The sequence below is a fragment of the Semicossyphus pulcher genome, unplaced genomic scaffold (assembly GCF_022749685.1).
Source record: "Semicossyphus pulcher isolate SPU_LCO1_2020_fin unplaced genomic scaffold, fSemPul1.0.p SCAF_5, whole genome shotgun sequence".
Taxonomy (NCBI): domain Eukaryota; kingdom Metazoa; phylum Chordata; class Actinopteri; order Labriformes; family Labridae; genus Semicossyphus; species Semicossyphus pulcher.
Window position 1 is genome coordinate 19940591 of NW_027211726.1, and position 144179 is coordinate 20084769.

General features: G+C 42.1%; 2 protein-coding genes across 2 annotated transcripts; both read left to right on the plus strand.

The window, feature by feature from the left end:
- Nucleotides 1-34677: 34677 nt before the first annotated feature.
- col8a2 (collagen, type VIII, alpha 2) lies at nucleotides 34678-83039 on the plus strand. The gene is made up of 3 exons (XM_069681281.1): nucleotides 34678-35366; nucleotides 73362-73553; nucleotides 77822-83039. The coding sequence occupies exons 2-3, from the start codon at nucleotides 73391-73393 to the stop codon at nucleotides 79723-79725; spliced, it is 2067 nt and encodes a 688-aa protein (XP_069537382.1). The 5' UTR covers nucleotides 34678-35366; nucleotides 73362-73390; the 3' UTR covers nucleotides 79726-83039.
- A 1560-nt stretch (nucleotides 83040-84599) lies between these two features.
- Nucleotides 84600-109097, plus strand: ptp4a2b (protein tyrosine phosphatase 4A2b). The gene is made up of 7 exons (XM_069681097.1): nucleotides 84600-84711; nucleotides 102738-103036; nucleotides 103372-103480; nucleotides 103571-103663; nucleotides 103742-103872; nucleotides 106595-106669; nucleotides 107833-109097. The coding sequence occupies exons 2-7, from the start codon at nucleotides 103032-103034 to the stop codon at nucleotides 107942-107944; spliced, it is 525 nt and encodes a 174-aa protein (XP_069537198.1). The 5' UTR covers nucleotides 84600-84711; nucleotides 102738-103031; the 3' UTR covers nucleotides 107945-109097.
- Nucleotides 109098-144179: the final 35082 nt, after the last annotated feature.

Here is a 144179-nt window from a genome sequence, read left to right on the forward strand (position 1 = left end):
GATCTCCGAAACATTTATGCAAACTTTATATTGCCCCCGCTTTCTCCTTTCATCATAAGTGCACTTAAGTCAATAATTCCTTCAATTACATCCACTAATTTGTGGATCTGCATGCTTGCCTCTGCTCTGCTTTGCACCATTGCAGCAAAATTGATTTCCTTAGATTGTCCCATCCTGCAGCGGGCAGGAAGCAGGAAGTGCTTGTTGCCATGGCGCAGCGTGAATGTTATGTTCTGACAAACACTGCCGAGTGACACTTGGCACAGAGAATTGTTGCTGTCTGGACTGCCCTGCGAAATATGCAGACGCGCGTGCATGTGTCCACGTCTGGGCAAGTTTTCCTGCCCTCCTAATGTGTCGCTTCCTCCATGTATTTGTCTTCTCACAGACGGGCGGTTGACTTTGCACAGGGAGGCTCATGGGAGATAAGCCTCAGAGGTTGTAGAGTGCTAATAAAGCCCTCTCTTGTTGGAGCAGGTCACCAAGCTCAGCCAGACCTTTTCATCACCAAATAACAATCCAGTTAGTCACAAAGATTAAGTGAATATGGATCAAATGACGGGACTTAATAAAATGTAACACATTTCTGGCTTGGAGAAGCATCATTGTTGATGCCAAGTCAGTAGTAAGGACTTGAATCTCATTTAAGCACTGTCAGGAGAAATCTATGATTTACAATAATATACATTTTCCTGGAGCTCTGTTTACAGGCGCTCCAGGGAAGATGGATGAAGTGTCGGCTCCGACCTCCACCTCCCTCCCTCCCTGGAAACCTTCTACTCTTTATCCCTGGAAGTCACCCCTGACAGAGGCCCTATTTCTCCAATCACATTTGATATTTGTCAAAAAGGAAAGGAATGATGGGATGAAGGACAGGCCAGAGGCTATGTGTGAGGCTGTCAAATGTTATGTAACACCACTACATTGATGTCTGTGCTGATGATGTCAAAAAGTGCATTTGATCCCATTCAGGCTGGCTAGTGCCATGTGCCCCAGTGTCAGTTTATGCAAGGTTAACGTAATTACTACTCACTGCGGAACAGAGACTTTATAACCGACCTGTAATCACCTGTCACCTCACAATCCTCCAACTACCTCTGAGGTCACGCAACCATGTGTGTGGTTTTATGAACAACCAAGAGGCAGACAGACATACTGAAACTAGAAGGAAAGGAAAATTACAATTAGCTTGTAATTTCTTACTTGACAGAAGAGTGCAAAGTAAGAGAGTCTCTAAAAGGGCTTGGAATGTTTAACAAATGTTTCGGGCGCCGCTTTTCAGTGTTTTTACATTCCAGACATACAGTGATGAGGGTCATCTGTCTTATGTGGTCATTTGTGTAAGTGCCTGCATGCAAGTGTGTGTGCAAATGAGTGTGGACGGAGCTCACAGGATGGGAAACAAAGCCGTTTAACCAACCGATTAGGTATAAATAGGTGGACTGCAAAAGAGGGAAGTTAGATAAAGTGAGAGGGTGGAGTTGGGGGAGGATTTAAAGGAAAATAAATGGGAGGGTGGGGAGAAGGTAGTGGAGAGTTGAATAGGGTGAAAAATAATGGAAAAAATAAGGAGGGTGGGTGTGGTAGCGAGGGTCGTTTGAGTTGGAGTGAGAGGAGAAAGGGCTTTGGGAGGGGAACGGGAGAGAGGGACACTGTGAAATGTTGAAAAACCTCACAATTGATGGTGTTTGATTTCCACAGTAATTACCATTCCTCTGGCTCTGTGCGTTCCCAATCTGGGCCTATCTTATATCCACGCTACATTCCGCAAATGATTAGCTGGCCCACGGTTTCTCCCTGCTGCCCATGGACTAAGTTTGCAAGAAAGACGTTGAGAGTTAGCATGTTCCTCTTTCAAACAAAAAAGTATTTTGCAAATATGCCTTTAAACATCAGGGGTCAATCTCTAGAAAAACACACAGAAACTTCTCTAAAAGTATCTACTCAACACAAAGGTACCAAGACTAACCCTAACAGCATTGCTGCAGGTTTTGTAAGATCCTTGCCCTTACATTGAGAAAGCAAACAATGAACTGCAAAAGAAAGACAGAGAACTGAGAAAAAAGAGTTGGTGTGCTAATTAGCTCACAGCTCCAACAGTAGCCATGCTTAGCTGTGTGAAACAAACTGGGTCCAGTCCCTTCCATTCACTTTGCTTTTACCTACTGATAATTCTTCACCAAAGCAGAGTTGGTGCAAAGTGCATGCAGCCCTTCACAGTGAACTGTCGCTATTTATTTGCAAGTATTTCTGTTTGTGTACACAAGCTTCTCTAGCATATGTCTCCTCATGCTGTGCGAGTGTGAGAGAGATGTAATTCTGCCACATGCAAAGGAGTACGCCGTAGATCAGCAGGCCCAGAGCACCTGGAGGCCTCTGTGGGCCAGTCGGTATCCTATCAACCTTCGCCATCAATCACTGTTCAGTTACACAGCAGGAGGTTTCACTGTATGTCTGAAGCAGACAGAACAATATCGTCACCCTCATATTTTCCAAAATTGCACAGGGTAAAATGTGACCGGGCTGCACACTCTACTGTGTAAGTGGTAAAGCTTATGTGTGTTGCACTGAGTGAGGCTATTTCAAAGACATAAACACATACTGTATATGCCTACACATACTGAGACTTGCATCTCACACACATACTGTATATCAACCAGGCACAAACAGGATGGCCTTCTTGAATTACAGTGTTCTACACCAGGGGGTGATTTTGCATCACTACGACTTTCAAGAGTGTTGATTTATTTATTTATTGTAGACTCTGTCAGGGTTTGTTGTACAGACAGGTTAAAGAAAAGACGGGAACATAGAAAACGACACGCACACTAGTAGAATACAAGGCTGAAGGAAGGTCTCTGGGGCAAGTGGTTTACGGGGTGAGGAATAGAGTTGGTTATTTCAGACAGACAGCCTTGAGGCATGGCAAAGGCAGAGCAGGAGCCCTCAGCAAGGTGCCATGGGGGCAAGGCAGAGACGGAGCAGGCACCGCTCCAGAGGAGGGGCAGGAAGCTGACCAGATGGGCAGAGCCCTCCAGAGGATGTGCAGGAGATGGACCAGATGAGGGAGATGCTCTGGAGGCTGACCTTATGGCAACTGATGATCTTACCAAAGATCAAGGCAGGGAGGAGGATGGGGGGACCAGAGGAGGGCTGGGACACTGGCAGTTGAGCTAGTGGAGACATGGAAACAGGAAGCCACTGGAGCAGTGGCAGGGCTTTGCTGCAAGTTAACAGTAGGAACAGAAGTCTTTTACTGCAACTCCTCATTAACTACAGACTTTTGGTGTAGCTCAGCCAGCACCATGGTCCATCTCTGGCACGTCCCAGAAGCGTCTCTCCGCTCTGCTCCGCGGGTCTATTTTCGACGGAGGCCGCTTCAAGCGCATGTCAAGCTGAACAGAGCAGATCATTCCAAACAGGAAGTCATACAAGATATCCAGATGAGCAGATAATCAACCTCATTGGTGCAAACTGAACTGTTGTTTGTGTGTTGCTCTGTTTAACATTGACGTTATCACGTGATTTTGCAATTCTGGCGCGATCTTGTGATATCGCAAATCCAGCTGCTTGGGCCAGCGCAGAACAGGCAGGTGATGCAGGCTAAATGCTAGCAGACTTGATCATCAGCTGAGAACTGAACCAAGGTCAACACTGGTGACTAGCATGTTGGAGGCTACCAGGCTGGAGCCAAGCTGGCTGAAGTCTAGCACACATGGGTAAAGGGGCACTGTGGAAGCTTCTGTCGACTTAGGTAATAAGCCCCACAGTCTGCCTCTTCAAACTCCTTTGAAGTGGTCTTTTTCCAAATATCTTTGAAGTACATAAGGTCATTCATCTTTAAGTCCAGCTGAAAATTACTATTTTTATACATGATTGACTAGTTTGTTCTATCAGGACTAGTAGTGAATGCAGGAGGGAAAAGACCCAATAGCGGACAATATCAAGCAGATTGGCGTAATATGAGGCTTTTTAGTAGTTTTTTTAGTAAGTATGATAGCTTACCAGCAGGTTTTGGCAGGTAGACAGGCAGGCAAATGGTTACCAGGAAATAGGCAGGTAGGTATGCAAGCTGGCAGGACCAAGAAACCTAAACACAAAAAGCAAAAATATAGATGAGAAATGAGATATGAGGCATAGCAAAGAGGTACATGGTAGTGAGTACAAACTGGCAACTAAAAGGGAAGAGAATGTCAGGTAACTGCATGGCTGATTTTAACTGGGAACAGGTGAGTGGCTGGAAAAAGGAAGGAAAGTCTGAGGGCATCTAGTGGGGAGGTGGAAAATTGCAAGAGGAATAGGGGAAAGAACATGGCCTGGGAAAAGTAAGCAGGGGCGGGAGAAAGGAACTGAGCATATTGGAAGGCTAGGGATGCAAAAGTGGCAAAGAAGGGGAACAAGTGAGCCGATTGTAACATACTATAGGACTATTGGGCTATTCTGAGTGTGTGGAGAACATGTGGGCCAACACTGTTAAAAGTGGTGTACTCAGGCGCATTGCTATCTTGAGGCAGTCATAAGTGATCGGGCCAGTTTCTACAGTCTCCGTAGTATTACAGCTTATAATTTTAGTGTTGTTCAGTGTTTCCCATTGCTAAAACTAAAGACATTAATGTGGTAGGAAAATATTTTGCTTTGTTTGTCCTTGAAAGAAAAGCCATGTGAATTTCTGCATTAAATAACAATGGAACACACATTTCATGAATAAGTAATGACAGACCATTTATAGCAAAGTGTTTCCTGATGCAGCAAACGTCTGTATACCGTTCCTATTTTCTTTGCCAGTCTAAGCACAATTAGCTCACATTACATTTTGTTACATGTTTATGTTAGATTGCCTACACAGCTGGATGGAAACATGATTATAGATTACTTCGACCAAGCCTCTTTAAACATTTCTACAGTGGCTTTTGTGTTTCTAAAAAAGTAAAAAAGACCAAATAGGTTTACTTTACTCAAAAGAATTGCACAATAGAACATTTTCAATGTGTTTAAACAGGCCCAGTTTAACCCATAACTGTGGATTCCTGTATAAATGGGAAATGACGGATGAAAGAGATGGGGCTGCTGCTGTTGGAGAACTCTTGGGCAGATTATCAACATTTCTTCTCCCTGAGACATTGAATATTTGGAGAAGTGACAGTTGTGTATTTGGGTAAGGACGAGAAAATTCGTTTAAGCCAAAATAGAGGAGGGAAAGTGAAAGTGAGAAAACAAACATTGAATTTGGTTGCACACTTTAGTTGTGCAATCATTGCAAATGTGAAATACATTTTCCCTCTCTCGATTGTTCAAGGACAAGCTTGCATTTTCTTTTATTTCTCCTTTATAAACTATTCTACAACAACACTTGGCCGTTTTTTCCACCTTTTTTCAGATGAACTAGGAACAATATATTTAGTGTTCCTTGTTCAAAGCTAGTGTCCAACTGTACCACATGCATTTTCTAGCAATTAGTCACAGGGGTGTAGCATCCGTCTTTCTCTACAAGCTTTAATTAAAACAGTCGGAAGAACTTCTGAGCGATGCCATGGTCAGGTATTGGACAGAATTTTAGAATTATCCACTGATGGGTTTATCAAAGCTCCACTCAAAAGGATTTTGAAGAGGAAGCAAAGGCCAAATAGTGAAATTATTATCCACAACTGCTTATTGACAACATCTAACACAGGTCATAGACGGACTTAATTTGACATAGAATACTTTCTAGAAACATAAAGTTGTGCCCAGATTTGGTTTTACCCTCAAAAGAGCTGGTTAAATTAATCTGGCCTGTCTGATAATCTGATACCTTGGTCTCTTGCCCTGTGAGATTTCATTGTAGAGATATTCCCTTGTTTCCAGATCTCAGGAGTTACACTTTTGAAGTCAGTAGCCCTTTCTACACTGCGGTTCCGCCTCAGCGCCGTAACGAAGCTCTGTCCTCATGCCACCTTTGTCATTTTACATTAAACCACGCAAACCTACGAAGCGTTGTGGACGCAAAACATGCGCGAGGTGTAAACAAACAGACACACGGCACTGTTCCGCCCTGCCTGCTCTGCAATTTACACAGACGCGGTTTCGCGCCTGTTACACCTCTGTAGTAACGGACTTCGCCCCAGCATTCCGCCTCTGTCTACATAGAAGACGGAACGCCACAGAGGCATAATAATCCCGCCTTGAACTGGCAGTGTAAAAGTGGCTATTGCTATCATAACAGAAATGAAAAATATCCTTTGATGTTGCAATTCAACCAAATTACAAATAACCATTTTTCTGTTACCCCTAGTGGGTCGTCGCCTGAGGGAGTTGGGAACCTCCAACCTTCCGATTGAAAGACGACTACCACTGATCCACAGCCGCCCAAAAATATGTGTTGTTGAAATTTGGGTATACTTTTAGTTATAATTAATGTGTACTTTTAAGTTGCATTGCCAGTTTGCAAATTAGTCTGGAACCCTTCAGTTCATTGTGGATTTCTTTATGGGCACAGACAAAATCTCTCTAAATGCAAGGGGATAGATATAAAAAAATCAGAGCAATGAAATGTGCGTCATCGTGGTAGGCTGCTAGGCTAGGTAGCTAGTTCCAACTTCCAATTCATATGGCTTCTGGTTCAATATCATACACAGATGTTGGCATGACAAATGAGCTACTGGCCAACACTATTTGTACATTACGTGATTTACCATTCACAACAGTCCACATCATCAACAGCCACCTTGGTTGTTTATAAAAAATAAGGGTGGCACGATATGGATCAGAAAACTGACATTGCGATATACTGTTTGTACACAAACAGGTACACAGATGATCTGTCTCCTAGTATGTAGTGGTAGTTTTATTAAGGAAACTGACATGCTGTTGTTGAAGTTACAAGCTGTGTTTTGTTGTCCTAGGGCAGCTTCGTGATGGAGCAATACAACCCGTTAAGAGACTTAGACTTAACACTTAACAGCAGCCAGATAAAGCCTGGTGAAAATGTTTATTTTATCATTTAACTTATCATTAAAAAACTGAATTCTTCTGTCTCTCATTCCTCTGTTCATCTAATAGTCCAATCTTTAACAGAAAACTATCCATCATTGTCTTTCAGGATTCTTTCCTCCATTCTAAACTATGGCAAAAATGTGTCTGTGTGTTCCCTTTTTAGGAACTGAAAGGAATGCTCTCATCATTCTCTGTCTCCTCTCTTTTTTCCCACAAGCTTTCATTTACAGAAGAATCAGCAATGACGAGGTGCATGTCTAGACTTCTGTGCAAAGACGGTAGTCAAAATATATCTTTGGGAAATAGGCTGGGCGAGACGATGTGGAAAGGTACCACGTTGATTGACTATGAATTGCTCTGTTGTGAAAGGAAGGAGCAGTGGGGGGACTGGAATTGTTGGCTTTGTTTAGAACATGGCCAGACCTCAGGGGATTTGGAGTCAAGTAAATAATTCCCCCAGCCACCATTCATCCGTTTGCTCTTTCTCTAGTAAAAATTGTGGTCTTCCAAACTCGACCTTTCATGCCACCGTGACTGGAGTGGTTAAGCAATGGTGTGAGATGGATTTTTTTTAGTTTATTTTGGTACTGTTTTTGGTTGGCACATTAAGCCAGTGAAGTACAGTGACATGAACTGCTTAAAAGAGAACAAAGATTAAAAATGAAGAGATGAGAAACGAAGGACTCTTTTCTATTCATTTAGTTAGCTCAGGCAAGGATACAGGCGGGGAGAAAGGGAAAGCTGTCCAGGGAGCAATGTTTGTATTTGTTTTGACTGCCAGGTCAAATACAGGGTAAGGGTCAGATGTATTTTAGTAGCCTCCGGCTGTTCTCACTAAAGTGGGAGAAAGAAGAGAGATTTGAACAGGGTGTAACAGCACGTCCAGTGATCTTTTATCACTGGATCCTTTGCCAATGTTTAACTTGCAGCCATCAATCAGCGACTCTTAAAAGGTATTCCAGAGGACACAAAAATGGTGAGAGGAGGGAGAGATGTAGTGGGTCAGGGCAAGTTTGAAACTGCAAATTAAGATGCAGTTTCACCTTAGTACTGATATACTGTACGTACTGTAGCTGCCTTTCCTATCTGTGTTACATTAAGGGTGATCCTCCAATGTGCTTGGGGCAAGATGCTATCAATGGCAACAAATTCCAGTCTTACCCCCTGCACTCTCTGATTCAATCTGAGCAATTTCTTCACATTTTCAGCATTCTTTGCCCACACTGGCATACCTCATGAAACGTGTGCCTTTGACACAGACAGTGAGGGGAAAAAGCCAAAGACCGGTCACCCAAATTTGATATGACAAGCACAATGTTAAATAGAAGCAAGACGTCTGAATGTTACAACGTAATGCTGTGTTAAAATGCAGGTTATACGAGACCCATGATACACAGGCTCAGACATACGAGCCACAGACCTCAAATAAAAAGTATCAAATATGGACATTGTTTCAAAATGATCTAATGCCTAGCATGTCATTCTTCTGCCTCTGAGCAGGCAGGTATTTGCCATGGAAAGGTTCACAACTTACATAAGCTATTAGGGTCTGAAAACTTGCGTTATACCTCCTGAGTTGAAAGAACTGGCGGTGCATGCCAGTGCGGGAGAGTGCATTGTACAGATAAAGTTTTTATGCATTTTTTTTATTTTGGTCGTTTGAGCTGCTGTTTGTACGGCAAACTCAAGACATGGTGTCAGTTTATTCTCAGTTTTGACATTTTGATATTTAAACTAATCACCTCTGACTGAGACCAGGCTCCCAGCCACACTTAATTAAAAGAGTATTAAAGCAATAGCAAGTTAGCGCTCCATTGAAGTTCACAAGACACTGTAGTTTAAACTCAACCTTTCAAAAAAGCAAAAGGAAAATATTGTTCTCCAAATATTAATACAGCACATTTATACTATACAAAACAAAACATAATGCTCTAGAAAATAGTGAATAGGGCACCTTGATGACCTAAAGGTAAAAGACGATGACCATGTAATTGTTATCCCAATATGGGCCACCTGGACACCTTTGTTGTTTGTACACATGATTCCCAATGTATGTGTTCCTGTATGGCTCTTTATCCCTGATAAAGTCACAACATGGCCCAATGATATAGATACAAGTCAAGTGGTAAATAAAATGCATTTGCCAAGGCTATCATGATGATCTCCCAGAACTTAATATTGGTATTCAATAAGTAATCCAACACAGTTCATAGGAGCAGAGCCATCCTGTGGTGCACTTTCGTCCAGGTTTTTCAACTCACGGTCCCCTCACGTGTCAGTTTTTTCCTTATCTCATAGCCTTTATCACAGTTTATTCAGTTGTCACTGAGATGGTTCACTTGTAAACACATGACCGAAGTAAAGAAGTTCATAGTCACATAATAAAAATCGATATTTGTTGAGAAGAAATTAAATGCCACAGTTCTGCCCCACTGCTCATCTGCCCAATCCAAGTAATTTTCCACTTACCCCACCTCTGCTCCACTCCGCCTGCCAGCCACTCCCACCTCATCAGCCAATTCTGCTCACCTGTGTGCTTAGCTGCTTTCCATCAGTATTCAAGCAAGTATGTAAGCCTCTCCTGCTCCCACATTCATTGCCAACTTGTTTTTCGACTTCCATGCAAGAATTTCCAGCACCCAGACTGATTCCCCGTAGCCGACCCTGTTTTCCTCTGGCCCGGAAATCACCTCAGCCTTCTGCCCCCGTCCACATATTCAACTTCAGTATTCGTGCTTCCTGTTTACCTTTTCCCCTGGCTACTTGGGTTTCCATGTTTGGCTTACCTGTGGATTACTGTGGCTCAGAAACTCTCACCCTGTCGCCACACTCACCAACTGACTCCCTGAATCTCCACCTGGCCCTGACTTACCTTCAGCCTGCTCCCTGTTGGTTCGTCAGCTTCAACTGAGAGCTATCCTGGTTCTGGACCCACTGCTTCCTCGACCATGTCTCTTGCCTGCACCTTCACGGTACAGTTGCCAACATATGAAATGCTTTGTGAGGGTGTCTGAATCTTCACTTCTCCGCACTCACCTGTCTCTTTGTTCAACTCCCCCTGACCGAGCCCCCAGCCAAGTCTAAAGACTCTTTCAGCCTCTTTTCTGTCAATATTGAACTAAACTGTGTTTTGGCCTGCCTGTTTGTACCTGTATCTGCTGAAGCCTAAAGTAAAGTTATTACCAACAATACCTGTTTTCCTGTGTAATGCAATTGGGTCTCTCCCCTGCCCTGATGTTGTTGTATTCACACGTTACGGGGCACACATCTTTAAACCCGGAAACATGAATAACACATAACAAGTGAATTGTCTCTGGTGGCCACTTACAAGCTGTCTTAATTACCTACAATTCTTGACTTCCAATGCTACCGGGTCAATCCAGACTTTATCTCATACAGATTTTTCCTGTTTGTGAGATAGAAGTGTTGATTTGTGTGTTTGTAAAATCTGACATGCTTGGAAATGTTTTCCATTGCCTTTCCAAGAGCTGCAGCTTCCAGCTCCTTCTCATGTTTCGAAGAAATGAGGCACTGCAATGGTGTGTTCATCATTCAGAATTGGCTTTTCTGACAAGTATGAAAATAAAGACAGGATTGAGAGTTTTACTTCGTAGTCTGATTTTTAAATGTCACGTCAAGATATTGTGTTGTTCCACTTTTGTAATGGAAGATGTACGGAAAGAGTAGGGAAGATGCATGATGGTAATCCTATTTTCCTTTATTAAGACTTGTCTCAAAGCTGCTTTAAGAGTCTTTAGCACAATGTTGTGTTCAAGTTGGTTGGTGGCTGATTGGGACAAGCTCTTTGAAGTTATATATGACTCGTATTTTCTGCTGAGAAAGGGAATGCTGTGGCTCAGTGGTAGAGTCGGTTGTCTTTCAATCGGAAGGTCTGAGGTTTGATCCCCAGCTCCCTCAGGCTACATGTCGAAGTGTCCTTGAGCAAGACACTGAACCCCAAATTGCTCCCTGTGGGTATGAACGGGTATGAATGTGATAACTGATTGACAGTTGTATGAATTTGATATGTAGTGTAAAAGCAGCTTTGAGTGGTTGCAAAGTATAATATATATGATATATAAGTACAGTCCATTTACCATTTACAACCAACTTAAAGAGTAACACCACTAACGTTACTACTTTGGATCTCAAACTACCTTCTGTTACATTTTAAACCAAGGAGGCCTTTTCTCACCTTGAAGAGCCTGACAGTGGGGAGTGCTTCACAGTTTGCTGTTTTTTTAAATCCAAAAAGATTTCAAGAACTTGAGCGCCAACACCACAACAAAGAACAAAACTAAAATTGTGGGCTTCATACTTAAATTATGATGTCAAGTGTCCTCTTTATGGCTTTTGATCAGGGGTATTAAGTTTTGCTTTCAACTCCTCTTTCTGCAAATTCCAGTGGTGTGACTTTGCCTGGGGTGTCTCTTTCAATATTTCCACACATACATGCATGCACACACTTTTCTAGAACACATTTAGCCAATTAAAGAAACATAAGCAAATATTCAGACATGTTTGGCTTTGAATTGTCATCAATTAAGTTAACAGTTTCTTTCTTGAGTTAATAAGAACAGATACATTAGTCACTCTTAAAGGCACATCTTGCTCCACTCCTGCAGTCTTTGAAGCTTCGGTTGCCACATTGATATAAACTCAACAAACTTACAAGTCATGTTTTTTTTGCACAACTACATCATGAACACTTAACATCATCTTTGTGATTTCACCTCACGGGAACCCATCGAACACCTGGAACATTCCTCAGAAACTACTAATACGCAGAGGATCTGAAGAAGGTATGAAGGTAACCAAGACTGCAGCTGCATGCGTTTTCTTCTGCTGAAACACTGGGCAGTTACTGTGTTCCACCCATGTTGTCTTTCCTCATGTAACCATACACCAATCCCACTAATGAGCTGGCTGAAGACAACATGATGGGATGGAAGCTGCTTGAGAAAAATCAGTTCTGATGCAAAACAAACTTCAGCAGGGCATTTCCCTATTTTGATTCATATGAAAGACTGTAATGTAAGTACACTTCTGGCATCATTCCTTTGTGTGATTCATTCATATGTATTGGGTTTACATTTGTGCTTTTGTGTATTGCAGTCTGTGTCTTCTGTTACATTTCTCAGTATTTGTGTGTGGTCTACCCAAGCACACAACATGTGGCTGTGGTTAAAAGTGGATTATTTCAATTGTTCAAAAATCGGAAAATATCTTCATCCCCCTGCCCTCCCTCTTCTTGTCACCTCTGCAGAAAACAAATGGAGTCTAATGGCATTCCTTAAATTCTTGGTGCGCAGAGCTGCTGTTTCCGTATTTCACGGATCTAAATGGTGTGGCCCAGGCAGTCTGGAATTCCTGGCTGGGAGATCAGAGGCCTTGATTTATCAGGATGTACTCTCTGTAAGGTGTATGGGGGGTAAGGGAAACTCGGATAACAGGGCACGCACGCCTGCACACACACAAGTTAAACTCTTTTACAAAAGTGTGAACTAGAGAGCAACTGTCAGATTCAGTATGTGTCAGAAACTATGTTTTCTGGTATTATTGTGATGTCTATCCCCATGGCTAGGGGTTAACATGCCCTGCATGAAACACAATATTGGGTTAGAGTTATTTAGGAACACTGTTTACAGGAAAATAATTGCTTTCCAGAGATGCAAAATACTTCCTTTGAGGATTTCAAACACATTTGCATTGCTTTTGCATCTAAAGAGCCTTCAAACTTATGGAACTATGACTCAAACTTCTAGATTGTTTCCTGTTTTTCCAGTGGCTCCTAAAACAACACACTCCAACCAGTGTTGCCCCTTGCATTTTTATTAACACAGGGCTGATACAAACCTTACTATCAGCCTCTGCAGTACCTAAAACCTATTTTGCTTCCGGGCTGTTGCCAGTTTCTAGATGGTTTAACATGCAAACCCTTCAAAGAAACAGCTTGCCTTTCTACAGGCTAGGAGTGATTAGATCATTGTTTACACTTTTCCTTGCAACGGTAATGTCATCTTCTCGCACAATAACAATGGCAGACTATATTGTCACTTGCTCCTGGCTTTGTGAGCCTACACTGGCACCTGAATACAACTTGTTTTATTTAACCACCATAATGAAGCTCTGGGTGGTCTGAAAAAGTGTGGTCTAAAAGTTATCGTTGGTCACGATAACCCCACCCTTAGCCCTTAAGATAAAGGCTTTGTGGTTCTGAAACACCCAAGTTTTGATGCCGCTGTGTAACCAGTTTTAATGGCCAAGAGCCTGTTTGTTTGCAATTAAAATGCACCATACTAACTATTTTCAGAATTAGCTTCTGCCCTGGACCAGCCAACAAACTGCTTTGGTGGAAAAGGGCAAATATATGACGATGGAGAGACAAGAGTATTGGTCAACCAAAAAACAGTATATGAGCCATTCAGTGTGGCCTACAAGAGGGCAAACTTATCAATATTTTATGACATACTGCTTAAGAAAATTAAGCCTTAAGGCCTTAGCTGGTCATGTTACTCTACTATAGATGGATTTATAAACATACTGTATATGTCGGGTAATGATATGTGATTTTAGCTGATTATTTCTTTAGATTAACTCTGCCAGATGCAGTTAATCTGAGTTAAGTGCTTCCAGAAGCATATTCGCTCAAGATGTATTTTAAAAAAGGCTTGATCTGGAATGAGGGAATAGTGCCATGTTTTGTACTAATAACCAAATAATGATGGGAGAGTGGGTAGTTTTAAACTGACCATGTGAAAATTAGTTTACACACTATGACATTAAAAACATTGATTTTGTTAATGACCTCTCTCTTACAGATGGGAACAAATTTAGCACATGGCCCTATTACAAAACCGAGCCTCTCTTTGTCAAAACCATTTAATTGTCATTATGCTGTGGACGATATATTTTTCAGGAAGCTCTGTTTGTAATGGGAATGTCGAACTATTCATTTAGGCCAACTTGGACGTGTGTCCCTGCAGGGGGAAATACAATCAACACAGTTATGATGCTGGGGGCAAAATTAATCATCAGGTTTTCCATACAGGAAGCTCTTTCATTCAAACAAGTCATGAGGTAAATGTTGAAAAGGTTCTGGCTGGATATTTTGGGAAACAGCAAGCTCTTAACCTTTTAGGATTGACGTAGAAGAAAATGATGAGGGTAGCAACTGCAGGCTTTGCCCAGTTATTTGAAAAACAGTAACCTTAGGGAGAAGTGGCTTTAGTAGAGTTATAAGTTGTGTGCTGAAAAATTTGCTTATGTTCGCTCTTAATGTCAATGACACTTTTGACTGTTGAACTTTTGCCCATTTCAACGGTTTCAATGTGGTTAGTTTTGTTTTTCTGCCTCTAGACAGAAAGCCATGTAGAAGTAGGAGTGCTGACTCATGGCTTTGAGGTGGCTGAAATTCTGTTAAAATTACTTATTCACCTGTGGTACCCAGGTCCCAAAGCAAGCACTTTTACTCAATCACAACCAGCTGTCAATATGTCTGAAAGCACAAGCTAAGCCACAAACGTTTGTTAAAATAAAGAGTGAACCTGCTTTAAAAGCCCCAGATGTATGTAACTGCCTGCTGTTTTCGCTGAGGACTGGAGCCACTCCTGAAACAACTGTGGCTTTCAGGATAGAGTGCTCCTCTGAGGCCTTGGTTAGTGCTTTGTCACACTGTAGTGGCTAAAAGCATTGCTAATGTTATTAATCATGTGTCACAGGTGTAGGCCTTTACTAACCCTGTATGGCAGCACTAGTACTACCCCTACATAATACAAGCCTTGCAAACTGTCATTTATATGGTTGGATTTCAAAAAATATTGCAAAGTTGCTTACATTTTGCTTGCTCCGACTAATGTTACATGCTCTGTTAAAGAACAAACAAGCATGGTTACAAGGCAGAGGAATGAGGGTGAACTGGCAACTAAACAGGAAGGAGAAAGGAAAGTATATATAGTATGAAATGAGACTTACTAGTGTGAAAGTTGAGCTGGTGGGCGGATTCTGATTGAATAACTAGACAGGTAACAGGTGTGTGTATGGGGGAAAGGCGGGAAAGTCTGAGGAGGTGTAGTGGAGAGGTAAAGAACAGTAGGGGAACTTAGGAAATGAGATTGTGACTATTGAGGAGGAACAGGGAGACAGACTGGGATAGCAGTTGACCAGACGGGCTCAGAATCTCTAGAGGTTGGGCAGGGTAGTTAACCAAACTGGAGTTACCTTTACGGAGGACAGGCAGAAGGTAGACCAGATGAGCGGAGAAGCTCTGGAGGTCAACCTGAAGACAGTTCCAGGATCCAGTAACTGAGGAGGGACTGCTCTGGGATTCTGCATGGAAAATGTTTAACTGGACAAAGGTCAGGGTGTCAAATGGGCAGATCAGAAGGGGCTGGACCAGAGGCCAGAGGCATGGGAGGCATGTGGAGACACAGACACAGGAATCTGCAGAAACACTACCACAGGAGATTTCTGCAGCTCAGCAGCAGAAACATTAGTCTTTTGCTGTGGCTCAGCAGCAGAAACAGGAGTTGGCCAGTCTGTACTCTGAGGGGTCTGGCTGGGCGTCAACTGGAACAACCCACTGGGATTTAGAGAATTCTTGCTGTGGGTCGACAGGTATAGCCGAGAGCAAGGTGTTGGCCTGGCTGCCGACTGGGAAATATGGGCAGAATTTGGCTGGGTTGCCAAATGAGGACCAGACAGGACTGATGGCACTCCTTTGGGGTGCTGGGCAGACAAGGCTCTATGACTCTGCGCAGATAAGACTCCACTGTACTTAACCACTGAGAGAGCATCCTTGTTGGGTGCCTTGGAGATCACACCTTCCTTTAGACACTCAATGGTACCACCTGGAAATAGCAAGGGGAATCTTAAGTGCAGGATGGGTGCAGTCAGGCAGGAATGTAAAGGCAAGGAGGCTTGAGGATAACTGGATGTTAGGTAGCTGACAGGAAGATAAAAGGCTGTGGTGCAGACTGTGGTAGGCAAGACCGCCCAATTTATTGTGCATGGATAATCTACAGAAAGATTTGGTAGGCAGATAGACAAACTTATAATTGTAAACAGGCATGCAGGTCCAGATGCATGAATGAAAATTCCAAAAAAGCACAAGACAAGGCTAGAAAACAACAAAGCCTGTTGCCAAGGCAGAGTAACAAGGATGAAAAGGCAACTTTACAAAGACAAGAGTCTGGTTTGTATGAAGTGAGACTGATTAGTGAAGTGGAGACAGTGGTGGTTGGAGGGAAAGGTCAAGAAACTGATTATTAGAACATGGAATGTGTGTTTGTATTGGAAAAGGGGGAAAATCCGAGGTCATCTAGTGGATAGATGAAGAATTGCAGGGGACCTTGGGAAGTAAGAATGTGACTTTTGAAGAGGAACAGGAAGACAGTTTTTATTTTAATTTATACAGGACTCCTGAAAGGGTAATACCCATACTGCAATATAAGTAACTATTAGATGGTGGATAGTAGAGTTCTCTAAATGAATAAGAGCTCCTGTACACATTTGAACCCTGTTAGTTGAAATGTTTCTCATGAGCTTAGACCAGAATTTTGTCAGTTCCATTTCAGGACTATAATAGCCACAAATACTACATAAAAAAAGGAAATACAGCAAACCATCTTTTCGGCTGAGGTCATCGTCATATAAATGGATCTGGAACTGATATTTGAAGATAGCCACTAACACGCCACACACATGCTCAAGCACAAGAGAAACCCAGACAGAGTGTCTCACAGATCATGTTGTCAGACAGTCAGTCATTTATGGCAACGCAAAAACATGTACACACACACACACTCACACATACAATATTGCTTAAATCACTAGCTAACTCAATAATGACCTTTGGAAGGTATTCTCATTATCCCAAAAGCAAACAGAATCCCTGCAAAAAGAGGTTAAATGAGATTCTGTAAAGTTAAATACACATGTATTTTATGGCCTGCTATTGGACCCACATGCCTGGGGTAATTTAGGGGAGGGCACACTTATACATATGTATCCCTATGACTTTTTGATTGTTTTAATTGCATGTGCATGGCTCTTGTTAAGGCTCCTGACCATTTATGGTTTCCGGCTGAGTACACAGGTTCAAACCTTTTTTCTCCTCATTTAAACACGAACATAAAAGACCGCCTCTCAGGCCTTGCCACAGTTAGTCTGATGATTTGTACACTGCGGACCCCACACTGAAATATTTGTACCCTTTGCCTTTATTTCCCCCTTTCCCTCTCTTGCTCCGTCTCAGTATTTTGACATTTCTCCTGCCAACCAGCAAAGCTTTGCTCCCTGAAAGCCATAAAATGAGTGTTTTAACAAAAAACACTGGCATGCCTTTGCATTCTTTCAAAGGGGACTTTTCTGGCATTGGACCGGGTATAGAGGCTCGGTCTGTGTCTCGCTGGATACTCTCCGACACATTCTCAATCTGCAAACACAGAGGGGTGGGATATTCGCATGGCAATTCCAAGTATCCCCACAAACTTAAGACACATGGTGCATGGAGACAGAAGACAAGAGTGACGAAACCATTACAGGAAAAAATAAAACACTTAAATTTCCATAACTTTATACCTGAGATGGCCTTGAGTGTTAGCGTTCCCAGGGCTCGGATGAATGCTGTGCTCTGGCGCTGTGGTTCCCAGGAGGTTGTGTGCTCCAATCTTTCTAATGAGAGAACCTTCCAGGCTAGACATTGTGGGCTCTGGCTTCAGCTTCCAGCCCATGCTGTTCTCACCACAAAGAAACAAGCCAAGTTATTCACTGATTCCTCTCTGACATCCCTGGCCAAAATGTCTCCAATCCCATCCTCCTATTGCCACCACTCTTGACTTTCTCTCTACCACTTACCCTCATTTTTCTCTTTCTGCTCTTTTTCTTTAAAATTCTCTTATTTTCAATTCCTAACTGTGGTTGAAGTTGTTGTTATGACTCAGAGAACTCAGAGGGTATGAGCCAGACAATGAAAATGTAAGGGCGCAAATTCTACATGGGGAACACTGAGGCCAAGTCACTTACACATTCAGCGTCACACAGGTGCCCTGCTGTGCTTGGCATGTTCAGAGAGTGTCAGTGTTTAAACAGCATGTGACCGCACATGCTTATGGGAGGGAGAAAATATCATTGTCAAAAAGGGTGGCCAGTTCTAAAAGAGGAGGTCCATCTGTGCAAACAGCACCTGGTCAGGAAAGTTATTAATTACCAAAGGTCAGAAGCCGAGCTTATGGCCTAGCACTGGAGAGCGAGGGGGAGTTAAATAACAAAGAGAAGGAGTAAAAAGGCAGGGTAGTGAGTGTGGTTGATGATACCAGAAACTATATTCTCAACTACAGCTACAAAAGTAGCAGAGTACAGAGTTTAATATAAATTGGATGTGGTCTTATGAGACACATACCTTAAAGAAAGTTAATTGCAAACGTCATAAGAGCTTTTTGGGCACCTTGTCTTATTCCACGACATACATCCAAGCAAGTTTTTTCACATGCCCTCCTCTCTCCTTCACTTTCTACCCCTCTTAAATTTGGGAGAGAGGGGTCAATGGCTGTTTTTTTTACCCCTCTTTTCTACTTTCAAGAATGTCTGCAATGCTTCTCAGGAATCCTGCCTTGTTGACTTTGGTTTGGGATAAAAGGTACAGCCTCCTCTGTTCTCCATGCTGATCCGAAAGGTGATTAGGCCGGCCTCAACATGAGCCCATGCATAGCCCAGCACATTGGCCCTGAGAGATTACCCTACGTTCCTGTCTGCTTCTGTTATTCAAGGGACCCAGGTGAAGAGACAGATGAGAGGGGAGAAATTAAGGGAAGAATGTTCCTAGCTTGGTGGTTGAGATGACTCATTTGTTTTAAAGCGTAAATAAAATTCTAATGCTTTTTCGATTGAAATGGTTTGTCTGGAGATGATTCTGTTGCCTTATTGCTCTTCTGTCAGTGATGCTGGTGATTCTTAAGATTTTAGAAATTCTCTTTACAAGAACAAATTTCTGGTCTTACAATGTTTTAACTCAGATAGAGTTTGGAAATATATATTGCCTTGCTGATCCAAATCCGTCAAGTTCAGTTGTGGACAAATGAGGGCCTATGTTAGCACTTTTTGTACGGTAAAATCCTAAGCAACTGTGTACCTTAGTGCAATACAGTACTTTGTTTCTGTACTTAGTAGAAGTTTTTACATTTACCCAGCACATTTTAACACACATCTGTATTTTCTACCTGCAATATTTAAAATACTTCAAAAATTAGAGGGGAATTATCCCTGCTAACATGATTTCAACCTGAAAGGATGGAACAACAAGACATTGAAACGCCGATTCCTTCACCTATCCAATGCTTCTCCTGCCCAATAGTAACAACGTTAATACTGTCTATCTGTAAGTTTTAAACAGGCTGTAACAATGCTAAAGGAATGCCAAAAGCTACTAATTGGTTTTGAACACTAATGATTCAGAAAGCCCAATTCAACTGGAGATTTGTTTCACGCAATCAAAACCTCTGTGTTGTCCAACAACCAATTTAATGTTTGTTAAAACTGGAGTTAAAGCTACTAACTTAGCTTAGCATAGACACTGTCTCTTTCCAAAAGCCAAGTCAAATGACTACCAGCACCTCTAAAGCTCACTAATTACAGGAACAGATTTGTAGGCATGGTATTAAAGTAACCCGACAATGATACAGTGTCTCCCCTGGTTGCCATTAAAGGCCACATGTTTATAACGAGGCCTTTGAAAGTCACAATTGTCATTGGCTGTTGTTTGGCACTATAAGTGATAACATGGAATGCCACCCATTGTTTCTATTCATTATGATAAACTGTCTAATCAGCTCTATAGCTTCATAGTAAACACACAGACATAAGAATGATATCTATATTCTTACCCGACTCTTGGCAAGACAAAGAATAATTGCGGACATTGATGCCAGTTTAAGTTAAACACTAGGGGCTCTTAGTTTTGTATTTACCAGCATATTATAACAGTTGATTTTGGATGTGCCACGTTTGTTCCCATCCTCTCCTCCTTACACTGCTACTACCAACCCCTTCCTCCAAAACCGCTCTCCAAGAAACTACCATCGGGAACCAGTAACTAAAACGGGTGTTTTGAAATAAGAAATATTTCCACATGCACCATACCCTGATGCACGAGTGAGAGAAAACTGTGATTAGCTTCGGCCAACAATAATATTGTGTTTAATCTAGATATCATTACATGCAAAATGAGCAGGAGAAATTCAAGGGCACCATTGTTTCCCTCGGTCAGGTTTTCAGAGTTCCAATGATGGAGTGTTTCCTTTAGAAACCCAAACCGGGAGAGATGTGGAGCTGCCACTTATAGTGTTTCAGCAGAATGAAAGCAGCGACCTAGAATCAGAAGGAGGGGAAGGATAGTGTCCGACATTTAAACAATTATATATAAGCTATGACATACTGTAGCTCTTTCTTACATATGGTGACAGCATGGATGGACTTAGTATACATGACATATTCATTCATATTTTCTTTATAGTGTCCCAATCCCATTGTTTGTTGTCTTGGAGGGAATTAGTAAGCTAATCAATGAGGAATAATAACGTCACATCTGCTGAATATCCCATTTAAGCTTACATAATTACCATTAATTACCTGCATCTATAAAAAACAACAGTGGCTGCACAGCAGTGAAATGGTGCCAGGCTTTATTTAACTTTATTTAAGGTCTAAGCTACTAAAGGTCAGGAGTGGGAACATGAAGTGGAAAACCCACTGCTTCTACTTGGCACTTGTTTGTCCTCATGGATGAGGCACTGGGACAGAGGCAATCCTCTGCCGCCCCGTTTCTCATCTCCTCTATCCAAGAGGACAAATCAGGGCCAAGCGCTGCAGTGGAGAAACAGGAGGAGGAAACAGAGGCCGGGACATCTGTAGGTTCTCCTAATTGAGACAGAAAGACTGACGGAGGCTGTTGGAACGTATTAGGGAGGACACAGTTCCAGAAAAAGACAGAAGAAAAGCTTTTGGTGGGGTGCGGGGGCAACCGTGCATTCTAAGAGGGAAAAAGCTGATTTTAGCATGCTAGCACTAGCTACGGCTCAGCTGCGTTTGACCTAGGTTTTGCATATGATAGCCATCTATCTAGATTGATTGTATAAAAACATGGCCTGTTTTGAAGCCTTGGGTTTGGCATTAGTTTTTTGGAACCAAATGTAACCGACAAGGAGTAGCGAGGGGATGCAAAAACTAAGTTACCATAAGTCTACAGTCTTTGCTGAAGGTTAGTTAATTAGCTGGCTTATTAGATAGCAACCACCAGCACAGTGCTTGGTGCTGGACAGGTAGAGTACAGTGTATTTATTGGAGGAAATTTGGTTGATGAGAGCATTAAAACAAAATAGTAAAGTTCCAGATCATAAAACTTTATGGTAAAAGAAGCTAATCCTTCATCTATACCGCTTATCCTGTTCAGGGTTGCGGGGAGCCTGTCCCAGCTGTCATTGGGTGAAAGGCGGGGTACACCTTGGACTGGTCGCCAGTCAATCACAGGGCTGACACCTACAGCAATTTAGAATCACCAATGAACCTAACGAGCATGTTTTGGAATGTGGGAGGAAGCCGCAGACCCCGGAGAAAGCCCACTCATACACGAGGAGAACATGCAAACTCCACACAGAAAGGCCAACTTTGTCCAAACCAGGGTTTGAACCAGTGACCTTCTAGCTGTGAGGCAACAGCACTAACCACTGCATCACCATGCAGCCTTAAAAGAAGCTGAGGGGGGCTGCAGAATCAGGCTGTAATGAGCTTTGGGTTCCTCACCACCTTTTAAAAAAAAATAAAAAATTAATGATCACTGACTGTGCAGCGCAGAAGCTTCCAAGTGTCATATCAAGGTTGATTATTAAATACCTTTCCTGCCTGACGGTGGATTTTTCTCTTAAGTGCATTTGCAGTACTTTCTTTGCACATGTCATACATTGCAGACAGTTGGCCAACCTTGATTAATCAAACTTTAACCATAGCCTGTTTAACATGGCATGACATCCCTGTGTGTCATGGCAACAGCCAAACAAAACAACCTTATTTATGCCCCGTATCCAAAACACTTTTTCTTTTTATGTATTTATTTATTAACACTTCTAAAGTATTGGATGCAGAAAATCAGATAAGCAGGAATATTTGCCAACCACCAGAATCGGATCTGCTCAACTTCCACAAGTGATTTACACCCTTATAATACACAGGAAAGGAAAAGATCAGCTAATGCTCTCGGTCTCACCATCCCCTTCTTAATAACTCCTCAGAGAGGATGAGAGGAAGAGGAAGGAGGAAGAGGGAGCTCAGAGAGGGTGAGAGTGCCACGGGATGTGATTAGGCTGGACCTCCCGTTTATGATTTCTGTATTACAGGCGCTTGGTGCCAGACATTCCCTCCATGGAAGGAATGTCTTCCTAACCAGTTCCATGTGAATGGTTTCGGAGGGAACCACAGCCCACTGGTTGGGTTGAGGGCTCAGCCTTTAAAACACACACCAAGGGAGAAATATGTAGAGGATGGAGGGCAAGAGGCTGGACAGAAGGGAGAACATGAGAATAGAGGAAAAACAATGAGGAAGATATGGTCAGAGAAGTTTGGAGGAATCTAACTTGCTGTATACGTGCACATCTGCATGTCTCTATGGTTTCACCCCACTTTGTCCAAAGCTGTCTTCCCAGCTACTATCCACTACAGCTGCTTTAGACATAAAGTTATGTTGAATGTAGAGTTACACAATATAAAGTGGTGGTGGGGACCTGAGTAAAGTTAGTAATGTGTCTTTAGGTTTCAAACTAAACACCGGCTAATATCTTTTCCAGGGTAGCTTCAACTTTATGCAGCAAAAAGTGGAGGAGAAAGAGAGATTAGCCCTAAACAAAGAAAAAAGAAAGCATATTTATCTAAAGATTGTGAACTTCTAATCGATTCATTCATCAGAATCTGCAGCATCAATAACAATCTGATTCAAAGGTCACGCATTTCATACACAGACTTGCTTGATTTTTCATGATTACGGCCTTTTATCACCTTAAAATCTAGACACTAAATCATACTCAGACATTAAACGACATAATAAAGGCCCAGCGTGCTGTTTGGGCTTAAATGTCATACTTTATAAATTCCACCCACTACATTTGTGACAATTTTACGCAGTTGAACCGTAATTGCAGCACTAACAAGTCGATGTTTTCCAAATCGTTCTCACTCCGCAATTCACAATCCCGTTCTCTTCCCACGAGAAATTGGCCTTGAAGAGAACAAGAGTCCATGCTCTGTCCTTCTGCAAGTTATTTGCATTTAACAGCCCAAGAGTAGCACAGGGTTGGATGCAAAGTGTGAGCATTTGTTAGTCCTGGAATTTTAACTGGGCTGGATTAGTCTTCTGGTGATTTTGGCCACGTGTAACAAAATGATAACATTGTTTTTTGTTGGGACTGGCTGCAGTCTCGGAGCATGCTGTGAAACAACATGCAGCAGTTAGCAGCAGGAAAAAGGCTTACTGAGTGAAACTTTTAAAGAACATTTATTTGGCAACCTAAATTATCAATCATGTGTCATAATAACGAATGTACAACTGCTGGAACTTCAGAGGTAAGGTATGTAATGTCTAATTTTCTAATGATTCTCTTGTGTTTCCTCTTGCATATTTTCTCTATTATTCTATACATTTACACAGCCCATCCTTCATGTAACTTTCCTGCACACACACACACACTTGCACAACTGACAGAAGTCATGACCTTGTCCTACACAAGCTTCTGGCCTTAGCTACAACAATAATGTTTATTAGTGTGTCTCAGGAAAGAAAAGACACGCCTTCCGCTAGCAGCTAGTCAAAGCAGGAAATCTATGAGAGAAAATGTAGATGTCCTGCACATGTCCCAGCCTACAGCTCTTGCACATAAACACCCATAAGTGTGCAAACAGACGCACACAAATGTGCAGAGTGACAGACTGTTGCCCCCAGCTATGCAGCAGGCAGATGTAATTGATGATGGCACTAACTGTTTAAGTGTTGGTGAGTTGCTGGGCTATGTGTAGGATTTGAAGGCATGTTAGTGAAAAATTTAAATAGGGAGGACTCAACCTCAACGTGCAACTCTATCACCAGACGGAAAGGCATTGATACTGGACAATTCTACACAACCTGGTATTCCATTCAAGGATCTTCAATAATCTGTAACAATTCTTTCTCTCTGCCATATCCTGGTATGGCAGCTATGGTATGGCTGAGGTTAGGCAAAGATCATGTTGGTTTAGGTTAGGCAAAGATCATGTTGGTTTAGGTTAGGCAACTAAAGCACTTGGTTAGGGGTAGAAAAAAGATTGTGATTATGGTGTCTCTGACAGGATGCGGTCTCAAGAAGGTTGGATCCCTACTCACCAATCCAACAGCTAACAGCTGCACCCTTACTTTACAGCGTGCTACTTACAGGCTACTTACTTCTTCTAGCATGGCACTGAACATTCTTAATTAAGGGTTTCTACAACTTTACTGTAAGCCTGGCAGCTGGCCACGCTTTGGTTTACCCCCTACCTGGACTAAACTTCGGGGATGTTTTGGTTAAAATGTGAACACACTGTGGGAAAAAAGCAAGCCTGCATCAGTGGTCTTTACCCTTAATGTACATCTATTGTAGTTAGCCTGATGTCAAACATCTGTAAGTTATCTGTTGGATAGTTAGGAGCTACCAGATTACCTTGCAACCTAAGCAATCTGACAAAACAGTCGGTCACACAGATAAGGCAAAAAGATGTCTAAATACTGGAGGTGAAGGCAATAAGGAAGTGACTGTTACCATTCACTAGGGATGGGCATTTCCAGTAATCTCAATATTCGAATAATGTAATTGCCTTATGATTAAGTAATCGAGTACTTATATATTTTTTTACCGTTAAAAAAAAAAACATATGACGGACATGGACATCCCGGCCCGGAATTAGTAGACTATATGCCTGTAAGAGAACATTACTATCTAACAATTTTACATTCATGTCAATTTGCATTTCAAATGCATTTATTGAACAACCGTTGTCAAACATCACAGCGATAGCGGACTGTATGGACGTCTGTTCTGTGTTGCTTAACATGTAACTCACATGTTTTCCACTCTTGTAGCTGTTGTCCGGCGTGATGGTGGTTTATACTCCGGCTCAACAGACACCATCAACTCACGGAAGCCTTCTCCTTCCACAACACTTAATGGGAGCATATCTCCAGTCACCATTTTTGTTATTAGCAGGCTAATCTTCTCCGCTTTGGTGTTGTTACAACGACGTGCTAAAAGAACTAGCAAATGATGTGATGCGAGACTGCCTGTTGCCTGTCTCTGCTGGCTTCGCCTTGTGCTTTAAGCGCATGTGGTTAAGCATCCAACTAGTACCACTACACCACATTTCTTGCACAGCATGTTATTGTCGTCTTTTTGTCAAAGTTCTTCCAGACATCACTGTTCCTGGTCACGGCTGACATGGTGCATGTAACTTAGTTAAACTAGTTTAGCCGAAAACAACGAATGCGTGGGTGCACATGTAGTGTAACGTTACTCAAATAATGACGTCGACAACAAGTACTCGAGTACTCGAATATTCGTCCCCATCCCTGCCATTCACAGCAACGAGTCAAAACCCCCTCAGCCCAGCCTTGGGTTGACAGAGTGGCTTAAGTGGACTAGAACCTCTTTCTCCACACAGCCAAGAACCTGTCATCTGTAACAACATTGGAAAAAGAACAAACCAGAATCAATAACATAAGATAGGATGCTCTAAAAGGTAAGGGCCCAATAGATTTTTCCCTCTCCTTTTTGAGCACTGGTATTAAAAGGGACTGCTTTTACTACCTGCTTGGTCTTTCGGTCAATTTTAGCATTGACTTAGTTTAGGGCCCAAAGGACAGGGGCTGCTGCCCGGCACCATTAAAAGATGGCTACCGTGTCTGAAAACTTTTCAGGGAGAAACCCTGTATGATATTTACAGTTTGAGGTTTGGTATCATAAAAGATACATCCACCGTAATCCTGGGCTGCATTAAGAGACAGCTCCATCTCCATCCTTTGTTATCCATCCCATTCAGCCCATGACAGTGTTTTCAGCACATGTGTCTCTCTGACTCTCTCTCCATCCATGCATGTTGTGCTCTTTATCTAGTAGCACCCTTATCCAAGAAGCTGGTTTTGGTCTTGGTTCCTCACTTGCCACCTCGGTGGGTGGTCCTTGCAGCAAGTTTCTCTGCTGTGGTGTTTGTACAGTGCAGAGGTCTTTGTTTTTCTGGCATGTCTCTCCATGCTAACCAAAGCCGGAGGCCTGCTGCCTGTTTTCTTATGCATAGCTACACATCTGCAGGCTTTTGAGGAGAAAACGGGCAAAAAGCAGAAAAACAGAAGGAGGGCGGCGAAGCAGGAAGGCAGAGAAACACGAACGCTCGAGTTGCCACTTTCTCCCTGAAGGTGTATGTGAGAGTTAGTGTTAGCTCGGCTCCTCTGACATAAACTGTGGTTTGTTGGCAAAGGCCTGGCACACATGGTGACAGCCTCATTATTTATACTCCACTTTGACAGCTTGTTTTGTGTAATATACACACGCGTATTTCCATCCTTGCACCACCCTGTCTTCTTGGTTTCACAGGAATAAGTCAACTTAATGAATTTTTGCATGAAAAAACAGTGTTTCCCCATAGGGTGTGTTATGGATCAAACAGTCACTCAGTCACCAGTGGTTTATGGCTAATTCCCCCCACTCCGAACAAGGTCACATTGTTCCCTATTTATACTCCCAGAATGATCAAAGGCGGAAAATGATCCCTTCCGACAGTTAATATTTCTAAATGTCTCGCTGAGGGCCAATTCTGTGTTATTCAAACTCTTTTCCCAGATGCATTTATCAGGACATATTACCCATTCAGAATTTGAAATTCATGATGTGATATCCATAGATTGTGTGTGAACTGAGTTCTGAGACAGTGACTACAGTGCAATTTCTCTGTTTCCTTGTGTTTGGAGGACGGTGGGTGGTGGGACACGTGGAAACAGCTGTTTAGGGAGGAGGTTCCTGTGAGCATCAAGGTCAGAACACATTCACAAAGCTAGACAGGAAGCCAGGTGGGACAGGGCACCAATATACTGTATGAATGTCATGCCATATAGAAGGATGCTTGTGTGTACGTGCATGTGCCTTTATACAGACGGCGCTGCTGACAGCTTCACAGAGAAAAGCTTCACAGTGGGGATATTTGGCTATAACACAAAACAAACATTGCTATAAAGTTCTCCGGGGTCAACAAGGGGTCAAGTGAGTAAAGGAGTTTGTTATAATAGAAGTAAACCTACAACAGCAGGTTCGAGAGGACTCGAGTAACCTCCTGAGGCATTTGCAGTGGGAACACAGAAGCTACTTAGTGTGAAAGCAAAGGGGAAAGGTCAGGAGAAGGATTGCTGCCACTCAGAAGGTCACAACCCATGTTGTTGTTGGGCCTGGGAGAGCAAGACCTACAAACACATATTTCTTGTTGGGGTCAACCTGGGAGTTTTCAGTAAAATTCAAAATTAGCTTCTAAAATCTGAATGTATTTATGTTTAGCATTTAACATTTCTGAATAAAGTTACAATTGACAAACAGTTATACATAAAACTAGCAAAACAAAAAACTGGAAATCTCGCAAAACTCTCACGGTCAAACTCGACTTTAGAGTAAACAAACATGGCGCACGACGGGCAGGAAGAATTAGCGATGATAGTTTTTGGGCTTTTTACGGAAAATTCAGGTAGAAAAAAGAACAAACTGTGGATGAAGTGGTTGAGACGGCGTGAACATGGGCTGTGCGTGTTACTTTATGATCCCTGTTTGCTTTTGTCCCCATGGCTGTTGTTGTACTACCTCCTTCATTTAGCTAGCTTCCCCATTGGCTATTGTTTCGTTCCACGTGACAATCCACAGAGTGCGTGCTCGGCTGTCATCGGGGGTTCCTCCCACACAACAGGATAACGGGTTGTAAATATTGAACAGATTTAATATTTGCGATCTGAAATTGGTGTGGCCATGACGGCCTTCCGAGCAGATCGGTGGGAAGTAAAATCACTCTTAACATCCCTCACACCACAGGAACATCTGGCAAGATATTCTTTAGAACCATCAAAAAATCGGGACTTTACGATTGTCGGAAGGGGGGAATGGGGCCCCAAATCGACCCAATTATCTTGTATTGTGTACCCCGCTTAACACGTATTCCCTACTTTATTCTGCACACTCCATTCACCAACAGCCCCAATTGAAAACCATTATATAATGCTTTAATGATTGATATGATGTACATAAAAGTTGAGCCGAGACAATTAGTCAAATCCACAGATAAATCCATCCATCCATTATCTATACCCCTTATCCTGTTCAGGGTCGAAGGGGTTGGAGCCAAGATAAATATATAATTAAAAATAATTACAAGTGGCAGCCCTATAGAAGTTTAACTGGGATACGGACCATGATGTACAGGCATTGATGTTGGATGAAAACAATGTTACCGTTTCACTTAGAGGATTCAACACTCTGCCAGTGTTGTTGAACTGCAAGACTTTTACATCATTTTTTTATTACAGAGGTTTATTTGCCTGACAAACAATCTTTGACTGAATTTATACACCGGCTTACAAGGAGCATATTGACCAAATAACAGTCGAGTTTAATTCTGTAATATGATAAAGTTGCTAAGTCCACATAGCTGCCAACATTTAGTTCCTTTTTTCATAAGCAGAAGAATAACTAATAAAAGGACGGCTGCATCCTTTTGTATCTGCCATGAGACTTAAAAAGGACAGAAGAATAAAAGAGTTAATATTCTTAGTTAAGCAAATCCGTGATCCCCAAGTTCAAAAAAGAAACTACTGAAACTTACCCCATGTTTCAGGCTCAGGAAGTTTAGAGAGATTTAAGGTTTTTTGGTCTTCGCACTGTCGTCTATAAAGTTGAGCACCCCTCACCCTGCTTAAACTCAAAACCCAAACGGTATACTTAAACATCTTAGTTACCATACTTCCATTCATTATCTGTTGGCCATAGTTACTTAGCATGTTGGTTTGGCCTGTTATTTGATACCACAGCAAATTATCCCATTATCTCAATAGACAGGCAGCAGATAATTATCTTATTAACTAGGGATAACAAATATGTATGTGCAGGCAGTTATCCTGTTTATTAAGAAAACAGACATAACAAACAATCAAGCATTTTGACTTGTGATTATGGATAAATATCTGAAGATATTCTTCTATATGTTTATATTTTATATTCATAATCATCAAGATAATTGAAGTGTCTTGATCCATGCTATTTCAAAATAGTGTTACGTGAGAAGAAGTTACATATTTATTCTTCTGCAACACCGATTTTTGTCCAGTCTCTCCAGTCAGAAAATAGACAAATGACAAAACACAGAAATCACATGAACTTACACAAGTCATCGTAAGAAAACATATTGTCAACATGAGATGAGATCTCATTAACAGTATGATTAAAATTTTATTCCAAAAAGGCTTAAAACTCTCACTATTGGCAACAAAACACTGCTATCTCTTATATCAAGATAACGAGATAATAAAGTCATGATGATGAGAAAACTGTTTGCTATGTGAAGAATGAATGAGATCATTAAGATGTGATCTCCAGATAAAGTTCCTCAACACATTGTGAGCCAATCTTGTAGCTCTTGGCCTGAATACATGTGATCTTTAATAATAAACCTCCTGTTCTGTACTGGGACGGTTCAAAAGTTTCAGTCAGATCTTTATGATAATGATTTGGGGTTGAAGACACCGATGAATGAACTTTGCCCATCCTTGGACTGCAGCACCAGCCCCTTATATCTGACAGGGTGGGGCTTTTGGATGTGCTTCTGAGATCTCGAAACTCCGGCAGTTGACTTTATTTATTCTAACCTGATTGTTTGGGTTTGGGGATTCTGTTGCTTCTGCTGTGAAGGAAATTGCTCTCTTGCCTGCTGATTCTGAAACGGAAAATGGTTTTAAAAAGTATAACAAAACAAACCTAAAAGTTTCTCTCTCGCTCTCTGTGCTCGCATAGATTGTCGTTCTATGTGCCTTTTCAGGGACGGCTAGCCGAGACGAGTCTGTCATCGAGAAGGAATAGGAAAATAGAAATGGAATCGTTGGGAGAGTGATGAGCTTATCAGTTGAGTACAGAGTTCTGTGCTTGTTGTTTTTACTGTTAGCGTGCAGGCGCCTTAACAGAAGATTGGCAGGATATTAGTTAAGTTGGTGGCCGGGAAATTACAGTTCCAGTCTTTTCTGTATCTTAGAGATCACAAATGAATAAGAGGAAAATGAAGATTGGTTTCTGGTACTCTCAGAAATCACTTTGGCCTCATAATAAAGTAGCTTGGCTTGGACTCAAAGCATTGACGCTCCTTTCCTAGATCCGCTCCTTCACGTACCCCATGGCCTTGACTTGTTGCACAGTACATAGATGCATATTACAGTACACACATACTGCAAGATACTTTTTCTATAGCAGCACTGTTGCACTCTGGAAACAATTACCAGGCAATAATCTTCACATTCTTTCATCCCACCACCAGCTCAGCTGATTAGGATATCCACTGGTACGCAAGGCTAACCTCAAACATGCTCACACACACTTGCACACTGTTTCCATACAGCAGAATACAGTAGGTAGGTGCTCTTGCTCCGTCTTTGGTTACTGACCAACCTTCCTCTCTTTCTCTTACCCTGACACACCTGACATCTGATTCCCGACTGATGATTAATGACCCTAGAAGTCTTTCAGCAGGGACCACCCAGGGTCAAAATAACCTGCCACAAATACAGAAGCAGTAAAATACCATTCAGTCGCCACTCTTTTATTTGCACATGCTGCAGCATCTTGCATTTATGCACGTAGGAGTGTATGTGCAAGAGCAAGAAAGGTGGACTAGTAACCGTGGAAACACTTAAAAATGTGCACCGACTCCACCCCCTCTTCATGTCCTGTGTGGGGAATTACACTGCGAACACCTTGCAAAAGGCCCAACCAGCTTGCTATCATTCTTTCCTGAAAATTCCTCTCTCTCTTCCTTTCTCTTTACCCAAATTTTGTCTTGCCCCGTCCAACAGACGGAAGAATTACCCCGGCTGTCCTCTAATCTCTCCAGAGAGCTTTTTCCCAGGGTGGAAACACTGCCATCCTTTTTTTCCTCCACTGTCCCCCCTTCCCTCTTTTATCAGTGTCAAATGATTTCCTTGGGGGAAACTGAGCTCTGCAACAATATGCGTCAGGTTAGCCAGAGGGAGTCGAGCCAGAAACATCTTCTCTTCTACCTGCTCCATCCATCCATCCATCCATCCATCCAGCTCCCCTCCCCTCTTATGCCCTCCCATCACCTCTTCGAAACTCTCCGCCCCTGTGCCAGCCGAGCGTGGTGGCAGAGCCCCAAGCCCATTTCAGAGGAATTTCCCTGTTGAAATTTATATCAATTTCAGGGCTCTCAAGTTTTATCCACATCGTGTGAAAAGACTGAAACTCCCCTCTCCCTCTAGCACTGACTTGCCATTCTTGCTTCTCTCCTGCTTGCTGCCTTCTGCTAATGTTTATTTCTCTTTCTCTGGCTTCTTCTCTCCACAACCTTTCCCTTTCTTACATAGTTTTCTTCACGTCTATCCTGCTCCTTATCTTAGCATAGCTATTTATTTCTGTAAACTCACTTCTCTGTTGCCTTTTTCCAGCGTTACCACCTTTTTTTTTCCGCTCTCCCTAACGGCCCTGTGGTAGGCACAGCCTGGTGAATGCCGGGCATTCCTTTGTAAGGTTAGAACAGACAAAGGTGGACCACATCACCTGAGAGAAAACGGCCCTTTTGAATCAAAGCCCAAGGGAAAGAGAGGCGGATAGTGAAGAAAAAAAGGAGGAGAAAAGCGAGAGATGGAAAAGAGGAACACCTGTCCTCTGCTGTCCTTGGGTGAACTTTCAACTTTGACCTTTGTTACTTGATAGCGATGCCTTGTTCGAATGAAAACAGGTTTACTGAAGGAAAGTGCATGATGTTTGTGCAAACCTTCAATTCAACTGTGAAAAGAGGGTGCTTTTAAAGGCTGTTTGTGCATTGGAGTAATGAGATTATACACTGTCAAAACCATATTAGCTTATGCTATCAACTCAATTACCACCATACAATACTTAACTCAGAGTGACCACTAAGTCGAGTAAACAAGTTCAGATTACAACCCAAAAGTTAATTCCAATCAAGCTCACAAACACAAACAACTCCACCCTTCAACACACTCCGACCATTCACACAACCCACTCAGGGAACACACACGCTCAATGCAACCCCGAAACAACATCACCCCACCCTAAACACACCACCTTTGAGTAGAACAGACCCCCATACGTTAGCGCATAGTGGGTCTATGTTTGGTGATGCTGGGTGTGGTGTAGGGTGGAGTGTATCGGTGACGCCAACCTGCCCTTCACTACTTATTCTTGGGCTTTTGACGAACATCAAGGGCAAAGCAGGTCTCTGTGATGCAATGCGAGGGTTTTCCACTCGGTTAACGGCCGCTGTTTGTTTTTACTCTTACTAATGGAACGGAGCAAAAGGGGGAAAGAGCAGCGAAAAAAGAGAAACTTATGACGACCAGGTGTTTTTTCCCTCTTCTCGGGAATGTTTCACCTTGTAAAAGCAAGCGAGTGGGAGGGGACTTGTGTACCGAGCTGCATTGAATGGTTTGGGGATTTTCTAAGGGGTGTGCTCTGACCAAAGGGTACGATTGGGAATGAATGTGTGTTGTGTGTGAGTACTAAAGGGTGAGCTGAGATTGTTGAAGAGCCAGAGGCAGAATTCTTCTGTGGAACTGTAGCATAGCCATGACTGGAAGAGACTGGGGCTTTCTCATGTATGGGCTGCAGCCCTTACTGACCAATTTTTTGCCTCATTGAGCTACAGAAAGCGACTGCTTTTGTGGTAGGGTGTGATCAACAACAACACATATGATTGCGCAGAAGCACACACCTAGTGGATGGATGAATGGCAGGCCTGACTACCACACAGGGCTCCTATTGATGACATCATGGCTGGGCATCTGGTCACTCCACCCTTTCCATGTTTCAGAGAGCCATTCAAGCTGCACCATGGCTCTTTCACAGAAATGACGCCTTTTGCTTATTTCTTTAATGATTATTCAATTTGGGCGCCTCCAGTCCTGAACGTATGCTTTCGACTCTGATGGCGCGATCAACAATTTGCCATTATATGACCTTCCATCAGTACAGTACAGATAAACAGATTTTAAATCAATTCCTCCAAAGAATGTTTAATCACTTTCCTATCCTGCTATTGATGTAATTGGCAAAGGAAACACATAAATCCCCATCTGCGTTGTAAATTTTACCATAATGACAGTCTTGAAACAGCGGGTCCCATTTAATATAATAAACATTACCCAAACATGCCCTTGTTGAGCCATTGCTTGTAGTTCCCATGCAAGAAAAGGCCTGACTTTGATTCTAATGGTTGCAAGATTACACAGTCTGGGGACGTTTATTACTCTTTATGAACAAAACATGAATGAGGCGAGTGCAGCTGGACTGCCAGCTGATAACTAGCTGGAATTTAAACATCAATTGAAGTTAGGAATAAGTACATGCTGCTCAAAAGGCAGTCCTTTTAATCAATCAATCCCAACTGGCACAGAGGGATGATGAGTTAAATCCACAAGAACACTTGGATAAATGTTGAACACTGCTTTTTTTTTTTTCCCCTCGCTGTAGCCTTTCAAGATCTACTTGGAATCACAGTCTCTATCTGATCTCTAACTTTGCCAATGGCTAAGTCCCAGTAGGTCTTTCAGGAAAAGGCTAGTCCAGCTTTCCTCTGGCTCGTCCAATCACAAGCACGGAGCGGATTTCTCTTCAAGGTCCACTACCACAGCACAGGGCCAGCTAACACAGTGCCAATTAAAAACACAGAATGCTTAGTCTGTGCTGTTCTAAGTAAACCTCCGTTGGAATGATAAGGAGTGACTGCAACTCATCCAGATCGTTAGCTAACATCCAACACATGATTTCTTGTTGCCCACATTGAGAAATGTATGGATTCAACCAACAAACACTTAGCACATCTTAAATGTATAGTCTAAGTGTTATACATTTAGTAGCAACCAAAGACTTGACAACATGGCTGTAGCGGTGTAATTTAAACCAAGAGAGTGGTATCATGTAATGATTAAAAGCAAATGGCAGCAGGTTGTAGGTGACAACACAATGCCCCTTTGTGTTTTACGCTTATCCTGTGTTATGTCATGCAAAGAGATTATTAATTGGCCATTTGAGCTGCAAGGTAAGCAAAGCAGAAGTTTGTTTGGGTGTTTCACACTATCATCTACAGTTTAGGCTTCATTTGATGACTCTGTTTGTGAGCATGTTTGAACAGAAGTTTGGGAAAGATGAGTGAAGGGAACACGAGCGAGAGACTCCCTCGGATTCCCCTCTTCTCGTCTCTTTTTTCGTTTGCTTCCCTCCTCTTCATCCTACCCCACCCCTCTCTGCGAGGCTACTACCCCACCCCATCCTGCTCACTCCCCTCCTTCCTCAGTGCAGCCAGCCACAGACACTTGCTTTTTGTATGAAGGGGTTTAACCCAAATGAACAATCCTGTCTGTCTTTCCCAAAATAAGCCAGTGGGAGAGGGATCGCCGAGTGAGCCAGGGAGATTGGAGCAGCGAGGTGCACAGCCCCTGGTTATAAGTCCTGGGAGTGGGAGCTCAGCCTGCTTGGACCCACAGCCTTTAGCTCAATATACACTGCCTGCCTGACTGCCTGACTGACTTGACTGACTGACTGAGTCTCACTCTCACTGTTACTCACTCTCTCTCCCTCTCTGTCCTGCTCCCTCGCTCCTTCCCTCCTACTTTCCACCCTGGAGAGCGAGAGCACACAGATTGGGAAGGTGCTCCTCAGACCTGCGTGTGGACAGCTTGAAGACGGCACAGAGAGGATTTTTCACTCTCTCTTTTATCCTCTCTCTCACTTTTGCCATCTCTGCCAAAAAGCACATGGAAGGACTTTTTTGTTTTTTGCTGGAAGCAGAAAAATAAAAGTTGAAAAGACTCCACCTGCAGTTAAAAATATCCCATTTTTAACTTTGGTTGTGTTTTTTTCTGCACTGGACCGATTTGGGGTGCCAGCTCTTTGCCCGGGAGGACAACACTCCTCTTTTTTGTCTGCATGTTCATTGAATATCTGATGCCATTGCGTCCCATGGGAGACACGCGTGGCTGAAGCAAGGAGGGAGGTAGACGAGACATCCACCTGACGCTCACACCTACCGCTACCCTTACCCAGTGCACCCCCTCTGCCCCTCGACACTCTGAGGAGAGAAAGGTAAGTCCTTCCTGCCCTCATGTGTCTATGGCTTCAATAGCATCCTCGTGTCCTGTCATCTGTTGTCTTTTTTTACTTGTGTCACATGTGGCTGCAGTTGCCCAGGCCAAAAGAAACAAGAGAAGAAAACAGGAAAGGGGAAAAAATAAAAATAAAAAACAGACGGGGAAATATCTTAGTCATGGGACCTGCATAATTCTCCTCAGTCCTAAGCTAGTGCACAGAGTAAATGCTTGCAGATTAAAAAGAACCGGTACAGTTTGTTCATCAAGCTCCCACCCAGACATACATACTATTAAAGTTCCGATGTGCACCCTCTATTGATTTACTTTAGGGGTCCTGACAGCAGGAACTCTTTGTTTGTACGGGATGTTATTGATTACTGATTCAGCCTTGGGTTGGAGATTTTTCAGGTGATGGGGCATTGTTGATTCATCCATACCCGCATACATCTGGGACCTTTGCAGATGAGGTTGAAGTGGGCGTGGTGTGTATTTGCAGCGTGTTATAGGGGTGGGGCGGTGCGGTAGTTGGATATGTACAATGGGTTTGGCTCAATAAGATAAATTCTGGTTATGAGGAGTGTTGTCCAAGTAGCTGGATCTTGTGTTTGCATAGGTATATCCCGTGTTCTGTTGGCATGGGCTGCAGAGAGTATATTCTTGGAGTTTAAAGGTCATCTTGTGAGCGAAATGTACCAAAGTGAAGGAAAACTACAAATGGACACATGGCTCTCTCTTCTCTTGTCTTCCCTTCGTCCCTCTGTTGCTTCACTCTGTCCATCCACTGTGACGCCTCTGGCAAGTGACGCTGCATTCCATTGTAACGACATCCCTCCATCTCAAACAGAAAGAGGAGAAATAGCCTTGACTCTGCAGTCCTCAGGTATCACGCTAATCAAACTAGCAGAGAGATAGAATGAGACGAGCAAAATTATAAGAGGAAAAGCAGCGAGAGGAACAAAACAAAGTGCGAAGATTAAGAGAGGATTCCAAAACGCGTGCTTTGCTGAGGAGATACATTTTTCAATCACATGTGTTTCAGTGAACCAACAGCAGACTTTCTTAGCAGAGGAAGGAGGGAGGCAGAGAGAGAAAGAGGGAGAGGTGTAGAGTGAGGTAAGTAAGAGAAAGGAGAGAGAGAGAGCGAGTCTGGAAAAGATAGTGGGCTGGAGTTCTGAAATCCAAAAACATTTGGCAGCATCGCTCTATTTCACTGGCTTACCGCGCAAAAAGAAAAGTCAACTGGATATGTACCTGTGTGTGTGTTGGTTCACATGCATGCTCCTAGGTGGCTGAATGTGTGTGAGTATCAAACACAATCTTCAAGGGGAGTGGGTGAATGGATACACACCAAAGCGTGAACTCTCCCCCTGGCACTGAGGTACAACAGGAGTTCTCAGGTCTGCAAAGCTGCTGGTGCGCAGCAACGTCAGCTCCACTGTTCAAAGTATATTTGCCCATAAAGTTCAGAGCCTCTCATATAGATTTACTGTTTTCCAGTCAGCTTCCCACCTTCTCTTCGTTTCTATTAAAGCACCTATAGGTAAGAAGATTTATGCCCCTTTTTGCTTTTGCCGGTATCCCTTTCCCGTTTTCCTTGGCGTTACTCTCAATGCTTGGCAAATGCATGATGGCAACATTGTGCTATAACCATGACAACCTCCTGCCACTGACTGAGATTGTCTGCTCCCAAGTGGGAGGCGACCTGTCCCTTACTTTGTTACTTGTGGCTACAAGCAGTTCAAGTGTATTTGTGTGTGAGGTAACTTTATTTAACCACAAATAACAGCCCCCAACCAGTCGCCCATTCAGGGCTTTCGCTACAAAGTGCCGAAGCGTGACCAACCATACACAAACAACAGTCACGCGGTATGCACAGCGGCACACACAGCAGCACACACAGCACACTTTATGCCCCGTGCAATACAAACACCTACATGGATTTAACGCTCCTCACACAGACACACACATTTCAAACAGATGAACACACTCGCGCTGTCCTCTGCCAAACCGCCTGCTCACATAGCGCTGAGACTCTCACGCCCCACTGCAGTTACTTTATAGGCCAGAACGTGTTGAAGTTGGGACTTTTAAGATTCTGCTCAACATCAGCTCTGTGCTTTTTTGAAAATGTTTGAGGTTTATTCCTGTTCTTATGTCAAAGTCAAAGAACAAGGCCTTCTTTGTAAGGCTTTCTGCTGAGATTTTCATCCTCATTCTGAGACTTAGAACATCTCTCACCCTTGCTTCATCGATGAGACACTGTTAGAAAAAGAGACAGGTTGTAACTGAAGATATGGGAGCTGCCTCTGCCGTGATGTCTTCTATGTTTCTAACCACTGTTTGGCTTGTAAAATATCCTGCACTTTGCTGCCACAAGGGGGCAGAATACCAGGCACTGTCACACACACTGTCACAAACAGATGGCATCTTGTAGGGAAGGAAAACCTGTTGCTGTATTCATGATAAGTTGTGTCTCTTAACTTATCTTACATATCCACTGATGGCACACCACTAATAACATTTATATTAAAGACATCTTCTTTTACTCTTGGATCATCCTGATTAGACACATTGTAGCTGGCCTAGAGGGTCAAAGGTCAGTGTCCTTTCTTGTCTATAATCTTTAAGAATGTCATTTTTTTAATTTCTCCAAACTTTAATGTGTCACATAATGTGTGTGATATTCCCCTGATTTGAAATTGCCCTCTAGCTAATGTGTGTGTATGTGGATTAGAGCGCACATGTGCTTCTGTTACTCTCAATGTTATGCCATGCTAGCAGGAAATGAAGCAGAATGCCGCTCATTCTCCAGGAAAATTAAACGCCTACTTATTCCTTAACTTCTCAGGAACACACACACAGGTTCAGAACACACACACACACACACATGCACGCACACACACATTTCCTTCTTCTGGGCCTTTTGTTTCATAGGTGAAAACATGCCGCTCCCTTAATGGCTTCATAAACAATGAATGTGTTTTCTTAAAGTGCACTTTTCAGCCGGAAGCCCATGTCTGTAATTACAGCCAAACACACACACACACACACTGTAAGCACCCATACTCTTTAGTACGTATTACAAGGCATGCTCATTGGTGCCGCTGATATATTGAATGAAGAATTGCAGTGAAGGGCGGTGGAAACAAAATACAGGCCCTGGTCTTAATCAGAGCCTGACCCATAACATTCAGGATTAAATGGCTGGATTTGTTTTTCAGCTGAAAGTGGGAAAAAAAACAGTTAAAGTCAGAAACATATTTTTGCGTGCAGATTCGTTGAGATTTGTATCTTGTGTCCTTTTACTTCCTTTTTGCCTGGTTTGTTTTAACATCCCTGGTAGCCATCTTGGCCTGGACACGCTGCTCATCTATGTGGAGGTCAGTCAGCTATATGGCAGACGGTGAATCCGCACAAACATACGGCCCACCAGAGTGGAAGGCACGTTATTAATCTGGCCCTTGTTTTGAAGGACGTTGTTTTGGCTCTCAGCTCTGAATAAGCACTAAAAAAACAGACAGAGGACAAAAGTAGGAGGAGGAAGACAAAACAGTAGAGAGTTTTGTTTTATTCTAATTCGTTTTCATGTGTAACTTCACTTATTTATATTTCTCTCCCTTTCACTCTCTAATTCATTTGTCTGCCTCACTTTATTTGTGTTTATCTGTCTCCCACTTGCTCTTTCGTTCTCTCATAACTGTGTCTGGACCAGAGGGAGTTTTTCCACTGGGCTGGCAGCAACCGGGGGGACGGAGAGAGAGAGAGAGAGAGACGGGGAGCGCAAGCAGTAGGGAGGCTTGGCAGACGCCCCTTGTTATTTTTCCTCCACTTCCCATTGACTCTGTCAGCGGTGTCTCAGTCTTCGCAGGGCCTGCGAGCTCAGAGAGGCTTGACAAACATGCCGTCTTCAGCTATCAGAGGGAACTTATCGCAGGCACGCTTTGCAGACAGAAGCAGGAGGCGGTGGGGGGGCTTTGCTCATTGCGTCGCCACTTTTTCTCCTTTTAACGTGCTTCTTGCTTCTTGACTTTGTTCCAGATGTCCCAAGTTCTTCCCTCGTTCCCATAAGTTTTTACTATTTCAGACTACAAATCCTGTTGTATTAAACCTCTACTCTTTACTGGGCTCAAACTAAACCCCCCTGCAGTGAAACAACCTTGTTCTCCAATGTCAGACATTGCTTTCTGTCACTGAGGCCTGAACAAGGTGCAGTAACCAAGCCACAGATAGAACATGTATTGAGCAATGCTTCCTGGACTCAAATCTATATTTTCCCAATGGTTTGCCACAGTTTTTTTTGGGACAGCAGCTCGTGTTTTTAAAGAGAATCCAACAGGAACAAACAGGAACGAGAGCCTCAGTGCTCATCCAGGAACAGTGCTGTTTCTAGTTAATGGTATGTGACATCTCGTGCTCAACCGCTGAGGCTGAGTTTCCCCTGGTTCAACACTTGATGCAAGGAAGCAAGAGTTTCCCTGTTTCTAGGGAGGATGTGTTGACCCCGCCACCCATTGGTCTCTGTTTCTCAAGAAAAAATGTAATCCATAATACAGAGCGAAGCCAATTGAATATTGTTTGATGTTTGCTTGGTTCAGGTAGCTGTACAAATGAGCATGTGTGTACAGTACACGGGGTACGTTTATTTGCCTTTGCTTTTTGACTGTGCTACCTCTCATTCATTGCCCCTCAGCTCGCCGTCTGGCAAGAATTTTGTTTGGGGCTTCCAAAAGCAGGACGTCGGGCCAACTCTTAACAGGGGTCAACTCCTCGGAATAAAACTCACATTATCCCTCTTTTCATCTGGTTACAGACACGCTCCCCACGCCAACTGTTTATTTTTATTATTTCACTTCAAATGCTGGATGGATATATCTCTCTCTGATGGGTCAATATTGAGTAAGGGATTGGAAACAGCTCTTCTGAGACCATTTTGAAAATCTCCAGACTTTGTTATTGTTCAGTCTGAGCTTGATTTAGACTTGTGCGTAGGTGTTCGTACAGAGAGAAAAGAGACGAGGGTTATAGTGGTGTTATGGCTCCCTCAGAGGGGGATAATAAAAAGCATTTCATTTCGCAGAGCCAGATTTTGGAGAAGGAAATGCTTACTAAATGACACATGTATTGTACTCTTTTCTCACACACAGTGGAGTTATTTTCCCAGTCTTCAGTAGCAGACGGCAACCTAATATCTCCCATCAATCAACATGTTTTGTTCCACAAATTACCTCATAGTCAAACTTGCAGCTGCTAAAGGAATAGTTTGATACATTCAGAAATACCTTTATTTGCTTTCTTTCCAAGTGTTAAATGAGAAGATCTATACGAATGAACCATCACCACTATTATCTATACCGCTTATCCTGTTCAGGATCTGGAGCCTATCCCAGCTGTCATTGGGCAAGAGACGGGGTACACCCTGGACAGGTCGCCAGGGCAAATTTAGAGTCACCATTGAAACTAACGAGCATGCCTTTGGACTGTTGGAGGAAGCCGGAATACCCGGAGGGAATCCACGCATGCAAGGGGAGAACATGCAAACACCACACAGAAAGGCCCCCTACATCTGAACCGGGATTCGAACTTGGAACCTTGTAGCTGCAAGGCAATAGCGCTAACCACTGCACCACAGTACAAAAAGCACATGACCTACCGGAAAAACCAATGTGCATTTTTCTTTTTACTGGTTGTACACAATTTCTACTTACCAAGAACTAATCGATTTAGTGGCTTTCTATGACGTTGCATATTGCAACCAATTTAAAACCCTCGTCCTCATACTCGACTTCCAAGGATGAAGGAGTGGCCATGAAACTTGCTAAAATGCTCAAGTTCCTCCCTAGAGACAAAAACAACGATTCTTATATTCAGATGACTACAGAATAATGAAAACATACTTATGAATATTGATGGGTTGTTATAACATGAGTAGTTTTATATCACAAGAGAGACAGAAGAGAGTTTTAACATATAACATTTTGTAATTACATAATATTGTAAATGCTGGTCATAAAATGAAAACTGAACTTTTTACATGATTTACTCTGCGGTCTTTTGATAGTCGGTGACTACAGGTGCCCAACACATGGCCAAAAAAAATCTTGGCCCCTTCTTGTTCCAACCTTAAACAAATTGACACTTTTGCCATTTTCTGCCCAGATAAACACCTCCACTTAACTCGGCTCACAGTGCTCCTCAAAGGGATGGATTTAAGACGACTTATCCCCTACAGCGGACCACCCTGGGCTTTCCAGTTTCTTGCTTTTGAAATTTGTCACACTGCATTAAACATCTCAAGAGCACAAATTACACCACCAGGGGGTTCAGACAATCATTGGGAACATCATTATGTATTTACCAAGGCTCCTTATCCATGTGAAGACAACACTTACAAACACATTAGACAGAACACACATTAAGCCTGAGCCATTACAGTATCCCAGGATTGTTCGATGCAGGGTTTTCTCAGACTTTATGTTTAAATGGCCTTGGCTCGGAGACTTAATCCTTTCTGCGCAGACTTTGAGCCCATTGAGCAACATGTGTTTCATAATGCAATGCTCAGAGGCATTTTGCTGCATACAACACAACCAGTCCTTCAAGGCTTTTGTCCTAATCATTTCCTGTAATCAGCAGCAAAGTAGTGAAACGATAAAATGAAAAAACAACTTTGTGCTCATTGCAGCTTGTTTGCTTTACCGTGTGCCTTCTACATAGTGTGTGGGTATGTGTGTGTGTGTGTGGTGTTCTCTTGTTTCTGTTTATCCCTACAATATATGTAATGCTTCCTGGAGTTAGACAGGAGAGGGAATGTAGCTTGGCAGCGTTCCCAAGTGCTTAAAGAAGTTGTTGAAGAAGAATTATTCTGTTTCATGCTCACAAGACAGGAAGGGTTAAGGCTTTGCCTAACAATTTGGGAGGGATACAAGTGGTATAGAGTTTCATGTGGAACATCTGAGATGCTGCACAGTGAAGACTAAGATAAACAAACACAAGCCTAATTGGATGACAGCCTCCCCATCACTCATTTGCTCTGTTTTGTCTGTCAATGCATACTACATGCGTAAGTAAGCTTGCAAGCATGTTCGCAAATACCGTCTTTATAAAAGCTGGCAGCTAATTTGCCCAATCATGAGGCTGTAAAACAACCATTACATGTACAGCGATGACATTAAGTTTATTTCTGCACATCAAAGCCGGTATTTAGCTCAAACTAATCCACCCATATGTGTTCAATGTTGTTACACATTTCTCTGTATGACAACAAGATTAGAGAGATCAGAGGGCTGATGTTGGCTGTCGGAACTCAGAAGTGTCTTATTAGAAACTGAGGAAGGTCAAAGATTTACATGACCTGAATTAAAACCTGGATCCATTGATAATATATTGCAGAAGGAGCTGATGGAAATAAACATCTTTTACCTGATGTTAACATGCAAGTCTGCGATTGTGTGGGCAGTGCTACAGAAGTAAGACCACTTCTTGGAGGATGTTCTTTGGCCAACCAACAAAATACTTAATTAGATAGGGCTTTGACTCAATTACCACTCACTTTCATGTGGTTTGCAGATGGCTGCGCGCTCTCTCTCTCCCCACTTTTCCTGATCTTTCCTTTACGAGCCGCCAGCAAAAAGCCCTGTTGCGTTGCCTCATTGCTAATTTGAACCAGAGAAGTGGTCATTTCCTAACAGTGGGCCTCGGTCTGCTCTGCAAGCCGAACCGACAACCAGCCCGATGGAGCCTGAGCTGGACTGTTCCCAAAGCTGGGCAGAAACCACACCAACCAAAGTCTTCCTGACATGTGGTGAAAGTGTGATAGGGATATGGGAAACATCAGGAAGGGCTGGGAAAGAAGGGTGGTGAAGGATCCATTTGGAAAATAAAGAAGTATCGATGTGGGACATGATGAAAATGGGGATAGGAGAAAGTGGAAGGGGCGGTATTTGCGGGAAAGAGGCAAGGAGAGGTGAAAGCACAGGAAAGATTTGAAGGTAGAGGAGGCAGAAAAGAGAAAATAAGCTTGGTCTAAGGAGCACTCAGTTTGTAGCAACCATGTGGCGTCTTTGATCTGGCCGAGGATTTGAACCAGTGTCAACAGAAACATGCAGGGGCCGTCTGTTTGCTCCCAGACACAGATCATTCCTTCGCGAATTACTCTGCTTTGGTTCGCCGCAACCTCTTTACCACTCCAATGTTTGTTTACTCTGTCGGAAACACCCGGCCCATTCCTCAAGTTGAGCAACGAGCTCAGTAATACCCCAGAACTCCTGCAATCAGCTAAACTTTCTACGCCGTTAATCTCTGGTGGGAAGCAGAAATCTGGGTAGTCTTGAAGATTTAGAAGATACATTTGAGTCCAACAGTGCTGCCTTTATGTTCTGTAGTTTATTCAGTAACAGAGTTATTTCTAATTCTGTCCTATAATACAGGATCCATTCATTCTATTCCAGTCATTGTCTTCCATCAAGGGGACGAGACATGTTTTGTAACCATAGTAGCCTGGAAGGAAGAGGGAGGGATAACAAGGAGGCGGAGGAGGAAGACGAGGATGCAGACATGTCCGCCAGATCGTAACAGTGAAAGGATGTGTCCTGAATACTGTGTCCCAGCCATATGACATCCTGCTGATTCAAACCTCATGTTTGGGAGCAAAGACTCAGCAAAAAAGACAGTGGAGTTCGAGTCTACTTCATGAAGAGCATAAGTAGCACCAAGAAATCTGGTTTCTGAAAGCTGCTCCTTAATGACCTCGAATGACTTTGTGTAATGTAAAAGTTGTTGGTTGTTCAGTATGACAGAGCCACACAACCCTGCCTAGCAATGCCCCTTAGCAAACTTTTTAGCATCTTTCAGATTATTCTTTAGCTTTTATTTAGGGTTCACTCTTACTGATCTCGCTGGTGTTGTTTCCAAGAAGAAAATTCAAGCCTACTGTAGACCAACTGCTTAGCGTCAAACAGCAAACAAAGTAATTCGATAAACATAGTGGACCACTTGGCGGGTGAAGAGCCAGATATTTTTTCAGGAGGTGGTGGAGAAATAAAACAGCGTTAAACAGGGACTAACTGATTATTGGAGGGGTCTGAAGGACAATTCAGAGGAAATTCTAATGTTGGGAAACTGTATGCCATAGATTTGCAATATGTTTGCCAACAACGGTGCTGGTACAACATATCTACTAACAGTTAAGATTTTCCCTATTCCTTATTTTGTTAAGGGAACTTTGCTTGGAAAAAATAACCCCAAATATTTCATAAAGGTCTTTTTGGCATGAGCATGAAGAAGCAAACTCATTGCTGTTTACTCTAACAAAGAGATGTTCTTGAGTTGGATGATGGGAAATGTTGATTGCAGTGTTGTTTTTTTGAGCTTGAGCAATACCAGAAGAGTGTTTTCACCTCTGCTGCATTTGTTTTGAAAAACCTATAATTGGTTACTTTGCAGACTCTATACAAGTACAATTCTAACCTCCTTAATAATATTGTATATTTTACAATATGGGAAATAGGAATTTTATATTTAAACATATATATACCTTAAAAAGTTGTGCCCTCATACAGTTTGATTTCTATTGGAAAGGGCTACCAAATCGTATCCAGATTTTCACTCACTGGGATAACTCTTTCACAAATGACCTCTTATGAAGGGTATTAGATGCAGATACGTACAAATTACATTCCAAGGCTTGAGCCTTGTCATTGGATTTAGGATGTGCTTCATTTACAATATCGAAAAAGACATTGTGTTGTGTGGAAATAGTTAAAATATCAGAAACATAAGGAGACTCATGGATCTGTCTGCTTAATCCCTCTTTGGGAGTGGATCAGCCAGGACATCTTGTCTTCAAGGATCTTGGGGAAAGCCAGCTGAGACAATCCAGGCGTTACGAAAGCAGGGAAATGCACAAACAGCCATCCACTCTAACTTAGAGCCAATGACAAATCCAGACCCATCAACACTTGCTGGGAATATGCAGAGACCCCCTCCATGTCATCACAGTGCACACTAACGGTGCCCTGTTGAATTGAAGGCCATTCCCTGGTGGCCTGTGTATGTATGTGTGATCCGAAAACCAGGTTCGCTGACATTTCTTTCTGTCTCGTGTCTCTTTCTGTTCCCCATGCTTAATTCTGTTGATCACAAATGATTTGCCGTTTCCTCTGGAGGTTTGCTTGTCGAAAGGCGTCTCCCAGTGAGCGGAAAGTGATGATAGTTAGAGAGTCTTAGAGTACAGCTCTCACAGATGGATAATGCTTCTATTGTGAAAATCACTACTACTGTGGTCCAGTTGTTCCGTATAACAAGGGATAAAAATCACTTAATGAGACATTTGATTCTTTTCTATTCATATGGACAAAGTTATTTTTGCATCTAAATTCATCTACAGTATCATACGTCCCAGACTCACCGACTCGATCACTTTGGATGCAACTGTTGGATCTGTTTGGAAGACAACTTTCACAGGATCACAGCACCTATGTTGAGAAAGACCAATGACCCAATGCCCCAAAGAAAGACATATAAATTGGGCAAATCAAAACCTTTACTACTTATGCCAACCTTTAATGCCAAAGCCCTCTGTGTCGTGAGGCAAAAAGTAGGTAGGAAAGTAACTGAAATGCGTGGGGTGTTGGGTGGTTGAAGCATGTTCTACTTACATGCAAGGAAACAGACTTTGCGTCGTGTTTCAGACCTGCTTTTGTACCTAATCTTAAAAAAATGCACCACTTGGAGTCTGCATCGATTAATCTGTAAATCTCCTCCATGTGACACTCCTCCTGCCTTCGTCCCTACCCATTACACTGCTCTCGATATGATTATTCGGAGAGGAGGGGAAAAAGAAAAGCATTACTTGTAGTGCTGCCAGGGTCCAAAATTGTCCAAATAGTTCTCAGCCCTGCCAGACACATGGCATATTCACAGTCTCTGTGGATTCAATCCAGTCTGGGACATTTTGATTCTATCTTCTGTTGTGTCCTTTAGCAGTTTGGCACTTTGCAAGGATACCGCCTACATGTCTTTTCTGTCTATTGTCAAGAGATGGCATGGCAGCTCTGTTGTCCTCAACCATTGTCTGCACAACACATATAAGCCCTGTTCTCTGCAGAGAGGCTAAAACCTTGTGTCTCCTCTCTCCTGAGCATTTTCTAATTCTAAGGGAGCAGGGAGTGTTGTCATGTCTCATCTGTAACCTCATATGCACTTCATCCTATGTCCTCCCTGCATTGTATCTCCATGTCCATCATTCACTCCATAGAGGGCGTCTGGAATGCATCTGTAATCACTTTCAGTGCATTTTTCTGCAACAAGAGCAGAGCTCAGACAGTAACGCAAAGAGTGTATGATGGGTGGGAGCACACGCAGGGATACAGACGGGCAGACAAAGTAATAGAGAGTGATGTTTTTTCGCTAAAAATCATCTGATCTACAGATAAAGAAATTAATACTGGCTGGACTGGTTTCGTATAAAACATCTTTGTTGTGTTGACTCATGATGCTTTTGGAAACCCCATTTTCAAGCCCAGATGGAAGGGTTTTGTCTCCACTATCAGACTAGACTCCATTTATTTTCACATCTGTGCTTGCGCGATAAGCAAATTGTAGCCATTACCTTATGAGTGTGAGAGGGCAATTGTGCTTTTCCCCACAGTGTGGATAAAGCGGAGGCAGAAGAAGGGGGGAAAAAAATGCACACAAGCAAAAATGAGTGTAACCACTGTGGGAGATGCGGTGAACATCAAGAAGTGGGGGGGTGGAGATGGAGGAGTAGGGGAGAGGTTTGGTTGGATGGGTGAAAGAAGTTTGGCATCGCTTATGGAAACGGGGTCTGGAGCCGGCACACACTCACGCATACACACACAAAACATACAGACAAGCAGAGGACAGACACCAGCAGCCATCATTCAAACAGCATTTAAAGGGCCATTTAAGTCATTCCAACAAAAACTGCAGCCGTTATAATATGTTGTCCAGGGTAGACGGAGGGAGAGAAAGTTATGGCAAGGGCAGGATCAGGGTAAGGGGCAGTAGACGGAAAATACAGGAAGAGTAAGTCAGACAATGTTTGTTTTTAAGTCTGCAGTTTGAATCTTTTCCTTCTAATTTGTTCGCCTAACTTTTCCCTGACCGAGAAGGGTGAGTTCTCAAGTCTGGGAAACTGATTTAGTGATATGATGGATGTCTGAAGGGTTTATAGTCCTTCCAGTGTTATCAGTAATCAGTTAAGTTCTTCCCTCAGCAATGCTTTTTTTATTTCCCACTGGTGTTGTCCTGTTGGCTCGGGGGTATTGTTACAACTTTGTCCACAGTTACCAAATACTCACCCCATGTTGGTATCTTACCAGGAATCACTTTATTTGATGTTTGACCCTGTGCTGCATTTTGCCACCATTTGCTAGTCCTCATGTGTCACCCATCACCTTCATGCTACTGGTGTTGGACTCATTAACCCCACCACCCTACCCATTGAGACCCCAGACTACTGTCAGACGACAGCCTCCTCCAAAAACGTGACAGTCCAGATCAACATGTAACAGGAAAAGTGGGGGTTAGTGTATCTGTCTGCCTCACGACCTTAATCTCAAGCCAAGGCCAACAACCCCATCAGCAGCGTTGCATTCCGATGACTGTTATTTTGGCATTATGTCTATTTGCACTGTTCTCAACTGAGGCTGCGAAAAGCCGTCTAAACACAGCTCTTTCATACCATGCGATCCTGGTCAGTGTTAGCATAGACGGCTGAGTGCAAATATGGAGCAGGACGACGGCGATGCTGCTTGACTCCTTGTATCCTTTTATTCAAGTATGCAAATCCTCGTACCGTTTCACCTAAATTACCAAAAACATTTTCATACTAGAATAGACGGGACCCCTTAATATTCCTTCCAACAGTTTTCCCTCCACTTAGATCTATTCCTCTCCATTTTTACATCACAAGTATTTTACTAATGAATTTTTATGCACACATACAAAGTCACGTGCTCATTCCCCCAGATGCAAATTTGCAAAACCACTCTCACAAATATTGTGAGGCTCAGACCTCAGAACATTTCTACAAACCATTCAAAGCCATTACCTCTTAGCTTGTTCTCCTTGATGCCCACTTACCACAACATGCGCCACCTCCACCCCCAGCGCACATAGTTTTCTTTAACTCATGGTTTTAGCGTGAGTTGATGTCTCCTGTCCTCGTCTCGTTTTGTTTAGCATAAAAAAACTGTTGGGGTTTTCACTCCTACCTCTCTCAACCTAAGTAAACATGCTGGCTTCCAAACCATACAGAGTCGCGCTGAAGAGACGTGTCAGACGGGGCCTGGGGGTTATGCTTTCTCAGCAGTAGATGAGTGATTTGAAGGGAAAGAGAGGTTTTGTGGGCAATTTACATACACGGGACTTGAGTCATTCTGGGGTCGTTTGTGGGCTGTAGGCAGCCAATCCTTCGGCTCTGGACAAACAATCATATCTCTATGTGATGGCCTGCATTCGAGCATGGTTTTTGATTTATTTTCTATCGTAATCTCACTCTTTGAGTAGAAAAACAAAAGAAGTTTGCATTTGCAAGGGGAGAGACATCGGTAACAGAAAAAACAGCAAATCGAGAGACAAAAGAGACATCTTTTTTCTTCTCCTACCGCATGCCATTAGAGCACAGATTTCAAATTTCGTTGATGATACACTGAACCACCTCCTTCCACTCCGCGTTGCCCGCTAGCGTGGTGTTGCTTAACTGGAAAACAACGGCAGAAGTGCTCCATCTGGTTGCAGTTTATATCTCGTGCCAGTTTGAGTGGGAGTGATACAGAGACCTCCAAGGCGTTTAAAACAACAACAGCTCACAGTCGAGAAGACTGGTTGCATATTTCCAGCTACTGTAGCAATAAACACACTCACACACAGACACATGTTCACGCACAGAGAACCCAAGTGTGTAACTATTAAACTGATATAAATTGGATATCTGGTGACTGATTACGTTCAGTGGAGTGGAAGGGTAGAGGTATTGAAAAGAAGTTAAAATGTTGACTTGTATGGGGAGGCAGATGGAGAGAAAGTACGACATGTATTAGCTCCATGGCAAGTGCAGTGGTGGAATGTCCCATGGTGTTTTAATGGAGTTTGTCTCTCCACACCTGTGGAACTAATAGCGAGCCACTGAAGTCAGATGTCCTATGAAAATATTTGGTGGAATGAGAGAGGGGAAAGGGGGGGGCATGGATCAGTTCGAAGGTTCATACCTAAAGACAGGCGTGTAGCTTGGCGAACGCCTAGGATTTCCATTAAACTGCAGGTTTGAGGAACAAGATAATTGCTCTAGCAGAGACTCCAGCCTGAACTCTGTCTCCTTCTCTTTCCCTGTTTCTCATAGAAGCGCTCTGGTCCATGTGCTGCCGAATCTTCTAGAGAAAAACACAGTTTGTCTGACTGCTGCTGCTGTTTTCGAGTTGCTTCATTTTCAGATTGATGAAAACACTTAAGTTCTTTCGAGTGCACCTGTTGAAACCACTTCACTAGTCATTCAGTTGTGAATATATCGGATAAAACTATAATATTCCAAAAAGTATTTGCATATTTTCAACTGAAAAGTTCAAAGAGCTTAGTGGATTGGGCAACATGTACCCTCAGGGTGTGTGAAACCTGTTTTAAGCCAATCAAATAACTTTTAAGCTACAAAAACATTTTTTCTTCTTTTTGTTTTCGCCCGACAACTGTGATATGCTTACAAAGGTTTTATGAGGTCAGTCAGGATTACAAGCCAGAATGCGGTATGGAAGTGGTCCTGGTAGCATTAGAGGATTGGTTGAGGCTTTCCACTGATTCAAACACTCCCCCTGTTGCTCCCACTTTCTTTCTTTGAAGTCAGTGATGGCTATAGTTATCACAAATGATGATGTTCCCAAGTCTCTGTTGCAACTGTGGTGGTGAGTTGCAGTGGTTAAGCCTGGAATGGGGTCTTCTTCAGTGCAAAACAGGCATGTTTTTTATTAGTTTGTTAGCTAGTTAGTATTGCCCAGTGGGATGAGCTGTAGTTCTACTTATTCTGAAGCCGATTCTTTGGTCACATGTCGCTTTATTGAAGCCAGTGTATTAGGTAGTCTGGCTTTTAAGTAATGCCGGCAACATGGCTCCAGGGATGGCAATGTCAGTCAGTAGGTCCACCCACCATTTTCGTGCAGACTTAAATATCTCAACATCTGCAGACGGAATTGGCTGAAGATGTTGGTTCCCAGAGAAGATCCCTCAATGACCTGGGTCATCCCCCTCTAGCACCACTGTGAATTGCACTTGTTTTGACCTTTGTGAAATGTCCAATTGTGATTGAACTACCGTGATCCGTATATCAATCTAGCACCACCATCTTCAATTTGTCCATTACTTTTTCAACTTTAACTGAGATGATGAGCATGCTAAACATTATACCTGCTAATCATTGTCATGTTAGCATTGTTCATTGTAAGTATGCTAGCCTACTAACATTAGCATATAGCAGCCTCGCAGAGCTGGCTGCATGGCTGTAGACTAAAAGTGTAAAGAAGGCAACAACTATACTTGTTTTGACTAGTATTATAAAAGATATGATATCAACACTGTTTATTTACCAAATTATTAAACAGATTTAAGTCAAATTCTTAAACAAATAGCTATAAAAGTCTGTTTAAACCTTTTTCTCAATTTCTGTCGGTTCTCTTGAACCTCTTTTACATCCCCAAGCCCTGGCTTTGAGAAAAGCCTACAGTTGAAATGCAAAAAAGTAAAGAAAACTAAAATATTCACTGTGTGAAGCATGAAGTCATTAACAGTTTTTCTACCATAATGTAAAACCATTAGGGCATGTTAGTGTATCTTTTGGGTGTCTGCTTTAAGGAGTGGTGGTATTTTAATGAGGCCGTTTTTAAAATTCCTGTCCCTAATTATGGTAAGGCCACTGAAAACATAGATATAGCTGTCGATATATTTTTCTTGGTGACAGACATCCTCAAATCATATGAGGAAGAAAAGCCTCATTCCTCACTTCAGGCCACAAAAGGCAAACTTCATTAAAACTCACTGAGACGCAATGAAGGTTTATTCATTGTCCCTTTACTTGTATTGTCTAACACACTTAAAGGTATAATAAGTAGGATTTTTCCTTGCATTTTGTCAACAACACATTCAAATTGGGCTTCTCCTCCTGGGCTCTTCATCACCAGAAGCACTCTCACTCTCTTGTGTGAGAACACGCCCGGCCCACTGAGCTAACCGACAGCATCACGGTTACCTTTTGCGCTAGCATGCTAACCGCTGGTTTAGCTTGTCCTACCCGGTTTGAGGCACCAACCTGTCCCAACAGAAAGAAGGCCAACTCTGCATCCCTCTTTCGCCATGTTCGCTGGTCTGAATGGGGCCCAGCTACTAATTTAGACCACTCCCACACTCACCTATACGCTGTGATTGGTTCAGGGAACCACAACAGCGCCCCTCCTGAGAACCTCCTGTACAAAGCAAAACAATAGAATAGATGCAGAGGGAAGGGTCTCACAAGGGTCTGCACACACACTCACCAACACACATGTATTATATGTAAAAGTCTATATTATATATATATAACTTTAAACACAAAGAAATGACAACATCAGTCTTATTCAAAGTCATACAAAACTGCTCTATAATGTTTACTACATTTGGCAGACAGGTACTAATGTTAATGCAACTTTCTTGTGGTAAAGAACCGGCTTAGACCAACTGAGTGACAAGGGTAACAAACACGAGCCTTGAAAGTGACTGATATGGGATTCGACCCTCTAACCTTTCCAACTGCTTCGTAATTGGTGACATTTCCTGGGTCACAGTACATGCTCAGTTGGAAGCGGTAAGATGGTGATGGTCTGTTGGGTTCTGACTGGCAGGTCCTTAGTTTGTCAGCAGATGCTGGGTGATACAAGTAACATGGAGAGCAGGCTGGAGTTTCAAAGAGAAGCTAACCATTGCTTGCTGTAACAGTGCTGTAGGATCACATTCCTTCCAGACAGACTTTAAAATCCTCCCGGAAATGTTAAGGCAAGGGGTTTGAAAGGATAATAAAGGATTTTCATCAAGCGATTATGTCTCTACAGGACAACCGATGCAGAGCTGTCAAGTCGTGTTGAGTATGTCAGCTTGGGTGAGAGGAAACAAAAGGCCTCCTTCATTCCCCAGCCATCTTCAGTCACTAGAACAGAACTAACAGTGGGCAGACAGAGGGCGAATAACTCCATGGATCAAGCCCCATTTAAAGCTGTGGCAAAGTGCCGAGCTGCCCCATACCTCACAACTCTTTCCCTCACCCAGACTTTAATCTTCGTCTCACTTTGATATCAAAGACAGAATTGCTAATGTGGGAGGAATGGAAGGAGAGAGGTATAAAAAAAAAAAAAAAGCCAGGGGGAGTAATGGGGGAATAATTGGAGAATATGGTTTCCAACGCTGTGTTATTTTTTTATGAAGCAGAGAGACGTATTCAAGACTGGAGATCAAACGATGTGGTGCCTTTTTATGTTCTCAGACCACAGTGAATGAAGGATCTGAGGTTTCTTGCGGTGGCCTACTCTGTGTCTTCTGAGGAAACCGAGCAGCTTTCCCTTTCTCTGTCTACCTCTCTTTCTCTCCACTGTCTCTCGCCGTTCTTGCCATTAATCAGCTGTGTCATTTGTTGGAAGTCAGACTAAACTTTGCATGGTTCAGTGGAATCAAGTTCAAGTCCCCTAATAGGTATTCAGATGATATCTTTTGCTCTGACAGTTGAAATGGCACACTGTTAAACCTGTCTGCCATGTGGGTCTGTGCTTCTACCTTTTAAATTCAGAGTAGAATAAAAGGACTTGAGAAAGCATCAGATAAATCACTGACGAACCGACTGAGTCACATTCTGTAGCCGTAAAAATATCAGGTGTTTAACAGAACATAAAGTCTGCTGTGTCTACAATTTGACAGATCATTAAAAAGGGTGTATCCCAGAGGAAATGTCACGTTTCCTCATCGATGATCTCACTCAAACACTTGCATGTAGATTGGAGGCATCTGCCTGGGACGGGCAGGACCACATAGTGCACCTAATCTGAGTCACCGTTCCCGACATGCGTTATTCCGACCGCACTGGCCCACTGCCCCTCTCGTTCCACTTCGTATGTATTTGCCAACTGACTTGTAAACAAACTTGGTGAAAGAGGTCACTCAACACCCACTTCTCCCTCAAATCCCCTCTTCATCCCTGTCATTCCTTATTTTGGCGGGTCAGTCATTTAGGTTTGTTTGGAGTAATAACATAGCAGAGACTCCCACCCTTGGAGAGATTTAGCTCACTGGAAGGACATGTGACTTCATGAGGGTATACCTTTCACTCTTCTTTATTAACCTTCCACATTCGACCTTTTATGTGTCACACCACACACAAGTCTCATTGTACCACAGCTAATGTACAGTAATTAAGCTTTTTCAACTTCTTGAATGTACAATAAGAGATTTTATGGCCACTTTGGGGCAGTGAGCAAGCAGTGAGAACAACACTGACAAAAAAACTGTCCTGTCGACAAATCACTCCCTAGCTGTGTCCCAATCCAGGGGCTGCATCCTTCGAAGGCCGTATTTGAGGGCCGTTCGCATTACAGAAGCGCGTCGAAGGCTGTTTCCCAATTTCGAAGGCTCCTTCAGATGCGGCCGACAAATGCGTCCTCCGTTTCCCCGGTCGAGAAGGCCCATTGGGTGCATGCTTCGCGGCCCACTGTATCCCAAACCCCAAACGAAATGGCGGACTTTTAAACCGCCGAGGAATACACTTTAAAATGTAAACGTTTTTGGTTCAACTCAATCGAATAGCTAATGTTACACATGTTTAAGAAAACGAATATCTTTAAAACAATAGGTTAACTTTCGCAACATTAGTTATGCTAGCTAGTTAGCCCGCTAGCTACCTGTTGCTAGGCGACAGGAGCTCATTTCAGTTCGGCCTTAAGGGTCTACTCAGGCTATGAATGGAGCATCCTCCTTCGAAGGCTGCAGCCCGTGGATTGGGACACAGCTCATATGTACGTCCAGCAGATAAAGAGCAAACAAACATTTGGAGTCATGTTTCAGGCCACAGATTTAAGTCAAATATTTTGCTGTATCTTTATTTATGGTCTCTTGGACTCTTTATACAAATGGCTTTTCAGCTTCTAAATTCTACAACATATTTAACAGCTAGTTGCTATGGTAGTATGTCTGATGTTTGGTTCTGGGCAGGTAGCGCACATGTTTAAAAGCGGCAAGCTTTAAAACTACAACACTGAGCTCAAAGTCGCCATAAAACTCTACAAGCAATAAGTAAATAAGCTAATCTATCATTTATATAAAATGGTGAGTACAGAAGCTTTAATAGAAAAACATGTAAAGGTTAGCCAGAACAACATCTGTATGAACCAGATGTTCCAAAGGTCAGAACTATTTTTTGAAAAACACGTGCACCTTGTGCTGCCTACATCAGTCTCTCGTTTCATTTTGATTCATTCGCTCTGGATAAGCTCTGTTTAAGGAGCCTGGCCTCTATCGCCTCCCTGCGTCGCTTCATCCTCCCCCACTGCTCTTTTTGTGTCCAAGGATGTGTCTTATTCTCAAGTCTGTGGTGTAAGTTTTATTCCTCTCTAACTCTCATATTCCTCCCACCAATCCTCCCGTCCCATCCAGCTGCCAAGTGGAGACAAAGAAGCTGCTTCAGCCCTCCTTTGGTCTGGTGATTATCTAAGCGAGCGCCCATCAATCTAAACTAACTCCAGACTCTCAAGAATGTCCTCTTCTTCTGGCTGCCAGGTTGGAGATAAACACATATCTGATCTTGAGAACCAGCCCTTAATGAACCATTAGATGCATGCAGACTGATGTAGCCTCCCTCAGACTTATCATAACCGGGCTCCGTCATGCTAGATTGATTGATATGATCTGATTAAAAGCACTGAGCACCAATCCCACAATTCAAAAACTGAAAAATGCTTCCTCAGTGTTTCCTTATTTCCACTTCATTTCAACCGTTTGCTACACAATGCATAATGAGAGGGTTATTATTGCGTCTGGCCTCGCAAAGGTTGAATGTGCCGTTTTATTGACTCTTGGCAGCACCTCAGGAATTCCATGAGGCAGGTGAACAAGGAAATGGAGTTCATTCAACACTACACAATTATCTGAATGTTTGTTGTCATTAAAAGCTCTTTTGGGTTTTTTCTTCCCTCCTTCCAGAGGAACAGCACTCAAACTCAACATTCTGGGGCGCAGACCAAGCATTTTTATTACCCATTAAACATAACTTTGTCTTGATTTTTGTGTTTACAGCAACAGGTGTGCAAATAATTTATTTTCACTGACATTAAACCATACTTTGGATATACAGTCTCTCATATAGCATACAGAGGAATTGAAGTCCAGCTTGTATAAGTTTGCAGTATTGTTATGAAGCCAGCTTTGGGAACCCCTAAACCGTCCCAGACTGACAATGTCGACCGTCTTTGATCTTCATCATTCGTCGTTCTTGTCTCGTAGCAACTGGAACATTCCATTGTGTGTCTCTGATCACCTCCCGATGACTGGGATGTGGAGATAAGAGAGAGGGGGAATGAGGAGATCTGGTTTTAATATAAAAAAGGAGCCCTGATGAAATCAATCACACTAAGGGGAACTGAGCAGGGAGTCACCCGGATCGCGATTAGTGTCAAGAGAGTTGATGGGTGTTGACAAGACGGGTGGGAAGGTCAGAGGGAGAAGCAGTGTCAGCTAGGGAGAGTGAGAGAGAGATAAAGGGTAAAAGGATCTCCTCTTTCTGTTCTGCCTCTTCAGTTTTTAGGGAGGAAATATTGAGTTAACCCCTGTATCTACGAGCCATGCTTCACCTGATTTATTACTTCGTTATTCGCTATGATATCTACAATTTGTCTTCAGTCTGTCAATCACCTGGTTTTGCTGAAACAAAGCAGATAAGGCCAAGGACAAGACAGTTGCAATGGCAAAGTTGATAAACAAGACTAGGTCAAAACCTAGTATGTGGCTGACCGTATCAAGTCAGTGTGCGCTTTTGTGGGCAATGTGTTACAAGGACTGTCCTTATGAGGCCGATGACAACATGTTTGAAAGCAGGTTGCGCTCTGCGGACGTAGGTGAGGACGGCGGACGAGCAGCGGAGGAGCAGCTCCGCCTACTCCCCGAACAAAGTATCCGTATAGACATAGAGTCACTGTGAAGTCACGAAGTTTGCAGCTGTAGGCAGCAAAATAACCTTGGTCTTGAGTTGTATTATCAACGAAAAGTTGGATATCCGCTCAGGGCGTTAAAAACCTTTAAAAGGAGATGAGTGAAGTGGAGGCACTGTCCTTATGAGGCTGATGACAACGTGTCTGAAAGCAGGTGTGCGCTGCGGACATAGGTGAGGACAGCGAAGGAGCAGCCCCGCCTACTCTCTGAACAAAGTGTCCAGAGCCATATAGACAGAGAGTCGCGTCAGTGGAGGCCCAATATGCTCCATGATCCGCCATTGCAATGTTGCGACTCTCTCTCTCTATGGCTGTAAAAGTACCGTCACTCACTCACTTAGTCAGTCAGTTACTTAAGCACACACAGACCCATGTGTAGGGCTGACCCTGGCAGTCAGCCAAAAAACAAGTATGCAAACTGAAAATGTGTTGATATAGCCTGCGTTCACCAATCTATGTTGTATTGCTGCATTATTTTTGAAACAGTAAGTCCTTTTTATTCGCGGTAGTCTTTATCTTGGCGCAGCTGCAAACCTGCAACATATCATTTAGCAACTTTTTGTTTCCTCCTGTCCATTATACAAACTGTGATTATTGAAACAAGACAGTGCTTTTGGCAAACCAGCATTTTTTCTGTCTCCTTTCCTTCCTTGATATTGAACAAACACATTTGTAAAGCAGTACTGGATCACAAGCAAATTTGCAAACAGCACGCCCAATTTGTCTTCTGTCTAAATTCAGGAAAAACATCCGTTAATTATCATGTTTAATCCAAATATGATTCAGTTTGATGAATGTTTCTTGTGTTTTTTTATGTTCTTTTGGAAGTTTAGAATCATTGTATTGCCAAGTTTATATGTAGGACTGTTTCTCATTGATTGACCTGGAGAACACAGTGTACTTCCACAAGGAAATGTCTCTATTTTTCCTGTAAGGGAGCTGCTCATGGCATTTTTAGTGTTCAAAGGTTCTTAAATAAACCAGTAAACCTAAGAGCTTTTTTTTGACTATATGTGAATAGTATTTTGTTACATTAAATTATGATAAATACAGGTTACATGTAATACCACACATCCAGCGTCCAGCGATAATCCAATGAAAAACCCAAAACCACCTCCACAACAATGAACTGATCCCACCAAGTATTTTCTGTCTATGCAAAAACTGCTTATTTTTCTCTGCCACAGAACTACATGTCTTACTAACTAAAAATAGCCCCCAACAAATGTATACTTCTGTTTCAGAAACTATATATACAAAACACAAATGAATCTACCTCTCAGTTCAGTTCATGTTCAAAAGACGTTATCAAATGGGCAGATCAAAGGATTTCGACACTACAACCAAACATGATGAAGCAATAAGCTGCTACAAAATTAGGTAGCCAACACTTACCATTTGTATGTAACCTCTACCTTGAATTGTTAAATAATAATTCTTTTGGCAGATTCCAACTTGCAACGTGGCAGTCTGCTTCAGTCAGACTGATGAGAAGTGATGATAAACAGTAGTCTTGGGGGGGGTCATATTTTGTCAAGAGAGGAAACTTTTTAACTAAAATGTGATGACATTTATTGACTAAACCTGGATTAAATGTTTTTCGCGACTAGACTAAAACTGTAAAGGGTAAAAATGACTAAAAGGTGACTAAAACTAATAAGCATTTTCGTCTGGCTAAATCTAAAACAGCTGCCAAAATTAACACTGGTAGCAGCCAACTTGTGGATGTTTACAAAATAAGGTGGTTAAAAATAATTGTGATTGTCCCAACATGGATCAAGTCAGATGGATTTATATTTGAAGGGAAACCAGAAGTATCCACCAGAGCAGATAAAATGACCTTGCAAATTCATTTGGTTCTCAGGCTAATAGTGCCCGGCACTGTTTTCCTTCTTTGTTTGTCAAATATTTCATAAATGTTTTTTGGAAATTGGATATAAAATTCTTAAAAACATTATATTCAAGTTCCACAAAGAATACTGATTATTAAATACTATGTATTTCAGGTTAAAGGGAAAATGAATACAGTAGAATTAATCAAATTCAGTGCAATGAACGTTATACTTCTACTTGAATTATGTTCATTCTTATAATTACATGTGCAATTGCTGCTTTATACATACACTTACTCGAGACTGTCTCTTTTAGATATCAAACTAAATCAGACATCCAGTCATGCATCAGTGTGAAACAGGACTAAGTTTAATGTCAGCCCTCCATGTTTCATCCTCCCCTCCCCGAGTGTCTGACACTACCCAGAGCTCCTAATACTGTCTGGTCTGGTTTGGTCAGGTCTGACCTGCGCTGCTCTCTGGTGGCTCTTATAGCTTTCATAATGCCTGGCGCAGACCTACTGTACACTACTCCGACGGGACGCTTCACTTGGTTTTCTCACAGCTTTTACATGGCCCCCTGGGTGAAGCCAAATAGCTTCTTTTATGCGTTTCATGCTAGAAAACAGACTAAATTTGATTGCGCAGATGTTGCCACAGTTAAAGTCTCACTTATCACATGCTTGCTCCACTGACACTGTGCTGTTGTTTCAACAGCTGTTCAGAAAGTCCTGAGAAATTACCTGTGTTAGTGTTGGTTACACTTGCTATAAATACAGATTTCTTTTATATTCATTTGAATCTCACTGCTTCACACCATCTTTATCAAGTTTTACCACATAATTTGGTACGCACACACACTCAAACACACACTCCCAGAGCCATGTTTATACAGCCCAGCGGTGGATTTTGGGAGGTGTGAGGCCAGAACTGGCAGGGTCCTCTTACACAGCCAGCAGCTCTTAGCCAGCAGCTAATAAAGACCCGCATTGATCCTGATGGGTGGGGTGGGCTTCAGTGAGGACCACAGTCAGAGGGGGCTACGACTGTACGCTGGTGGTCTGGTTAATATGCATGAATGAGCATGTGTGTGTGTATATGAGGTGCTTTGTGGGCTCTTTTCAGCTGGCTCGGGCCGGAGACTGAAACACCCAGCTGGGGTCGGGGGAGTTTTAAGTGAGTGATCAATCAAACGGAGGCCAATAAAAAATTAAATGGTCCTAAACTGGGATTTAGAACCATCCAATGAATTTCCATTTAAACAAAGTGTGAGGTGGAAGTAGGGAACAAGTGATTCCTGAGCAGCGGATGCCTGTGTGACATGCTATCCTCAACTATGTTAGGTGTTATATAATGAATCCCAAGTGCAAACACGCCACACACCCTCCACACTCATGGAGACAGCAACATAATTGCCATATCCGAGGGCTCACATCCCATCCCACTTCTTCATCCTCTGGTGGTGCTGTGTCTCATTGTCTAGGACCTCAAGCGAGAGTCGTTCGCTTTCTGGCTCATTTCCTGATAGTGGACTTATTTTAAATCCCACAATGCATTTAGTTAGGCCCTTTTATTGTGGACTGTCAAGAGGAGCTGTATCATCTCGATAAAAGCTTCAGACTTCACAAATTTCCCCTAAGTCCGTTAACTTTTTCTGGTTATAAAGTGATACTATGGAACTTTTGATTGAGTGTGAAAAGATTGCACTCTTGCTCATTAATATTCAACAAAGGGTTGCTGCTCCAGCATTGCAGTGAGCTTAATGGTAGCTAATGTCAGCTAACTTACTGACTCAGTTTGCTCACTTAATGTTGCTACACCTTTTAAGATGACAAAAGTAGCAAATAGAAAATACCTCACCCACCATGAGAGATGTTCTTAATTTCCTGCCTGCTCTCCTGTTTCACTCTTTTGCTCTCAGTGTCGTCCTCCAATGACAGTGAGTTCAATACAATTATGATATTCTTCTGTTAATGCTGCATACATGTTGCTGTAGTGAAAGCTTTTCAACCAAAGTCACAAAATCTCAATGTTTGTGGAATCCTGGTATCACCTGTCAAGACCAACAGTGGGTCAGTGTTGTGACCTCCCCTCTCTCTTTTTAGAGGTGCTTACTCAGTTATACTACGATTGCTACTTTTGTGAACTATCCTTTCTTAACTTTTTATATTTAAAAATGATCGAACCTTCATATGTTTTTACAACCGATCAACGTGCATCTGTGTTGAGGGTTCTGAAATTTTGCATTGTTGGTTCTGGTTAAGATATATACGTTACAGAGATAGGCCTATTTTTAGATTGAAGTCTTAGGGTGCTTTCACATCTAAAGTCTGTTTGTTTGATCTGAATGAAAGACCAAATTGTTATAGTGTTACATTTTGTTTGGTTTGTGTTCACATGGCACTTTTTACCAGCGGACCAAAAGTTTTTATGCGAGAGCAAACTGCTCTCTGATTGGTCAGATTGGTCTACATGGGGAAACTCCCTGAGAGGGAGCACACTCCTCAATCACACTCAACACGATTGCAAACTTTAATGATTTGTCTGTGTTTTTTACTTTTGACCGACATTGTCCCACAGTTCAATCAGTTCCATCCTCCTTTAGTTTTTCGCTCAACAGTTTGAACACCTCTGTATTCTTGGCCATTTCCACAAGCCCACATTTTTATCAGAGCCCTCACCTCGTTGCTCCCCCACGTTTTTCTTACACTCATCTTGCTGCCTGGCTCTGTGGCTGTCTCTGCAAGTGTCAACATCTGTTAATAACCCTCAAGGCACAGCTTTTTGGTTTGCTTCCAATATTAGGTCCTACTTTAAGTCAGATTATGTTCTCACCTGAATCGAAACGGACCTTGGTTTATTTGGAAATGGACCAAGTCCCATGTTATCGGCGGAACACGGTCTGGTGGTTTGGTCCGCACCAGAGTTTGAATGCGCGTTCTCATCTGCCCAAACGAAGCTGTCAGGTGTGAAAGCACCTGTAATTTAGGCAATTTTAAACAACTTAATGCTAATTTATACTAAACATGTTGTGTCGATGCTTGCTTAATTTCAACTTTGACTCTGATTGATGATTTTAGCTTGCTTTGTTTTTGTTTGTTGTCTTACAAGCCCGTCTTGTTTGGCAAATGGATACACAAAGACAGTCATGAAACTCATGACAGCATTTTAGAATATTTCAAAATATAACGAACCAGAAACAAGATGAAGTATGGATTATGATACATACATTACAATAGATAGAAGCAAAACTTTATATCATGTATCAATATGTATGCAGGAGTACTCTGTAAACATTGGGGCCTTTAGCCTTTGCTAACCACAAAATTCATCAGTGTGGCTCCAGCGAAAATCATGCATCTCATAATACAGATTTACAAATTGCTGCTTCATTATTTTATGAAGGAATATGGCTCCAATCCATCACATAGTAGGATTCTGTCTTCCTGGTCTATTGTCTGCTTTCTGGTTGTCTGCCCTGCTGCCTGTGCCAGAGAAGCCCATTCAGATGGAGCCCAGTCAGTCTGCAGTCCAGTAGCCTCCAGCACGGAGGCATTTCAGCTCCTTCAGGGGGATTTGACCAAGATTTCCTGCCCCTTATTAAATTATAATCTCCCTTCTACCTCTCTTTCTTCCCCCTGTTTCTCTCCATTTCGGACAGAAAAATAGGCCTCCCTTTCTGTTTTTCTGCCAACTGATGTGTGTGTCTGTGCGTGCGCGACACGTGCATGTACGTGTGAAGCTGTTTGGGCTGCCAGCGGAAGGAGTGTGTGAGATGAATGGCGGGGCAAGCATCTGAAGTGGGTCAACAGGGAGCTCAAGAGCTAAAGCTTTTACTTTCTGCTCCCTTTCATTTCGCTCCTCCATGTCCCTGTTTTTTCTCCTTTTTGCCTGTCGTAATGACTTCATGTCTCCTTCATGGCTTCTTCTGCTCCACTTCTGTTGCTTTAATTTCTTTTATAAGGCGCTTGCCCCTTTTTCTTCCTCTTCCCGTCCCTTGACACAAGTTTCCGTTCCACCCCCCCAACACCGGCAGTAGCCTTTGACAATGTGATCTGTATTAGCTTAGTTTTTTCATGGAGTGTCAAACTGTGGAATCCTTTGATAGAAACAGACTACGAGAGGACTTTTCTGGGCTTTTCCCTCCTGGCAGTTAGCCCCGGCTACGTGCTGCTTGGGATTTTTTCCAGTCCTGGCAAAAAAGAATGGAACAATTGATGGTGTGCAATTGTTCCGGGTTTAGTCGTCTTATTTCAGCGCACCGGAGCATTTCTCACCTTCAGGGCACTGAATCGTAAATAGATCCATGCACATAATCTCTGCATGGGCTTTATTCCTCGCAGCCAGCTTTGCCTTTGGATGACCTGCCGCCATGAATATTTTGACACCCAGTCAGGAAATAACGAAGCTCTGTTGCGAAAAAGTCCAACTAGTTAGAAGGAAAATTATGATTCATTCCTGCGATGGCTTGTTTTGAGCCCTTTACTTTGTCTCACTTTTGTGAGTGTTGCTGTGTTTTTCCCTGGCTGCTGTGTCTGCTGCGAATTTCAGAGACCTTATTCTGGCAGAATCAAAGGCGCCCACCCAGTGACGAGAACAAGGTAACTGTTACTTGGAGACATGGCATGGGAACACAACACAACACAAGTCCAAACCATCGCATTAAAGCACTCCAAAGTCTAACAGCAGCATCGTGTCCCGCTCCTGAACAATTGAGTCTTCTTCATTGCTCTAATCTTACTCTGCACATACTTCTTTTACTAACCACAATAGAGTGATGACATGGGACTGTTTTACGCGTCCAGTCAGCTCAGTAACCAACGCCGTTCTTGTTTATTGACTTAAAGAATATTTCACAATAATACACTTCACTTCCTGTCTCCTGGTCACATGACTACGGATGCCGTAGAAGCCACAGAAGTGAGATACAGGATTAAACCACTTAGTCACTCATTAAGTGTTCCTCACTGTACTTCAACACACTGAACAATATAAACCAACTTATCACAGATAAATACCTCTTACACAGTGATTGTCCAGTTATTGTTTTTAATATATATAAAGCACAACAGGCCTGTGAAGCTTTGGATATCTTCAAATGCCAAAACACATAGGGCTCTAATAAGATAATAAATCATAACGAAGTCTAGTGAATGTGTTCTAAGGCTGTAACATTAGCTACAACAGCTGAGGCCTGTGATTTGCCACTTACTTACTTGTTGTGAGGTCAGATATCACGTTAGGAAAATCTCAGTGGCCTCATGGCTCGAGACAATTTGTGTTGTCCTGCTTTTTCATTTGTTTAGTTGAAATATACACTTCAGAATAACTAGCCAACAAGCATTAGATTAATTTTCTGTCACATTACCACTCCTCAGCCTCTTCCCAAAGTGCTTTTATTTTGAAAAGTGAAGGATACTTTTTGAAAATACAAATATAACAGCCCTGTAGCAATCGTCTGAATCATCCAAGAGTTACAGGAGAATAAATAACATTTTAATTGTATGTCTATTAATGATAATTTACTATGGAACTAATGTTAACTAGCTATATCTGTAAGACATAATCTGTGCAACCCATAACTGTCTCCTACATGGATCATCAAATGGTTATCGTGCTAACTTCTTTAAACAGGACTTGTCAGTAAGTGTCATAGACAGTATGATGACATCATGTGCATACTATATCTCTTTTACAGGGTTCTCAGAACTTCGCTCTGTGAAAGGTGCTATAACAAACTTACTTACTTACTATATGGTAGTAAAGTCAGATGCTGTGTTGATGGCGTTTCAACACATTAGCTTTCATTAGCATTCATTAGCTAGCTAGCAGATCAAATCTGCCAGCAACAACTGTCATTTTAGCCGTTAAATCCTCTGTCATCGTGTAGAAGTATGAGACTTCTATTTTCTTGTGTTTAAAATGGAAAATGTATTGATTCAAAACATGACATAAGCACAACAAATCATTGTAAACTTCATATGTAGTGTGCTAAAATGGAAGCATCAATATAACTTCCTGTTGCCTTTGCTGTTAGCGCTCGCTGCTTCCTGCTCACATTTTCTCTTTTCTGTGTTAACTGAGAAAAACAAAAACTGGAGTTTACGTCAGTACCAGTGGACTTACAGAGGGAGGGAAAACCTGCCATGCTTGGTTGGACCACTGCAGCACACAGTAAAAGTATTCACACCAGCAATGAGCAGTGCAGAGAGCAGGAGGCGTACAGAGGAATAGAAAAGGGAGAGAAAGCAGTTGCCAGTCGAGATGATGTTACTGGGTGTCCTCAAAGTTTTCCTCCTGAGGTGAGATCATCTCCACAGTGCCCTCTAACACTAAATTCCCTTTACTGTTCTGTATTCCAATCCATTAATCTCAAACTTTCTATTAAATTGAAATTTTTAAAGCAAATGTTACGAAGCCAGTGATGTCAGCTTTTGAGAGTGGTGATGCGTGTTTTTAGCGAAACGTGCCGCTGCATTGAACAGCAGATCTTTTTTTTTGCACTGGAACGACAGGAGCAGATTGCTCTTTATGAGATTATTGTTTTTACTCTTTCCTCTCTATTACCCAATCAGCCGCTCATATTGGGTTTAGGTGCACCGGCGGGTCAGCAGGAAAGGTATAGCTGTGTCGGTCTGCCTCACAGACTCTCGCTTTCTCATCTCCCCCATAATGCAGCTGGTTTCTTAAGGGTTAGTCTGGATGTTTTGCAGACTTTTCAATCCATCTCCGTTGGCTGTATCGTGACTTTAAATGCTTCACAGAAAGATGAGGTGATAGAGCATGAATCGGTAATATATTGTAATTAGTGCCTTTCGCTGGCCTCAAATTGTTCCTGCCGGAGGCGGAAGAGAAAATAAGGGTCTCTTTAAAAAACTCACATGCAACTGTACATGTGTGAGGTCCTGCAGGTTAATAATTCTGTGACTAATTAGGCTCACTCTGACTGCTTGTACGCACACACACACACACACACACAATTTTATGATTAGCACGTCTGCTTCTGCACTTGGATAACTTCCCCGGGGTATTAAACGTGTTCCTCAGAATGAAGTCATCAAGAAATGAAAACCCTCTGTCTGACCTTTTCACTCGCTTCCCCTCCCCATGTTTTTTCACTACCTGTCTCACTCCCCCACACACACACACACACACACACACGCTTTACACCACCTACACCCTCCGCTTCCTTTTTGCGCTCACTCGTTCCCTCATAAACCACTCCATCAGCATAAACTCACCCCTCTCCGACCGTCTCTCAGCCCTTTTCTCGCCCGCTTCGACCTTCAGGGATGTTAGGAAAACACGTCCCCGCTCCGCAGGTACCATTTCCTGAATTGATGAGGCTCTCCTCGTGTACTTCATCTCCTTGTCTCTCTGTTTTATGAGGTTTTTCTTCTTTCCCCTGAAGCAAAATGAGGCCTTGTTCAATCCTGTCTTCAGTCAAGCCTTTGTTCATTTTTTTCCCCTCCATGTACTGTTTTGTTTCATGCCATAAACATTTACATACATTTAAAAACCAAGAATCCAAAATCAGTCACAGGACACAATAAGCATGACAGATGATAGATATAAGCAGGCATGACAGATTAATAAAAAATGGCTGTTATTGTATGTGCTTGCACCTGTGTAAAGAAGAAGAGTGTCCGTGGTGTTCTATGCAGTGTATATATACAGTAAATCATCATGATCACTATCCAGAGAGAGAAAGATAGATGGAGTCTGTGTGCAGTTGCGTCCTGAGAGCACGCTGGGCTGCATGAGGAGACTCAAGTTAACTGTCTTGCCTCATACTGATGTTATTATAAAAATAAACTGCATGCCTGAAAATGTGTTGTTACGTTTCCCTGCAAACAAAACCTGAAGGACAAAGGTCGCAGTATGGGAAACCAACAAAACTGGGTCAAAGCAAAATGGGCCTTTTGGGTTTCTAGAAGGTGATTCTATCGAAAGGATAGACGAATGAAAAAATTGGACCCAGAACAAAGGAGAAGTGGGAGTCAATGGACGGGGGGAAACGAAATGAATGGGAACGGAAACTGGCCAAAAGAAGAATACCTCTTTCGACACACACTCAACTCAGATTTTCACTTAAACAGAAAACACTCTGGAGGCATAAACTCAACTGAACAGGGAAACCCCAACCTCCTAAAATAGCCTCCCAGCCAGGCTGATTGCCATCAGCTGAGGGAGAACATCGCAGGTGCACCCAAAAGCTCCAGATCAGCAAGGAAACCTGTGACCTTGATTTTGGATCTCTGTCCGTAACAGTGTGGACACCCAAACTCTGTACCAGTATATGATTGTTGAACACATATGCAGCTTTGATCTTCTGCCAAAGCTTTCCATGAGAATCGGGAACCTGACTCAATAGATTTGCTCCCATTTGGCAACAAGAGAATCAATGAGGTTGAGCATAGATTCAGTCAGGCTCGCAGTGGACCATCCAATTTATCCCAAGGGTGTTGGATTGATATCAGAGCTCTTCGTGATGGTGCTGACCCACTGAACGCAAACTCATGTGGCTGAACATTCTCCCTCATTGATTGTGTATTGCACGTGGCCGACTTGCTGCTCAAAGCATGCTGGGATACATAGCAATTAGCACAAGGCAAGCAGCACTTTCTAACAGCTTTTGGTAAACAGGAAATGGACTGCACTTATAAAGCGCTTTTCAAATCTTGCGACCACTCAAAGCACTTTTACACTAAATGTCACATTCACCCATTCACACACTGATGGCAGAGGCTGCTATGTAAGGTGCCCAACTGCCAATCAGTCATCATATTCATACACCGATGGCTCTGCCATCAGAAGCAATTTGGGGTTCAGTGTCTTGCGCAAGGACACTTCGACATGTTGACTGAGGGAGCTGGGGATCGAACCACCAACCTTTTGATTGAAAGAGGACTGACTCTACCACTGAGCCCCAGCTTTATTCCCTCATTATGTCATAATCATGCATTTCAAGAAAACAGTGATATACTATTGAGTGTTGGTTGGCGAATTGGTTGCGTGCAGTGGGTCCACACTGTGAGGCCCGTTAAGCTCTGCCGCATTAAACTCTGAATCATGTTCTTGTATTGATGAAACAAGCACTTGATATTGACTAAAATTTCAGTGTAACTTTGTTGTTTGAGCTAAAATCATATTGGAAGGATCAATTGGTCAGTTGGCACTAATTTAATTGGCATTACTTAATAATTTAACAAAAATGTTATGTCACAGTAAACTAAATATCTATGGTTTTTGAGTGTTGGTTTGTCACCTTGACCTTTGTGATCAATATTATTGTAGGCCAAGCTATTAATTCATTGGGAAAATAAGTAAGTCATAATAAACTAACATGAAATCACTAAGTAGTTGAAGTGCTATCTGTAGCATAAAGATTCCCCTTTATTGGACCTGAAAGGCCTCACCCAAACCATGAACACTGGCAGACTACAGGAGTCCCTGTACTTTTCGAGGTATAGTGTAAGAGCCCGTTTGATGCTGATTAATAGATGGAAAATTTGCTGTGTATATTCAGTGGGTTAATGTACTGTATTGTGTATTTGCATGTGAGTAGATGTGTATATACGGTCGTGTATGTATTGGCACATTCCAGTAGAAATATAAACAGTATACATCATGTCTCGACGTTAGAAATAATAATTCGTAGTTTTTTTAATGACTGTTCTATATTTTACTTATGATTCAGTGGAAGCCCTTATGAGAGATCAAAGGAGCTTTTATTGTGGTGGGTCATACAGGATTATTTTCCTGTGAAGCAACCTAACAAAATTTTCCAGCTAGTGGCAGCAGCAGTAACAGTAACAGATGTAAATGCCTCATCTTATATGCATTAGCTTAGCGGCTAATCTAAACACACATGGACATGTTATGTGAACGGCCATCATGTTTCCCCGGTGCTTATTTACATAGTGTTGAGTAATACAGGGTGCGTTCAAAGCCACCAAAAACTGTGACCACTACTCAAATATTACGCAGTGAGCTGACACCGGAAAGGCGTAATGGGCCAAGTGCCACTCAGGCTAAAGGGGGGGGATTACCTCATTCAACAGAAGGTGATTCTCTAAATAAAACCCAACACGCTCAATTTCCTCCGTCCCTCACACAGACAAACACACGCCGTCAGACTCAGTAGGAGCTGTGTAACTCTGGCCTCATGTTGTGTAACTGCTGTGCTCACTTTCTCCCACCTCTTTCTGTCTCGTCTGAAGGTATAGAACAAGGCGTACACACAGGTCAGTGTGTTGTCTGGAAGTGATACCTTAGCATGTTTGGGCCTGTTTGTTTGCAGGTGCATGTCTTTTTACTGCAAATCTGTAAAATCCATACATACTTATATGTCTAGACTACAGATTTAATAATAAACCGCAGATGTAAAAATTGAGCTTATTCTAAGTGTTCCTTTCTTCCCCTCTAGTGCTGGAAACTCATTTTGGCTGTAAAAAGGAAGCTATGCCCAACATTAGCTTTATTAGAGTTTAGTAAAGGACAATGGTTGTGGTTCAATAAGAGCGGGCCACCCATGTGGGTTTATGGTAAAAGTCAGAGATAGTTATAGTCATGGTTGTGGCTCAGGTTTGCTAGAATTGGACGAATCAGCTAAAATATGTGGTCGGGTTTTAAGAGCTAGACTTGTGGTTGTAACCAAACTATCCAACCATCGTCAACTTCAGTAGTTGTTGAACTATTTGGTGTTTTTTTTTACAAGCTGGCATTATGCGGTAGACGATGTTCAGGTGATGATTCCTCCACTCAAGGAGCAGCTCAAATGTTCACCACAAAAACAAACCCACCCCCTCTTCCCTCCATGACACCAAAACCTCACCCGTGGTGTACCTATAATCTCTCTGTGGCACGTGGTTTAGGAAATGCCTGGCAGTCTGGATCCACACACGTACTTAAGGGAAGTGCAGGCAGAGCACCTTCAACCTCACCTCCCCGGCGCTGTTGATTTCATTAGCGTGTAGACGGAGCAGTTAGGGAAATGTGTGCTTGGCTTGCACTAAGCCGTGGTGTCTGTGTCTCTTCTGCCTGTCTCAAGAGGCCATTTGAGATGCTGCTGAGTTTGGGTTTTGGAGATGTTGAGTCTGCTTTTTGCCTGCCCGAAGCTTTCGCAGATTAGCATTTCAGCTCTGTTGAAATGGTATCCAACACATGTCCAAGACTGACTGAAATCAGTTTGTGTCTGTGACTCAGACTACCAGGTGGTTTGGAGACACATCTGTAGAATGTACTGTGCGTGGGAAAGGTGGATGTGTCTATACTCAGTACTCAGGCTGATTGAAGGGCAGGGGCAAAAAAAAAGGGGCACCAGGGTGCAGAAAGTTGTGATGCGAAACAACATGGGCATTTTTAACTATAAAGGCATCCCCTGAGGGCACATTGTCCCACACGTATGAGTGTGCAGAGGCCAGCTAATTTTTCCACGTTTCATTTAACCACTGAAAGGGCACCCAAAGGGCAATTAATCATTTTTTATCCACGACAGTGGCATCCATGAGGCCACTTTCACAGCATTTTTTCAGTACACTACTGGTGTCAATGTTCATCATGTGTACTTGTCTCTGATTTAGGCATGGGTGGATTTCTGACTGGGACATAGAAGTTACAGACAGTCCTTGCTGAAAAGTTGCAGAGATGTTTTGTTTTGTTATTTGTATCTGTATAATTTCTGTCCAAGCTGTGGGCTGGAGTCTAAGTGTGAGGAAAATACTGAAGTTCAGGTGCTGTTTTAAACAAACAGCAGCACCTGAGAGTAAGTTTCAACTCTAAAATGTTGCTGAATTAGATACAAAACAACTACAAAGAGACAAAAAATCACTTCAAAGAAAGACAAAAAGACCTACATGAGATGCAAAATATATAAACAGAGATGCAAATGACTACAAAGACACCAAAAGCAACTACTGAGACACTTCAAAGAGACAAAAAGATTTCAATTAGGTCAAAAGACAGCTAAAGCAACACTAAATAACTACAAAGGAACACTAAACGTCAACAAATAGATGTAAAACAAACAAAAAGAGACAAATAATGACAGTAATGACAATAAGATACCAGACGTCAAAGACAAAACAACCAAACACAGAAACAAAACAACTTCAGAAAGACACTTCAAAGAGGCACAAAAAGACTTCAATGAGGTGCAATATGACTACAAAGACATCAAAAGAAAGTTAAAGCAACACTTAACAACTACAAAGGAACATTAAACAAAAACATGGAAAACAAACAAAAAGAGAAAATAATGACACAGACTTCAAAGACAACAAAAACGACAACTACAAAGAGACACAAAATGATTACAGTAGGACACAAAATGATAACACGAGACACAAAGCAACAACAGAGAGATGTAAAACAAGGACGGAGAGATTATCTTTCAGTCTGGTTGTCTTGTTCCTGTGTAGGACGGGTTGGGGCTCCTTTTACATGTCTGTGCCCAGAGGCCCATTTTCTCATAATCTGTACATGGATGTTGTCATCAGACATAGCATGCAGCCAACTGATCACTATAAGTAATGTCATGCTGCCCTTTTCCACACGAGGGTCAGACTGTCCCTTATTTCCTCATTAATGCCTCCTTTCTGTTCTGCTGCTTCGCTCTTTGTGTATTTTTGGATCTAATACTGAAATACTGTGTGTAGTTAATTCTTTTTTCAGCTAAATCTGTTTTATATAAAGTGTCACTCGGCCTGCCAGGCAAGGCTCCTTCGCTGTAACTTTGGATGCCGCTCATGTTTAAAGACTGAGGGAGGCTTTGATTCACTACTCACCAGTTCTTTCGTGATGGCTTGTTTTATATGGACTTATTTTATGTGAAAATATGGGGGGAAGTTAAGCAGTGAGAGTATTTTCAATTCGCCCTGTGTAACCACTTATCAGAAGTATGCTGTGTTCTCATACATACGGAAAGTACGTGTTTTGTTACGTGGGTGTTCTTGTGTTTGAGAGCATGCACTAATCTCGGTCCAGCGGTGGCTCACAGTGGCCAGCCAGAGAGCATTGCGTGAGATTTTTTAACGACGTCTGCTGAGCTTTTCAACAAAAACACTTGATAAACAGATTGTTGAGGTCTCCAAACCGCGCGTCTGTGTCTGATCCCTGCTCGTGCACGGTCTCTGCGTCTGAGCGAGAGTGTGTCGCTCTGCTTCTTTGGAGAGTTTGACGCCTGCAGAATGGTGGGCATCCAGAGCTGCCTGCTAAATTACATCTGCACCAAAACCACAGCCCTCCATACCAGACGAGCTTCCCTTCCAGCCAGCCAGAAAGTCGGCCAACGACCAAACACTGCTCCACCAATACTGCTTTTTCTTTCTCCTGTTTATTTCTTTTTACATCTTCGTCTTTCCTCTCTCTTTATATTTCATACACAAAGATTTGGTGCGAAAGTTTGAGGTAATTGTTCTTTCTTCTTGGCAAAAACACACCGCATTATAAACAAGCATTAACAGATGCCGCAGACACACGCATGCATGTGACTAATTACAAAATAAATAGCTGAACAGAACCCTGGTTAAACACTGGTAAATGGCTGTAAAACAAGAATTTGACAGCCTAGCTATGTGGTTGCTAAACAATCACAGACCAAGGCAGGAGCAAAACACCTTTTTCTTGTGTGTTGGAGTCTGCTGTGAACTCTCATATTGCTCTCAGTCTCTGCTCCCAATTATCCGTTTTGTATAATTTAGTGTAATTTTCAAATTAGAAAATGTCAGATCATTTTCTAATTAGAAAATGTCAACTCATGTTTGTGCAACTGCTGTGCCTCTTTGTAAACTTACAGAGCGAGCTCTCCTCACTGGTGCAATCATCTCTGCAGAGATTTGCGAGCCTCTCACACACAGAATGTGACAAAATTACTAAATACGAAGGAGAGGGATTCAAAAAGTTGCGGGAAAACATGCAGTATGAGGAGCTGGACACTTACTGTAGTAGTTCTTAAGACTGTATCGAGGTCCAAATGGTAATTATTTCTGCTTCTGATATTATATAGTCATCTCTTACTTGCAGCATACAGATTTTCCACAGCTCTCGGCCGTATATAAGTGTGATTTTTTGCATTTAAACATGAGCCAGCTGAACCTCAGGGTACATTTTGCATCCCCATTTAACACAAAACAACTCCTAACAGCCTTCAGTCCAAAGACAGCTGACGAAAACACCTCAGGGGAGAGTCGGAGTGGAAATTTATGCCTGTTTTCACACATCATTTCACCAGTTAAAGCCACTCCTTTACACCTACATTTTCTCCGCTATGATACACAAACACTCTTGCTTATACCTCAGGTGGTTTCCTGTTCGCACCTGACCACGGTTGTGAAAATATTTGGCAGAGGGTGATGTGGTCACTTCTTCCCGAAGTAAATTAAAGTCAACACATCTGCTGGTCACACCTCCTGACGACCATTTAGCCACTTACCCAGATGTATGCTTAAAGGTTAGATCTGTTTGCACCTCGTGCTTATGCGAATCTAAATTATGCAAACTTCTCTTTCACAAGTGTTTTCTTTAAAAGATCTTTAGCAAAGCTGCACATAAAAGTGAGGTATGCTTCAGAAGATGTCTGCCAACCTTAAGCCCATTTATAGCTGAGCGTTAATATCTTTCGCTTTCCCTATTTCTCAGCAAGAAACATGTTTCCTCGGCTTCCATGGTTTTGGCGAAAATGTCTGTGGCTGGCTTGGATAGGACATACTTTGCTTGTAAATGAGGTAGAGAGAATGTAAAAACAAACCCGTTTCACAGCAGAAGACATTTATTATCTGTGCTTTGCTTTAAATTCCTGGTAGTGCATTAATTCACTACCAAAACAATACATGCTCGTTTCACAATTGTAGTTTTTTCATCCATGTGTGGTATTGTATGATGTATAATGGTTCGGATGCACTGATCTGCAATGTCCTCATCTCTTTCCGCCTGCAGTTCTTTGCGTGTGACATCTGAAGCCGGGGATGCTGGTGACCATGCTGTTGGCTCCTGTCTGTGTGCTGCTGATGCTGGGGGCGCGTGCTCTCGCCGGAGGCTATCCCCCCATACCGCACATGAAGTACATGCAGCCCATGATGAAAGGGCCGATCGGGCCCCCATTCAGAGAGGGCAAGGGGCATTATGTTGGTGAGTAAACCCTGTGGGTGTTTTGAGTGTGTGTCTCTTATAGTTTTATGTCTCACTATGCTTAAAGACCCCCTCCAGTGAAAGTCCAGTGTTTAACCTTGTAAACATCTCCATGTGGTGTTTTTCATGTGCTACAAGGCATATGAGGAACAACATAAGCAGTCATCTCCATAGCTGGGCCTGTCTGCTTTTCAACTGCAGTGTACCAAGGACAGGCTGAACAACACGTTTTCAGACTGGCAGGGTTTATGAGGTCACAAACCTAAGGAGCCTATCCTGATACTGGAGGGAGGGCGCTATGCATATCATTATGTGTAACCTATGGCAACCACTTCGGTGATGCGCGAGCCAGCTGTAACCACCATCGTAACTTTAACTAACTACTGACTGCTAACGTTAACGTTACTACTACTGATTGCTAAATTTCAAGCTAGCTAAGTTTCCACAAGTTGCCACTAAAAGATGGCAGAGACGTGTTTTGGGTGCGGGTGGAAATGTGCACAGTGGGCGGGGACTATGCTGATTCAGGAATTTTTAATGAGGGAGAAGGAGGAGATGCCTTGGGAGGACTTTTACAAGGTAATTAAACATATTTTGCAGAAAAAACAGATGCAATTTATTATTTCAAGCGGAGTATTTTATATGTCTTAAAACATGAGTTCCACTCACTCTTCAGCAGCTGTTCAGTGGATCATTGGAATTACCGATTTAATATGATGAACCCCAGTAAGGTCATTTTGAATATGAGGAACTGCAAATTAGCAACAGGAAAGTCCCTGCGGCTTTGACATTTCAATATACTTCCTTTACAGTATCTTGTTGGCAGCAGTCTAGAGGATTTGAACTTGTTCCAACGAGCTGAACCAAAGCTATTATGATGTGGATCATAAGCACAACTTCAAAACTACACAGTAAAGAACAAAGAAATACACATATTAAACAACTTCCCATGAACAAAAGAAGTCTCCAGCATCGCAGTTTATGATGTGATTGATATGCAGAGCCTCCCAGGAATCGGCCCCTGGCTCTCTTCAGGCAGTTTTAGGGCTCAGTGAAGTGTGCGTCTCCTTGCCCTGTGGGTCCAGCAGCATTTGGCACGTCCTCAGTTGGAGCCTAATGGAGGCCTGATTACCCACTGTTTGCAGAGCTCCACTGGGCCAGTTGTTCCTCCTGCCATCTGGATGCTGTTACCCCGCTGTTTATCACATATTCCTCAGCTGTGGGATGAAGGAGAGAGTGTGAAGGAAATAAAAATAGAAGGAATAAAAGGCTGAGGCAGGGGAACCGGGAGAGGGAGGGGGGTGATAATCATCCTGAAAAAATGTGCATGCTGTCATCATTATCAAATTTGACTCTAACTACCAAAACACGCTCTGGATCACATAAGATGTGCCTGGTGTTATCAGAGGCCCCTTCTTCAGAAGGAAATTTCAAAGCAAACGAGGGGCACATTTTCTTTTCAGAACCACAATATGAAGTTTGACAAAGAAAGGGTCCGGAAGTTGGACTAAGATCAGATTTAGTGTTGAAATGTTTAAATTCCTCAAAGAAATATCAAAGATTGGCTGAAAGAAGTTATGCTTTCTATAAATGGGATTTCAAAGTGAGGTGGAAACAAGATTTAGACTTGGCGTGAAACTAATGCTGCCTGTGGCTCACAGGAATACAGTGCCTCTACTGCCACTTAGTGGCCATATTCCTACATTACAGCCCCATTTAAATAACATATAGATGACCAATACATCTTTTACACGTGTATAATTGGCATAAAATCTACTGTACTGGATGTTTTATTCGAATTTAGAAATCCAGTCAACTTTCCAGAATTGTAGAAAATAATGTTTATATAGTTACAGAAGGGTATAAAATTCAGTACAGTTCTAAATACAGCTGCGGAAAAAGGTTAAGAGACCACTCCAAATATTCCTTAAATCAGCATCTCTCTCTACACGTCATGGCAAGCCCAATCCAGATCTGAACCCCATTTAATTGAAAACCTCCTGATTGCGATCAAGAGGAAGATGGATGCTTGAATTTTTGCATCAAGTGTGCCAACAGTGAAAGACTGGTGGAGAGCATTCGAGACGCATGAAAGCTTCGAACCAGGTTATTCCACCAAATGTTGACGTCTGTACTCTTCCTAAGTTAAAACATTAGTATTCTGTTGTTTAAAAATGAACATTAACCTTAAAAACCAATTCTTATTTTCTGCAAAAAAAAGACCTACATGAGAATATATTTGCTGTACATCACACAAACAGACCAAGGATACAAAATCTAACAACTCAGCATGCAGTCTGTAATAGCTGGAGGAGTCCCTCAGGACTTTATAGTGTATAACATTGATAATCAATGTTAAATGGAACACATTAAATATACAAAAAGGCTTTATATATTGTTCTTAGAAAAGACCCCGTCTTTGCTTTTACATGTACATGTGCTGCAAAGCTTCCAAATGACTCCACAGTTTCTCCTTAACTAAAGCTTTCATGAGCTGTGTATCGATCTTACCTAGACAGGAGTCACCTTGACATTGCAACCAGCCTCCAGTTTGCCTCAGTACTATAGAAGCTTTGCTTTTATACAAACAGATTTCAATACATTTCCTTACTTTGTCACTTGAAATGTTTTGAAAGCACAACTTAAGTCTCTGAATCCCCCGAGGCCATCGCAACAAGTAATGAAGAAGCCATTAAATCCTCTCAAGTGTGAAGCACCTTATTTCTTTTGTCTGGGTGATATATTAAGGTGGTCTGCAGTGGAGCCGTGGACCGCAGCTACACAAACAAAGCTGAGGCTATAAAGCTCATTACTCGTCTGAACACTATGTTTTTTTGTGAATGTGTGAAAAATGAACTAACAGTCTTGCTATTCTTAGATCCACTAATGCCTCTAAAAATGTAGCTCAGCCTTACGGTGGCAAGTTGGCTGATTTACACAAACCTGAAGTCTAATATATATTATCTTAATCATTTATTTGGGGGGTCAAATTCTAAGTGAAAACACCTGAAATCTTATTATTATATTAAACATGTACAGTGTTGTAAAGAGGACGTGATCATTTGACGACATGTGTTGCTCACCTTGTTAGAATTTTTCTTGCTGTATTTTATCCACAGGTTATTACATTTAAAGTAATAGGTTAAATATTTGCATTAATGAATTTGAATAATTTTAAGCAAAAAATGAATACAATCATTGTTAAAATTCATCTCAGGTTTGAATCCTCTCAATAAGCCTCATGGTAATGGTACCATATGTTAGGTCCCTCAAGTCACTACACATATTCTAATAGCATCGGGGAAATATGATACAACGTTTCATATTTTAAAGGCTTCAAACTGCATAATGCAGGCCCCTTGCATGTATGCTGAACATAGAAATATCCACCATCATCTTATTATATCATGTTCTTTTAATGCTGCTCACACACATGGTTTTTACAACATACATGACTAGAATCATACAATTATAAGACATATACAGTTTAGTATACTTAAGCATTGTACTTCACTGTGCTAGGTTTAAAATATTGATCAAAAAAGGACTGCATTTTCATTAAGTCCCAGTAGGGGGAAGTAGTGCCCTAAGATTACATTAGGGGATGTTACACGAGACTTGAATTTCATTGCATGCCTGTTACAAAACAGAGAAAGAGTGAAAAATAGACCAATGAGAGTTGGTTGTATTTATGGCGCTGCTCTTATATCAGACAACTGAGGCATTTCAGTGATCTCAGAATACTTCAACTTTATTGACATATTCCACATTTGAGAGGCCATGGATCACATAATAGTTATTTTGGAAGGTAAAAAACTAGAATGTTATTATTAGCCTAAAGATAGAAACTAGCCTGTATCGTCCTCACCACTGAGTCTTAGTTAGTCTTATCTACCCTGAAGAATAACATTCCCAGCAAGGTATTGCCAGAGGACTCTTCCAACAGTACCGCTTTCCTTACCTAATGTAACAATTCTCTCTCAGGTGATCTTCTACAACACATGAAGAGTTGAATATGTTTTTTCTGTACACCAATACATTTTTGCTATTTATGTGATATATACTTTAGACCTTAATCAAAAAAAGACATTATTGATGAAAACAAATGCCTTTTAAAAGCCTGACACCCCTACCACGACGGAAAAACTACATTTAGCACACAAAAACACTTTCTGTTATTTTCATATATTTTTGTCCTATTTAACTTGGACTTCTTCTTTATTTTGAAGTACATCATGTACTAACAACATAATCATCTCTTTTTCCAGATATGCCACCCATGATGGAGGTGAAGGGGGAACCAGGTCCCCAAGGGAAACCAGGACCAAGAGGTCCCCCAGGGCCACCAGGACTTCCAGGAAAACCTGGATTGGGGAAGCCAGGTCTCAATGGACAGCCAGGCCCCCAGGGACCTTCTGGCTTTCCAGGAATTGGTAAACCTGGACTAACAGGTCTCCCAGGGAAGATTGGGCCAAAGGGGATGTCAGGACTTAATGGGGAGGTTGGCCCTCGAGGTGAACCCGGTCCCAGAGGTCCTCCAGGCCAGCCCGGCCTCCCTGGGCCAGCTGGCCTGTCTTTGAATGGGAAACCAGGGCTTCCTGGCATCAGAGGCCCCCCTGGGTCTCGAGGTGAACCAGGCATTAAGGGTTTATCTGGCGCCCCAGGTGACCGTGGGCTTAAGGGTGAAAATGGAAATGGGAAACCAGGGCCTACAGGTATAAGGGGTCCACCTGGACTTAAAGGCAGTTCAGGACCTCCTGGTCTTCCAGGTATAGGCAAACCAGGACTAAAAGGTTTGCCTGGACTGCCTGGTCTTAAAGGTGATCAAGGACTCACAGGGGATCTAGGAGAACCAGGGGAGGCTGGGCCTCCAGGTCTGCAAGGTTTGCCGGGACCAGTTGGGTTAGGGAAGCCTGGGCTAGACGGACAGCCTGGAGGTCCAGGTCCACTAGGACCAAAAGGCGAGCCAGGACCTAGGGGCTCTCCTGGATTTCCTGGAACTCCTGGCTATGGAAAACCTGGTCTGGGTGGGCCTAAAGGAGATAAAGGCCATGGTGGATTGCCTGGTCTCCCAGGGGACAAAGGAGAGCAAGGAATGGTGGGTCCAATTGGGGAACCAGGCCTTGATGGACAATCAGGAGTACCAGGACTTCAAGGCCCGATGGGACTCCCAGGAAAACACGGAATGCCAGGACAGAAGGGAGAGTTCGGGCCCCAGGGCCCTCCAGGGCTGCCTGGACTACGAGGTGATCAAGGCCAGAGTGGACCTTTTGGAAAACCTGGCATTCCTGGGGAAAAAGGCTTCCCTGGGCTTAATGGTCCTATTGGAAAACCAGGACCCAAAGGTGAGGCAGGACACATTGGCCTTCCTGGGAATCCCGGGCTGACAGGTGTTCCAGGGCCTAAAGGTGAGACAGGGTTTATAGGGACTCCAGGCCCCAGGGGACAGTCGGGCATTCCTGGTCTTCAGGGGCCAATGGGTCCCATGGGGCCACAGGGTGTCCCAGGCCCAAAGGGAGAATCTGGCCTTACAGGGCCTCCAGGACTTGGTAAGTTGGGAGAGAAGGGAGCTATAGGTCCCCAAGGTCCACCAGGGAAACCAGGTCCCTCTGGGCTTAATGGTAACCAAGGACCTCCTGGTTCTCCAGGTCCCCCTGGTCCTCCAGGAAATGGCCAAACAGTAGTTGCAGGGCCAACAGATTCACAGTTGGGAGGAGATGAAGTACCAGGTGACAGGAAGGGGCCTGCTTACAGTCAAGTTCCCCTCTCTGCCTCTCTGGCCCCAGCCTTCACAGCCATTCTCACCACACCTTTCCCTCCCTCTGCCATGCCAATCAAATTTGACAGGACCCTTTACAACGGGCAAAACGCCTACAGCTCTGCTACTGGCATGTTCACTGCTCCTTTATCTGGTGTCTACTACTTTGCATACCACATGCATGTAAAGGGAACTAGCCTGTGGGTGGCTCTGTACAAGAACAATGTACCGGCCACCTACACCTATGATGAATACAAGAAAGGCTACATGGACCAGGCGTCCGGTAGTGCCGTCCTAGAGCTGAAGGAGGGGGATCAGGTCTGGGTTCAGATGCCATCGGATCAAGCGAATGGCCTCTATTCGACCGAGTACATCCACTCCTCCTTCTCAGGATTTCTGCTCTGTCCCACATAACCCCGCCCCCTGTCATTCAAACATGTTCCTGTATTGGCACCTCAGAGCAGCCCTTAACCTAAAATACCTTCAGCCATAATAGAAACACAAAACCCATAGGATTCTCAATATTATTGCCATCAACCTTATCCGTCTCACCCTCTACAATATCGGCGAAAGAATAAACAAACTCTGTGAAAGAAATATTGAAAGTTTTAAAAAGCAGGGGAAGGAATTTATACTGTGTTTTTCGTTTCAATGTCCTCCAAATGTGTGTTTTGGGTTGTATTTTATGTTGGTGTTTTTTAGCTTATATATTTTAATTATTATATTGTCATAATTTTATTGTTATTATTTGGTCCGCGTCATCATTGATGTTGTTGTTTATTGGATTCAGACTATTAAGTGCCTTACTTGTAATGTGCTAGTAACAAACCCTCCCATGTGACTGCACATCCTGCCCTCATGCTCTGACATCATAAGGACGACATCACCAGACCCTGGGGGGTGATTGGTTCCTGTGGCTGCAGTCACGTCCCCCTTGTGTTCTTATTTAAACCGTGAACCGCAATACTGACCTAAAGAGCAACAGTACGACGTACGAATATAGACTAACACTAGCAAAACAAGACTTGGTGCTGTTATACCCTAACATTTGGCCTTTTTGATACTCTAAATGATTGCTATGTTAACATTATTAATAGGATAAAATTTTTGTTTTAGAATGATATATACAAATATTTAGACAGTTGGCGTAAGCATCTATTGGGTGCTTATTTCTTTGAGTCTTTCTGAATTTAATAACCAACCAAAATGATGGATCTTTGTCTTTCTTATAATTTATTGAAAAGTCCAGGAATAAAATTCAATCAAAGAATAAAAATGACCTCACAGTATTAGAAGTAATACATTTAAACCGCCCCTTTAAGTGGATCAGCAGTGGCTACCATTCAAGGACAATGCTTAATTTTGAGGATAACATTAATTGAGGATGTTATGTATGCATAAAGTCAATGTTTACATGCCATAGAATAGATACTGAGAGCAATTGCAAAACTGACAGTAAGGACACAGCTATAGTTTGATTGATGGACATTACCCTGTATCAATCAGTTGCAGGCATCCTATTCTGATAATCTTACTACGACGTCACTTCTTGCAAATGTTATATTACTTATTAATAAATCAGTATGACATTAACATTCCTAGCGAGCAGTCTGTACTGCCCGGACACAAGCCCCGTTCTGATCACGTATTGCATAATCTGTGAAGACGCTGTAATCTTGTTTTCTGCTAAGAAAAATAGGGAGGCAAATGGATGATAAAGAAAAAAACTCTCACGTCTTCCTTCAATGCCAGTTTCTATGTGATGTGCTGCTGGGTAAATGGGAGCAATTCTGAATCATTTGTGGCTCTAAATGGAAAGAATTTCTATTAAATCCAAAACCATTGTATCAAAAATAGCGGAATTATTGTTAAGCTTTATCCTTGCCTACACGGACAACATGTTTCAAAACAGAATAACGTCAAAGTAAGCAGCCGGAAACGAGAATCAATCTGCATTTTCTCCATGAATAAGTAAAGGGACTGACGGAGGCCCACAGGTTGTGAAATACAGGTTGTGTAACATTTAACAAACGCCTGCCAGATTTCTGGGAGAGGTGGTGGGCCAGAGGTGAGAGCTGTGTATTTACTCATTTCTGTTGGATGAGGCATTAAAAATACCTGCTGTGTGTGTGTGTGTGTGTGTGTGTGTGTGTGTGTGTGCTTGTATGTTCTCGTAGATGTACTCTTCTGACAATATGTGTGTGCATGTGTGAAGATGTGTCACGTTGTCCCCCTTGCATTCTGGTCATCCAAGCTAATACCAAACTTGCTGAAGTTACAAAACAGTAGGAAACGCTTGCAGTGCTGTCAATGTTCCACAAGAAATTTGACTTTAAAATGTTCAGTGTCCTTTGGGGTTTTAAAAGAATTTCACACACTCTAACAGTGCCTTTTCAAAGTAAGGGAATGAGTTATATAAAATAGGTGAATAATGAATGTAATGAACATATTATGGGAGACAGAGTAATCTTAAAATTTAATAGACATTTTATAAGAAGGCACCCTTTAATAGATATAAAATACAGGTTAACAGGTTTTTTTTGCATGTTGGTCCACTAAGTGGTATATTGGTGTGGAATAACTCTTGTGTTGTACCAAGTAAAAAAAGATGGTGAAGTGTACAGGACCTTTTATCACTTCAAACATTGGTGCTTCTTTTAACAACTCTGTGCCTTTTTATGCCTCAATTATCCCAGTCAAACTTATGCCACCCAAACACTGAATTATGGACTACCGTACATCTTAATGGAGTAATGTCAATGTATGGGAGGATTGTGCCAAATATTGAGCTTGCAATCAGAATGAATGTATACTGTTTGACTGTTAAACATCATCCAGATGCTGTTTCATTACACATTTCACAAGTTGCTCTGGAAAAGCAGTGCTAGGATGAGGCCAAATCAGTATTTGACATCTATGTTATGCAAACAATGCACTTGCCCTTTATCTCTCATAACATGAACACACCCACAACTGCTCTGTATCATTATTCTTATGTGAGTCTACAAGACAGTCCAAGGCTCGTTATGTACTGTATGTTGCCTTCTTTTTTTTTTTTGTTGCCATATACTTTTGGACATATGAAGCGGTGATGTGAGTTACTTGTGGCTATTACTCTCTGTCTTTATGTTTTCATTTTTCAGACAATGTCACTTGTTTGCAGAGTTTGCCCCGTGTGCAAATGATTGATCAAGTGTCAGTAAGATCCATGTACCGTCTCAAACACAAATTGCTTTTAAGTGTTTTTCTTTAAAAAACAAAAAAAACAAAGGAAAAAAAAAAAAGTTTTTTTTGCTTCGGTTCTTAAGGGATATTTGTTTGTTTTAGTGTCAATAAATACAAACGGCCATTCCCATTTGCACATGAAATTAATGAAGATGTATTTATACATTTATGATAATTTAATAGGGATGCCAAAACCGACCACCGAAGCCTAGAACGTATAAATGGTATTTAACAGCATTGATGAGTTAAGAACATTTACAACATGTAGTTAGCATTCTAGCATTGTTTGTGAAGGATTATTTTGTGGACTTTTATTTTCTATTTGTGTAATGTTCAATGTATCAACGTATAGGATTTCTGTCATACAAGGATATTGCGTGCACTCTATGCAATAGAATTTGGGCAAAAATGCACTCTTTTTGATTGAAAATGTTTGTCTGCTTATACAAAATCTACAGTACTTGATTGTATTGATACCACATCAATAAAAAGACTTTCTTGTATGTTGGTGTCTGGCTCCAATTTCTGTCTACTGTATCTGTATCACACACACATCACTGCCACATTTCAAACACTAGTATCATTAGTAATAATATTAGTCCAATAAGAAACCCCTGAGTAGTTGTAATTTAAAGATGCATGGGAAATTTGGTGTAGAAGTCAGTTGCAGCTAAAGGAATGAACACTAGGGGGAGTTATACAATTATTGCATTTCAGGCCTCCACATTTGAAAGATGTTTTCTGATCTGACAGTGAGCTCAGAGTTGCATTGATTGGCCTTTGCTTGTCAGTTAAGATTATTTTGATAACAAATGTGTGTTAGTCAAATAACAAAATATAGTAACATAAAACGAATACATGTGAACAATATCAATCTTTGTCTTAGTTTGCCCCGCGCTCGGATGAGAAGCACACTCGCAGAGGCTTGATTGCAGATCACCTAAGGGGGACTTCATGAACAGAGGGACAAGTGTGTCGTCTAACTTGTTCCTGTTAGATAAGGATTTTATTTTTCTCCTGTTTTAAAGCTTATGTGTAAGTTTTGCTATGAAACGTTGTGTATTGATTTAATATATATGGTCTTACCATAAATATATGTTTATATACACAGTCATAAAGATTCGATTTTTACAAGCACTCTAGACTCTGCCGGCTGTAGACCCTATTGACTTTCCGGTGGCCTGTAATATGCAAATCTTTACTTTAATAGAGCTACTTGAAATCTGATTGGATAAAGACAGCAGATGAATGTATGTTACAAAACAACCAATACGCGCATGGATGATATTGAGCAGTTATTTTCTGGAACTGGCGTCACCATGGTGAGCTGTCATCGTGCACCCGGATTCTTCTTACGTCGCACTGACGCCAGAACCTCCATGCTGCATTCAGGTGATCCCGATAAAGTCGTACAACTAGCTTGTGTATTTGAGACACTATTCACAAGATTAACTACATTGCAAAAATAAATTGGTTTAAAGTACCTTTTGATATTTAATGATAAATTAAGTGACACCAAATCCTAACTCGTTACAGCAGGGAAACAAAGAGAGAAACGCATATGAAACATATTTGATGAAAATGTTACCTAATACTTAATGATTCCAGTTTAAGGCCTCTATCAATTTTATCTGGAGTCGAAAACCTTAAAGACGGGCAAAAAATTATTCTACAATAAACTATGCCTATTCTCTGTATGTTTTTAACAATATCGCACACAAAACTTTGAAGACGGGTGCTGCAGGAACGTTAAGAGGGTTTTTTATTTGTTATTTAATTTTTTTATCTTTATTAATATTTGTTTAATATATTTTAATTATTTTTAATTTACAAGCCATGGTCATGCTTTCCAGTGTAAACCTCATTGTGTGTTCTTTTTCAATAAATACAAAGCACATACACACTGTTGCGCAATGGAAATGACAGCTTTCCCAGTTGTTTATCCACTTTGTTGACCTTTTTACTCATATGGCCTGCCATGAGATTCGTATATCCGGCAGTCCATGAAGGCGTCAACAAACCGAGGAGGCTCCTCCCCAACAACAGTTCCCGACCTCCGACGAGAATTCAAGCTGCCACATTGAAGAGGAACAAAAAGGCGACCTGGCAGCGGTTTCTACACTCCCTCCACTTTCTCCGGGTAGTCACGGGATTTCAATGTTCAGCCTGCTCTTTGTAAGTAATTAAAAACCTGAATAACTAAAACTAATCTGCTATAACTTGTGCGAGATATGATCTTACGCGATTGCACCGCCACAGATCCACAAGAGCCTGATTAAAAGTTGGTCTACATATCGTTAGATGATTAGCACAACACAAGGGAGCTAAACTTAACACGAGTGGTTGTCTGAAGAGATGAACCAGTCTGTAGCCACGTTAACGTTAGCTCCCAGAGTAAAGCTTGGACGGCTTAAGCGTTTGCTAACGTTACGTACACAGTTGAAAATTGTGTTGACGTGTATAAATATCACCCCGAATTGTTTTTCCTAATGGTGTTACCCATCATGAAGACCGTTAACTCTATTATAGCGAGTCTTGACGCGTCTCTGGACTGGTTTGTAAATGTTGCTGGGGAAAGCAAAGTGACGGGAGCTATGCTAGCATGCTAGCTACCTTAGCTACGTTAGCTTGCTATAAAGGCTAATGCTAGTTCCTATAGTGATAAGAAAAATCGCTAACTTTACGACGTTCAATAACAGAACATACTCACTGGCTGTTATTTCTATTTCATAACACAGCACATTGGGTGTATTATAAAAGCAACGTAAGTGTGCAACCTGAACGTCGTCCGCAATTTCATGAAATAAGAGCTAACGTAACCCTCAGTTATCAGGGTCGACGGTCTGTCTGTGAAGGAACCGTTGCTGTCGGAACGCTAGCTTAACATTTACGATGCTTCGGTTAACGTTCCATCGGTTGTCTTAGCAACCGTTCACGACAGCGACTGAATTGTACTTTAGATGTTTAAAATGTAACCAGTGGTTGTGATTTAATGTGTTTCAGCTTGTTTTTGTGTTCAGCGGTTGATTCACAGACGTCTGTAGCTGTGAAGGTGGATAGCCACTGAGCTAGCTGCCTTCCGCCCTTTGTGATACATCTTGACCAGAGCTAGTGTTGCTAGATCAGATTGACAGCTTCCAGCCCAATTACAAACCAGACCAATTCAATAAAAACAGCCCAAATCATAACCTTGCCAGAAACCTATGTAGAACCGCTAAACCATTACATACGCAATAGAAAACAGAGCATAAGCACACAAAGCTTCATATGTTTATCAAATAACCAAAGATAAAATGTGAGATAAATATCCTAGCACAACCCTAAAAGAGTGCAGTTGGACAACCAAATACACGAATTGCGAGATGCACCCCTGGTGTTGTGGTGAAACCACAATAAAGTGAGCTAATACTGCCATGAAATGTGAGCAATAAAAAAAACCCACCAAAATCCTACCTGTTTAAAAACTATTCAATTATGGAGGAATGAAACCAAAATCAAACCTAAATTAAAAAATATATAAGTAAATGAATATGCCATGATGATATCAAAGTAAACAGTTCCTCCCATACTAATACAGTTGAGTACAACTCATGTCAATCAAATGGATATACAATGAGCCAGTGTTGCCATTAATCCGGCAACACTCACCAGAGCATGGTTGACCCATTTATTAGAAGCTCAGCTAAGGTTTTAATAACTAAACAAAGCAGTTGACAGCCTGATATATCCCGTCTGTTGACGGTTGTCAGGTCTTGGGTGAGCGCTTGTATTGTCAGACTACTGTCGTTGTTAACTAGCCGGTTTGACTCAGTCAACTCGTCAGCTGTAAAAGTAAAACTGTAGCTAACAGCAGGGTAAGCCAGGTCTATTATTTAGCTATGTCTGGTTTCCTAAAGCAGAAAGCACCCTACCATTTAGCACTGTTGGTTGAAGTGAAATGAGGAAATGCACTTGGGGAGGAAGTTGACTAGAGCAGCTGTGACACTAAAGGCCGCAGCACATTCCCATGCCTCTCAGTTTTCAATTTATGACCTTCCAATGGTTTCAGTCTCCCCTCTGGTAATAAATTCTAGTGGGCAGCTAATACAAATGAATAGCTTTGAACACTCCTAACAACTCGGGTGGATGAGTCAATGAGTAACTGGTGTAACAGGTAAGCTTATTATACATTCCTGCTTATGAGTCACCGCACCCAAGGTGACCTAATTATCTGGCAGAGAATATAGGAGATAAGAAGCGTTAATACAACCAGTTATCAAAATAAGCTGAGGGCATGCCAATATATAGTAAAAGTAACGGAACATATTGTTATAATATTTAATGTTTTAAGCAAATCACATAAATATCTCACTTTGTGTAATTATAGAACTGATGACACACCTTCTTAACACGAATTTCACAACTATTATAGAATAACACTGCGAGTCTTTATTTGCATTTTATTGTGAAACTAGGTCACTCCCACTGGTGACCTGCTTGATATCATAGCTAATTGACACATGATGCACCAGCACAATCTAGAAATAGTATGGCTCCACTCAGTCCACTTGGAGCACAGCCTGCAGCTAAAGCAAGACCTGAACAGTGGGATGCCCTCATTCATGAGATACCACATTTAAGCCCTGATACCTGTGGGTCCCGTCTAGTATGATCAATGTTTATTTATACTGTATAACTGCAAGACTATCCCTAGTTGTCATTTGCTGAATCTTTGTTGTACTTGCATGAAACATTTGTCTTTTCAGAGCTTGGAATTATTTGCAAGAAATTTGAATCTAATTTTTATTCACATTTTAAGTAACATATTTGGGCATCTGTGTTTTTACAGAACCAGTACAGGCCCCTTCTTAAATACGTGACCTATGCCTCTATCAAAATTGTTTTTGAATCATTGTACATACAGATAATTTGTTGTGTGTCTAGGGTTAAGCTGGACGCCTACATGACATTTTACACCAGAAAAAAGTCGGTTCCTCAATCTACAGACAGCATTAAATAAGGCAGTGTGACAAGAAGGGAAGTTCTCAGCCTTGGTTACTGTAACTGTGAAAGGTGAGCCCAGTATACAGTAACATGACTCCGACTTACAAGGAAGGTTACTGGGGGAGAGGAACACCTATGTTGTAGCCTGCTGGCATTCAGCCCATCTCGCTGCAGGATGCTGCGAGTGTTGAAAGGTTGGGTCGAAGAGGTCTTTTCCACAGTTACTGGCTTAACAGATTTGTCCAGTTTAAAAATGTAGTTATGCCCCTCGGTGCCTGGCTGTGTTGAGAAAGAAACGCGCTTTGGTTTTTCCAGTGTTAGCTTGCTAAGATCTCTGGCTCCATAGTTGTTGTGTTGAAATCAGTCCAAAGTGGAAAGCTAGGATTACATCCCCACACTTTTTTTAAAACCTTATTTTAAGCCTTAGAGTGAAGAGCCATATGTAATTAAGCATTACTAGCCACGGGCACCTTGTGTGTTTCTTGTATCGGTTAATGAATCATGCCCCGGTCGGCACGCTGTTCGTTTACTGTTGTTGCCACAGCGCTGGGATAAAGCAAAGGCTCAGGCTCTGAAGTGCTGGCAGTGCCTGACAGATTGACACCTCTTCTAGATGCTGCTGCAAGGCTGCCATCTGAAACTATAGCAACAGGTAGGAATAGGGTCTTCCTTTGTTATTTGTGTTTACAGCTACCTTGTCTAGCTAGAGCTGCAGTTAGCTGGGGAAAACACTGTCCTTTGCTAATTCATGCTACAGTGAAGGGTGTTGTTTGTAGTCAGATAAAGCTGCTCACCTGTACTCATCCAGAAATGTTCTAGTTTGGAGCAACTGTAGTCTAGAAAATGCTTGTTTTATGCGCATAAACAACCTCGCTGTGTTTCTAGGCGCTGTTTTGTTTCTCACCGGCGCTTGGCTTTCTCTCCGTTTCCTTAAGCAGCTTATTAAACTTATGAAATGTGTGACTACCTCTCACAACATGATCCCAAACTAATGTGTTCACTCCAGCCATAATCTTAAAAGATGGAAATTGCTACAAAGATCATAGGGACTATATTTTCTTGCCCCTGGTGAGGAGTTTGATTTCATTGGTTAAAAAGTTCCTGAATTTGTGTATTTGCTCAGACATCTACGCTGAACCCTGACCCTCTTCAAAGCTCCTATGGCTTCTTAAGCTCTGTGAATGTTTAAAGACGAGCACCGTTGCTCTTCTCTGATCTCTTCGCAAGGGACAGCAAGACTCCCCACAGGGTGACTTGTTGCTACCGCTGAGATAATTGTTGGTATGGAAACAGGCATCCCCTGATGCTCGCCTTCAGAAGGCCAAGTTAGTTTCCAAATGTCAGAAGAATTGATGTCGCAGTGGGACTTTGCACCTCTCGGCGAAAAAATGTGAGCAGACATTCTCCTGTCTGTTGCTGCGTTGACCTCTTGCTCTTGAACTTCTCGTCATTTTATTCTATCTCATTTCTTTATTTTCCTCCAGGTTGATATCAGTGAGAGTAAATGCGTCCTGAATTGACACCAGTCCTCCTGTCTGAATTATAATTGGATGAACCTGTGATACTCACACACGCACAGACCCACGTAGTAACACCTTTGGTTGACTAATCAGCACTACAGCGGTGCAGATCTTTGCTCTACCTGCTTCTTTCCCTTTAAAGGTGTTTTACTGCTTACTATACACGCTCAATTGATGTGCTGGCAAACAGGTGGAGGCGTGGCACACTGCCATGATGTATGTGTCCGTCTGGAGCAGGTTGGAGGATTGAGTCATGAGATTACCATTTATAAAAGAAGCTCAGAGATGGCTGAATATAGTCCCTAGATCGATATTCCAGATCAAGACTTGAAGGAAAAACTAAAGGGAGACTGGAGAGATGTTATAGAACAGTCAACAATCATTATTCACATTAATATTGGTAGTGGTATAAGTGCAGGTGGTCATATTAAACACTTGAAAGCTGGTTAAAAGGTGATACAAGCAGTGTCTGATGCCCGACTTCGACTGTGACTTCATTGCAACATCATATCCGTTGTTGTTCTAAATGGATGAGTTTAAACAGTCATTCGGTGATCCATTGAGACATTAGGAAAATGTTCAAACAGCTGATCCTCACTTTGGCTAATGTTGTTAAAATGTAATCCAGAATGTAAATAATTCTTTAGACACTAAATAAAAGAAGCTTCCTCCATACAAAAGCGAACCTTGTATCTGTTAGCTTAACAATTAATGGTGTTAGTCTGCGGTATTCTACAATTGGCAGACAAAGCTAAAGCAACTGGTCCATTTTCCAGAAGCTCATTAGATGTGAGAAAACAATATTAAAGTGGATATAATATGATATCAGATAATGGCAGACTTGATGTACTGTTTTGAACAAAGCTTTCAGACATGTATAGTTAATATTTGATATTTAGTCCAGCCTTTCATGCAGCGTGTTTTTGGCAGGAGCACTTGTTTGTGTTGAGAGCCCATCTTACCTCCCTCGGTTCCTCTGTCAGCAGAGAATCAGTTTCCCTTTGTGTTCTCCCTCTTAATCCTTATTCAAATCATAGTGAAATGTTGGGTCTGACTTTGTTTCTCTTTCAAATGTAATTGTTCAGACGCCAGTGTTCAATTTTGTGTAAAGTGTAATTAAAAGTGCAACTAGGCCACAGCGAGGACCGCACAGGCCTTTGTTTGGATATGTTTTCCTCTTTTCAATCCCATTTCTAAGGTACTGAGCCCTGGTCTCTTTCAGTCCTTTCCAGAGACGGATCAGTCCTTGTCCCCCTCGCCCTCCCCCTAAGCGCTATCAGAGGCCTTTGATCGTCACACTGTTTATCTGAGGCTGTACAGCAGTGTGATAAGTGGGCTTCGCCATGTGCGAGTGCGTGCGTAGGGGGTGTTTGTCTGCTCATGGAAATAGTGGGGTTACATATTCTCTCACCTCTCGTCTCCAGCCTCATTTACACGGACACAAGGAGCCAGAACAACAAGTACTCCGCGGGAAGATTAGCTCCTGTCCTCTGGGAGCAGAGAGGTAACCTGTTGTGCCTGATAGGGGGATAGAATGAGGATGTCCATTTACAGAACATCAACAACATTTAGAGGAAAGATTAAACAGCTGATATTTTCTGTAACATAATTAGCTTTATCTCAGAAATAAATAAAGGCTCGGCTCCGCATCCCCAGCTAATAAAACACAAAATATAATATACACTGTTAAAGCGCACACCGGTTTATGACACTATAACATACTGAGCTACTGTTGACAAAGAATACAGTAAATGAAAAGCGGATCCAATTAAGCAAGGCGTTGCACAGCACAGCAGCGTTTCACAGCCTCTGTCATGCCGACCTGTTTTTGTTGTGTCACTTGTGACAAACCACAGAACAAAACTTTGAGTAATACACCAACAGCATGTTTTTTAATGTAGAGCTCCAGCAGGGTTGGCATTAAAAGGTCTGCAACTAGTGCAGCATTTCTTGCAAGTTAATCTTGATTAACTGAATTTCTTTTTAAATAGGTGCAGATTTGTGTTTGTAAATTCTAAAGCAATAGTCAGCTAAAATTAAAGCCTCTGCTTGCAAGTTTAAAGTGCCGCACCCCGTTAAAGGTAAATTCAGTTATTTTTCCATCTAGTACCCCTTTCCCACCAAAATTAGTGCATTGACCAGGGTTTTCCAGACCCTGGAAGACCCTCTAATAAATGCAGATTGTCTTTTGGTCTCTTTTCTGCTGCCTCACCGTCTGACGTCACAAATGTGCCAGAAACAGGGTTGGTAAACAGTAGTACGCACAAAGAACTTGCATTATACTCTTTGGTAAGCAGTGAAGATGTTACAGTGGTTAGGTCTTTATAGTATCTATTGCTCATTCGGTCTATTTATCACTCTGACAAATTTGGAACAATGTTTGATGATGCTTGGATGGAGGCCAGCGTTAATGCACGTCGTAGCATCGTGTCGGAAAAGGGGCGGAGATTAGCTTGTGGACCTGGTTTTTGTGTTCCCATCATTGCTGATCGGAGCCGAGGCGATAATTACCCAGGTATACTGCAGAGTAATTTGACCCGGGTCTGAATGTCAAATTTAACCTTTCCCACTAAGCCAGAAGGCCGGGTGTTACCAGGTTTTTTGACCAGTGGGAAAGGGGCTTTACAGACCAAATGGTTTTGTAGAGAAAGAAATGCCTTATTCTGATAGTTTGATTTAAAAAAATAAATAAATAAATGGACTGTCTATTCATTGTTCTTACAGGCAAACAGTCATGAGTCATTGTGAGGGAAATGATCTAGCTTTTAAACTGCCCGTTAACTTTCTAGCATATAAATATTTAACCATGTCAACTTAAAAGCCCTGCATCCTTACCTCAGAGTGAGAGTCAAAGTTATTCTTGTCAGTGCGCCAAGTCATGTTGTAGCCTGTCTTTGTTTACAGCCATTTATATACTTTAAACATTTCTGGCATCAATTTCACAATGTGCTACTTTTATACTATTGTGCAAAATGGACCATAAATAAACAAAGAAAATATATCGTCAGTTTTGCCCTACAACGGCGCTCTTACGTAAAGACTTATCCATGCCATCCACACTAGGGTTAATCCATTTGTCAGTGCAGTTACCTTTGAAGTGTTTCCTTTATTGCATCTCCTCTCTGCAGACTTTCACAATTATTTTAAATAGATTAAATGTGCGAGGAGGAAGCCAGGTGAGAAGTGAGAGTGAAACTATAAACCCTTTCAGAGTTCAGCCTTGGCTGGACAAATCTAACTTGGAGGCAGACCTGAAGATTTTTGTGTGTCTGTTGGGTTGTTGAGTCGCATTTATGGAAGGTCACTCTGTACCCCAGACCTATTTCTAGGCTTGATCAAGCCCAGTCCACCCACACACAGGCTATAACAGGAGGGATATTTTTTCTTTTACAAGCAAGTGCACAACGAAAGTCTTTATTAAGGTTTTTATATCTGCTGTCAGAGTTACCATTTTGGTCGTGCCATAAATACAAGACCTTTGTGTTATCAGTTGTTGCAATCTCATATGAAACCTTTCAGTTTTGAGGCTATTTCTAAAGCATGCTCCTAAATACTTGTGGACTGAATTTTGGACTGAGAGTGCTCTGCTGTGTTACACGAAAGGAGACGTTCTGTCCTGTGGTTTTCTTTTTCACTCCATTTAAAAGTACTGCTTCTTAAGCGGGGAGCCTATTTATCTAAGGGGTTTTGGGTAATAGCCCTGTAAAAATACCAGATTTATTATATTTCAATCCGAGACGACCACAAGCCTGAGTCAGACTGTCTGTACATGGTGCCACCTTTACACAGGTAAACACAGACATGACCACTTGTGACTCATGTCCCAATTTATAAGGCTCTTAGCAGGTGACCGCGTCCAACTTGCAGGTATTCTTTTGTTTTTTGGTCATAATCGCTGACTCTTATTGCTTCTTATTGCTTATTGTCTATACATGTGCAAACACAATAACTGACTTCTCATGCAAACGCACAATTGTCCAATTTATAGTACAACCCCAATCACTTTACAATATACTTTAGAGATAGACCGATAAGGATTTTTCAGGGCCGATACCGATACCGATTATTAGTAGTCAAGGAGGCCGATAACCGATATTTGAAGCCGATATTCATTTGCAGTAAAAGTGAAAATATTGGCATCAAAATTTTGAATAATACAAACTTCAACACTTAACTTTGTTGCCTTTAAGCATATGCACCGGAGCCAAAATAACCCCGTTTTAAATTATAATCGGCCCGGCCGATAATCGATCTATCCCTAATATACTTATAAGTTATCAAATATACCCATGGACCCAGTTGAATATACAAAAAGCATGATCGAAACTGCTCTAATAAACACAACTTTCAATAAGGATTAACCTTATTCTGTTTACCTAATATATGAGAGGAGGTGAAGGACAGTTTCCATGAGTCAAAAGTCAAAAGGCTGCTAAATTTTGGCAAACAAAATACTAAATTGGTTGTGCTATACAGGCCGTCTAGGTTTAACAAAAAATTGCCAGCCGTACTCATAAGACTTTCAATATAGCCTGCCACTTTTGATTTTATAAAAGAATTCCAACCCTCTACAGTAATGATTCTCAAATTGGTTTCTTAAAAGGGTATATGGAGGACTGCAGAGTTCTAAATAGTCGTGCTTACTTAATAAAATACCATGATAAGTACACAAATGTTAATCAATGACCAACATTTTGTATTTGTTACTCCTATCCCAATGCAATTGTTAACTGCTATAAACTGAACTGTTGCAACGAAATGCAGTCAAGTGCAACTTAGGGATGCACCACATTATCGGCGCGTTATCGGTTCAAGATTATGGCTTGAAAATGACATATCGGCATCAGCAATGCGTCATTTTTCTGCCGATATTTTCCGCCTATAAAACAACACTTGATGATTCTCTAAAAAGAGCATTTTGTGCATAACATAAGTTTAAGTTGTTTTTCTTATATTGCCCAGTGAATGTGTGCATTTAAAAAAGCACTGCATTATGTTATTTCTGCATCTGCCACTGGGCCACTACAATAAGAGCGGGCATGATATCAATTCCACTTCAGGGGAGACTTGATGTTCTGTGTAATTAGGTGGGGGGAAAACATGCTCCTATCGGTATCGCAATCGGCAAAAAGGGCTGGAAAATATCGGCATATCGGATATTGGCAAAAAATCCAATATTGTGCATCCCCAGTGCAACATAATTTGTTACTCTGCACGTACACCCACGCACAGCCACTTCTGTTACTGACAAAGGACAATGGATTGATGGTTGAAAAATGGCAACAATACAGTTCAAAATGTGGAGAATGCAGTGAAAATGTAGCCAAAAAAACAACACAATATACAACAATATGTTTTAGAACCCCTTATCCATATTTGTTGTGAAAACTTTTCCTTGAATGTGACACATGAAATCCAAATCTCAGTATTGCTTGTTGTAACTATGTGTTCTTTTGCTCTTTAAATAATGTAATGTACTACAACATCCAGCCGTTTGTCACTGAACAAACAGTGTCCAGGAGTCTGAGGTTTGGTCAAGGAGCTGGTAGCGTTGGCAACGTTCCCCACAAAGCTATGATTAAGCTCAACCTTTCCCTACCCTCATGACAGGTGAAGTAAAGGTGCTGTTCTCAGCAGAAGTTTTGAATGTACGTGAACCAGTTTTCCCCTATCCATGACTCCATTCTCAGAAACCCACAGGCGGGCACGTTATCAGAATTCAGTCAAACAAAGCGTGAGGCCACACAGAATCCACTGACTTGGAAGTATCAGGTTCAGGCCGACACTCCTGTTTGCAAACCCCCAGGAGAGCACACCTCATGTGGGCAAAGCAGTTCAGGATCTCTGGAGTTCAGTTTTGCATGTAAGCTTCTAGCTCTTCTTGCTTGTCTCGACATGCCTGGGGATTTTAGTGTCTTGCTAGTTACACTAGATAAACTGGTGAAGCTCAGAAAAAGGATTAGAAGCTTAACTATTGGAGCTCATTGTAGTTTTATGTGTGTGTGTTCTTGCTGGCTTTCCTGTCTTGTTTGTCTGTGTGTGTTTTCAAGCATGACTGATGGTAAGGGAGGGTTGCGCGTACTACGTTCTTTATATGTGTTGTGTTTGCTGAACGGCATGTTGACCTGTTGCTGTACCCCACACTGACAGGCCCCTTCAGTCTTGGACTGAGTCCAGAGAGTCCACAGTCTGCTTTTGTCTTTATCAAGCATGAAGCTAAGTCTCTTATCTTGTGACCCGCTAAGGGCTTTGGATGGTACATCAAGAGCATTTTCAGCATTTTTCATTGGCTTTCAACCATAATGCGTTTGGAAAATGCTTCCGGAGGTATGCTTTCAGAAGCGACAGTCCTGACCCGGGGATGGATTGTGCAACAAGCATTCTTTGCGAGAAAGTATGTCAACCACGTCACACCTGTTAACAAAGAAAACAAGATATTCATTCTTTCACTTGAATGCTGCTAACATGGAAAAAAAGAGATGTAAACAGTCACGCCTGTGTGATGCAGCTGCTACTTCACACTAGGCTAATTTCACTACCGTGTAGGCTTACACCTAACTTGTGTTTTGAGCTGTAGTCTGAAGGCATAGCAGCAGACTGTAGAAGGAAAGTTTGATTCTCACTGTGGGTGATCAGTCTTTAGAGGTGAAGCAGAGCCTGCTTGTCTGGCCGACACCCAACTTTAACACCAACTGTCACACTTCACCAGAAGTACCAAGCTTTCTAAAACCAAAAGAACCTTGCCAATTGTCCGGAGTGTGAAAACACCCTAAAAGTAGGCGTATCTGTCAGTCAGTATGGCAGTTAGTACAATAAAGTTGGCCTGTACTCAACTTTACCCAGTCACCAAGTCACTGCGATCCCAACCAGCCATTGCTTTTCCTTCTTGAGCCCCAGCTCTCATTTGAAATGCAGGAAGAAAGGGTTCTTCATGTCTTTTTGGCATCATTTGTGTGAGCACCCAGCTAGCTTGAGGACAGCTCCAGAGTAGGGGGTGAGATCCGCCCACCCAGCCTATCAAGAGCATTGACGTCACTGCAGGGACCCAGCTGGACCATTGGGCAGGTGTGATCCTCTGTTTAATCTCAGACTCAGTAACTGCCAAGCTTTTGGCTCCACCTTTATTTCCTTTTTCTTTCCAGCCTTCCCTCTTTTTGTCTTCTTTCTCACTAATTTAATTTATCTTATCTATTGTTATGTCGCCTTGGAGATTTTTCTTTACATCTGACCACTTTCTTCTTGTAACTATTCCTTTGTCCATGTCCTGCTTGACATTTCCATATCAGCTATCTTTTATTTGGCATTCACCGAGGCCACAACAACAAAGTTGGCCTCTCTGACACATGGCACAATTTCTGTTTGATTGCAACTCTCAATAGTTGCCCCCCCCTAACTCCTGTCACTTTAACATCTTCGCGTTGAAAGGCGAATGCAATACTTCCTCCCACTTGTGTTTGTTTTTTATGAAAGCGGCAGCCTGGTTGAGTGAGCCAATAAAAAGGAGAAGTGTGTGCTTTGGGTGTATCTAGCAGGTGCAGCAGGAGTGTCTTAGTATTTATCTCTCTCCATGCTGCGTTCACTCTGAGGAGTTCAGGGCTTCCTCCCTCCTCCCCGCACTGTCCAGCCTGCCACGGATGACAGGCGCTCCCCCTGCTCCCACACACAGCAGTGCAGCCCTACAGCTGATTCGAGGCAGCACAGTCTGGTCATGCCCGGTCTGGCTTCAGACAAAACATCAGCGAGGCTCAGGCGCAAACCTCCGACCACTAGACAGGTTTTGCATGTAATACTAACACCTTTTACAGCGAAGGTAGAGAGTGGACTCAGACATTCCACATTTTGCGTAATAGTCCGACGTTTTGCCACCGTGCCTTTCCAGTCTGTGTATTCGATGTCCAGCCTCTTGAGCTCACTTGCTTGTGTGTGTTTTGCTGTCTAATTTTAGAACACCCTCCTCGCCTTGTGGCAAATGTATTGCCCAACCCAGCTTGCGTCTATCTACATGTTTGTGTACATGGTGTACATAGTGTCCTGTAAGCATATAGTGGTGGTGGCCACCTGACAACTATCAGGTGTCAACAACGCCGCCTCCAGCATCAGCTCTAAAGTTATGAAGACCTGTGGCTGTATAATCCTCAACACGGTGAAATGCTTTCATTTAGCACTCCCGCTGTAGCAGTTTAATTGGTCTGCATGCACATTAACTGTTTACTTTCGAACTGGCTGTGTTCCAATCTATTACGGATATTAAAAGCTTTATTCATGAAATTATGAATCTGCTAATGAACAGCTGCCCCATTTCTTAACCAACTCATTCCATTTGCTATTAAACCTGCCCCGGCTTTATATACCCCGCCAGTCAGACTGATGACTCAGCCTAAAACCAGTTGCGAGATACCCCTGCCCTGATTCCCATTCTCTTGCGGCTTAATCACCTGTTTAGGTTTGCGTGTCCCTTTCTGTTCTGTGATAGCGCCGCCCTTATCAGCTAGCACTGCTGCTCCCCGCTCTCCCACACTTCCCATCTGCTTCTCTCTCCTTCTGTTCTTTCTCCTGTGTCACTGTAGGAGATTTCTGTGAGAGGCCAGCTGATTTGGGAAACTCTCCCTATCAACTCTCACTTATTCCCCCACCCCCTCCCCTCCCCTCCCTCCCTCTTGCAGCGCTACTCCAACAGCAGAACACGTGATGAAGAGCAGGGCACCAAGGGAGCTTTCTCTGGGCCGCTGCGTGGGCCTCTGCCTTTACTCAGTGACCTTTCTCCCAGTTTAGTATATATACTTACATAGACAAACATGCACAAACGGCCGGATGTAACACAAGTATACTTTACAGAAGTACATCAGATAAGGCCCTTTTAAAAAAGTGTTTATTTTTATTTTGAATGAATAATTTATCAAGTCAAAGAGTTTCTTATCACGTGGTGGATGATTTAAAATTTCAAGAATTAAATAAGAAAAAAATGTAAAATTTGATGAATGGCAATTAATTCCATTGAAACATCATAACAGTATTTTTACATTATACTTTGGCATTTGCCTTTTATTGGATAGCCAAAGAAAGAGCTGGCATGCTCAACCAAAAAACTCCACTAAGGCAATCGCTGCAAACCCAAAGATAACATTGAAAGTACAAAGACGTCCGCTCACGCAATAAAGGACATAACTTTTAATAAGAGAAATAAACAGCAGCTTAAGGTAACAAACACGTTTCAGCCTTTTTATATTTTATAGGACAACCGAAACAGAGACAGGAAAAAGCAGAGGATGGGAGAGTTGGGATGACATGCAGCAAAGGGCTGGGGTCAATCCCGAGGCCACTCGGAAGGGGACTCGGCCTCTTTACATTGGAAGAGTGCTTTACAAACTGAGCTACCCAGCACCCCACATTAATGTATTTTAAAATTTGAGTGCTTCAATGGTTATTAATTAAAACACTCTATCCCTCTGCTCCGACACGGTTATTGTTGGGATATTGTTCTGCTATTAAAGTAGCTGCTAGTGTTTACTATCTAAGGATAGTTTCCTTACATCTTGTGATTGTTTGATATTTAAGTTGGGATGTACCCGCTATAGCTGGGTGATTGATCCCACAACAATTTGGCCATAACTGTAACTCCGCAGCCTCCTATAATGTGCTGCTTCACATTGATTTGTTTTTGTCCGTTTTTTCAAACTTTCCTCCCCATCAGCTCGGTTTGTCAGAGTGTTTAGAATTGATCATTTGATATTGAATTGGTCTTGAAATGTTGTTGATGTTCCATTTTGTCCTGCTGTGCCAAATAGACTGTTCTGCTGCGATGTTACTTGCAGCTGTGCACTGTATGATTTGGCATACATTGTTTCTGTTAAGGTAAAAGAGCACAGCAATGGCATATCACCCATTCAAGTTGAACCCCGCTTAAGGTTGCTGACTGCTTCTCAGCCTTTAAAGCTTTTGAACACACTGCTCTATTGTTTCCTGTGTGGTTAAACATGTTTTTGCCTCTACAAACACGTCTGATGTGTGTGTATGTGTGTTTGTTTTGTTCTTCCTGCATCTGTGCCGAGTGTAACTGCGGAACCAGTTTGCATATTTCAGAGCGATTTGCATGCGTTTCAAGAAGCAGGCTGGCAGGCGGCTGGGCAGGGTTAACACAGTATACTCACTTCTCTATTGACGCGAGTGAGTCCTTAGGTATAATTGTTGTACAAAAAGAATTTTAAAATTCCATTACGTCAGTCTATCTGCTTTCATGTATGATGGTTCATGTACGGTTAGATAAAGACTAAGAGTTGGATTTGCCTTATTGTTGCTATCGCTCCATCATATCAGTGCAAAAGACGCATGTAGTACATCAAGCGAGAGCTACCAATTCAGATAGCATCATAATTACTCCCATGAACACTGCATGCAGTGTTGTAGAAATGCTTCCTAACAACTGCTCATGTCTTTCAGTTCATGTATACCATCTGCCTATTTGCCACTTGCTAACCCTACTACTGGCAGCGTTTAAAAAGCAGACTGTATGAAGTCACTTGGGCAACCATCCACAATCCAGTTGCTTTTTCATCTTTTAGCATAAGCTGTCATTGTGGTGTCCTTGGTGCGTCTGTTGGCTCTCTTTGTTCTTCAGTGTTTCAGTCTTCACTGACCACTCTCCTTTTTTACAGTCCGATTTCATAGCAGAAAAGCAGATCCCTTGTCCACCTTTTCCTTTTGATTTCTTGAGGATTAGAAGCAAACAAGACCATAAAGGCTGGTTACTCCTTTTTCCGAGCGTCAGTTGTGCGCATGCAGCGATGGCACGTTGTGTTCAGTATCGCTTAGAGGCGGCAATTACAGGCGTCACGGAGGATCTCGGCCATTGCACAAGAATAAAAAAATCAAGGCTGTTTGTTAGTGCCCTTGTGGCTACTGCCAAGTATAAAAGATGAAGGCGAGGAAGGAAATGCATAGGCGAGTGCGTTGGTGCATCCCTTTTGACAGTGGCTCAGAGGTTGGCAGTTAACAGAGAGGATAAGTGACTGGGGGGTGGTGGGTGAGTGTTTTGAGGAGTGGCCACAGGTTGAAAAGATATTTCTAACTGCTTCTTTTTAAAAGCTGTACTAGAAATCAAACAGGTGGGCTTAAGGGACAAAATAAAATTGTTGTGTACCGTCTTCCAGTGAAGTGAAATCAGAATCAGGGAGCACAGAGAGTCTTGTGTCAGTCTCGAGGAGGTGAAAAGAGGGAGCGTGGGACTGAAATGCTGCGGCTGTTTGAAGCTTTGCCCACCCGGCAATCCTCACCTTGTGACTACTGCCTGTGACACGGTGCTGAAGTCCAAGCCCTTTCCCTCCACGTCCCTCCCGCCGCTTTATGTACGTAGGTGTAGCGATAGACGGCCTTCGTCATTCGCTTTCCCTCCACTTTCCTCTTCCCCTCCCCTCTCCCCTTCCCTTCCTCCTCCCTCTCTCTCTCTCTCCTGTGTTGCTCTGAGACGGTTCCAGCCAGTTTGTGGCGGCTGGGTTTAGACTGTCAAGGACTTGGCACAGTTAAACGGAGTGCTCCGTGGCTGGTTACAAACCAGACATTACCTGTTCTGTGAGACACCCTTGTGAAGCGTGTGTGTGTGTGCTCCATACTGTGCATGTTATTAGTTTCCATTTTGGTGACAGGTGGTGAATTGACAGAGTGATGTAATCCGAAGGTGTAGTCGGTGCACAGTGGAGTTATTACCAAGGCTGGAAGGTAGATGCAGCGATGCAGGAAACTGGAATTTAAATGGCACAGAGATTTAACATTGTAGTTTAAGATGATGGTCATTGTTTACAGTCCAAATAGCAACTTGAGACACGAGAATGAAGTTAAAGCGGAAGTACGACCGGATGCTTTTCAGCACTATGCAGTATGTATTAATAAAGATCAATACGATGCCAATGGCCCGTGGTTTATGGGTTTGCTTTATGGCTGCTAATTTTAGGGCTGACCCGAATGTGTAGCCATGGTAACCGACAGCATAAAATCTGTATTTTTTTTTTTTCTTTTTAACCTGGCTCAACAGTTGCCATAAAGTATAAACTACGTCTCCACGTGCTGTTAATCCCAGGAGCTGTAACCTGCGATCAGTCCATCGTAGTTTATAATAACGCAGCGCAGGGAGGACACAGACGTTTAATCACATGGATCTTTCTGTGTGTTTGTCACTGTTAACAGAGACTGCAGTCTGCTGTGTAGTTCATATATTTCACTGATTGACCACAGAGCTGTAGAGGTGCATCAGGCTTTATGATCGGACAAAGTTTCATATCACGTCATCGCTTTAGTCCGTGATCACCCGCTCCCTCCCTCTGTGCTCGTGCTCTCCCCGTCTCAGCGCTGCGAGTCTGCATCACAGTTTTTATTATGTTTTTTAAAAGTCTAATGATGGTGAATGAGGCTCCTCGTACAGTATATTCTCAGGGCCTAAGGCCGTGATATATCCCCCGTCGTCGTAGCGAAGCTTCATATACAATTGAGTAATTGCTGCAGAAACTCCGAAGCCCAAAAAAAGTTATTTGGAACGACCCTAGATAATTTCTCCTCTCTTGCTCTGCACACTTACTGGTGTGCTGCATACAACCAAAACAGGTTGCCAAAAGGATTGTGAAAATCAGGCTGTGAAAAGTTATGTTAATGCTGAGCCATTTGTGATTTACATGTACTGTGAGGATTCTTTAACTTAAGAAGCAGTATACACTCTTTTATTTCTCTTTTCCCCAGCACAGTTTCACAGTGAGCGCTACATTAGACGCTTAAAAAGAAGCAGGATTTCGTTGGAGAATACCCCACATGCATTTATAGGATAGGATTAGCAAAGAGATAAGATAAGTAAAGCTTTTTCCACAGTGACCGCCAAAGCAGACAGAAAGTGAAAGTTACTCTGTTAATTATTCATGTTTATATCCTATGGATTAAACTCCAGCTTTATAGTTGTGGCCTATTAAACAAGGTATAAATGTGCTGAGGATAATAACAAACTTATCCTGTTTATACATTAATATATCATATAAAATAGAGATTATGGGCTGTTGAAGTAATTTCCATTTGCATTAATTATTACAGAGTACTTACAAAAAGGAGGCTCTGCTTTGCAAATGCCATGTTACTGGAGTTGTCATGGACACAAGTACAGTGGCTGCTCTGTAGTGGGCCGCTTTGCTATCTGCAGTGTGCCAATACAATGGTGTGCCATAGCTGCGTGTGTGTATTTCTCAATTAAATGCCATGTTAGGGTTGCATTCTTCTTTAGTACTGTGCATGAGTCTGTAGTAGTAGCTACCTTGTTAGCATTGTGCAGATTAGCCATTACAGTCACTGTGCTGACCTCATCACCTTGTAGATATATTGTTTTGCTATAAAACTTTGCACGCTCTAAAAGAAACAAGATCTCTCTTTGTGTGTGTGTGTGTGTGTGTGTGTGTGTGTGGTGTTGTGTATTTTCCAACACATAGAATTAACGTTCATAACTACCACTTTGTAAATCGACCTGTTGTCATTATAGAGTCAATGGCTTCAGGCTGCCTGCTACTGCTTCTTGAGACACTGGTCATTATGTAATTTAAATAATGGCTCTTGTGATTGGGAAAACAGCACTTTTTCAAATTGCCAGTTCGACTTAAAGACGCAAAATGCCGTGTGTGTGATGTCATCAAAACGACTATGCCGCCTAACTCTCCCCTTCTCCTCTCTCGGCAGGGTTTCTGTGTTGACTTCAGCCGCACCTATATGGCGTGTGTGAGCGGAGAATTTTGCCAGGCACAGCACCTCACCTCCGTGGAGAAGTGAATCGGCCGCCCCCCGAGGGACTACGCTACCCAGAAGCCCCCCTGACTGCCAGCTCAATAGGAACTGCTGACTCTTCCAAAGGCCCCCCCCCTCCTGGGATATTGCGTAGTCCTTGGCCCGACTGCCCTGCGTGTCCCGACCAATACGAACATCATTTGCTTTCCGCTTTCTCCTTGAACAGCCAATCACAAACAGCTCTCCTGAATGGGGTAAACTTGATTGGATGACTCCTGGATAGTCTCTCCATCTTTTTTTTCTTTTTCTTTTTTATTCTTTTAGTTTTTTTTGATTTGGTGTTAATTCATTTTTTTACATCCTGGAGTACTGTGGACTAGTTTATCCTTTTTGTAACCTTTCTCTGTGTACATCATCCCATAGCTGAACACCTGTTGTCCTCCTGACCCATCCTTCTCCACGTGTTGTCATTTTTATTTATTCAACCCTTCCCTCAATACATATATATCTCCTAGCAGTCTTTGCTGACTTCTGAGCCAAAAAGTCGCTTTTGTTTTGTAAGAGTATTGTATTGTAATTGTTTTTTAAGCCGTCTCGCCAACATGAACCGCCCCGCTGCAGTCGAGATTGTCCACGAGTGCATGAGGTTCCTCATCACCCACAACCCCACCAATGCCACGCTCAACAAGTTCACCGAGGTAAGTCTGCATATGTTTACTTTGCTACCTGTTGGCCTCCTTTTTGCAAATCCTGTGTTTTATATCCTTCTTTTTTTATATGTCCACCAGGAGTTGAAGAACTTTCATGTGAACACACTGGTGAGAGTTTGTGATGCCACCTATGATAAGGCTCCAGTGGAGAAGGAGGGGATACAAGTTGTGGTAAGAAAACACATTTGTGGCATACTTTTGTACTGCATGCCTCTCGCTTCTACTTTACACACCTGTCCTCTCCTCTAGGACTGGCCCTTCGACGATGGCGCCCCTCCTCCCACTCAGATCGTGGACGACTGGCTCAACCTGCTCAACACCAAGTTTCGAGATGAACCCGGCTGCTGCATCGCCGTGCACTGCGTGGCGGGGCTTGGCCGGTGAGTGGCTAGCTGCGTTGTTTTTCAAGAGATGTGAAATTCCTCAAAACGCAGCAGTGATTGTCTGGTTTGTAGTATGGTAGGGGTGTAACGGTACACCGGGTATGTACCTCGGGTTTTTGGGTCATGGTTTGGTCTGTTTTTGGTGCTGCAGGAAAAACAAAACAATGTAGAAAATAAAACTTCTGCCTTTTATTTTGAAAAATGTGAACATTTACAGGACATTATTCTGTGTTTTCAATCATTTCTGAAAAAGTTAAATAGTCGTATTTTCTCAGTGAGGAAATCAGTTATGCTAATAAGTTCATATGTCCATATAATGCATTATCCTGACACCCTGACCGGTTGCTAATTCCTGAACCGCTGCTTTTGCTTGTCAATTAATACAGGCCAGCCAAAGCAGACTGGAATGAACATGTGCAGGCACATTGTAGTGGTGCCAGATCACCCTGACCATGTGCTTAAATCCTGTATTTTCCACCAGAGGTTTGTTGCATATTTGCAGCGATTAGTTCTAAAAAGCATTTGTTATTACTTTGGCACAGTCTGAATCTGCAGTGAGTAACTGCCAGAAGGGAGAAGGACTCGCCTCGCAATCTGTTATGCTATCCTCCCTTGCTGTCTTAAATGACATTTGTAAACAAACATACCCTTCTTCTAACTTTGCTGCCCTTTGAGCTATTACCGTACAGTCTGGAATATAAGATGCACTGGAATATGAGACGCAGTTTGTTTTTGGGGGTATTCCAGAGGACAAAAGGTTTTCTATGGCTATTTATTAATTAAAACGTGTATACAAGTTATTTCAAGACTATTGCAACTTTATTTTCGTTTAAAACATATTAAAACAAATTACAGTTGTTTTCACCACATCTAGTTTGCAATCCTGCTAGCTAAGTGTGCTGTAGCTAGCGGTAGCTGGGGGCCTACGGTAACATTGATTGTCGTGAGGGTGGTGGCTGTAATGGCGATCATGACGGTGTATGTCCGTGATGAAGCGTTGGCAACAATCTAGTTAGTTTTAATCGCTCTTTTAAATAACTGCGAGGAAAACACAAAACGGCACTGCGGCAAATTGTAAACAGGAGACTTTGTAGCGGCTTCGACTCGGAAACAGTTTAATGCGGAGATGTGACGTCACCACAATCGGACAGCTCCTTCATCGGGGTAAAATACAGTAACACAATAACATGCCTCTCTGCATTTTATATTTGTATATTATATACATATTTTATAAACCAAATTTCACGGTAAGTGGAAAACAACTGGTGCAGTGCCAAAACTTTCAGGTTAAATCTTGCACTCCAGAATATATGTTACGCATATTTAAGTAGTGGAGAGTAGTAAAGATGCAAATGGGTTAATTTGGGTTGCAGAGCGTACTAGCCGAGCATCTATCGACACGAATACACTGTGTACCCTTGCACCCCTATTGTATGGTAAACTTTTGAATGATCTCTGCTCTAAAACCCTCTACTACTTATCTCACAAACCGTCCTCACAGAAATAATTATGGGTTGTATGTGTGCCACCTGTAAGAATCAGCACACACGCACGGCCACAGAAAGCAGTTTTCTCACATTCTTCCTGTCTTCTAGCCTTCCTCTCATCCCTCCCTCTTGCCTTTAACACTTGTTGCTTCCTCAGTGTTGCTCCCACGCCGAGGCGGGGTGTGAAACCGAACGTGCCGCTCTGTACGTGTGTTGTTCCGTGTCTCATCCAAAACAAACACCGCGATTGATTCGGTATCTTGAATTGTTTTCCTCTCTTCCTGCTCCTGTAAGTGCTCTGTAAGTAGACAATCAGCTGCTTATCTGTCATCAGTGACAACAGTCGGTTTGCTGTTGCCTGCGCAGGCATGAAAAGGAAGGGCAATTACATTTGCATGTGATCTGTCTGCTGATCATGAGGTAGCACAGGCGATGCGCAGATCTGCACACTCATATTCGCAGAGCGAGACAGCAGCTCATGACGTCGGCAGGCTAGTGTGAAAATGTCTTTCCTGACCACAAATGCTCAATTTCTCAATGGCTTCCAGCGTTTTGCATTGCTGTGGCATTCCGGAGGTTGTATAATTACCAGTTTTGGTTAGACTGGCATTTTCTGAATTCATCCCCTCGTCTTCCCTGTCCTGTGTTTACTGCAGTCATCTGGGTTTTCCAGAGCTTTACGGCCCTCGGTGTGGGAGGCTGCAGCTATGTGCCTTGTTTGTTTGTCCTTTTCTTTAACAGTATTCTCACCCCTCCGTCCACACTGTCGCACTGTTTTGGTTTCCTTCAGATTTTCTTTCAATGCCTGCTCGCTCACATTTCTATCCCTTGTGAATTTTGTGTGAGAGAAAAGCCGCTTGAGGAAACGCTCTGTCAGCACTGAGACTTGACCCGCAAAGTGGACTAGAGAGTTATTTTATTTATTTTTCTCTCATCCTGTGAGAAAGGAGATGCTTTTCTTACTGTAACTTATATCAGTTTACAGTGTGTGTGTGTGTGTGGGTGTGTGTGAGAGGGGGCTCAGGGTGTGAGCAAAGAGCCCCAGTGAACACGTGCACCCCTGTTGATTTCCCAGGCCTGTTTCCCAGGTTTAAACCCCCCCCTCCCTCTCTCTTTAGCGTATTACTATGGAAGCATTTGAACCATGGCATTAAATCGTCTGTTCTCCTTCTCTCTTCCCTCTGATTCTCTTCTCTCCTTGAACTACTCCTCTGGATTACTTTACCTCTCAGAGCTCCAGTCTTGGTGGCCTTAGCCCTCATCGAGAGTGGGGTGAAGTACGAGGATGCTGTGCAGTTCATAAGGCAGTAAGTACCCTCCCTGCTTCTGTACTTTTAAGATTTCAATAAAGGCTGAGCTTTAAGTCAGTACATGGTGATATTTGTTAGAATAGAAACAGGGAGCATGTGAAAAGCAACACCTGTTAATAGAGGTTGTGTCCGAGGTCAATCAGACAGGCCTTCTTGCTTCTTTGGTTTGTTGTTGATTTATGGATTTTGACTATATGCAATCTAAGCCGCTTTCCCACTGGTCAAAAAACCCGCTAACACCCGGCTTTTTTGCTTAGTGGGGAAAGGTTACAGTCGGCATGTAGACTCTGGTAATTATCACCTCGGCTCCGGTCGACAATGATGGGAACGCAAAACTCCGTGTCGACACGCTAATCTCCCCTCCCTGTCCGGCGCGATGCTATGCGGCATCGGTAAATTCTGCAACTACAAATTCCGCTCGTCTCTGTCCGAGCAGCGCTCGAACATCGTTCCAGATTTGTCGGTGCCGCGTTTGATAAGTAGACTGAATGAGTAATAGATACAATAAAGACCTAACCTTCGCTGTTTCCTGCTTCCGGCACGACGTCAGACAGTGACGGAGCAGAAAAGAGACAGAAAGGAGTATACTCCACTGGCAATGGGAAAAGAGACAATCGGCATTTATAAGCGGGTCTTCCCGGGTCTGAATAACCTGTGTCAACGTGCTAATTTTGGTGGGAAAGTGGTACTAGTCTGGTCCCACCACTAGTTTTGGTAGTACTCTTATTTTGCCTTCTTCCTGGCTGAGACTGCAGGAAGTTGATGCTCCCAGCCAAGAAATCACCCCCCACATAAACCCCTGTTTAATGGCAAATTGTCATCCTTACACTTTGGTTCTTATACAGATTAAACAAAAAAGATTTAATGTGCTAATTAGTGAGCTTTAAAGGCTCTGGCAGGTGGTTTTTGTTGCCTTTAAGCAGTGCCAGTCTGGCTATGTCACCCTGTTCTCAGTCTTTGTTTTAAGCTTAGCTATCTGGCTGCTTGCTGTAGCTGTATATTCCAAAGACAGATATAACACTGTGGTATTAAACATGTCATCTCCTTGGTTGAATTATTTCTCTGATCGCCAAAGCAGCAACTGTAGGGTTCGTTACAGTATTCTCTTTGGTGAATATCAATGTTTTAATCCTCTCTCCTCTTCTCTCTGCTTTTCACAGGAAGAGACGCGGAGCCTTCAACTCCAAACAGCTTCTTTACCTCGAGAAATACAGACCCAAAATGCGTCTGCGGTTCAAGGATACCAACGGCCACAACTGCTGCGTGCAGTAGGCTGCCTGTCAGTGCATCTTTCTTATGCGCATCTAGTGGGGTCTCTTCCATCAAGGGGAGATTAAAAAAAAAATGAAGAGAGTGCTATCAGTAATTATTGTGATGATTTGTAAACACTGAGTCATGGTTATTTGATCAGAGAGCAAGCCAGTGATCGAATGAATGAATCCAGATCTGGGGATCCACCAGCCGAACCAATGAATGGAAGGTCAAAGCACACAGATAGGCCCCGCCTCCCGGTTACACTGTTCAACCACGGGCCGCAATTTTGTCAACTCGAGTCCATCCTGTTTCTTTTCTTTTTTTTCTTTTTCGTTTCAGTTGTAATCATGGGATAACATTTTTTTTCCACTTTGTGAATTTTTATTTTTACACAAGCAATGGTGATGAGAAGATGTAATGTCGAATGATATTCTGATTTTTACTTCCACTAATTATTGATATTATGATTAGGCCCGAATAATGTACCTTTTTAAAAACAACCTTTTTAAACTTTGAACACATATTACGACTGTCCGTTTTGGTATTGGGGTGTTTTTTTTGTTTTTTTTTTGCACAAAAACTCAAAAAGTTCACATGAAAATGCAGTAATGTTTTTTTTTTTCCTCTTACCCTTCACTTGCTTAAAGTCACTTTCAGTTTAGGGGTTCACTGAGTTTGAATATGTCTGAGATATTTATTCACAAGATATGATATGTGTGGCAGTTATGAGTTTGGCAGGGGCAAGGACACTTTGTTATCCAATATTGTTTTGTTTTTTTATCCTTCGAGAGCCATGTATTTTTTTTTTCTTTTTTTCTTTTTTTTTTAATCTTGGAGTGCAATAATCAGTCCACCTCAGATAAGCCCACCAGACCCTGCTGAGCATTTTATACACATACACTTCAGACACTCATTCAGACAGTTAAAAAAAGGAAAAACAGAACCGCTCCTACAACAGGTACTTCTCCTGCTTGAATTCATTCAATGGGCTACAACAGGACTTCCCTAAATATGCATAATTAAACCCATACACACAGAGCCTAAGATCCAACCTGAAAGATGATGTGGAGAAGAATGAAAATGGTCAGTTTTTTATCATTGTACCCATTTTGAAAACATCCCCAATTCGTATTGGTTCTTTAAAGATAAATAAATTGAAATAAAAAGCATACATGTGTCTCTTTTTTTCTGCTTTCTCTCTGGCTTTAAAATAATTTTGGTAACTTTTGGCTTGGCTGGTGTAAATGGGGTTGATGGACCACAATTAACACCACTGTGTGATCTATCTAGGCCACCAGCTGTTCTGTCCTCTTCCTACCACAAACCAATACACCTAATTCATGAAAGTCAAAGATAAGTGTGAGAGTTGCTTGTTCCAGTCCTCATAACAAAATGTCATTCTGAGTGACAAAGCTGACACCTTGCACTCGGTGATAAACACACTCCGTGTTTCCCAGACGCTGCGTGCTCATTAGACCTGTCAATCACAGCCTGCCCTACATGTCCTGTCCTCGGCGGAGAGTGACTCAGCACCACGTGTAAGGCACAGGACACCGTGCTACTGAGAAATGACTCACATCCATAACTGGTAATCACGACTCCAGCCAATACCTGAACCCTTTGAGAGTGCTCCCTCTGCTGGTCAAACCCTGTCATGGCTAAACATTTCTTCAAACCAGGAAATGTAGAGAAGGAGCACTGAAATAAGCCAATAAAAGGTAATCTAATTACAAAGTGTGCCACCAGTTAAAGGCAGAGCAAGTTTAACTACAACACGCCTAACCTCATTGTGTTATTGGTGTTTAACTAAGTCTCTAATCCACTAATTAAATTAGATGATTAATAATCTGACAAAACAAGAGCGGCTTTGGCTGAATAAGCACTGGGATTGATTGTCACTGCATACAACAGTGCAGCAAACCGCAAACAAATTAGCTTGTGCTGTCGGTTCAGCCCTGTGAATAATATGAATATCATCTACAATTAAAGCATCTGATTTAAATCTAACTTTGTAGTCATTGTTCCGGTTGGGAAGCTGTATTCACTATAGTGTGACTAACAGTGTGAGGTGTCAGTGCTGTGCTTCCCACCAATAGATGTCACTGAGAGCTAACAGGATCTTAGTGTTTTTGTAACTGATGCAGCCCAGGAGATACATGACTCAGTGTGTTTTCATCGCTGGGTGAGGTAACGATCAAAGCCGCAAACCTGTTGTGCAATGGGTTGAGATGATAAGACAAGACAGTGGCCTCATGGGACTTTACATCAGCAGGTTAAGAAGACACTTTCCCTCATAGTATTGAATATCCTGGGCTTTTTGACAGGAAATAACCTTGTCTTGGGGGGTTTTTAAATATGTAATGCACAGACCTTTACTTTGAAATCCTGACACATGATTCTATGAAACACAATAAAGGCAGTCAAGTAAACCACATAATTTATTTTGCTTCAAAAATAAACATACATTAACTGTATTTGTTTCTCAAAAGTATCATTATTTACATGTCACAACAATGTGTAATTAATCACATTAACGATGGTTAGATTGCATACAGCTGTGTCAGCTTCAGGGTCCAAAGAACTGAGCCATCGTTAACAGTAGTGCAGTAACACCTGAGCTTTTTTGCTGTTACGTGTTTGCAGTAATATCTGCTTTGAAAAGACCTTCATAGAAAATATTATATAAAGGAGAACCTTGTTGCATATCTGGGTCAGTGTGTTAGCTCAGTCACAAAGAGCAATATTCTAGAAAGGATATACAGCAGCCTTGAACCACAATAGTTTATAACCATTCATTATTATCCCTATTAAGGTGAGATTCATCAAGTGTTACCACTTGGTTTTTATATGTACAAATTATCATTACTTAATTAACGTCTCATATCAAATGGCTGCAATTAATACTCAAGGTAGCTTCAAAGCACTACTGTAATTTTGATACAGTTTCGAAGTTACCAAAGACTATCCAAATAAATAAAGCAAGCAAAATATAACTTTTGTTCTTCCTGGTTTTGTGTCTAATAGCTACAACATACAAGTAAGACTAGTTTGTGGTGCTGTTAACCTTGAACCATTAAAGCAGTGGTTCTCTGCTGGTCTAGCCGCAGAACCCAACACCAGCTCCTGTAGCTCAGTGGTAGAGTAGGTCGCCTCTTGATCGGAAGGTTGGTGGATCGATCCCTGACTGCTACAGTCACATGTTGAAGTGTCCTTGGGCAAGACACTGAACCCCAAATTGCACCTGAAGGCCATTGGGTATGAATGTGTGGGAATGATTAGCTGATTGGAAATTGACACTTTGTATAGCGGCCTTTGCCATCAGTGTGTGAATGGGTGTATGTGACATGTAGTGTAAAAGCAGCTTTGAGTGGTTGCAGGGTTAGAATAGTGTTATACAAGTACAGTCCATTTACTGAAGAACAAATTGCGACCCAAATTTCAAACCACTAAAAATTTATGGAATAAAAAATGGTGCAGTTTGGACCTGAGTAATCGCAACATTATGTCAACTTCACAAAACACGACAGTATAATAGTCAAGCAAAATCAGAGTAGCAGTGCATAAGAGGAAAATTATTCCATCGACAATTCATTCAATTAACATCCTTTTTTCAACAGAATAAACTCAAAAAGTGCAGAATAAATGCAACAACTGTTGGGCTCATCAAGAATGTAAATGTAAATGTTGCTGGGATATTACCCAATCAATGGATAGGCCTACATGGAGTGTGAATAAACTACTACTGCACACACGTCATAGGACACCCCTTTTTGCCCCAACTTTTTTTTTCAAGCACACATCTGCAACCCACTGAAAACAGCTCTGCGACCCACTTTTGGGTCCCAACCCACCAGTTGTGAACCTTGGCATTAAAAGCTCGTTGAATGGAAGCCGAATAGTTCAAAGGTAATGCTAAAAAATGGCCTACATTGTAGTAATGATAAATGATGTGATGAAGTGTTGTACATTGTAACATTTCACCTCTGACAACCATTTTGGAAAACGGTTCAGTATTCTTAGTCCATGAGCCAGGGGTTTGGTCATGCCAATTTGGAGGGACTATGTCTCATAGTGATTTTTATAAAGGTCTATGTCTCTAGAGTTGGAAAATGTATGATAGCATTGCAGCAATGGTAGCTTTCTAAGTGCTATCACTTCTTTTTTCATCCCTCCATCATTACAATTTGTTCATGTTTTTTGGCCATTTTTCACATAGAGCCAATATAAAAGAGGGTAACCTACACAGAATATAGTGAAGTCATATATCATTGTAAAGCTTAGACTGTATTCTATCTACCTATCACATTTTCATGACGCTGAGGACAAGAGAATTTGACCTTTGACCTCTAACGCTGTAACAGGGCAAATTCTGCATGCCTTTGCAAATGCACTTTTAACTACCTTCATATTGATCTGATATGCATATGGATAGCTCCATCATAAAGAGCACAAAAGGATTTTTAAAATGATATATTACACGAATAACAACAATAACAACATTTCTTATCAGAATAAACTTAACTTTGTACAGTTTGATTCTGATAGAATGTTCAGAATTTTGCACTGGGTTCTGTTATCTATCTATCTGCAGTCTGTAGAGATAGATCTAGCTAAATAGTCAGGTACTCTGCTTTAAAGCTATATTAAAACTTAATTGTACATAAAAACAATTAGTCAAATTAACATGAGGCACAAATTCATTTACACAATCAAAAGAAGTAGCAGCAGTACTGGCGTGTTACCGGGTCAGGTAGCAAGCCACCTGTTCACACTGGAAAAATAAAATAAAGTACTTACTACTTATTATTATAAAGATGAACGTAGCGTTTTAATAACGAGAAGACCCACGGCTCTTTCAGACCTGTGGCACCGCTACAAAAGGCTGTTTGGACTCTCCAAACTAATTAGCTAACGCTAGATAAAACATCTGGTTGTGGAGCTGTCTGCAGTTTTCCGACACTTTGACCAGTGGACAGTTTCAACTAGAAGAAATGTTGGGTACCTCCAAAGATAGACACACAAACTTTATTGAGTGAAGTTGAATTAACACATAAATAAGCCTGTAGTTATTCAGTCACTGTTGTTAGCTAGCTTCGGTTATTAGCACTTCCAATTTAAGTTCCAACTGAATCCATAGACAGTTACACACACAAGTTCAACCCATTCTCCATCACTAAATGAGCTAAAATGACACAGGGAATGTCACAGAGCTGTCGCCAGGTTTACTGTAAAAGATTAACTTCACTACAGTGAAGTCCAGTTGTTTTAAGTACGCTAGTAGCTGTTAGCTCGCCTAAACTCTTACAACCCCCCTTCCAGAGGCACATTATCAGACACCCGAATAAAGACATGCCTTTATTTTTTGCACCAAATAATGGAGAATAGTATTGATAAGAATATCGGTATCAATAAAATCCACTTATCCCTAATGTTAACGACATAGGTATGAATTAGTTGCCTAAACTCTTACTCTAAAATCTGACATTTTAGTTATTGAATCTCAAAGCCTCAAATTAGATGTGTAATGAATACACAGCTGGCGCCATGTTAAGTACATTTAGGTAGAACTAATGCAGTCTAATAGCTACAACATACAAGTAAGACTGGTTTGTGGTGCCGTTTAGGCATTTGGTTATACTGACATTTTGCCTGCCAACACTATTATGCATGAGACTGACACAAAAGAGTAACTTATAAGTCGAAAGTAATTTGATTTAAGAAACTGTCAACTGGTACAGAGCCACCGTTTTTCATATTTTTCAGACACCTCCCCTGATGCCAATATGCAACAGAAATGCACTATAATCCCTGACACTGAAACAGTCAATACAAAAGATGAATTAAAAGGTTAGAGCTTGGTATATTATCTAAGGCGCCCTACAAATCCACTGGGCAAAAGCCTCTTTTAACTCTCCTAAAGTTATGTGAATCGTTTTTTTAACTGGACTTAAAAGGGCGCTTTGAGAAGGGCCAAGAGGTTTTGATTTTGTACAAGGAGATCTTGATCTGAAGCAGCACTCAGCCCTCTGCAGAGCTCATCTAGGCCACACAACCAAGCAGCCAAGTCTGCAATACCCCATTGTGAATCGTGGCACTTTAAAAATGCATGCTCGCTCTTGGCTCTGTATCTTTAATGAGGTGTGTCTGAAATATTTGATAGCCTTGTGCTCATTTGAAAAACAAATACGTTTATTTTCATTAATATTTAATACGGAAATGAATATATGTAAAACACATACATTAATTAGTCTGTTTTGATCAATTGTCTCCGTCTCATGCAGACCGAGCATTTCCGCACAGTAACTTCCCACAGGCTACACTGGTGCATATCATTCTCTGCTGCTTCAGAGCAAAACCGTTTAATTTTCAAAGTGGGATTTAGCATCTTTTAAGACTATGCACACTCAAAGATTACTTCAGTTTTCTCTCTGCAATGAGGCACTTTTGTAAAATGGATGTTTGTCACATTAGAATGTGTTGCTTGAAGTAATAAGGATGTAAAAACCACGAATGAGACACTGCAGATGGGAAGTGAGAGAACTTACAATTGACTTTGCCTTAGAGGCCGAAAAAAGGACTCAGTTGAGGTCACTGAGGTCAGGATCTTTAGCAACCAGGGGGAGTTTAGATGCTAAAATAAAATCATTGCTAGATTTCAGTGCAGGACAAAATTCTGACCATGAATCTGCTCCCCCACATAGTGCTACATGTGGTGAAATAATTTGTGTACTCACTTCGAAGCAATCCAAACTCTTACACCCCTAAGTTCCTCCATCACCCACAAACACCCTGTTCACTCTCGGGAGTCAAAGCTGACACTTTAACTGACATGTTAGTCCTTTATGTTTAGCTCATTTCATTAGCTACACTTCAACTCCTTTAATTGTTTGAACTTCAACTGAATCTTTTACTCCTATCAGGACTTTCATTACACCCGACTGTTCACTCAGTGCTTACACCTGAGCTGAAGGTTTAATCAGGACATCCATTTAAACTGCGATTGAATTTGTTCCAGCTATTTGCACGTTGTTAATAAAGTTTGTGGAATGAAAAGGGTGGAAATAAACTAAAGAGTCCAGCACCCTACTTATGTTCAGCCAACACAAATACTTCAGTGAAGTTTGTGGACAATCGTCCCAAAAGAAATCATAATTTTGAGAGTTGAGCACCGAAAAGCCAGCTGATCCACTCTCACCGCAACACTTGACAACTTTAGTCGGGGGAGAAACATAACTCTATCTACAGTCTCCCCACCCCATTCCAGGACAAGTAAGGACATAATGTCTTAAAACTATCAAGAGATACAAGGATATTTATCAAACTGAATTACAGCCACACTGTTCTTGTAGGTATGAACATGATACATGAACAAATTAAATGGTTTGAAAGGCTTCCAAATATCTGACCCCAGAGATGCATGAAAGGGCTACATGCATGAAATCATCTGATATTAAACCTTTGACCTTTGACCTTTGGGTTTAATCATCAATGAAGACACTCCTCATTGTCTAAATCTTAAGTGCAACCTCAGTGGATGCACACACACACCTCATTGTTTCCACATGACGTGCTGACAGATGCTGTAAGATAAAAAAGTGTCATGTGTCCCCCTCCCCACCAGATGGCGACAGAGACCTGTAAGAACAGTGCAGTGGTGCATGTAAGGACCACTAGAGGGCAGTACTAATACACCGTCCCCTCACACGCTGCTGGATGGCTGCAGTGTTGAGACGTGTGATGTATTTTCTCTGGCAGCACCTTGGACAGCGCCAGTCTGGTGAGTCATACTGCCACTGTATTCAGGATGTTTGGATTTAGCAGCAGAGGCCGTGCGGTAATTAATAACCACATATTAACTGTTTGTGGAACAAAGGGGTGGAAAACGGAGGGTGTCTAACTTCTCTGTAAATTACCCTTACATTACCAGTTTAGGAGAGACTGTAACGAGGGAAAGATGTTTGTGATTGTGTCAACTGAAGCTAAATTCAACTTGACTTTAATTATTTTCAGAGATATAAAAACAGTTTGCAGCCCTTTCTTTACCAAGGATGATTGGAAATGTAATGCTGTTTGTTTGTATCAGAAAAGCTTGACACATCTCTCAGATGTCGTGCCAGATTAACACAGATGTTTATTGAGAAAGAGCCGAGGACGGGAAATCACATATTTTAAAAGCTCCTTTTATGCAACGCAGCCTTTTGGCACAGAGCAGCTTTATGTGGGTGAGGCGTATTGTGCAGGGCTGCTTCCTGCCTTTCGGCTCCATCGCATGGAGCCCAGCCAGTGTTGATGAGTGTGAGTGGATGGTGAATGACAGGCCAAGACTCTGCCAGTCAATCAGCCGGGATGCCTGGCCCTTCTCCTTCACTCTCTAGGGGATAAGATATGTGTCATCCTCCCAGGAGGCATCTCACCACGGCGCTGCCTCCATCCCCCCTCCGCCGTGCCAAGTGTTTCCCGCCCTGCTCGGCTTCTCCCTGCTAGTTTGTCCACAATATTTATCCCCTCTGGCTTATTTCTGTGGAAGTCTCTTCTCTTCTTTTCTACCTCCTTTCCCCCCATCTTTATTCACTTCTTATCAGCATAACTCTCCTCTCCAACTTTCTCTCCATCTTCCCTCCTTTCCTCTGGATTTGCTGCTCTGCAGTACCTCACAGCTTCGCCCTCTAACCCCATCTAGATCTCATTCACTGTTCCATTTCTCCCCCATAATCACCAGCTCCACTTCCCTCTTTCCTTCTGCTCACCAGCTTATCTCAAACTGGTAAAAGCAACACGTTCTCACTCATCAAATCTGTCTGCTTGGTCTGTGGTCCTAAGCTTCAAAATATGCAGATCAAGGTACCCCTCTAACGTCTGTTTTGCATATACAGGGCTCCACGATCAAGTTAGCGATAATTAAAATGTAATGTCTCGTAAGATGTTCAAAATTAAGCAAAAAAAGTAGGTATAATTAATAAGCAACATCTGGTTAGATTTTCAAAATAAGGCTTGCTTCACATTTTATGACTTTTGGACGTGCAACAGATTAACACTGCTTCATAATGCATGACTGGGAGATGTTTATAGATAAGATAAGACACCAAAAAGACTTGTTTATCTATAGGCTATATAATTACTTGGTTAGGATTAGGAAAAAGATCATGGTTGTATTTCTAATTACTGAATATGTATGAAGGTTCCTGGTTCGAATCCCGATTCAGACGAGATGGGTCTTTCTGTGTTTGCATGTTCTCCACGTGTATGTGTGGGTTCTCTCCAGCTTCCTCCCACAGTCCAAAGACATGCTCGTTAGGTTCATTGGTGGCTCCTAAATTCCCCCTAGGTGTGAGTGTGAAAGGTTTGTCTGTCTCTATGTGTCAGCTCTGTGATTGGCCGGTGATCAGTCCAGGGTGACACTTGGGATAGGCTCCAGTCCCCCTGCGACCCTGAACAGGATAAGCGGTACAGTTAATGGATGGATGTATGCTAGTTACGTAACTGACACAGCTATGCCTTTTTGAGTTCCATGTTTGTTTGACACGTCCATCATCCCAAACGGCCACCTCGAGCAGACTTCCAAGCACTTCATACCAGACTTCAACTGCACATCAAAACAATTAGCTCGAGGACAGCGTCTACAAATGACACTAGAGGGGTACCTACAGCGTTACATTTCCACACACTGGGCCACGGACCAAGCCGCCCTATTTGACAAGATGGGAGTGAGAACAGGCTGGTAAAAGAGAAGCTGCAACCTAATAGCAGTAAGTGGTTTCTGGTTGTAATTGAGCAGGCTGACCTTCATTTATTTGCTCATCCAAAATGAAACAATTATCCAGTGTAGACAATGACTGCAGAGAAGGTGGCCTGTAAAGACCCAAAGCATTCCTCTTCTCTTAATGCACTCTTCAGCAGCCATATCAATAGCCCCAAAGCAGCCATGAACGGCCAATCCATCCTGACACAGCATGCGTTAAGTGGCCAGTTTAAACAAGCACCTCTACTAATTGGCTGTGTATGAGCTCTCTATTCATTAGCAGTTTGTGTCATGCCATTCCAGGTAGGCAGGTGCTTGGCATTCATTTGTTTTTAATCTTTGTGGTATCTCTCTCTCTCTCTCTCTCTCTCTCTCTCTCTTTTCCCTGTCTTTTAGCTCCATCGCCCTCTGTGATGTGTGGGAGGTGTCCTGTGTCGTCTGAGCGTTTCCTCCACTTCAGCACGGACCTGATTAGCTTCGGAATCCAACGAAGTGTCATGTGCCCACACACGCTACATGTGCTGCTAAATTAACAACAATTTCTGCTTTCCACCTGTGGAGAAATTGGAGAGGGGCAAAACAAATCAAGACTCTTGAAGTAAATATGCACTCATAGCCATACAGCATACAGACTGCTTGTATTTTTAATATCCTGTCTGGTGCAAGTAGATTGTTTGCAAGATGTATACTGAGTATTAACCTCCGAGGCTGAAAAATGAAGCCAGTGCAGGAGTGCCAAAAACTGCAGGTCCTCAAACGGCCACTTGAGGCTTGCCCCTAAAGTGAGCCACTCCCCATAGAAGTCCATATTAACATGCTCTACTTTACAGCAGGTTTAAACATGTTTAAAGACCAGTACAAGTAACTTTTTTGATCTCTACAGGTAATTTCCCCTCCAGACCAGTGTTAATTTTGTTAATGAAAATTATGATGAAAAATGTTCATTAATGATCATCTTTACATGACGAAGACGAGATGGTGATAAGTTAAAAATAGATCTTTGATAATAATTTGGTCATATTTTCTCAACAGAGAAAACGTTTTAACTCAAAGTAACAACTAAAATGTTATGACTTTTTAATCACTAAAACTGCACTAAAATGTTTTGAGTTCTTGCCGACTAAAACTAGACTAAAACTATTAAGTGTAAAAATGTGACTAAAACTAAGAAGAATTTTAGTTTAAAGACAAAGACTAAAATAGCTGCCAAATTTAACACTGGCCCAGGCAACAACCAAGGGTTGTATTTTTTTACATAAACGACACGACTGAATTATATAAAGACTTAAAGTTATAACTAGGGACAAGGCCATGTTGAGTGATAGGTGGGTACAGCTAGCTCCCTGCTAGTTGTCATTAGCAACTGAACTTGACCTAACAGCTGAGTTTGGTGTGTATTTTTTCAGACAAATATATATACATATAGCAAGTGCTTTGTTTGTAACCTGCCGCTTGTCTCACATCCTACATGTGTACTTGCTTTTAGCCTCTACAGTCTAGACCAGGAGCTGGATTCACAAACATATTCTAAGATAATACTTTGGAAGATTCGTAAGGAAAAAATGTAGGAAGATCTTTAGAATGTTCTGAAGTGCAATTCACTATTATTTTCTGAAGAACAGTCTTATTTCGTACGAACGTCTTTATTTTCTTACTTACGAACTTCTTAGATGAGATGAACTATGTATGTAAATTAGGCCTGTCATTAAGGGGCCGAAGTGTTATTTCAATTTATTGAAATAAGCATGGGTGTCAACAATATATTACAAATTATAAAAATAATAATAATAATAATATTAATCTGTCCGTTGATTCATAACAGGAAAAAAAAAACGTATGAACTGTAGTTCATTGATTTAACTAAATAGGTAACTTCAAGTACAGGAAAATATTCAAACATTAGTTATTGGCTTTGCTTAAAGGCCCTGTAAATGTTTACTGTCTCATTTGCTAGCTTAACTTTAGTACACCATAAACAATAGTGACATGCTAACATTCTAAATAAATGTATAACCAAATGCTCTCTATTGTAAGTGAACCTAGTAAAACTGAAATTCAGGAAGTTGATTGTCTAAAATATGTTTAAATGAATGAATGTAGAGGCTGACCTTTTCACTGTCACAATTTTAAGACATGTAGGGTCATCTTAAAGTTATGAAGAAACTTAAGCAGAAATGTAAGAACTTTGCTATCAAGAATCTCATGTATTCTTAAGTTTTTTTCTTTTGAAGAAACATAAGAAGAAAGTTAGGAAAAAACATAAGAGCTTTATTCAGGAATATCTATTTTTCTTAACTTTTTTCTTAATACTAAAGTTTGGAAGAAAATTGCACTTAAGAAGATTTTTTTTTCCTAAGAATGCTTCGTGAATCAGCCCCAGGGGACCTTTTTTCATCTGAGAGCTACTTTGAAAAAATGAAAGTGGCCAAGAGCTACTTGACTACGCTGTAATTGCTGGTTGCGCCCCATGTTGATTGTTTTGCCGACTGAAATGTTGGTACCACAGATGAGGCAGACACACTTGTCCTTCACATTTGTGAATAAAAACTTGCTTTCCCTCTCCCCGCGGAAATAATTTGTTTTTCTGCTTTTTCTTGGCGTGGCCACCTTAGTTGTCCATCATAAATCTGGCTAAACAGCCTAATTGCACCAAACTCCTCACTTTAGCTCAACTAGCGAGACAACTCCAGTTAGCTGCCACCACAAACAGAATTTCATTCTGTAGAAAGCACTGTGGTGAACTCATGAGCTTATTAGCCCTTATTAGCTAGCAGATGAATTAGCCTTGGACATACAAACTCCATCCTCATCCAAATATGGCTCCAAAAAAACAACATGACGACAGACATAATGCTGATGGCTAAAGGCTTCAGCAATTCACAACCCAATGGGTGATGTCATGGTGGCTAATCTAATCATTTGCTAAATAGATCCCTTTATTGGCTTTATGTGATAAATAATTAACATTCTGCACAACCAAGGTTAAAATCTAATGTCAGACATGCAAGTTAATGCTTATGTTAGACTGTCAAAAATGTTCGTCTATGTCCACAAACTCTTGGAAGCGCCTCCAGGATTGAAAGTCACAGCCAAGTAAATATTCAAGGGTGAGTTTCAGGCTTAGCTCCTATTGGCTGCATCCATATGCAATCCACACACTTCAACCAATGTTTAATTTAATATGTATTAACTCTGCTCCTCTGTGGTACACTGGTGTTTCCATGAGCGATGGCTTTTTCGGGGTCAGCTGTCAAAACACTCTCCGGAGACGGCCTCAGTATCCCAGGTGTAATCTGTGCTGGCAGACAGCTGATCCCCGCTGAGTGAAACGGCTGCCAAAGAATCCAGTCTGAATGCCAACGCTCCCCTCCGGTCTCTCGCTGACAACGGGCGAGCCAAGTCCATCTCTGGGGTCAAGCTGCTAATCAAAACAAAGGCATTAGCTATTCTTTTGCAGCGTACAACAAACGCTCCAACCGCTTGCTTCACAAGAGTCTCCGGGATGGTCCTTGTTTAGACGGTGCATTGAACCACGTAATTTAAGTAATGCTAATCTCACAGTAATGGTCAAATCAGTGACTCAATAATGCTTTCTTTTCACTGCTGCCCTTTCCCACTATTGACTCTTGGTACAAAGCTTTGCTCATTGACTGCTGCCAGAGTGATATTCCAGGCAGTGGATGAGAGGGGGTTGGAGAGGTGATCTCACCATTATCCCTAAGCTACTCTTCTATTGTGGGCAGATCAAAGTGGTATTTATGCTAGGCCTCTGGATATGTGCATGTCACACTGCTGTCGAGAAGTATACTCAAATGTAATGTATGAAAGCCTCTCCATGAATGGATGAAAGGTTGTTGGTCCAAATCATCAGATGGAAGTTCAAAAGGGCTTATTGGGCTCGCAGCAATGCAATGAAACGTAGAGTATCAGTACGTGGAAGGTTGTTCTCTTTCAAAAGAGTAGTGGTATATATCGAGGATTAAGTTTATAACCTCCTTGCCAAGAGTAAAATGAGGATTTTGATACTAGCCTCAGCTGCTTAGCTTAGCTTAGCATAAAGAATGTTAACTTAAAGAAACAACTAGCCTGACTCTCTTCACATGAAAAAAACAATCTGATAACCAGCACAGGAAAAGATGAAAGTGGTACCAGTTCTCCCATTTAATATATTTAAAAAGTAGAGGTCACCCATTGTGCTTAAAGTACCAGTGTTGCCATCTTGTTTTTTTGGAACCAGAAGGGACCATATTTGGACATCATCTGTTGGAGTTTTCGATTATTTTTTGTGTGTAAGGAGTCACGTAATGCGCTGGTTCTGCAATTCAAGTAATCCGTTATTTAGTTACTTTTAAAAAAAAAGGAATCCGTTACCGGAAAAATAAGATGCTGTATTTCCCTTTTTCTTTTTGTTGCCACAAAAAAGGAAAAAGTCCCTAAAGCACTGTCTCTATTTCTCTCCTACTTTTTGGCAGGTTTCTGCGTACAAGCAGAAGGTAAACACAGTTGTGTCAATGAGAAGCTAGCTAATTAAACTAGCGAGATGGCAGAGAGGACAACATTTACTTTGTGGAAATATTCACATTATTTTGAATTTTTGGGTGAAAAGGGACAAGAACAACATGACGGTGAAATGTAAGTCGTGCCTGGAGGATAAGAGTTTGTCAGCTGTGAAGTAGTGTTGGGAATTTCAGCTCTTTGAAAGGAGCCGGATGTTATAGCTCCGTTCAAACGAACGGCTCTCGGATGCAACTCTTTATGACTACAGAGATGTACAACAAAAAACACAACAAACTTGGCACTATGTTGTGGTGACGTGATTCCGCTGCATATGACCTACAGTAGTATAGCGGAGTTGCAGTTGAAAAAAGCTGCCTGTGGTAATTCGAGTGGATGGAGCGCGGGCAGTGAAGTTTGGGCACAATTATAAAAAGAACGGCTCTTACCTACGACTCGTAGGTTCCCATCGTTTGCACCAAAGAGACGTTCAAAAGAATCAGATCTTCGTTCGAAGAATCAGAACATGGCAACACTAATGAAGAGCCCGACTTCAATTTGAAGAAGCATCTGCAGCTAAACACAGCTCCGCAACACTGGTGGGACTAAGAGCCCATGTTGTATTGTTTTCATTGAAACAGCTGTGCCTAATACTGTATGCCTCTGCCCAGTTCAGTGTCACATTGTTAGCATAATAAAGAGCTGTAAAGGTTATATTGCGTCTGTCATTCCTGTTATTAAGCTGCACAGTTACAGATTATGGGCTGTAAACGAGGCTATGCAATAACAGTAGAGTCAATTCATTCAAAGGTAGACGTACAGTAGGCTGCACGCCGTCCTGATAATATAACCGACATGTATAATGAGTCGTAAAGGAGTTTTAATGTTTGGTAACGCAAAAGTAATCTAACACGTTACTTTTCTCAGTAGGTAACGCAGTAATGTAACAAGTTATTTTAGAAGATTTTTAAGAAACGCTACCCAACACTGCAGGCTGACAGGTAGCTCTGGTAGCGACTGTGGTAGCATCAATCATATGTAAAGCATACCCAGCTTCATTGTCAGTTTATCCCCAAATGGGACCAGCATTTATAAAACCAGCACCATGTTGAAGACTTTAGGGATACAACATCTAGTGTGTTAAGTTGTCAATTGAAGAGTTATATAACTGCCTTTCACACGTGTCCTCTGCCTTAAAAGACAAACACATGCAGATAATGAATCATTCATGGAACACACTAACCTACTGAATTGTGCAACTTTAGGGGCAAAGTTATTCAAACGCAAGCTCGACTGTAGCCTCACAGTTGGAGGTATACGTTCAGCTCATCAGCGTGCGTGATTGAAGCATCTGTAGGAGCTCCGCGGCTCTTCGCTGTAGCTGTCATCATTAGTGACGTCTGCCTGCTCGGAAGATAAAAGTGCAGTCACTGATGTTCTCACTTAATGACAGACAACATGCATCTGTCTGGGAAAAAAAACGCCTTTAATCTCTTCAAACCTGCAGAATCTCTCTCCTGGTTGAATTACGCTTCCTGAACAGAGGTTTAGATTGCAACATTGTGAACTTGAGAGGAAAACACTGCTTTTTTCATTTTCATTTTACAAGGTTTGTTAAGAAAATCTCCACAAGGCTTGATAAAAGTGCTTTTATATTTTTATGGAGAGTTCACGAGTTCAGACCACCTGTAATTTTAGCTGCAAGTGTTTCCTAAAGGTTGTGCAAAAGTCAGGCTTAAGGATGAAACGTTCCTAAGGTGCAGATTCAGGTCAGTGTATGGAGATAATGAGGTAACAGGGGGCTTTCTTCAGTCTAACTACCTGGGCTGCACAGTGATTTGAATTCTTTCTCCCTTCAGTTTCCTGTCTGTTTGTGTGTGTGAAGTTTTTTTTTATCCCATCTGTAGGAAAAGCCAAGAGACGGTGGCGTTTGCTGATTGCTGATAGCGAATGCACCGCATGCTGCAGAGCTTGCATACTTAATGCCGGAAAGGCTGGATTGCAATCAGGGGGACCGAGCGAGCGGGCGAGGTGGTGGGAGGGAACAAACAATCATACATCCAAATTCAACAAGTGCAGTTGACAGAGGGCACCAGAGACAGGGATAGGAGTGGGTGAGTATGAGCCCGGCGTAATTGACAGCTGATTCTACATAGCGGACCTCCGACCTCTGCTGCTTTGTTTTTCTCCTCCCCTCTCTCCCTCTCCGTTCACATATTCGCAGTGATCTCCAAATGCATGTATAATTCAACCTTGTATCTGCAGCAGAGCTGGTACAGAAACAACGTATAAACCTGTTTAGTATTCTAACCATTTACTGAGCTCGCGCACAGTCGAACACCCACCACTGTCAGGACGTATAAACGCCTTCCTGTTGGTGGAGGTAATAGGAGCGGCGGGGGAGGAAATCAGAGGGTGACGAGAGGTTGAGGAACTGATGAACTTGCCTTCATGCAAATGCACTTGAGCGCTATTCTGTGTGTTTCCTCAAATTTGTTTGTGGAGCACCACCTTGATAGTAATACAAACAGGCCGTCCAAGACTCGGAGGCAATTTTCCAAGCAAACAAACGGCAGAAAAATAAAGTGAAGACGGAGGGCAAATCAGGAAATGCACGCCCGCAGGGCTGCTTGTATGCATACATATATATATTTATATGGAAAAACATGATGCAATGTCTTTGCCAAATATAGCCCCATAGTCTTACAGTGTTTACTGTCAGATGGCTATTCTACATTCAGGGCCAGACACCCAAGGCCTCCTCTTCATCTGTCTCCAGAAGCGGGAGGAGGAAGACAGGAAAAGGTCTCGGGAAAGGTCTGCCGAGGGCTCGGCCTCTTGTAGCTAATCAGACTTTCTCTGCAGGCTGCTTGTCCATTTGAGGGCTTTGCCTCCATCTCACTGCAGACAAAGACTTGTTAAGACATAAACTCCTGGTGACAAACTGTGTCGTTACCGCAGGCGAGCGCACATGGAGGGTTGTGCAGTTTGCATGCATGACATTCAGTCATGCGGAAAGCAAGAGTATACCCACTGTGCCTTTCCTTTATGCTCGCACAACCTTTTCTTCTTGACTACCTTCATAGCATTCCTTACTCTCGCTGCAACTCCTCGATTGTCTTGACCCGTCTTTCTCCCCGAGGCATGCAGTCCATCCTGCTCAAGCCAGAGTGGCATGCTTTAATCCTAAGTGACAGGATTCAGAGGCCTAACGTCCCAAAATGGCCTTTGTGGAACCTCCATAAAGGCTCGGCATTGAGTGGCTTGATGGTGTGAGGCTCTGACAACTGTAATTATTTGCTGACAAGGTGCAAATCAGTGGCTTTGAGGGACAGACTTTTGAGCGGAATGTTCAATTCAAGCTTGGCGTATGATTACATGTTTTGCAAAGGTATTCACAACATCAGAAAGTAGTGTTTTGCAGGGCATCACACCACAGTAATCTTGTTTTATGAAGCCGTGAGGAAGTTGTCCAATCCAGGCTTGGAATCGCACGAACACAAAGTTTACTTTGCTTCTCGTAGCGCCACAACTGCTTCAACAAGCACGGCAGTCAATAAATATCTGAGACAATCTCCAACCCTTATATCAGGCAGACTCTAAATCCAGTCTGGGATGCATTCACTGCTATCTGATCCCTGCTGTCACATTCCCCATAACACACATACATACACACATTTCACTGCCAACACAGTACCTACCCAGCTTGCATGGCTGCCTCTATATTTCATAATGCGTCATGTAGCAGTGTGAGATATGGTCCCTGATTTCATTTATGTGGAGCAATGGTGGCTCTCTTATCTGTGCCGGAGTGAAATAGCTGTGGATCATTGTCGTTAATATGTCAGTCTCAAACTGATGCCGTGTTTACATGCTGCAGAGAGCTACGCTGGAACTTCTGGGAGTTGCAGGCGATATGGGAAAGTTCAGATAAATACCGGTTTTACAAGCTGAGGTTCACTCTGAATTTGATTTTGACCGCAGTTCTTCATGAAGCCTAGTGTCAGAACTAAGAATATATAAGAGGATGGAATCATTGGTTAACTTTCACCAAGGCCGACATTAGCTACAAAAGTCAATTTAATTGCCCTTGACCAATCAGCTCTGATGTGTGTTGACTGATGTGTTTAATGAACTTGTTTTTAGATGTGTGATAAAACAGAAGAAAAGTCAATATGAATTGATTTAAAATGGCTCCATTGCTCCACCTACAAATTTTCTAGAAAGCAAGACAGCAAGAAGTACGAAATTTGGCAGGCATATTTATCATGTCCAGACCTCTGGTGCACAAACCCATAACCCAACAGAAAGTATACTATTTTGATTTTATTTTGAAATTATGGTGTATTTTTGCATTTACTTGGGTCTTGCATGAACAAATGTGTCCTAGACCAGTGGTTCTCAACTGGTCTTGCTTCAGGACCCACCACCACAGCCTGAATGACAAATCGCAACCCAAATTTAAATTTCTAATTTTTCAAACGTATTTAATAAAAAATGGTGCAGTTTGGACCCGAGACAGAACGAAGCATCACAGTATGTCAGCATCATAAAAGCAAACAGTATAATAGTCAACTGAAATGATGGCATAAGGGGAAATATTCCCTCGACAGAAATTTTTCAAATTTATTTAATAAAAAATGGGCATAAAAGGGAGTGGATCTAGGATGGGCAGTGAAGTTTGGGCACAACAATAAAAAGAACGGCTCTTACCTACAACTCGGTTCCCGTCGTTCGCACCAAAGAGACGTTCAAAAGAATCGAATTGTTCACGAACATGACAACACTAGTGAAAAGCTCTACTTCAATTTGAAGAAGCATCTGCAGCCAAACACAGCTCCGCAACACTGGTGGGACTAAGAGCCTGTGTTGTATTGTTTTCATTGAAAAGTTTGAACTTCTTCCCACTCCTTTTCGGACGTGTATGCAGAGTCATCAAGTGTTTGACAATCTGATACTGCGTTATGCTTTCTGTTTGTGTAATTATTGTTTTCTGTATGTCATTCTTTTTTACATGTTCGAAATAAATTTGATCTAATCCAATCCAATTGAAACAGCTGTGCCTAATACTGTATGCCTCTGGGGAAGAGTCAACTCAATCAAAGGTAGACGTACAGTAGGCTACATACCATCCTGATAATATATCCCACATGTGTAAAGAATCATAAAGGGGGTTGTTTGGTAATGCAAAATTAATCTAACATGTTACTTTTGTGATGTGTATTTTTGCATTTACAAGGGTCTTGCATGAACAAATGTGTCCTAGACCAGTGGTTCTCAGCTGGTCTTGCTTCAGGACCCACCACCACAGCCTCGATGACAAATCGTGACCCAAATTAAATTTTTTTATTTTTCAAATGTATTTAATAAAAAATGGTGCAGTTTGGACCTGAGACAGAACGAAACATCACAGTATGTCAACATCATAAAAGACAACAGTATAATAGTCAACTGAAATGATGGCATAAGGGGAAATATTCCCACGACAGAAATATGCTAAAAACTGCATCATAAGTGCAACTGCTTTAGGGCTCAAGAATGTAACTGCATCAGTGAATACATGGTGTGTGACTAAACTTCACTACTACTGCATGCATGTCATAGGAAACCCATGTCCTTCAAAATAAAAGCGCAGCATCGACTTTTCGTCAGAACTTTTTTTCTCCCAAGTAGACTTCAGGGACCCACTGAAAACAGCTCTGCGACACTTTTGGGTCCTGACCCATCAGTTCAGAACTAGAGTCCTAGGCAGCTCAATGACAAAGTCAGCCAGTGTGCAGAAAAGCCAATAACGATTACAAGTTGCTTAAATCTTGAGTATTTGTCATAGGGCGCCTATTTTTCCTGCCACAAAATAGGAAGTTGTTGTTACTCTCCTATACAAAGTTCAATCTGCCACAAATTTCACATATTTGAAGACATGCAGCATGTCTGTATTCATTTATAGTTCATTCATTGCGTCACCATTTTACACTTGATGTCCTTCTTTCTGCCAGAGTCAGATTCACTTAATCTGGGAGAATTTTGTGCAGAATTTTGTGAATTTTCATTGAACAGCGAACAACATTTTGCTGTATCACCATGGAACACAAAGTTGTTGTAAATCAAATACACAGTCTCTAATTGGCCCCAAACTTAATATGTCTGATAACAGTCCTGGTCTGAACACATCGACTTAAATATATCAAGTCATAGCCATAACGCCACCTACTGGTAAGAGGAAGTTAACCTTGTGTGACAAACATAATTTTGTTTACATAAAATGGTCTACACTCGATGTACAGTGTGCAATGTGCAGTCTGTTTGTGCTTGTTCTTTAGCACCACAAAGTGGACACAGGAAGTGACATGTAACTCCTTCCTGTTAAGAACATTTAGATTTGACTCTCTAAGAAGACAACCATCTCATTGTGTTTGTGAAGCTACTCTTCACAATAAAACCTGTAGTTACACCAGCCTTTAATGTGGCTGATGACAACTTTCTCAATCCAGTTTGTACTTCCTTTAAATAAAGCTTCTTCATTCTCTCTGCTCTTTTAGACGACTGCAGATCACAAAAAGATGAAACAGAATATAAAGATAGAAAGCAAACAGGGGACATTTTTTCAATGAAAATACCTCATGAGCTGATCCCACTATCTTAGAGCTCCCTTTCCTTTAAAAAAACAAAAAAACAAAATCATATTATTAATTTCTATCTGTTGAATTGAATGCTGCGGGTTTTGTGCTGCTGCGGGCTTTGTGCTCGGTAATTGAATCTGATGGTCCAGTCCAGATGGAAACTTTGTATTCTGAGGAACAACAAGCTGGGCTGTTGGCTTAACAGTGAAGAGAAAGCACAGACTATCTCTCCAGACATCCCCAACCCCACGAGTATAACTAATCATCGCGCTGTGCATGCTGCATCTCTTCAAAGCAGCAGAGCCATGTCGGGATTTTAAAGACGACTGTACTTGAAGAGTAACTCTGCGAGATGTGAAAGCATCAGTGTGAATGCCCAAAAAGAGCAACTGAATCGATGTGCTAGAATTTCAGTTTAAACCTGGGCTGGAGCATCATGCTGTGGCTACAAACATCTGGGCTTTTAAGCTCACAGCTGGATGCAATGACATCGATGAGCGTGTTCACAGAGCTGCTGTGTACTCATAAAAGTCCTCTTGCAGCCTCTTCCTGGTTTCCTGGCGTTATAACCTCCCCTCCATTCAGTAGTTGTCGTTCTTGTTCTACATAAGCAGTCCGCTCATTCCCTAAGGTTCAAGCAAACCGTATAATAATGACTCCGAATACCAGATATGGAGTTTTAACATTTGAAATTATTCCATAATTTCTGACTAATGCGTGACTAATAGCTTTCTTGCTCTTTCCGTCTTCCAGCCTATCTCATCCCCTCCTTTCCTCCCTCTGCTTGGCTCTTACTTTCTAATAGCCGCCGTTCACTGTTCTTTCCTGCAGTTTGTTAAGAGATGTGGCGAAAAAAAAAAAAAACATTGGGGAAAGCGAGGGATAAAAAGCTGCCACTTTGCCAAAGGATGGTTTAATTGGGGCCCAGGGGAGAGGAGCTCCTCCCGTTTCCTTGCAAATTCTCTCTGCTCTTTATGGAAGAGATGAGCAGCGAGCCGATGCCCGATGGGGAAACGGGATGCGGTTACGTTGACGAAAACTCAAAAAACAGGGATGCTGCTGCTGCGTTCATAAAAAGCCTGCTTGTGTTTGTATTTATAAAACAGTAAGGCTTTTTTTCCCTCTTCTCTCTCTCTCTCCCTAAATGATGCAGCACTTTTTAAATCCACTGTGGTGTTCCACTGTCGCTCAACATTTCATCACGCAGGCTGAGATGTCTCGGAGGACTTGGACGGGGCTAACTGTGGAATAATGTGTTATGCATGTAAATAGAAATTAAAAGGCATCGGCATGAATAAACAAAGGCTGCGTTTCACGACAAATAAAGATCCCTCCTGAAGTCATAAGGTATTTTAAAAATCTCCCTCCGTGTCACTTTGAAAGCTCACTCCTTCGGCCTCATCCTTTCCTCTGTCTCTCTTCCTCCAAGTTCATACATACAAGCTCTTGCCTATATTGAGTTTCTGTCCGCGCTCGGCCACAAACTGCCAGCAACGCTCCGCCTAAACTCTAAAGAAACGTCCATCAAAAGTCAGCCGATCGGGAGGAACAGCGCGTAACAACAATGGCGGCGGGAGCGACCCTTTGACAGAGTGACATCACAGAGAGTAATTGCCTGTCATGTGCCGTACTGTTTCACGTTCCACATAAAAGCCCCCCCTCTGTTATTCATTTAAAGTTAAGCCGGGGTGGCCAAGGTCGCCGCGCTCGTCCTGTAAAGAGGGGGATAATTGAACGCTGCACCTTCTCTCCGGACTGCCACGCGATGGAGTGACAGCAGTGTCAAGAGTGACCCGAGGTTAAGAAGAGAGGCGTTTGAATTTGAATACAGCTTTTGAGACGTGTTGCTGTTGCTGGAGTGTTTGCACAGTCGCGCCCGGGCGCGGGGTGACTCTTCATCCTCCTCGTCATTTTCTCTGACTCTCTCTCTCAGTCCTTCGTGGCCCTCCTCTTTTGTCAGCGCTGCTATCATGGAGTAAACCAAAACAAGAGGGGGGTTTTGAAGCTTCTCTTCGAAGTTTTTTTCCTTCTTTAGGCCTTAGAAAGATAAAAGATAGTTGCATTGATTGTACAGTAAATCTATGAGCTCACAGATACACTTATTTTTTATTCATCTCCTCCGCCTAAGTGTAGCAGACATGAACACAGTGTGACATACCTTGTGTATTGTGCATTAAAATTTCATTTCTTGACATGTAGCGTGCCTTAGAAAGGTTAAAAGGTTGTTTCAAAGTTTTCTCATCAGTGCACAGCTCAATGCTACTTTTACATTGATGCTGCTGGTTTAATGACGCTGTCAGAAAACATTATTTTCATTTATAGGCTCTGCAAACATTTGCAGTAACGATTGTTTTGGGGTTAAAAATGTAACCACAACTCAAAAATGCTGCAGCTTGAGGCTGTTATAACTAAAAATGGATTCGGCATGATACAGATAGTGCCACAGTGAAAGTGTGTCGTGTCTCATAGCAACAAACACCAACAGATGCTGAAACATCAGACTACAGTGTTTGTGTTTACAGAGCAGATTTGGATTAGTGTTGGCAATTCGGTTCATGTTATTGAAACAAATCTCTGCTAGTCTGACAAGTACGGGTTGCACAAGTGGATTGCACATTTAGGAAAGGCAAAGTGTTGTAGTGAGGTATTAGTAGCAAAAGTTGCATATCTTTTTTCCACAATATGGATTATTGAGGGTGCTTTATAGTGCATAGATTTTATGCACTCTCCGCAACAACATGTGCACTTATACACAGTACACAGATATACACAGCAGCAGAGGACACTCAAAATCTTTAAGGAAACATTGAAGATGTTCTGTTTTTTTTTTATACTGCAGCTTTAGCTGTTGCATTTATTTAAATAGTGTAACAAATAAATGGACTGCACTTATATCAGGCTTTTCTAGTCTTGCAACCACTCAAATGCTTTTACACTTCATGTCACATTCACCCTTTCACACACACCGTTGGCTGTGCCACCAGGACCTGCAGGCTTGGGGAGTAACGGAATCAGAGATCGACAATGAGCACAGTTTTCCACTGGCACTCCCGGCCAGTAACTTTACTAATTCACTGGCCCTGCCATTAAAACCACTGGCCCTGAAATAATTTGTTATTTTGGTATTATTTTAACGTCAAATTTTGTTTTTCTGAATGTGTTCTTATTAATGAATATGTGTTTATAAACTCATAAAAATAGACCAAATTTCCTGTGGCCGTTAAAGGTAAACTGTCCGCGGCACGTTCGCTCTGTGAACGGTCTGTTTATGTAGCCACAGCGATAACGTGCACCGGGACGAGGTGCCGCTGATAACAGAAATACACACACTTATTGCCACCTCACGTAACTGCCCGTCTGCCTCGATCATCCCGCAGGCGCATCTGTGATGGCCGGAGCGTCGCGTGGATGCTTGCGGTTCACAGGCAGGTGACTGACACACAGACTCTGCATATACACAGCGGTCAGTTCACTCTGTGCTCTCATTAAAAGCTGCACTATGTGACTTTTCCTGTTGTTCTATGTGTGGGAAACACTGCTATGGGTGTTTAGTGGCTCATCAGCGTTGGGGGAAGTAAATCTCCCTCGCGTGTGTATGAAAACTAAAAGGTGTGTGTTTATACTAGTCCGAGGTAGCTTGCTAACTTCACTTGGTGTGTTCTAAAATGACTGATCTGTCGCAAGTGCAGCGAGTAGCGTGTGACGTGTTGTTGGCAGCAGCAGCCAAAGTACCTGCAGTGATGCTGACATCGGATGGAGATTACTGTAGAAAGTAATAAGTCCCGTTCATCAGAACTGTGCATCTTGGGAGGGCTACTGTATTGTTTACATTGTGGGCTTGTGGATCCTACTGGCACACCGGGCTACTTAAATAGTTAATCTACTGGCCTGGGGGTGAAAAACATACCGTCGGGCCACCGGGCCAGTGCTTATGTCGAGCCCTGGGAATACAAGTAACAGCGTTACGCGGTTAGGATACAAAAAAAAAGTATGTGTATTCTGTTACAGTTACAGAACAAAAAGAGGAAATTAGATTATAGAGACATTTATTCAAAATGGGGATTACTAGCCGGATTACAATTTTAAAATAAATTTTAAAATGAAGACGATATAATACCAAAGATGCTCTATAACATCTGTCTCATTTCAAAACACTCTCTGACAATATCATACACCTGCGCGCACTTTATGACACACAAGTCTCACAACAGCACTCCTCAAAGTTGCCATCCGCAGTCTCTAGTTTCCATGGCCTGTGGTGAAAAACAATGCTTTCACAACAATGCTTTGGGAATGGGAGCAACGTCGTTGTACAGAGCTAAGTTCTGCCTTCCGGCTGTGAAAATTGTGTCATTATCCAAGGACTCGACATGTAATTTAAAGAAACATTTACAGGTAAAACCAACTGCTAACTCTGCACAGAATTACAGTTAAAAATGTTAGCTAACCAGACACACAGGATGCATTTAGACAGTACGTCTGTGAGGCCTATAATCGACTAGAAAGTGGTCACATCATCAAGATTCAAATCTGTCCAGAAATTTGAAAGTTCATTTTACGAGTAGGAGCTTTTTCTCCTGCCAGAAAGTGCTTTTAAAAAATGAATGCATACTAAAATAACAGTGGGGGCAGAACAGCAACACAAACATTTTAAGAGTTCAAATGGTTTGCAGAAGGTGATGATCTTCATGGCTGTGGTGTCAGCTGTTTATGAAGAAGACACCACTGCCTCTTCATTCGCATGGTAACTTTTGATTAATGTTAAAGTGTTCTTTTCTTTTGAACCCTTGAAATGCTTATTTTTTGCAGTGAGATGCTGAAGAGGAAGCAAAGACGGAGGAGAAAAGAGGGGAGGGCAGAGTGGAGAGTTGCAGAGGTGATGTGATAAAAGATTCATCGCGCAGCAGAGCCCAGGTCAGCTGGGACTCTGCAGACTCTCTATATCACCAGCAGCAGCAGCAGCAGCTAAGCCAGCTCTCCATACAGAGGCAGGGAATGTGTGTGTGTGTGTGTGTGTGTGTGTGTAAAAAAAAAGATATAGACAGAAAGATTGAGAAAGTATTTATTCCTGCAGTTAGGAAGTTAGATTAGCGTCCTGATGCTAGCTTTAACAGAGCTGAATATGTTTGTGTCTGAATCAATATTGTTTGAATTCATAAATTACATTCCAACGCCTCCGTGACGTGAAACCCCGCTTTATGAATCCCCTATACAGCGCTCTGTGTGTGCTGTATGGAAACGCCAGAAGTTGCACATGGGTCTGTACAGATAAGCGCACAAGGCAACACTCCCCACCTTCAGCCCGCAAAGCAGAGTGTCTGACAGCGCCAATGAATATGTTACCAAGTCTGTGAGATTAAGAGGGACAGGCGGAGCGTTCCATATCAAATCAGGTGGAAGCCATTTCCACCTCTGCCATACATTTATCATCCCATGTCAGGACTCCCCCCCCCCCCACCCCCCACCACCTCCCCCTCTGTGCTTCTCTAAGCTCCCTCACACTGTCAAAACAACACCTTTGGCATCTATTGAATTTCACATATCTCACTCTTTCTTCACTCTCTCCGCAGAGCAGCAGAGAATTATAGGAGGATTTTGTGATGAGTTAGGTGTGATTTATAATAAGGTGTTCCAGTGCAAAGTGCAAAAAAGAAGTTTCATTATTCCGACTTTATTTTTTTATTTCTACAGACTCTGTAATGATGATGTATCGCCGGTATTACCTCCACGCTCTGATTTGACGCTGGCACAAGCAGCCATATTGAATATTGTTTTTTCAGCCTCTTTTGCTTGTGTTTTCTCCACACCTGGGCGCTATTTTAAGGCAGACAAAGGCTAGAAAATGTTGCATTTTTTTGTGTCTATTTTGCAGGACGACGAATACAACTACACTCTTCTTGCAGTGCAGCAGAACATGGAGAACTAGAATTACCGCCTTGCGATTGTAAGCCTCTGCTAGTCTCTCCAACTAGTCAAGTTGAAGTTATATTTCTGTCTTTGTAGACTCTAGATGTTGGAGTTATTAAACAAAAGGTATTCAGTGTATGTTTTGGCGAAATGGAAGTTAATATTATAGCAACATGTATGATTCCAGTGAATAGTTTCCAGTGAATAAATATGTTGCCCTCACTTAGAGATTATTTTTCCAGAGGAAGAGAGAGTACTGACAAAGAGCTTTGACACACGATGCAATTATCATCACCTTAAGTTCAATATAAGCAAGATCAAAGAGCTTGTTGTGGATAACTAGAGGAACAGGAGGTCTCCTGTCCTGGTTGTCATCCAGTGAGAGGAAGTGAAAAGGGTGGATTGATACAAGTACCTTGGGATCATAATCAATAAAAATTGGATTGGAGTGACAATATTTAGCAATTTCTGTCGCAGTGAAGTTGACCTTTCGTCTTTTGGGTATAAAATGTCATCACTTCATCATTTTAAACCTATTAGAAATTTGTGTGGAATTTTGTCATAATTAACAGAAAAATTCTTGAGTAATGGCCACAAACGTGTTTTGTGAGGTCACTGTGACCTTGGCCTTTGACCACCAAAATGTACTCAGCTCATCCTTGAGTCGAAGTGGATGTTTGTGCCAAATTTTAAGAAATTCCTGAAAGGCATTCCTGAGATATCGTGTTCACAAGAATAGGATGGATGTGAGATCACAGTGACATTGACCTTTGACCTTTGACCACCAAAATCTAATCACATCATTCTTGAGTCCAAGAGGACGTTTGTGCCAACTTTGATCATAATTAGCGTATTCATTCTTGAGTTATGGCCACAAACGTGTTTTGTGAGGTCACCGTGCCCTTGACCTTTGACCTTTGTCCACCAAAATCTAATCACATCATTCTTGAGTCCAAGAGGATGTTTGTGCCAACTTTTCTCATAATTAGCGTATGAATTCTTGAGTTATGGCCACAAACGTGTTTTGTGAGGTCACTGTGACCTTGACCTTTGACCACCAAAATGTACTCAGTTCATCCTTGAGTCGAAGTGGACGTTTGTGCCAAATTTTATTATAATTAGCGTATGAATTCTTGAGTAATGGCCCCGAATGTGTTTTTTGGGGTCACAGTGACCTTGACCTTTGACCTTTGACCACCAAAATCTAATCACATCATTCTTGAGCCCAAGAGGACGTTTGTGCCAACTGTTATCATAATTAGCGTATGAATTCCTGAGTTATAACCAGAAACATGTTTTTGTGAGGTCACAGTGATCTTGACCTTTGACCTTTGACCACCAAAATCGAATCAATTCATCCTTGAGTCCGAGTGGACAATTGTGCAAAACTTGAAGAAATTCCCTCAAGGCCTTTCTGATATATCGTGTTTACAAGAATGGGATGGAAAAAGCTAAGTGTGTCTGTTTGCACATTTGCACCTGCATGTTTTCTTAAATTAGATTGTATTTGTGTGCATGTGTGTGTGTTCCCGTGAGCCTGCGCATATTGCATCTGCAGCTATGATCAAATATCCATAATGCCCGCACTGTGCTGTCACTTTCGATTACGCTGAGAGCTCCTTACGTTGCCTGAAGCCTTGTGTGTGTTTTCACTCTGGTTCCTCTGTTGCCCGATTCCCCTCCCCCTCGTTGTCTTTCTCCTCATTACGTTGCAAATGGTGATCTTTTTTCGGTGTTCGGTGTGTTGTTATTTCAGTATTTCTCGCTGAAGTCAGAGTGAGGAGGAGAAAAAAGCTGGCGAGAAGTTCTAGAGAGGAGAAGTTGGGTGTTTGGAAGGATTTTCATGTTCAGGATGAGAGATACAAAGGAAACATGGACGCACACAGTGCAACACAAACACAGCCAGACAGTGTTTAATCATCCCGGCTACACTGGCTGTATATAGTAGCTCTGTTACAGGCTTTTAAAAGGATTGCTTCTGGAGACGGCAGACGGCGAGACGGCCAAATGGAAGAGAGTGTATGACTTTTTTGAGATTTACTAGACAATGTTCAGAGAATGAAGTTAGAGGCAGTTCACTGGCAGAAATGTACTGACTGCGAGTAGCACTGAGGCAGGGCTGAAGGAAAGATGTGACAGGGTCTGAAAAACAACTGTTATTATAGTGTATTGTGTTCATATGTGGAGTAAGTGCACCACAATTAGAACTCTAAATTTTTTTTCAGGAGCGTAGACTGTATAAAAAGATGGACGACATGACAGCTCCCTAAAAGTGAAGCCAAAACATCTCTAGCGCCCCCTGCTGACCGGCTGCAGTATAGGTCATAAAGCCCGCCTCCTCCATGTTAACAGATGGGACATGAGTCAAACTATAAAATCAAAATAGACGTCAAATAAATGTTTCTCAAACATGGTTTCTGTCATTATAGTTAGTTCTTGTCATGCTGATTTACGTCTAAGTGTTCATTCTGACAAGTTTAGTTTTAAATTGTTATTTGATGCTGTAAAAAGATGATTGACAGCTCTGTTGACCAATATGGCTCATGCCGCTGATCTGATCCAGATTAGCAGAGTAGAGGAGGAACGGCGAGAGGATACGTAGCTAAAACAATCACTACAGTCAATGAAGTTTACATAACCATTAATATCTGTTAATAGTAGTATCTGTTTTGGTAGCAGTAAGGGTGGGACGTCAATACCATGGCTCCACCTACTGATCTCTACTACACACACTCTGGCTCCCAATGCGCAAGATGGCAGCACCCGCTTCCAGGGGATATATTTGGCTTCATTTTTGTACAATGACAGGAGGTGGAGATGTGTCCTACATCTTTATGTACAGCCACTGATTAGAAGAATTGCCTCTCCCTTAATTAAAATAATTTAAAAAAGCAGTTTCAGTGAAACAATCAGTGTCTCTATGATGTTTTCAGAGGACACAGGATGTGCGGTGAATGGACTGCTCGTCAAGCTGTCACTCACGTTCATTTATCTGACGTCATGTTACTATTTCTTTCAATGGCGTCCTCATTGTCAGCGCACATCAGCTTTCTTCACTGACTGATTGATCCATATCAAGACAAAATGTTAATTATTATTGATGTAAATTGTATCATGATCCCCTATCAAATTAGTTTTATCGCGCAGCCCTGCTGCCGTGGCAACGTATCCCTTCACAGGGAGATATGCAAAATATGAAGCATAGTTAAGAAATAACACTACAGTTAGGAGGAAATACCTGCCAGAACTCTTTCCACCTCGGGGAGCACGACAAATATTGCAACACATATTCACAAACCAAAAAAAATGTACAGGGGAAAAAACATCGATACAGCACACCAGGATGTGGTGGCTTTTTGCAAGTGAGGAACGAAAGCTGTTCTTGGTAAGTACCCCTCTGCCATCTGTCGTTTTCCTTGCTGATTCTGAGCTGAACAGTTTATGGCGAAGGCGGAGAATTGGGTAGAGGCAGTAGGGACAGTACTGCATCATACTTCCTACACTCATCTGCTAAACCTGAGAGGCACAATGAGCTACACCAGGCTTTGTTTTCAAATGACCAGTTTGGTTTTTTGCATTGCTGCTGTACATATGCATGTGCATGCACCATCTCTATCTCCCCCCTCTCTCTCTTGCTCTTCACAGGTCTACATAGATCTACCACTCTGCAGAAGTTCAGTTCAGTCCGACTACAGTAGCTTTAAAAAAAAGAATAAGTGAAAAGTGTAGTTATTTGTAATAATAATTTCTTGTTCATGATGTATTATTTTATCTAATAAATGTTGTGGTTCTACTTTACACAAAAGACGATACATCCACCTCAAATTGGCGCTTAAAAATGCACCAGAATATAAGAATTAAAGGATTTGACGCTTAAAATCCCCCCTATACTCTGTCCCCATCAATGTTTAGATGTTTGACTCCAGTCTACAGCGCTCATGTACAGACAAAATACACAATAATAAAGCAATAAGACAGTAGTGCAGTTAAGAGGAGTGCACAGGGTTATCACCTACCAGAGGGGAGGAGTTTAAACAGTTAGTGTCCGGGGTGTGACGGGTCTGCAGTGATGTTACCTGCCCGCTTCCTGACCCTGGACCTATATAACTCCTGGATGGAGGGCAGGATTTTTCCTGCAGGCTTGATTGTCTTTAGCAGTCTGTTCCTATCCTGTTAAGTGGCAAACAGACAGTGATGGACGTGCACAGAACAGACCGGATAATAGCGGAGGCGAATTGGATCAGCAGCTCCTGAGGCAGGTTGAACTTCCTGAGCTGGCGCAGGAAGAACATCCTGTGCAGGGCCTTTTTCCTGGTGGAGTCTATGTGGGAGGTCCACGTCAAGTTTTCCGCAGTAGATACAGTGCTGTTGAGTATGGTGGTGGAGGCGGGGGGTTGGGGGTCTTCTACTAAAGTTCACCGTCATCTCCACTGTCTTGATCGGGTTGAGCTCCAGGTTGTTCTGACTGCACCAGATGATCAGCTGGTCCACCTCCCGTCTGTAAGCAGGCTCACACAAGGCCGATGACCCGATGAAGAGGGAGAAGAGCAGTTGAAGTGAAGTAACTTTTACATTTGAAATCTTTGCAAATCAAGACTCTGCAGTCTAACAAAGACATAGCGGTCAGTGCTGAATAATAAAGGTCTAATGTTCAAAAAATCAAATCATATTGTTCATTTGGAGAATTGTGACAGCCCTAATTTTGTGTGACATTTTGGAATGGGATTGTTGGGCAGTGACCTTTAATATTATCAAAACTTTCCCAATTGAAACAGGACAAATGGGAAATAATAAAGATTCTGAACTGGAACGAGCATCCTCTGTAAGTACAGCCTTTTCGGGGGATGTAAAAACGAACACACATGTTCACACCAACAAGCACAGATCAATTCCACATGAGAACATTGTTTCATTTGCTCCAGTACCCGGATATAAAAACCTTTTTATAGGTGAGCCTGACAGTGAATAGAGACATTAACGACCACAGTATGTTTCCCCGGTAATAAAAATCACACTTTCCTCTCGATGTGCTGATGGTAATGACTCTTCATGAGACAGAGAAAAACCACTTTGATATTGATTACTCTCATATTTCATTTTCATCTTATGAGACATCTCTGGAGAGGCACAGAGTAAAATATGCTGGCAGATGAGCTGTGGGTCTCGAGCAGAATGTTTTTCCCAGCAGGCTTTGAGGTAATAGATCCCTGCTGCAATGATTAGAGGGAAGGACCAGGCCTTATGGCGGTGTGGAGGGAAATGCACACACTCTAACTTATGACATGTACCCACAACTTTATATAAAAAAGGGAAGCTTACGACAAGAGTGACAGCCTTTTTTATTCTCTGCAGCTCACCTCTTCTGGGTATCAGAAGAAGTAATATAATACTTCTGATTCTTAAACCTTTGGTCACAAAGAGCTGATTCTATGAGCACCTCATATGGCCCACATTTGCTTTACATTACAGTTAGTTAAAAGCTGGGTGTGTCTCATACAGGCGCACCGTGCAGCTGTATAAGACACCTAAGACCGTGACAAAAGCTGTGTCTCAATTCAGGGCCTTCTTCCGTCGAAGGATGCGGTCTATGAAGGATGAATCATTCGTAGCCCGTGTGGACCGCTAAGCCCGAACTGAAATGAGACAGAGGATTTTCTGTTTGTGTCACCAGCTGTTCCCGCCCTTACCCTTGCATCACCAAACACTGCTGTTGTCACCTAGCAACAGGTAGCTAGTGGGCTAATTAGCTATCATAATGTCACGGAACTTATTTATATAAATAATTATAAAATTATTTTAAAGATAATTTGTTTCATTGCCCCTTTCGTTTGTTTTAACATTTGTATCAATAACTAACAATTCAGTTGAAACAAAAAAAAAATTAAAAGCGTATTCCTTCGCCGTGTAAGAGTCCGGCATCTTGTTTGAATTAGCGCACAAAGGATAAGTTGGGCCGGGAAGGATGCACCTGATGGATCCTTCGTGGCCCGGGAAAAGGAGGACTCATTTGTTGGCCGCATCTGAAGGAGCCTTTGAAATGGGACAGCCTAAGACGCACCGCTGTGACCGCAAACGGCCTTCAAATACATCCTTCAAAGGTTGCAGCCCCTGAATTGCGTCACAGCTGAAGTGTCAGTATTTGACGCCTTGGGAATAAAATCATGCACGGTCAAAGTGCCCAACCACCGTGTCTCTTTACATTTAGCATTTTAGTCAGTCTGTTGTATCACAATCTGCTTCTCCGTCTCTCCATTTCAGCAGCATTTCCACTTTTGAAAGTATCAAAAATCAATGTTTCTCCTAAGACAGGCAGCTAGGGCTGTGAGCCCTGCAGCGGCTAATGAAATGTTAGCTTGTTTCTAGATGCTCTTTTGTATAGATTAGGATTCCCACAGTGTGTATCATCACATGTTTTGAAACAGGAGCCAAATTAGCTTCAGTGGTCGCCTCTTCTCCAAACAAACAGACATGAAATTGATCTGCTTACATTTTGCATATCGGCCTGCTAGCCTTCAATCTGCTAGCCTGGCTCACACCGGTCCCTGGTTAACATTGGCGGCCCAGTTTACGACTGCTCCGTTACCAGTCCGGGACCTAGCCAACTTGAACCCCTCTCAGCTGTCCATTCTGTCGCCCTGCCTGAAGCCCCTTGGACCACCACCAATCTAAAGCCAGACCCCAAGTCACTAGGCCTGCTGACTCACAGCCTGACCCAGAATCAAATGCCCTTCTGTCACACTGCCTGATTCAGACTCGGCTGCCCGGTCCACCCTTGCTGACATCAAGCCAGGCCATCAGCTCTGCACTCCATCAGGCTGAGGTCACCGAGTCCTCTGTCACAATGTTCCTCGGTCTTTTCGCTAAAGAAGAAATTCCACTTTGTAGGTTCCTTCAGTGCTATCCTCTACAAAGCAACCAGGTGCTCTTAGACTTTCCCTTCTGTAGCTGAATGTTGAAATTTCTACTGAGCTCTAACAACTTTCAGGTTTCTACAAAGGTGTTCGGCAGAGCTGGCTCACAGTTACTTTTCATGTATAAAGGTGTATCCAACCCCTTAAAAGTTAGGGCCGGCTGTTTATTTTTAAAGCAACTACATCTCAATCTGTGTAAGCGACTATATATCCGAGCGCAAGCAGGGACTATTTAAGTGAGAAAGCAGGGCTTTGAGACTATATTTGAAAGTCTGAATGTGAAATCAATAAGTCTAAAGCTGCATATGATCAGATATTTTAGTCTAGATGAAAATAGTGAAGTGACAGCAGGGAACCGACTCACAAAAACCTCATCGGGATAACCGTATGATGCTGGCACTGTGTTCATCTGATGCTTACTGCGAAGTACATTGCTTTTTCACAGCGACAAGAACAAAAATCCATAGTCCCAACCTTACTCATTTCCCTGAACTGACTCCAAAAGAACCGATCACCAGAATGTGTAACACTGCCCAGCACTACGTTAGATGTGAAGAATCACGCGGACGTGAAAATAGTCCTCATTACCGAATGCCATGCGGTTGTGATTGAAGCATTTGGCTGCACACTTATGAAAACCCATGTTTTTCAATGAGACACTTGTAATCAAATGAGGTCCATGATTATTCCAGCACAAAACAACCAGGGAGATTAGACCATGTGTGTAATCTGTGGAGTGGCTGCTCCCCCCTTTTTCCTTGTTATCTCCCATTCCCTCTATGTCTTCAGCATTCTTTCCCCAATCCCTTTCTTGTCATTTTGCCTCTAAAAACGAGCCTCTCTTTAATGCCTCTGACTAATCTCTGCTTCACGTTTGGTCCATCCCTCTGTCGTCTCTCTGCAGCTGTCTGCCGTCTCTCTTTTTCCCTCTTTCTATCTCTTCTTGCGTTCATCATTAATTCATGCGATGCAGCACAGCAGAGCGCAGTGAGTGATACACTTCAACCATAACAAACAAGCCCAAATATCTGCACTCAGCAGGAATGATCTGCATCGACAAGGACCGAGGAGAGAGTGAAATGAGGATTCAGCTGTCAAAAAGCAACTTTTTCCTTTTTCATCAGAGCGCGTTTTGATATTTAGATTAACCCTCAGTTTGATGAAAGGAACTTTCATCACATTTGATTTAGAAGGAATATTCAAATTTAGTACTGAAAGCCTGAAAATAACTACTGCTATCAAAGTAACTTGGCAGTTTTTTGGGAAAAAGAATGGCCCACTTTGTTCCCTTTGCATGGAAATCATAAAACTTCAGATTTGTTCTCCCTATCTTCCTCATTACATTTGTTATGTGTGAAATCTACAGCTTATATAATGAGAAGTTTTATACTATATTATGTCAGTAAGCAGCTGGAAACAAATTTGTAAGCCGGAAATAATTCAAGGAAATTAAATTCCTTAAATGCGTAATTAAAATTGTGAGTAACGATCATCTTCTGGTGTTATTTTTAATAAATCACAGTTTATCCTTTTTATGATAATGCCTGACGAGGTGTCCATTATGTAAGGGAAAATGTATAGTGAGTAGGTTGTTATAGTGGAATGGAGCCGTGACAGGGTGAGCAGTCAGAATCAAGTATTCAAGCACAGCCGTGTTATAATGGACGTCAAAACAACCTGATAATTGAAAACGTGAAGGGCCTTACACCATGGTCACTTGGTAAAGTAAAAAAAAAAGACAATTACATTATGTTGTCATGTGTTTAGCAACTAATATGTATCATATAAAGTCTTCAACAAGCCATAACTCTGTTTCCCTGGTAATGCCAGCCGTTTGACTAATACCTGTGAAAGTCATTTCCATCCCATTAGGTTTTGACGCAATGGAAACACTGTTCACTTCTCCAGGAAATTGAACATGTGATTTGAAAACGGTAGATATTTCTAGTCCACGCCGCAGCTCATGGAGTTCTTTGGCTCAGCTATTAGCCAGACAGCTAACGGTTCGCAAGCAAGATTCAGAGTCCATAACGTTGCATATGGTTCACATAAATCTGTCCTTTCTCAATAAACCCTGCAGTTTAGATAGTTTAAGTAAGCAATAATGCACAATTAGGTGTGCGCAGGTTTTTATTGTTAACGTGGAGGCCAGAAAAACCTGAATATGGACAACTTTAAGGGCATTATTACGGTTTAAACATGGTCACTTGGTAAAGTAAAAAATTAAGACAGTCAAATTTAATCTGTCTTAAGGTTCCAATGCAATGGAAACATCGTTCACTACTACCATTTGGCTACTGAAGATCTCTCTCTTCCACGGCGCAGCTCTTGAAGTGCTTTGGCTTGGCAATTAGCCGGATAGCTAACGTATGCTAGCAAGATTCAGTGTCAAAAACCTTATTATGGACAACTTGAAGGGCATTATCGTGCTTATACCATGGTCGCTGCCTAAAAAAAGCCTACTTGGTAGGCTAATGCCCAGGGTCTGTCTAACACCTGCAAGTGTAATTTGCATCGCATAAGGTTCCAATGAAATGGAAACATAATTCACTACTCCAGGAAACCGAAGTGTTTGCTACAAT

What these genes read in the sequence shown, in the direction of transcription:
- col8a2 (XM_069681281.1), top strand. Translation starts at nt 73,391, where the DNA reads ATGCTGGTGACCATGCTGTTGGCTCCTGTCTGTGTGCTGCTGATGCTG. An exon ending in GGGCAAGGGGCATTATGTTG is followed by an intron (nt 73,554 to 77,821) that starts GTGAGTAAACCC and finishes CTCTTTTTCCAG; the next exon opens with ATATGCCACCCATGATGGAG.
- ptp4a2b (XM_069681097.1), top strand. An exon ending in CGCTCAACAAGTTCACCGAG is followed by an intron (nt 103,481 to 103,570) that starts GTAAGTCTGCAT and finishes TATGTCCACCAG; the next exon opens with GAGTTGAAGAACTTTCATGT. An exon ending in TGCGTGGCGGGGCTTGGCCG is followed by an intron (nt 103,873 to 106,594) that starts GTGAGTGGCTAG and finishes TTTACCTCTCAG; the next exon opens with AGCTCCAGTCTTGGTGGCCT.